The 122,884-nt window shown below is 43.6% G+C and overlaps 1 protein-coding gene across 1 annotated transcript; it reads right to left on the bottom strand.

The window, feature by feature from the left end:
* Window positions 1–10,971: 10,971 nt before the first annotated feature.
* On the bottom strand, window positions 10,972–107,288 carry LOC126354258 (uncharacterized). Its single transcript, XM_050003777.1, has 4 exons — window positions 107,137–107,288; window positions 33,094–33,336; window positions 23,668–23,834; window positions 10,972–11,362 (listed from the first exon to the last, which is right to left on the bottom strand). The coding sequence occupies exons 2-4, from the start codon at window positions 33,322–33,324 to the stop codon at window positions 11,188–11,190; spliced, it is 573 nt and encodes a 190-aa protein (XP_049859734.1). The 5' UTR covers window positions 33,325–33,336; window positions 107,137–107,288; the 3' UTR covers window positions 10,972–11,187.
* Window positions 107,289–122,884: the final 15,596 nt, after the last annotated feature.

Here is a 122,884-nt window from a genome sequence, read left to right as displayed (position 1 = left end):
ATCTGTGACTTGATGAGCCAGTATGACTTGGGGATGCTATAGCTCTCCTGTCGAAGTATATGAACTTGGTGAATTTCATTTGTCGAAAACTTCGAAACGAAGCCTGATGTTGGTTTCAGAAATTAGGAAGTTAGAATGCATAGTGCATTCCAGGAGGAATGATCAATACTCAGGAACACGTCAGGAAGGACAGTTCGAGGCAAAAAAGTCTAGTAAACGTGGGAGGTAAAATATATACCTTAAGAGCTATGAGCATTTGTTCACTATAAGAAATGTGTTTCACAGTAACGAAGATGAACAAGGTATGCATTTTGGAATCCGTGTTTACCGCACTTCTTCTTTTCTCTTCTTGCTTTTTTTTGTTTTACCTCTTCTCGGAACATAGACATCAAAGGGCATTACAAACAAAATTATTTTTAAAATGGAATTTTACGCGTCCATTCGATAGAACGGTCCCAAACTAGTCAGAGTGTTATTCGATTTATTGATATATATTAACAGGAACAGTAAAACACGAAAAATAACCGGTACTCCAGCAGCGACAAAGCAGCGCTTCTGCATGGCAGTAGCAGCCACAGGAATGACGGGATGGTGTCTGAATTCCGATAATCAGTGTGATATAACGTATCAAGAGGGTGGCCACAAGCAAGATAGGCTGCTATAACAAAGAGACATAATAACCGTCACCCAAGTATTAAAGTCAGGATAAATGCTACATAAATGTCATGGCAAGTCAAGGGCTACATCGAATTTTACAAATGACATTTATGTAGGACAGTCTGTTAGGAATTTTGCCACTAGGTAATAGAAATAATAGTTCGCCTGGATGTCTTATGAGACACAAGGGCCATGTCATGTTTCCCATGGATAAGGATTTGAGCGTCTTGCATGTTGTGGCTAGGGGACGAGATATCGATATTTTTAAACAGTTGAATGGAAATTATTTTGCAACTTTCAACCAGTCCATCAGCAGTTATTAATCACCAAACAGGCTCTAGCGGGCAACAGTTCTTCGATGATCTGTGGACAGCATAAATCTGCCCTCCCCAGATACCTTTACCTACCCGTTACACATCTTACCCATGTCCCTGTTACTTGTCGCCGCACGGGCGATCTCTAATATCCACTGATTAGCGTAGCAACAGTTTGAGACGCGTATTTCATTGCGCCGTTACCCTTCCACTCTGTTTTCTCTCATGTCCTCAGTTTTATGCCCTATTGACGGTTATTAAGTCGTTCTTTTATAGCAGCTTATCTTGCTTGTGTAAACCAATTCCTATCCACCGCTTCCTCTTGATGCCATGAAATGAAATGGCACCCCAGACCATTACCCCGGGTTACTGGGTTGTATGCTGGGTGACAGGTTGGTATCGACTGTTGACCGGGACGTCTCCAGACACAACTTCAGCCTTGAATCTCTTTGTCCATTTTCAGCGAGTCCTGCTTCCAACTGAGCGCCGATGACCAGCGAAGCCGTGTTTGAAGACGCCCTGTACAGCGGTAGAATACCGACCTGACTTTGCCCTTAGTAAGAAAAAAAAAGGAGATCCTTCGGTTTGAGTGGGTAGGGTGAGCCGTGGTGGCTTCATTTCATCTTTCGTTCCCCCTTCATTTGCTGGCGTTTCACTGGGTGGGATCAATTACATTTAGCTTCCTGTGTGTTATCGCTGGGGCGGAGTCTTTAAAGGACGTTGGAGGGTGTGGAGTTGGGAAGTATCTGGGTACATGACGCAGCACGGACAGTGGTCGGACCGTTGGTTTCTAAGGCCGTTGCCTCTATTTGTACTGAGATGATTACTTACTTTCGGATGCTGGCATTTTGCATTGAGCTGAAATTATGGAATAACGACTGCTTGATGCTGCGATGGTCGGTATTGCACGCTTTGTGATATACGCTCTCCGTGATTCCCGCTTTTTGGATCTCAAAAAATTTTTCACTCGTGTAAGTATTGTTAACCACAACTAGTCTGTTTGAGTTCAATTCATTTAATGGTTAGTGCTTGTTCTGCACGTGTAATAGTGGCTGCTTGCCATTATAGCTGCTAATTCAAGTTTTGCCTTGCCGTTACTTGTTTACGCCACAAGCTTTCTGGTACTTTAAATCTGGTGGCTCTCAAATCAGTGTCATTTTCCTGTGAGCCGTAGGACATTTTTTATCACCCTACTAATTAAAAAATTTGGACATTTAGCTTAGTTTTGTGATTTGTGGGACCACTGTTTGGGGCAGAGCTCGTCGCGCGGACAAGCTGCTGTTACACAACGGCACGGTGTTTTTTTCTTTTCGGGGTGTCTGTGGCTGCCCGACATTATTTTAGTGCAGCTGATATCGCTAGCAGCGTATTTCTTAAGTTTTTTTAGCCTAAGTTTTATTTACAAGCTCTTATGTTAAAATTTTCCGCCAAACATCTTATGTCTCTCCTTAAATGGCTAATATTATCCGAGTTGTGATTAATCTTCAGATTTTATAAATCAGATTACTTCATCCTCTTCTTATTGTGCTGATATTTAGAAACTTTGAGCTTACTTTCTCTAGTGGTCGATATTTGAGATGTTTTTCTAAGTATTTTGCCATCACTTCCGTGTTGTATTCATTCCATGAGAGCACAAGAAAATCTTGCTGGATCGTAACTGCTTGCAGTTAACTTAACTTTCATGGTTGGTCTGCTCTGAAAATTGAATATTTGGACTTGTGATTTGGTAAATAGTAATCTCAGCTGCAGATGTCCCTTTGAAAGGCTACACTCATTAATTTGGAAATTAATTTAGTTTTTTTAAAACCCTTTTAAGAGCCATAACTGCCGATTCGTTCTCAATGTTTTGGAAGAGCAATTCTTTTAATTATACCAAGGCCAAACTGCTGTAATTAAGAAATATCATACCTTATTACCTTGCAATTAGATCACTGGCTTAAACCGATTATTTGTAAAAAAGAGAAAAAGTAATAATTCTGTTGCTCATTCTTTGGCATGGTTAATATTGTACTCGGTTTGTTAGTGTAATTGGTTCTGTAAATAAATGTTAACTGTTGTTGTTGTCTTCAGTCCTGAGACTGGTTTGATGCAGCTCTCCATGCTACTCTATCCTGTGCAAGCTTCTTCATCTCCCAGTACCTACTGCAACCTACATCCTTCTGAATCTGCTTAGTGTATTCATCTCTTGGTCTCCCTCTACGATTTTTACCCTCCACGCTGCCCTCCAATACTAAATTGGTGATCCCTTGATGCCTAAGAACATGTCCTACCAACGATCCCTTCTTCTGGCCAAGTTGTGCCACAAACTTCTCTTCTCCCCAATCCTATTCAATACTTCCTCATTAGTTATGTGATCTACCCATCTAATCTTCAGCATTCTTCTATAGCACCACATTTCGAAAGCTTCTATTCTCTTCTTGTCCAAACTATTTATCGTCCATGTTTCACTTCCATACATGGCTACACTCCATACAAATACTTTCAGAAATGACTTCCTGACACTTAAATCTACACTCGATGTCAACAAATTTCTCTTCTTCAGAAACGCTTTCCTTGCCATTGCCAGTCTACATTTTATATCCTCTCTACTTCGACCATCATCAGTTATTTTGCTCCCCAAATAGCTAAACTCCTTTGCTACTTGAAGTGTCTCATTTCCTAATCTAATTCCCTCAGCATCACCCGACTTAATTCGACTACATTCCATTATCCTCGTTTTGCTTTTGTTGATGTTCATCTTGTATACTCCTTTCAAGACACTGTCGACTCCATTCAGGTGATCTTCCAGGTCATTTGCTCAAATTTTTTATTTCTTCTCCATGGATTTTAATACCTACTCCGAATTTTTCTTTTGTTTCCTTTACCTTTACTACAGATTGAATAACATCGGGGAGAGGCTGCAACCCTGTCTTACTCCCTTCCCAACCACTGCTTCCCTTTCATGTCCCTCGACTCTTATAACTGCCATCTGGTTTCTGTACAAATTGTAAATAGCCTTTCGCTCCCTGTATTTTACCCCTGCCACCTTTATAATTTGAAAGAGAGTATTCCAGTCAACATAGTCAAAAGCTTTCTCTAAGTCTACAAATGCTAGAAACGTAGGTTTGCCTTTCCTTAATCTTTCTTCTAAGATAAGTCGTAAGGTCAGTATTGCCTCGCGTGTTCCAGTATTTCTACGGAATCCAAACTGATCTTCTCTCAGGCTTCTACCAGTTTTTCCATTCGTCTGTAAAGAATTCGCGTTAGTATTTTGCAGCTGTGACTTATTAAACTGATAGTTCGGTAAATTTCACATCTGTCGACACCTGCTTTCTTTGAGGTTGGAATTATTATATAATTCTTGAAGTCTGAGGGTATTTCGCCTGTTTCATGCATCTTGCTCACCAGATGGTACAGTTTTGTCTGGACTGGCTCTCCCAAGGCCGTCAGTAGTTCCAATGGAATGTTGTCTACTCCGGGGGCCTTGTTTCAACTCAGGTCTTTCAGTGCTCTGTCAAACTCTTCACGCAGTATCGTATCTCCCATTTCATCTTCATCTACATTCTCTTCCATATCCATAATATTGTCCTGAAGTACATCGCCCTTGTATAGATCCTCTATATACCTCTATATACTCCTTCCACCTTTCTGCTTTCCCTTCTTTGCTTAGAACTGGGTTTCCATCTGAGCTCTTGATATTCATACAAGTGGCTCTCTTTTCTCCAAAGGTCTCTTTAATTTTCCTGTAGGCAGTATCTATCTTACCTCTAGTGAGATAAGCCTCAACATCCTTACATTTGTCCTTTAGCCATCCCTGCTTAGCCATTTTGCACTTCCTGTCGATCTCATTTTTGAGACGTTTGTATTCCTTTCTGCCTGCTTCATTTACTGCATTTTTATATTTTATCCTTTCATCAATTAAATTCAATATTTCTTCTGTTACCCAAGGATTTCTACTAGCCCTCGTCTTTTTACCTACTTGATCCTCTGCTGCCTTCACTACTTCATCCCTCTCAGCTACCCATTCTTCTTCTACTGTGTTTCTTTCCCCCATTTCTGTCAATTGTTCCCTTATGCTCTCCCTGAAACTCTGTACAACCTCTGGTTCTTTCAGTTTATCCATGTCCCATCTCCTTAAATTCCCACCTTTTTGCAGTTTCTTCAGTTTTAATCTACAGTTCATAACCAATAGATTGTGGTCAGAGGCCACATCTGCCCCTGGAAATGTCTTACAATTTAAAACCTGGTTCCTAAATCTCTGTCTTACCACTATACAATCTATCTGATACCTTTTAGTATCTCCAGGGTTCTTCCATGTATACAACCTCCTTTCATGATTCTGAAACCAAGTCTTAGCTATGATTAAATTGTGCTCTGTTCAAAATTCTACCAAGCGGCTTCCTCTTTCATTTCTTAGCCCCAATCCATATTCACCTACTACGTTTCCTTCTCTACCTTTTCCTACTACCGAATTCCAGTCACCCATGACTATCAAATTTTCGTCTCCCTTCACTATCTGAATAATTTCTTTTATTTCATCATACATTTCTTCAATTTCTTCGTCATCTGCAGAGCTAGCTGACATATAAACTTGTACTACTGTAGTAGGTGTGGGCTTCGTATCTACCTTGGCCACAATAATGCGTTCACTATGCTGTTTGTAGTAGCTTACCCGCATTCCAATTTTCCTATTCATTATTAAAACTACTCCTGCATTACCCCTATTTGATTTTGTGTTTATAACCCTGTAGTCACCTGACCTGTCAAAGGAAAAATGATGCTATTATCGTGGGTGCACTTTTCCATCTGTCCTTTTCCATCCCAATCTTACGCAAGGGAAGGGGACTTCATTCAGATTAATTATTTCATCATATATTTTGGTTACTGTATGAATAGTGCATTATGTATAGCATATATTGTATCATTCACTTCCAATGTGACCCAAATAACGCCATTTTTCAGCTGTCTCGCTGCCTGGCGGCGGCTCCTGTTAGCTAATTTTGTAAAGCTGTTAATTGAATTCTGTATTCTGTTCGCACTGTTGTAAATACTCTTCTTTTATCGTATTTTTAAGTTTATTCTCAGATTTTTTATCACTTATATTTTTAATGTAAGGTTGTTGAATTATTTCTGTGGGCACAATACAGCGCCACTGTCCTTTATGATCTCAGTTAAGCTTTGTAACACCGCCCTGCTACCAGTTAAATTCCGATACTGACGGATGATACACCTGACTACGCGGTCTGAATCAAAATTTTATTCATATTTTTGGTATGTCTACTCTTGTACTTATTGTAACAACTTTTGTAAAATTTTCTTTAAGTGATGTTTGTTAATTACATTTGTGCTTATGACTTTGCATTCTTCCTTGGCACGTATTTCTGACAATGAGCAGAGCCCGAAATGCATCAGTAAATCACTCCTGAACAGCAAAGTCGACAGTTATTTTAATGACGTATTTATCAGTGGATGAAGACTCAGAAGTATGGAGTCCAGCAACCAGGCGGTTTACAAACAAAAAGTACAGTGGTTACATTTCATCTTGTTTAAAATGACGATTCAGGGTATGAGAGAGGCAAATGTCTCCTGAGAGAGGAGTGCTGCAGAGGAATCATCTTTTGTACCGTGCGTACCGTTAATGTGGATACTTAGCGTCCTTTTAAAATTGTTTCATCGTTCTATAAAAAGCTGTTTTTTTTAAACAAGCTGTATAAATTGTATCATTGGCTCAATAGGTCTTGGTTTAATAAGACACCTACAAAAGTATAATTTATCTTTCGTCTTTTTTTTAAGCGGTCATAGAAAATTCTGTTTCGTTCTGAAATTTAGTCAGGTGCTAATGGTGGTGATGATGGCAGACAGGGGGCGGCGGTTATAAGCTAATATCTGATACACTCATGGGTGATGCTCTCAGGTTGGCAACCACTGCTCTAACACGTCAGCCTTCAGGAAAGTGCGAGTCAACAATTTGTATGTCCTACCACTTCCACACCATCAGAATCTCTCCACGCGCGGACGACAATGTGTGATTTTGAAGTTTAAAACTAAAACTCCGCCCGAACAGGCCATGAAAGCCCAACGGTACCGACCGACTGCCGTGTCATCTTGTTGAGCCACAGGAGTCACTAGATGCGAATATGGAGGGGCATGTGATGTGGTCAGCAAACCGCTCTCATGGCCGTATGTCAGTTTACCAGACCGCAGCCGCTGCTTCTCACTCAAGTAGCCATTCAATTTGATAACAGCGCTCGGCAGACCGGGTGGTCACCCATACAACTGCTAACCCACCCCGACAGCACTTACCTTCGGTGATCTAACGGTGTTACCACTGCGGCAAGACCGTTGACATTTCGAAGTCAAGTAGCTGATTTCTTTCATAGTCCACAACAATATTTAAGAACTGTTCGTCTTGACATTGCACTTTATCTACAGGGTGGAAGAGAAGTCCCCGTACACTCTAGTATGGAATGCTAATCGATTTGTTTTGTTTTAGCACAAGTACTTAAGTAGTAAGTGTCAAAAATATCGGTATGCCCCATAATACTGCAAATACATTCCCATACGCCTCCATGTTCTACTTGACATATTTTTGACCATATCTGGTGTTACGATGCGAAATGCATTTTCAACAACACAACGATGTGCAGATAGCCTACATGCGCCTTAATGACTTCCCTCACAACGAGTTGCCGGGTGTGGCAAGGTCAGAACATCTCGGGACCATTTCAAGAGAGTTGGTGTTGATGGCATACCACGACCTAGCCACCGTTCATTCACGAACTCGCGCACTGCAAGAGAGAAGTGAAGTGGCGCTGCGTTTTTCTTCGACCATATGCATTCAGTGAGGCCCCTTTCCTCAAGCTGAGATGTTAATTATTTTTATAACAATTTTTGCCATTCATAGTCCCTTCAAAAATGTACGGTCCAGGCAGATGTTGTAATGTCATCCCTGTCCATATCATTAGGTGAGGCGGATTCCTTTCTGACTCGAATATGTGATGAGAGTTCTCTTATTTCTATAACGTGAGCCGCAATAAATACCACAAGATCCTCTGAAAATATAACCTTGGTGCGGTTCATTGCATTTGGAAACTGAGTTAACAAAGCACGGCATGCTTAAACGCGCTCACTTCGGTCTGCAGCCGATAAGTCGTTTACGAACGTCGGTCGAAAAGGGTTGGACCTTCACGTCCTTTTTCATGTGACCTCGCATTGCTTCCCTCAGCATACCGAGCTCCGAAGTACGTTTACGTGCCAACTTCATAGGATATTGTTCAATCGAAGCAGAGACTCCGGTACATCTTTCTTCTCGTGTCTTGTTCCTTTGACTCCACGGTCTCTCCTTAAAGTTGCCAGAAGCAGAAAGCGCGTCTTCCCAAACCCAAATGTGTTGCCTTTCGCAGTGTAGCTTTATTAAATCTTTCCTGGAATGCTCCTCTAATCTATCTCATTGTCTGCCCTTTGTGTAGTCTTTCGTACACCCACACATTTGTCAATTTGCGCTGCTCAGTAGTTAACTGTGACCGCTCACATCTCTCACGGCTACAAATTGAAACACGACTGCAACTGCGAAAACATAAATATGAATTCAAACAATTGATAAGAAGTAACATAGTATCAACCTGCATAATATAAGGGATGTTAGGAATGTAAGTTATGATCGTCAGCGAAATGGAAATCACTGTGAAAATCAAAAACGTTTTATTTGCAACAGTTGGCTACACCTTCTACAAACTAATTTGCATAGTTGTCGCTCTGACTTAGACATTCGTAATAGCTTTGTACCAACTTTTCAATATTCTCGTCAAAGAAGGCAGCCGCCAGTGCTTGCCGCCAATTCTCTACACTGGTCTACAGCTCGCTGTCCGTGGCAAAATGTTGTCTTCACAGCCACTTATTCCTGTGAGGAGACATGAAACTCAGAGGGAACCAATTACGGGCTTTATTGCGGGTGATCGAACATTTACCATCGAAAACGCTGGAGGAGCATCTTCATTGCCCCTGCAGAATGCGGCTAAGGGGTTTTGAAAGGGGATACGCATGACAGTAATGTTATGTGGGCTGCATATCTTCGGGGTAAATTTGTTACGGGGGCCTCGTACTTGGCGGGAGACACTATTTTCTAGGCATATTTATGTGCTCACAGTGCGCTCACACCTTAAAAGAGCGACGTGACGCGATCGACGGGCGTTCTAGAGACACTGCCCAACACGTTAATGCAAAGTTTCATCCGATTTTCACATTTCGCGACCGATCGGAACTTTCTTTCCGAATGTTGTTGTTGTGGTCTTCAGTCCTCTCCATGCTACTCTATCCTGTGCAAGATTCTTCATCTCGCAGTACCTACTGCAACCTACATCCTTCTGAATCTGTTTAGCGTATTCATCTCTTGGTCTCCCTCTACGATTTTTACCTTCGACACTGCCATCCAATACTAAATTGGTGATCCCTCGATGTCGCAGAACATGTCCTACCAACCGATCGTTTCTTCTAGTCAAGTTGTGCCATAAACTCCTCTTCTCCCCAATTCTATTCAATACCTCCTCATTAGTTATATGATCTACCCATCTAATCTTCAGAATTCTTCTGTAGCACCACATTTCGAAAGCTTCTATACTCTTCTTGTCTAAACTATTTATCGTCCATGTTTCACTTCCATACATGGCTACACCCCATACAAATACTTTCAGCAACGACTTCCTGACACTTAAATCTATACTCGATGTTAACAAATTTCTCTTCTTCAGAAATGCTTTCCTTGCCATTGCCAGTCTACATTTTATATCCTCTCTACTTCGACCATCATCAGTTATTTTGCTCCCCAAATAACAAAACTCCTTTACTACTTTAAGTGTCTCATTTCATAATCTAATTCGACTACATTTCATTATCCTCGTTTTGCTTTGTTGATGTTAATCTTGTATCCTCCTTTCAAGACACTATGCATTCCGTTCCTTCCAAGTCCTTTGCTGTCTCTGACAGAATTACAATGTCATCGGCAAACCTCAAAATTTTTATTTCTTCTCCATGGATTTTATACCTACTCGGAACTTTTCTTTTGTTTCCTTGACTGCTTGTTCAATATACAGATTGAATAACATCGGAGAGAGGCTACAAACCCTGTCTCATTCCCTTCCCAACCTCTGCTTTCCTTTCGTGTCCCTCCACTAACTACCATCTGGTTTCTGTACAAATTATAAATAGCCTTTCGCTCCCTGTATTTTACCCCTGCTACCTTTAGAATTTGAAAGAAATTTTTGAATAGTCCTCATAATATCAAATATCTAAAATCGTATTTATGAACGGCTGGGAGACCCCGAAGGGCAGGTTCAAACGCCTGATTGGAAAGGTTTCCTCTATCCTTCCCGCCCTTAGGCAACTTTCCTTCGTGAAGTATGAGAGCTGTGTACGGAAGCGTATCTTTAAGTGTAGGTGTCTTTGATGGGTGTGTTTGTAGTCATGTGCCGTGTTTGTGTTGGAGATGATGAGAGAAGGGAGAGGGTGGAACCTGGTACCGGCACATAGCCTGCTCCCCTCTAGAAGCAGCAACGGGGCGACAGAGCTTAACGTCCCTGCGATGGTGAATCACGTCAACAGTGTCGGTATGCCCTCACTGCAGAGAGGTTTCGAATTGAATCCAGGACGCCGGCCGTGGGGGCCGTGCGGTTCTGGCGATGCAGTTCGGCACCGCGGGACTGTTACGGTCGCAGGTTCGAATCCTGCCTCGGGCATGGGTGTGTGTGATGTCCTTAGGTTAGTTAGGTTTAAGTAGTTCTACGTTCTAGGGGACTTATGACCTAAGATGTTGAGTCCCATAGTGCTCAGAGTATTTTTTTGTTTTTTGTTTTTTGAATCCTGTCAACAGAGAGCGGCGTACCCCGACGACCACCAATTCAAGTACTCGCCATGGCCGACGGTTGTTACCTTCGGCGATCTGACGGGCCGGTGTACCGACCTCGGCACGGTCGTTGATTCAAATCTTATATTAAACAGGGGGACTTCTCGTCCGTCTTTTACATCGTTAATAAAAAATATCTTTATTACAAAAGGCGTACAGAGCTATATAACATGTATAAAATATAGTTATACAGTAACGTAACGTAAGTAAAACAGAACTAGCACAAATAACAATGAGCAAACATTCTTCTCCTTCGATGCAGAGCTCAGCTGCAGCTGCGGCGTGTCAGAGCGGCGTGCAGTCGGCAAGATGCGGGCAGCGAGGCGGGAGCCGGCGCGGTCAGAGGTCTGCAGTGGATGCGGCGCGCACGGCTGCCAGGATGAGGGCGGTGGAGTGCGGGCAGCCGCGGAACGCCGCCCAGCACGCCGCACGGTCCGCCGAGGCGCGGCCCACCTCCACCGCCCGCCAGAAGGCGCGCCACGACACGTCGCCGCGGCCGCCGCCCCCGCCGTCACTGTGAGCACAGCAGCCAGCCTCTGCAGGTACAAGGGAATAGAAGTACACTACTGGCCATTAAAATTGCTACACCACCAAGATGACGTGCTGCAGAACCGAAGTTTAGCCGACAGGAAGAAGATGCTCTGATATGCAAATGATTAGCTTTTCAGAGTATTCACACAAGGTTGGCGCCGGTGGCGACACATACAACGTGCTGACATGAGTAAAGTTTACAACCGATTTCTCATACACAAACAGCAGTTGACCGGCGTTGCCTGGTGAAACGTTGTTGTGATGCCTCGTGTAAGGAGGAGAAATACGTACCATCACGTTTCCGACTTGGATAAAGGTCGGATTGTAGCCTATCGCGATAGAGGCTTATCGTATCGCGACGTTGCTGCTCGCGTTGGTCGAGATCCAATGACTGTTAGCAGACTATGGAATTGGTGGGTTCAGGAGGGTAATACGGAACGCCGCACTGGATCCCAACGGCCTCGTATCACTAGCAGTCGAGATGACAGGCATCTTATCCGCATGGCTGTAACGGATCGTGCAGCCACGTCTCGATCCCTGAGTCAGCAGATGGCGACGTTAGCAAGACAACAACCATCATCACGAACAGTTCGACGAATATCAGCTCGGAGACGATGGCTGCGGTTACCCTTGACGCTGCATCACTGACATATGGTGTACTCAACGACGAACCTAGGTGTACGAATGGCAAAACGTCATTTTTTCGGATGAATCCAGGTTCTGTTTACAGCATTATGATGGTTGCATCCGTGTTTGGCGACGTCGCGGTGAACGCACATTGGAAGCGTGTATTCCTCATCGCCATACTGGCGTATCATCCGGAGTGATGGTATGGGATGCCATTGGTTACACGTCTCGGTCACCTCTTGTTTGCATTGACGGCACTTTGAACAGTGGACGTTACTTTTTAAGATGTGTTACGACCCGTGGCTTTATCCTTCATTCGATCACTGCGAAAACCTACATTTCAGCAGGATAATGCACGACCGCAGGTTGCAGGTCGTGTAAGCGCCATTGTGGATACAGAAAATGTTCGACTGCTGCCCTGGCCAACACATTCTCCAGATCTCTCGCCAACTGAAAACGTCTTGTCAGTGGTGGCCGAGCCACTGGCTCGTCACAATACGCCAGTCACTACTCTTGATGAACAGTGGTATCGTGTTGAAGCTGCATGGGCAGCTGTACCTGTACACGCCATCCAAGCTCTGTTTTGCCTCAATGCCCAGGCGTATCACGGCCGTTATTACGGTCAGAGGTGGTTCTTCTGGGTACTGATTTCTCAGGATCTATGCAGCCAAATTGCGTGAAATTGTAATAACATGTCAGTTCTAGAATAATATATTTGTCCAATGAATACTCGTTTATCATCTGCATTTCTTCTTGCTGTAGCAATTTTAATGGCCAGTAGTGTAACTTATGGGAATGCAACCGCCGATATTCGACACGAGCACCACATCCCGTCATTTTCAAGGTAAAGCTGCAGCAAGTAAGCACTGTGAAAGGGAATTTAAAACCTCGGTTGGAAAAATTCCAAAAAGATAACACTAGCACGCGCGAGCGCACAAACACACACACACACTCACACACACACACATACAGTATACACTCAAGCACTATAACACCAGCGCCATAACAAACCAAATATGATCGACGTCGGAGGTCATCGAAATCGAAATTAATAACACTAGTCTGCATTTTAAAACTTTTTTTGTCATACAATTTGTTGAAAGTAGGAGTTCTTGAATCAATTTTTTATTCTGATTCTAGAAAAAACTTCCGATTTCTCTATCACGTCAGGTTTTTGCACGAAATAAGTAATATTTTGACGATTTTAGCTTCTGAGCCCACAAATACATTCAAATATAATTTCATACAAGGAAAATTTTTAATCAAAACGCATTTGAAAAACGAAATACATTTAAAAATATTCTACAGAATTCCAGTAATTTATTTCGTGACTACTTTTTATAAAAACAAGAAGTCAACAGTGAACCATCAATTTTTAAATTTTCTATTCTTTGAGTTCCTTGTGTATGACGACTTTCCCTCTTCAACATCCAACAGTGGTCGGCCCTCATAAATGCATTACAGTTCTCCGGGTATCCCCTCTTCTTCTCCTTAAGATCAGCATAAAAAGGCTCACCCCGATCTTCAACATAACGCGCCAAATTTTCCGGAAAGTAATCGACATGCGGGCATAGAGAGTGGACTTTCACACTCATGTTACAACATAACTTCTTGAAGGTTTGGAACACTTTTGCATTAGCCTTGTTATAAGGATCTTTGTTATTCCCTTGAAACTTATCAGTAACTGATCGTAAGGCGGTCCATGCGTCTTTTTCTCTGTTCTTCACTGTCTTATCAAAATCTTCAACTTTCATCAATTTCTTCATTTGAGGACCAACAAAAATTCTAACTTTCACTTTGTCTTGTGTGGTGAAGGCAGATTTATTCGGGGTACTTGAAGCACTGTCCATCCGGTGGTAGAGCCTTTACAAATTGCTTCATCAAGTCTTTTTTTTTTTTGTACAGGCGGTTCGTGCACGATATTTTTAGTTCTGACACAAAATTTCTCAGCTCTGGTCAAACGCTCAGACTCAAATGTCTTTGCCTTGACCAATTGCCCCATTTGCGTAGAAAGTAAGGAATTTTTATGATCCGAGCTTCTTGTCTTAATACTATTCCGATGTAACAGAAAACGTTTAGATTGTTGTCACACTTGCGTGTTGACATTTTAGTAACTACAAACAACAGGCGATCTGTTTTATTAATATTGTCTTAAATATTCAGAATAACCATAACACCATAGCACTATAATGTACGCTTTTGAGACAAACAACATTTCCAAGGTCACACAATAACAATTAGCATCAACAAGTGTAACAACATGGAAGTGTACAGGACCGTATAGGGAAATTTCCTCCAACTTTACGCGTAACCTACTGGCACAGCAGTATATCTTTGAAATCAAATTCCAGAAGAATTATACGTGATAGAAACAGACCTGAGAACTGATTTGGAATCTACATAAAAATTTGAGGTAGTATCACATAGGCCTTTTAGTTTTCAGTCATATGATACCAATGCAGACTAGTGTAACCACCGGGTGAGGTGGCATTAACTCTGATCCTCTGCACTTTGACAAGGGAGAAAGCAGCATTCCATGCAGAATTTAAACCAAAACCATTTATAAGGTTACTTGCTAATTTAATTTCAACAGCCTCATTAATAAAATTACCCCAATAGCTGGAGGCGCAGGCCAGAATATCCGTGTTGTTATAATCAGTACGATGACTGGTGCCATGACAATATTCTGCAATGGTGGATTTGCTTGATTACTGTAAGCGTGTGTGACGCTCATGCTAGTACACCCGTCTTCCACAGTCCTGGTAGTCTGACCAATATACGACATGCCATAACTGCAACTTGGTACTTTTTTTTTGGCGTCAAGGCAGTTCGAACTTGAAAGACTTTTTAGAACACTTAAATTCAATTCATCGGAATATTTGTTTCGTGATGAAGGTGCAAAAGGATAGCTATCTTCCCTCCCTTTATGTATTGCTCAGGAGGAAAGTTGATGGTATGTTGGGACATGCCTACTCACACCGACTTATATCTGCAAGCTGATAGTTGTCACCATCCGGCTCAACGTGAAGGGGTACTTGGTGCTTTGGTTCGCAGTCCCACGTGACCTCTGACCCTGAGAGTTTGTTAGCTGACTTAGCCCATCTCGAAGTCACCTTTGTCAGAATGGTTATATTGAAAGACATGTCAGATGTACGTTGTGCTATCTACCAACTGTGCATCGTGTGAGTGATGATAATAAAGAGGTTGTGCCAAAGTCTACGGCCATTTTGCCTTACGCAGTGAACATTTAGAACGGGATTGGTCGTATTTCGTGGAAATATGATGTGAAACGTGTTTTTCGACCAACATCTAAGATCGAAGTTCTTTTAGGTCCCGTAAAGGATGATACTGGTGTGCGTAAGGTGGGTGTCTACCGTATTTCTTGCGGTTGTGGACTGCGCTATCAGGACTGTGGAGGACCGGTGTACTGAGCGCATGCGTCACACACGCTTACAACATCCGAGCAAATCCCCCATTGCAGAACACTGTCTGTGCGCCGGTCATATTATGGAATATAACGACACTGTGATTCTGGCTTATGTGTGTGTGTGTGTGTGTGTGTGTGTGTGTGTGTGTGTGTGTGTGTGGGTGTGTGGGTGGGTGGGTGGGTGGGTGGGTGTGTCTTATCTTTCCGGAGTTTCTCTACAAACCGAGGTTTTAAATTCAATTACACAGCGCTTACTTGCTACAGTTTTGTCTTGGAACTGTCCGAGTGTCCTTCTGTAGAAATATTGCCGGTTGTCGACGACGTCAGCGGGCTGCATTCCAGTAAGTTCCTTGACTGTTGGACACGCCGGGAGAAACTCAAGTCTCACAGCTTAAGGAAAGTTATAATGCACAGATAGTGCAGTATGGAGTAGGAAGTTGGTTGAAAACGGAAGTGAAGGGAAAAGAAATTCTAAGTTCAGATTGGGATATTTATCGCAATGATAGGTTAATGTCGTCAGTGGTAGTGGTCTATTTATTGCAGTAAAGAACTGGATAATATCTAGCGAGATCATCACGGATTCCGAGTGTGAATTAATTTGGATGGAGTTAAGCACCAAAGGTCGGTCAAAAATGGTAATCGGATGTTTCTATAGACCGCCTGGATCAGAGCTGTAGCAGTAAAACGCTTCTTAGAGAACTTGCAGAATATGATATGTTCTCGGGTTGCGATTGCAGACTTTCTCGGCGTATTTCGGCTACGAAATCTTCTCAGGTATCGTCGTCTTGTTGCAACTTTTCAATGAATTCTGCATCCATCATCTTCAAGCGAAGGAAACAGTTCTGAAGATGATGAATATGGAATCCATTGAAACGTTGCAACAATACGACGATGCCCGAGAAGATTTCATAGCCGAAATACGCCGAGAAAGCCTGCAATCGCATGTAAAACAGGCAGAATATTGTTAAAAACTTTCCTGATCATGCCTTTGTAGTAGCGGGTGACTTCAAATTGCCATGTATAGATTGGGAGTGTCATGCTATCAAAACCGGTGCCAAAGATGGGGCATTGTTCTGGATGACTGGTCTGAAAATTACTTTGGACAAATAATTAGAGAACCAAATCGAAAAGGCAACGTCATGGACCTCCTAGCTACAAGCGGACCTGAACGTATCGAATCAGGTTAACACAAAGGAAGGTATGTTGGCCATAAGGCTGTGACAGCATCTATGACAACGGGACTTACAAAGAGTGGTAAGAGAGGTAAGAAGAAATTGTTGCTTAGGAACAGTGACAGAATACGCTCTGCAGAGTATCTGGGTAGATTAACAACAAACATACAGTGCTGAGGACGAAGATGTGTAGCACAAATGGGAAAAAATGCAAGAGCATCGTTCAATATGCCTTAGACAAGTAGATGCCGGGCAAGGACTTGAGAGGTGGAAAAGACCGTCCGTGGTTTAGTAGCCGTATTAGAAGACTGCTAAATAAACAAAGAGAGCTTCATCACATACAGATTCAAGGCAAGTCATAACATAGCTGAGAAACAACAGTGGATAGAAGCGAAAGTGAGGGAAAGGAGAAGAATGAGAGAAGCGTTCAATGACGTGAAAAGTAAAGTTATGTCAACCACTCTGACTTAAAGTCCTAAGAGGTTTTGGTCTTACGTAAAATCATATTTTCAATCACTCAGTGGCCATACAGGCACGGAAACGTAAGATTACAGAGAGAAGGCCGCGTTACTGAATTCGGTCTCCCCAGATTTTTTCACCGTGGAAAATCGTTATATTATCCTTCCTTTCAATTATGGTTCGAACATCGAAATGCAGGTATTGAGATAACCGATCGCGGAATAGAAAAGCAACTACAGTCGCTGAGTGATGGAAAGGCATCAGGACCAGATGAGACACTTGTAAGGTTCAACAAACATTACGTGGAAGAATTTGCTCCCCTTGTAGATACAGTTATCGTATTAGGCTGGAGCAACCAAGGGTACGTAGCGACTGGAAAAAAGCGCAGATCATTCCGTTTCCAACAACCGGGCATATGCCGCTGACGTCAGTCTGTTGTAGAATTATGGAACATGTTTTATGCTAAAAAAAATTATGACTTTTTTTGAGAATGAAAAATCTTCTACAAAAATGAACATGGATTCCGCAAACGGGATCTTGTGAAACTCAGCTCGCTGTGTTCTTCGATGAGAGCCACAGCGCTGTAGAAAATGGCGCTCAGGTTGTTGCCGTGTTCCTTGACTTCAGGAACGCATTTGACACCGCCCTGCACTGCCGTCTAGCGAAAAAAAAGAGCTCACTGAGTATCGGACCAGATTTGCGACTGGATTCAATACTTCCTTGGAGACAGAACTCAACAAGTCGCTCTTAACGGAAAAAAAATCGAAAGATGTTAAGGTAATTTCCGGAGTTCCCCAAGGAAGTGTTTGCGTTGTATATGAATAATCTAGTAGTAAGCGTCGGAAGTCTTAAAGATTGGATTGTTCACACATGATGCTGCTGTCTATAAGAAAGTAACAGCGCCGGAAGACAGTGTCGCTTTGCAAAATAACCTGCAGAAGATTGATGAATGGTGCAGTCTCTGGCAGTTGATCATCAACGTAAATGAACATAACTCGTGGTAACCGCACCTGAACTGCTCCGTACTGTCACTCATGTAACAAACTCATACTCTTTGTGATACTAAACGGATGGGATACGGGGAGTGGGACACGACAGACAAGATACGAGAGAAGATCTTCGAGAACTTGCAAATTCGAGCAGCTCGAAAACTTCTAAATACATTAAGTGTCTCAAGAGACCTGCAAAGCATCCTGCTGAGAATAACAGCAGGCTTAGGCACTTTGGTCTAAGAAGCAACAGGATGTTATGAACGGAGGAAGAATGTTCTGTCAAGACTGGTTTGATGATGTTCTTCACACGATTCCATCCTGTGCAAAGATCTTTATCTGACTGTGAGCATACCTACTGCAACGTAATTTCAGCTTGGTTATTGTAGTCAAGGTTTGGTCTTCCTATACAGTTTTACCCTCCTTACTTCCTTCCACGACACCAAACAGATAATTCTTTGATGTCGTCGGATGTGTCCTAGCAACCAAGTCACTTGTTTCAGTTCCGCCATAAATTTCGTTTTTCCCCAGTTTGATTCAGTACTTCATCATTAGTTACTCGATCTATCCATCTGATCTTCACCATTCTTATACAGCTCCACATTTCAAAATCTGCTGTTCTCTACTTGTCTAAACTGTACTTTGCCCACGTTTAACATCTGTACAAGGCAACACACTAAACGAATACCTTCAGAGAAGACTTGTTAACACCTAAAATTCCACTTGTGAACCTCACCAGTTCCGTATGGTTACCACTAACTGTCTATGGCCAGATACTTATCTGATGTAGCGGTAACTTTGTTGACAGGCCAGTGCGTAAAGTTACGATAAAAATCCTAGGAACAACATTGGCTAAGTGAATATCATCATCTTCTTACAACAAACGATTTAAAAAGTGCACGAAAGGCAAGTTCTCCATAGGCACGTATGTTACATGTTTCCATATTTAATTGGCGTTTGGAATCATACCTCATGGCAACAAATGGGACTGTGAACTACTGAGTCGCCCAGACTGCCTGACTTAAGTGTCAGTCCGGTGCAAGCTTTGTCCACTTGTTGGCCACACGACGCCATTGTCAGTCGGGCACAAGTTACAATTTCGGTGTGGCTTTTTCCGATATTTTCCAACATAACATGACTAAAAAGCACCATCTTCCAAGGAAAATTTGTAAGAAGCACAGACCATTTGTATGAAACAACCTCTACCAAATAACATCGGTTGCATGCAGAACTGGTAATAAGTATCCTATGCATTCTAACATTGATATAAAGACCCTCTGCCACACCCCCTGCCATATATCATTGGTACGAAACACCCTCTGCCTTGCCTAGTTGGAAAGAAGTACCCCCTACCATGCAAGGCTGGCACAAAGCACCCTCTGGCATGTAACATTCCTACGAAATATCCTCTGCCATGCTAAATTTGTTCGATGCACACTCTGCCACACAACGTGGGTAGATAGCACCCTCTGCTATGTAATAGTGGTACCAAGCATCCTGTGTCACGTAACGTTGGTAAAAGGAGTTTTGCCGTTCACTGCTGGATGGCAATGTTATCGTTTTCAAAGTCATGGGAGATTTTAATTTATCATTACTCTCAATTTCTACTAAATATTCATAGCTTATACATGGTGTTACAAAAAGGTATGGCCAAATTTTCTGGAAACATTCCTCACACACAAATAAAGAAAAGATGTTATGTGGACATGTGTCCGATAACGCTTAATTTCCATGTTAGAGCTCATTTTAGTTTCGTCAGTATGTACTGTACTTCCTCGATTCACCGCCAGTTGGCCCAATTGAAGGAAGGTAAATTTTGACTTCGGTGATGTGTTGACATGCGACTCATTGTTCTACAGTACAAGCATCAAGCACATCAGTACGTAGCATCAACAGGTTAGTGTTCATTACGAACGTGCTTTTGCAGTCAGTGCAATGTTTTCAAATGCGGAGTTGGCAGATGCCCATTTGATGTATGGACTAGCAAGGCGCAATAGCCGTGGCGCGGTACGTTTGTGTCGAGACAGATTTCCAGAACGAAGGTGTCCCGACAGGAAGAAGTTAGAAGCAATTAATCGGAGTCTTAGGGAGCACGGAACATTCCAGCCTAAGACTCGCGACTGGGGAAGACCTAGAGCGACGAGGACACCTACAATGGACAAGGCAATTCTTCGTGCAGTTGACGATAACACTAATGTCAGCGTCAGAGAAGTTGCTGCTGTACAAGGTAATGTTGACCACGTCACTGTGTGGAGAGTGCTACAGGAGAACCAGTTGTTTCCGTACCATGTACAGCGTGTGCAGGCACTATCAGCAGCTGATTGGCCTCCACGGGTACACTTCTGCGAATGGTTCATCCAACAATGTGTCAATCCTCATTTCAGTGCAAATGTTCTCTTTACGGATGAGGCTTCATTCCAATGTGATCAAATTGTAAATTTTCACAATCAACATGTGTGGGTTGCCGAGAATCCGCACGCAATTGTGCAATCATGTCATCAACACAGATTTTCTGTGAACGTTTGGGCAGGCATTGTTGGTGATGTCTTGATTGTGGCCCATGTTCTTCCACCTACGCTCAATGGAGCACGTTATCATGGTTTCGTACGTGACACACTACCTGTGCTGGTAGAACATGTGCCTTTACAAGTACGACACAACATGTGGTTCATGCACGATGGAGCTCCTGCACATTTCAGTCGAAGTGTTCGTACGCTTCTCAACAACAGATTCGGTGACCGATGGATTGGTAGAGGCGGACAAATTCCATGGCCTCCACGCTCTCCTGACCTCAACCCTCTTGACTTTCATTTATGGGGGTATTTGAAAGCTCTTGTCTACGCAACCCCGGTACCAAATGTAGAGACTCTTCGTGCTCGCATTGTGGATGGCTGTGATACAATTCGCCATTCTCCAGGGCTGTATCACCGCATCAGGGATTCCATGCGACGGAGGGTGGATGCATGTATCCTCGCTAACGGAGGACATTTTCAACATTTCCTATAACAAAGTGTTTGAAGTCACGCTGGTACGTTCTGTTGCTGTGTGTTTCCATTCCATGATAAATGTAATTTGAAGAGAAGTAATATAATGAGCTCTAACATGGAAAGTAAGCGTTTCCGGACACATGTCCACATAACATATTTTCTCTCTTGCTGTGTGGGGAATGTTTCCTGAAAGTTTGGCCGTACCTTTTTGTAACACCGTGTATACATAAATCTTACTTGTAAATCAGTCTGTCTATTAGTGAAAACTGTATGGAAGTCCCTACAGTATTTCTTCCAATTAGCCTGAACATTTAGACAGAACTGCGGGTGGGAACTTGAAATTGGTCTGTGTGTACATACGTATACTGAGGCGCCAAAGGAACTGGTATAGATACAGAGATACATAAACAGGTAGAATACGACACTGCCGTCGGCAACGCTTATATAAGAGAAGTGTCGCAGTTGTTAGATCGGCTACTGCTGCTACACAGGCAGGTTATCAAAATTCAAGTGATTTTGAACGTGGTGTGATGGTCGGCGCACGAGCGATGGGATGAAGCATTTCCGAGGTAGCGATGAACTGGGGAGTTTCAGGTACGACCGTTTCAGGAGTGTACCTTGAATCTCAGGAATCAGGTAAAATATCAAACCTCCAACATCGCTGCGGCCGTAGAAAGATCCTGCAAGAACAGGACCAACGACGACTGAAGAAAACCGTTCAACGTGACAGAAATGTTACCCTTCCGCAAATTGCTGTAGATTTCAGTGCTGGGCCTTCTGCAAGTGTGAGCGTGCGAACCAGTCAAGGAAACATAACCGATACGGGATTTCGGAGCCGAAGGCCCACTCATGTACCCTTGATGAGTGCACAACACAAAGCCTTACGCCTATCGTGGGCCCCTTCAACACCGACATTGGACTGTTGGTGACTGGAAACATGTTGCCTGCTCGGACGTGTCTCATTTCAGATTGTATCAAAATGGTTCAAATGGCTCTGAGGACTATGGGACTTACCAACTATGGTCATCAGTCCCCTAGAACTTAGAACTACTTAAACGTAACTAACCTAAGGACATCACACAACACCCAGTCATCACGAGGCAGAGAAAATCCCTGACCACGCCGGGAATCGAACCCGGGAACCCGGGCGCGGGAAGCGAGAACGCTACCGCACGACCACGAGCTGCGGACTCAGATTGTATTGAGCGGATAGACGTGTAAAGGTATGGAGACAACCTCATGAATCCGTGGACCCTGCATGTCAGCAGGGGACTGTTCAAGCTGGAGGAGGCTCTGTAATAGTGCGGGGTGTGTGCAGTTGGAGTGATATGGGACCCCTGACACGTCTAGATACGACTCTGACAGTTAACACGTACGTAGCCAAACTGTCTGATCATCTGCGTACAGGCATGTGTACTGTGCATTCCGACGGACTTGGGCAATTCCTGCAGGACAATGCGACACCACACATGTCCAGAGTTGCTGCAGAGTGACTCCAGGAACACTCTTGTGAGTTGAAACACTTCCGCTGCCCACCAAACTCCCCAGGCATGAGTATTATCAAGCACATCTGGCGTGCCTTGCAAGAAGAGATCTCTGCCCCGTCGTACACTTACGGATTCACGGACAGCGATGCAGGATTCATGGTGTCAGTCCCTCCCACACTACTTCAGACACTAGTCGAGACCACGCCACTTCGTATTGCGGCACTTATGCGTGCTTGCGAAGGCCCTGCATGATATTAGGGAGGTTGGCTAGTTTGTTTGGCTCTTCATAGTAGAAGAAGATAGATAAATAAAAGAAAGATAGATGTTAATTAAGAAATTTTTATTTACCCGTATATCGAGTAAAATGAAACCCGCCAGGTCAGCCGAGAGCGCTAAAGCGCTGCTTCCTGGACTCGGGTAGGCGCGCCAGCTCCGGATCGAATCCATCTGGCGGATTAACGACGGAGGCCGGAGTGCCGGCCAGCGTGGATGTGTTTTTTAGGCGTTTTTCCACATCCCACTGGGTTTATACCGAGTTGGACCCCACGTGCCGCCTCGGTTACACGGCTCGGAGACATCTGAACACCTTCACCCCAATCGATGGATTACACAAGACGCAGAGAGTTGGGGTACACTAATTCCGTCCCGGGCGGTACGGGGTGGCGGCAGGAAGGGTATCCACCACCCCTTAAATTAACCTTACCAAATCCGATTAACCATGCCGTCCCTACGTCACTGCGGGGAAAAGGCACAAGCAAAAGAAAGAAAGAAAGTATATTGAGTGAAATGACCATGAAGAGGAAATCAGGTGAGGTTTATCGACAGTCGTTCTTCAGGGTCACCTATTGCGAACTGAATAGGGAAAAGGGATACTAATGCTGGTAACATAAGCATCCTTCACCTCAGACTGTAAGATTGGTTGCGGTGTATACTGTAGATGAAGGTGTAGATCGAGAATTTGACTTTCGACGAGTCAGTACTCAGTATCTTGATATCGAAGAAAACAAAGTGTATAATATTGATTTTAAAAATTTCGCTATGTCTAATTTTATTTTGCTTCATCTTTCTGGGTCATATGGGCCATCGCCCGAAGCCATTTAAAACAGGGCAAGTTGTCATTGGCCTGGGAGGTGTACGCACGTGACGAGGGCGAGGAGTCGCCTGTCGGCGTCGCTGAGCCGCAGCTGTGGCTCGGCGGCCAGCTCGCAGAGCACCCTGCGCGCGCAGCCCGCGGGGTCGGCACGCAGCACGCGCCCCCAGTCCAGCGACGGCCGCCCCGCCGCCGCCCCCGCCGCCTCTCCGAACACCTGCGCGCAAACCACACACAGCCTGCAGTCCGAGCTGCCCACCAATCGTTCTTACAAGGCATGAAAATAGAAACACGAATATGAACATACCAGTACGATCCCACTTTTAGCTATTCTAAAATTTCGCTTCTGCTGTACTTGTCTCATTTGAAAAATTCACTACTACTGCGTATGCTATGCAAGTCATAATTCAGTCCTATGTCGTACTGGTATGTTCGTACTCACGAGGAAATATTGGAATGTCACTGCATAAGTCAACGTAAATATAAGACGCTGTACAGCTTTCCAGGTTCTGTACTGTCTGGTTAACCACATTTGTGCAATACATTATTCTGCTGTTAAAGTATTTACCTTCATGGCCTTTTAACGACTGTATCTACACTTCTAACGTGCTCGCTATGTGGACAAAAGATGAAACTTTCTGGCAGAGTAAAACTGCCTGCCAGACCGAGACTCGAACTCGGGACCTTGGCCTTTCACGTGCAAGTGCTCTACCAACTGAGTTATCCAAGCATGACTCACGCCCCGTCCTCACAGTTTTAATCTACCAGAAAGTTTCATATCAGCGCACACTCCGCTGTAGAGTGAAAATTTCATTCTAGAAACATCCCCCAGATTGTGGCTGAGCCATGTCTCCGCATATCCTTTCTTCCAGGAGTGATAGTTCTGCTTGGTTCGCAGGAGAGCTTCTGTGAAGTTTGGAAGGTAGGAGACGAGGTACTGGCGGAATTAAAGCTGTTATGACGGAGCGTGAGTCGTTCTTGGGTAGCTCAGTTGGTAGAGCACTTGCCCGTGAAAGGCAAAGGTCCCGAGTTCGAGTCTCCGTCCGGCACACAGTTTTAATCTGCCAGAAAGCTTCATATCAACGCACACTCCGCTGTATAGTGAAAATTTCATTCTGGACAAAAGACATTTCAGTATGCACTAGATGCATTAAAAAGTACCTGTAAGCCATGAAAGTATTCGCTAGCAACATATTCTACAAAAACGCTACTTATGTACGTAGCTTTCTACATCGTAACACTCTGAGTTGTTTCTGTCGCAAACCACTGAAGATGGGCGGAGAGAGCAGCCCAGTCAGCTTCCATAAACAAATTTTAAAACCTAAATTAAACCCTCCTATACAACAGACACCGTCGTATTAGTCACCATGCAGTTCCTGAATTTCGTGTGAAAGACAGAGTACCGTCCGTATATAAAAAATCAAAGCATTATGGCTGGTGTTTCGAAATGAACATGGAGTTTTTAAGGCTATGTAGTATTTATTACATTCAACTTACATGTATAAATAATAAACCAAATCTTTAAAGTGTTCAGTGTGAACACCATTCATCACGGGGCACACATCGAGCGTAAAGACGAGCTCTTCCCAAACCATGATCAGTGCCTCTGGAGTAACTGACGCAACGACTGCTCCGGTCCTGTTTGTTAAGCCGGATAGATCAGCTGGCAGCAAAGGCACAAACATCGTTGCTTTTCTTGCTGTGGTCTTCAGTCCAGAGACTGGTTTGATGCAGCTCTCCATGCTACTCTATCCTGTGCAAGCTTCTTCATCTCCCAGTACCTAACGCAACCTACATCCTTCTGAATCTGTTTAGTGTATTCATCTCTTGGTCTCACTCTACGATTTTTACCCTCCGCGCTGCCCTCCAATACTAAATTGGTGATCCCTTGATGCCTCAGAATATGTCCTACCAACCGATCCCTTCTCCTAGTCAAGTTGTACCACAACTTTCTCTTCTCCCTTACTCTATTCAGTACCTTCTCATTAGTTACGCTATCTACCCATCTAATCTTCAGCATTCTTCTGTAGCACCACATGTCAAAAGCTTCAATTCTCTTCTTGTCTAAACCGTTTATCTTCAGTATTTCTCTTCCGTATATGGCTACACTCCATACAAATACTTTCAGAGAACGCTTCCTGACACTGAAATCTATACTCAATGTTAACAAATTTCTCTTCTTCGGAAACGCTTTTCTTGCCATTGCCAGTCTCCCTACATCCACCATCATAAGTTAATTTGCTTCCCAAATAGCAGTACTCATCTACTACTTTAAGTGTCTCATTTTCTACTCTAATTCCCCCAGCATCGCCTGATGTAATTCGACTACATTCCATTATCCTTGTTTTGCTTTTGTTGATGTGCAACTTGTATCCTCCTTTCGAGAAACGATCTATTCTGTTCAACTAATCTTCCCAGTCCTTTGCTGTCTGTGATAGCATTACAATGTCAGCGGCAAACCTCAAAGTTTTTATTACTTCTCCCTAGACTTTAATTTCTACTCCGAATTTTTCTTTTGTTTCCTTTACTGCTTGCTCAATATAGAATAACATCGGGGAGAGGCTACAACCCTGTCTCACTCCCTTCTCAACCATTGCTTTCCTTTCGTGCCCTTCTACTCTTACAACTGCCATCTGGTTTCTGTACAAACTGTAAATAGCCTTCACTCCCTGTATTTTACCACAGCCACTTTAGGATTTGCTAGAGATTATTCCAATCAACATCGTCAAAAGCTTTCTCTAAGTCTACAAATGCTATAAGCGTAGGTTTACCTTTCCTCAACCTATCTTCTATGAGAAGTCATAGGGTCAGATTGCCTCGCATGCTCCTACATTTCTCTGGAACCCAAACTGATTTTCTACCAGTTTTTTTCCATTCTGTTAAGCTTTTTGCAATCGTGACTTATTAAACTGATTATTTTTACACCTGTTAACACCTGCTTTCTTTGGAATTAGAAATATTATATTCTTCTTAAAGTCTGAGGATATTTCGCCTGTCTCATACATCTTGGTCGCCAGATGGAAGAGTGTTGCATGGCTGGCTTTTCCAAGGATATCAGTAACTCTAAAGGAATGCAGTCTGCTCCCGCGGCCTTGTTTCGACTTATGTCTTTCAGTGCTTTTCAAATTCTTCTCGCAGTATCATATCTCCCTTCTCATCTTCATCTATGTCCTCTTCAATTTCCATAATATTGTCCTCAAGGACATCTCCCTTGTATAGGCCCTCTACATACTCCTTCCACTTTCTGGCTTTCCCTTCTTTGCTCAGGACTGGCTTTCCATCTGAGCTCTTGATATTCATACAGACAGTTTTCTTTTTTCCAAAGGTCTCTTTAATTTTTCTATAGGCAGCATATGTCTTATCCCTAGCGATATATGCTTCTACATCTTTATCCTCAAGCCATTCCTGCTTAACCATTTTGCACTTCCTGTCGATCTCATTTTTTAAACGTTTGTATTCCCTTTCGCCTGCTTCATTCTTAACCCTTTTATATTTCCTTCTTTCATCGATTACATTCAATATCTCTTGTGTTTCCCAAAGATTTCTACTACTCCTTGTCTTTTTACTTGCTTGATCCTCTGTTAACGTCACTATTTCATCTCTCAAAGCTATCCATTCTACTGTATTTCTTTCCCCTGTTCATATCAATCGTTCCCTAATGCTCCCTCTGAATCTCTCTACAGCTTCTAGTTCTTTCAGTCTATCCCGCAGTCTATCCCGGTACTATCTCCTTAAATTCCCGCTTTTTTGCAGTTTCTCCAGTTTCAATCTGCAGGCCAGACTCCACATCTGTCCCTGGAAATGTCCATCAATTTAAAACTTGGTTTCAAAACCTCTGTCTTACCATTATACAATCAATCTGAAACATTCCAGTGTCTCCAGGTCTCTTCCACGTATACAACCTTCTTTCATGATTCTTAAACCAAGTGCTAAATTCTATGAGATACCTTCCTTTTTCATTTCTTTCCCTCAGTCAGTATTCACCTACTACTTTTCCTTCTCTTCCATTTCCTACTACCGAATTCCAATCTCCCATGACTATTAAATTTTCGTCTCGTCTGAAAATTTCTTTTATCTCATTATGCACTTCCTCAATTTCCTCCTCATAGGTGGGGCTAGTTGGAATATAAACTTATACAACTGTGGTACATGTGGGCTTCTTCTCTATCTTGTCTATCTTTATTAAACCTACTCCTGCATTACCCATATTTGATTTTGTATTAATAACTCTGTATTCACCTGACCACAAGACCCATTCCTCCTGCCACCAAACTTCAAAAATTCCCACTATATCTAAATTTAACCTCTTCATTTCCCTTTTTAAAGGGTCTAACCTACCTACCCGATTAAGAGTTCTGGCATTCCACGCTCCTATCTGTAGAATGCCAGTTTTATTTCTCCTGATAACGACATCCTCCTGAGTAGTCCCCACCTGGACATCCAAATGGGCGACTGTTTTACGTCCGTAATATTTTACCAACAAGGATGCCATCATCATTTAACCACATAGTAGAGCTGCATGCCCTCAGGAAAAATTACACCTGTAGTTTCCCCTTGCTTTCAGCTGTTTGCAGTACCAGCACAGCAAGGCGATTTTGGTTGATGTTACAAGGCCAGATCAGTCAATCACCCAGATTGTTACCCCTGCAACTACTGAAAAGCCTGCTGCCCCTCTTAAGGAACCACATGTTTGTCTGGTCTCTCAACAGGTACCCCTCCATAGTGGTTGTATCTATGGTACAGCTATCTGTATCACTGAGACATGCAAGCCACCCCACGAACAGCAAGGTCAATGGTTCATTTCTTTATAGTGTTGTATTTGCGAATATCTCTATTTGTCTGAAACATGGATTGGTTATCCACCGCAAATTTCATAAGAGAATAAATTTACTGTGAAGCTGTGGTTAATATTGCCAGCTACTAAAAGAGACCTCTGGAAGTTGTATGTGTGTGAACTTCACACATAATTCTAATTACTGAACACTTTTTAACTAAGTTAGGCATCACCCCTCAATATTATCCCATAAGACATAAGTAAATAAAATGTGTAAAATACGTTAAGTAATTGTCTTCCGTATTCCGAAGTTGGTAGTTATGGTGGAAATAGCTATATTGAGTGGTGATGCCTAACTTAGGTAAAAAGTGTTCAGTAATTAGAATTATATGTGAAATTCACACACATACAACTTCCAGAGGTCTCTTTAAGCAGCTGGGAATATTAACCACAGCTTCACAGTAAATTTATTCTCTTATGAAATTTGCGTTTGAGTTGAATGTATTAGCAGATTTACTATATGGGAAAACAATATAGTAAATCTACTAAAATGTTCGACTCAGCTATTTCAGTTTTAATGTGCCAGGAAGTTTCATATCAGCGCACACTCCGCTGCAGAGTGAAAATCTCATTCTGGAAACATCCCACAGGCTGTGGCTAAGCCATGTCTCCGCAATATCCTTTCTTTCAGGAGTGCTAGTTCTGCAAGTTTCGAAGGAGAGCTTCTGTAAAGTTTGGAAGGTAGTAGACGAGATACTGGCAGAAGTAAAGCTGTGAGTAGCGGGCGTGAGTCGTGCTTCGGTAGCTTAGATGGTAGAGCACTTGTCCGCGAAAGGCAAAGGTCCCGAGTTCGAGTCTCGGTCGGGCACACAGTTTTAATCTGCCAGGAAGTTTCATATCAGCGCACACTCCGCTGCAGAGTGAAAATCTCGTTCTGGTCTTCCTAGCATGTTTATTATTTCTTGTTGATGTATTGGGTTAATATGAGGTAGAAAACTACCGAGAGTACAAAACTGAATCAGCTATGTCATTTCAAAGATTAACCGTTGCAATACCAAGGCAGGTGGAGACGGTCTTCCTTACACCCACTTTTTGAAAATATTGTAATAAAGTGAATTGCTTTCTGTTTTAAAATTCTGAAAAAAAAATGTTTTTGATGATCTCTTTTACCGGATTCTGTATCTGTTTAAAATTTTTAGTTAAACTTAATCCACAAATTTAAGTCTCAGCATCAGATGTTACAAGGTGTTTCAAAAACTATTTTGCAACTTTGAAAAGCCATATAAATTAGTTCATAGTACCTACATAGGTGATTGTAGTGTCAATTTGTAGCAAAGTACATCAAGTTTAGTCTCGCGTAGTTGGCTAGTGTCCAATCGAACCTTAAGGAGCGCTAGCGGCAGTTGCGTTAAAGATGGCTGCCTTCAATTGACCCGAGCGTCCTAGCTGTGTGTTTTGGTTTGAAGACTCCAAGTCGGCGACAACAGGGCAGTGCACTAAAGATCCTCCTAGTAGACAAACAATTTATGAGTGGTATAAATGTTTCGTAGAAACAGTGTTCTCAGTAAGACATGCGAAATCTTCAGGTCATACAAGCACGTGTGACGACGTCGTTAAGCGAGAGAGACAACGTTTTGTTAGCAGTCCTACGAAATCAATCTGACGTGCATTTTGCGAACTGCAAATCCCACATACAACTGTTTGGCGTGTGTTGAGAAGTTGTTTGCATTTGAAACAGTGCAGAGTGACGATCGTACAAGCAGTGAAAGACACTGATAAAATTGCTCGCAAGAACTTCTTGTTAAATTGATTACATGAGGATGAACGTTTCTTGAACAAAATCATTTTTTCTGACGAGTCGATATTTCACTTAGGCGGAAAAGTTAACACACATAACTGTAGGGTTTGGGCAGTGAAAATCCACATCAAACATTGCAACATGTTCGTGAATGCCCTAAAGTGAGCGTTTTTTGTGCAATGAGCAAGAACAAAGTGTATGGCCACTTTTTTATCCGTGAGATAACCATCAATAGGATAGTGTACCTGGATACAGTTTTTGATACCATAGATCGATGAGCATGAAAAAGAACGAATATTTTACTTCATGCAAGATGGTGTACCACCCCACTACCTAGCTGACGTCCAACACTTTCTCAGTGATCGGTTTCCAGATCAATGGATTGGCCATGATGCGCCAATTGTACGGCCCCCACATTCCTCAGACCTGACACCACTCGATTTTGTTTTTATGGGGGTTCATAAAGGATATCGTGTTTGTGCCTCCTGTGCCGGCTTCTCTAACTGAACTTAGTGCAAGAATTTACGCCGCCACTGAGCAATTTGCAACTGCAATGCTACAGCGAGTTTGAGAAGAAATTGACTGCTGATGGGATGTGTGCAGGATAACCAACTGAAGCGACATACGTCTTTAGTTTTAGTTAAAAGAAAGCTTGATATGTTTCCCTATATAATAATACTAAACCCAGCTCTACATCTTCTGTCAATAAATTTATATGAATTTTTAAAGTTGTGAAGTCCTGTACTTTCTGCAGTGAATGTAGTATTTAGTATTTCCAGGCTCAGGAACTTAATTACACATAAATATCTCTTTAAAAATTATGTTAAGAGCAAAAGCGAACAAGAATGACAAAATTGGCATCTTTTTGTGGTGGTAATAAACTCGGTAGTATACGTTACTGAAAGTATATTACGAGGTGTTTTTTTTTTAAGTAAGTACCGATTTGAAATTTAAAAAAAGGCATGCTAAGATATCTGAATGTTTTTATTTTTACATGAAAGCCTGTACCTTAATCAATTTTTGTACACAATTTCCTTCAATATTGAGGACTTGTCATAACTTGTACCAGTTTTGGAATACCCTCCTTATAGAAGTCTGCCGCCTGAATTGTTAGCCACTGCATCACCGCTGTTTTGACTTCATCATCGTCGTCTTGAAGACGCTGACTGCCCAGGTGTTTCTTCAGGTTCAAAAATGGTTCAAATGGCTCTGAGCGCTATGAGACTTAACATCTGAGGTCATCAGTCCCCTAGAACTTAGAACTACTTAAATCCAGCTAACCTAAGGACATCACACACATCCATGCCCGAAGCAGGATTCGAACCTGCGACTGTAGCAGTCGCGCGGTTCCGGACTGAAGCGCCTATAACCGCTCGGCCACCGCGGCCGGCTTTCTTCAGGTGCAGGAAAAGATGATAGTCACTGGGCGCAAGATCGGGGCAGCACGGAGGGTGATCTAGAGTTTCCCATCGAAAGATGTGATGAGATCTTTGGTCTGATTCGCCACATTCGGACGGGCATCGTCTTGCAGCAAAACGATGCCCTTGCTCAACTTGCCACGTCTTTTGTTCTGAATTGAACGGCGCAGATTGTGCAATGTCTTACAGTAAGCTGCTCCAATGATTGCCTCATTACGAGGCAGAAATTGCATAAGCAATACTCGTTTTCTTTCCCAAAAAACTGTGCACATGATTTTCTGCGAAGAAATTGTTTGCTTAAATTTCACTTTTCTGGGTGAATCTGAACGCCGCCATTCCATGGACTCTTGCTTTGATTCTGGTGTGACGTAAGCCACCCATGTTTCATTACCAATAACAATTTGGCTTAAGAAATCATCACCGTCGTTGTGGTACCGCTCAAGGAAAGTCAATGCACTGTTTAAACGTTTGGTTTTGTGCACATCCGTCAACATTTTCAGTACCCAACATGCCCACAATTTTCGATAATTCAAGTGCTCGGTCACAACGCCATACAAAACACTATGAGAAACATTGTGAAAGTTGTCCCACAAGGAGGAAATCGTAAAGTGTGTGTTTTCTCTCATCTTATTGTTCACTTCCTGCACCAAACTTTCATTAAAGACCGAAGGACGCCCACTCTGTTGTTCATCATGCACATTTGTGCGGCCATCTTTAAATGCTCTCACCCACTTTCTTACCATTCCATCACTCATAATGTTTTCTCCGTAAACTGCACAGATTTCACAATGAAAATCGACCTCTTTTAGGCCTTTAGCACTAAGAAATCTTATAACAGCCCGTACTTCACAGTTGGCGGGACTCACGATTATCATAGGCACCTTAAACACTCAGTACACAATGTAAACAAGGAAGAATCAGACTGTAATGGCGTCAGTGTGTAGACAACAGATGTAGGTACCCAGTGCGCATGCACAGAACGCCGACCGCAGCGCTGCGGCCGCGGTGTGGCAAAACGGTACTTACTTAAAAAACACGCCCCGTAGTATTGTAGAGAGTGTGCTGAAAGGTATTTTCAAGTTCTGGACCCTAATTATACGTCAATACCTCTTAAAAATTATGTTGTTAGTGTAATTCAACAAACGGTTAACGAATTCTGTTTTCTTCTACAATAAATAAAAATATACGTAAGGAATAAAATGCAGATTATGGAAAATGCCTTGGTATTGCAAGGGTTACAGGTAAAGTGTTTGTTGAGAACTAGTCACTTACACAAAAACACCATTATGTATTTTCTCTGTTTCTGCTTGTTTGTTCGGGTTCAAAACAGTACTTGTATCATATGTTAAATGTACCAGTTTTGCCTTGTTTCAAATAAAATAACAGAGCATTAACGTAATGTAAGAACAGTAATGGACCAATGATTGAACCCTGTGGGACTCCCATTGTAATTTCTCCTCCATGCCACTGGTGTGGTAATACCTACCGGCGAGTCTGCCGCTGACCTCTTGGCGATGACGGAGCGCAGTATGGCGGAGGCAACCTTGGCCTTGACGGGCTGTCGGATGGCGTTGTAGTCCTGGGCGAGCACGTGCAGCATGTACATGCCGGCCAGCCCCATGACGGCGACCAGCGCCAGCCGGATGAAGTGGGCGCTGGCGCGCGCCACGCCCACCGCCGCCGCCAGCAGCAGCAGCGTCGCCAGGCGCCTGTCCATGGCCTGCCTTGCCTGCGCACACACAGCAACGGGCCATGAGACGGCGGCGAGCATGTGATTAGCTTCAGAGAACTACATGCTGGAGAGCGATTTCGGGCCATGTTAAGGGCTGCAGTTTTCAAAAAAAGGGACTGCTCACTCTCAGAATACAAAATGGAGAGTAACCAGTGATACAGATAATTTTTCAGACATTGTCCTCAAAATAGATCCACAAGCAGTTGGGATACAAAAATGTACTCGTGGGACGACATTGGGGCACTTCACCTATCCCCCATCAAATAACTACACCCTCACTCAAAACACTCAAGAATAATTTGATAGACCTCTCTAACACTTGTCGTTCTGGCACACTTAAATGTTCTTATAGTAGGATCCTCCTCTGCCTTTACAGTTCGCATCACATTTCATTCAGTTGTGGTCCTTAGGTATCTTCAGCTCATGAGTGACACATTTCACCATTGCTTCAGGTTCTTTTTGTTCTATTTGCTTGTTTCTAATTACACTACTGGCCATTAAATTTGCTACACCACGAAGATGACGCGCTACAGACGCAAAATTTAACCGACAGGAAGAAGATGCTGTGACATGCAAATGATTAGCTTTTCAGAGCATTCACACAAGGTTGGCAGCGGTGCCGACACCTAAAACGTGCTGGTGAAACATTGTTGCGATGCGTTGTGTAAGGAGACGACATCACGTTTCCGACTTTGATAAAGGTCGGATTGTAGCATATCGCAATTGCGGTTTATCGTATCGCGACATTGCTGCTCGCGTTGCTCGAGATCCAATGACTGTTAGCAGAATATGGAATCGGTGGGTTCATGAGGGTAATACGGAACGCCGTGCCGGATCCCAACGGCCTCGTATCACTAGCAGTCGAGATGACAGGCATCTTATCCGCATGGCTGTAACGGATCTTGCAGCCACGTCTCGATCCCTGAGTCAACAGATGGGGACCTTTGCAAGACAACAACCATCTGCACGAACAGTTCGACGACGTTTGCAGCAGCATGGACTATCAGCTCGGAGACCATGGCTCCGGTTACCCTTCACGCTGCATCACAGACAGGAGCGCCTGCGATCGTGTACTCAACGACGAACCTGGGAGCACGAATGGCAAAACGTCATTTTTTCGGATGAATCCAGGTTCTCTTTACAGCATCATGATGGTTGCATCTGTGTTTGGCCACATCGCGGTGAACGCACATTGGAAGCGTGAATTCGTCATCGCCATACTGGCGTATCACCCAGCATGATGGTATGGGGTGGCATTGGTTACGCGTCTCGGTCACCTCTTGTTCGCATTGACGGCACTTTGATCAGCGGACATTACATTTTAGATGTGTTACGACCCGTGGCTGTACCCTTCATTCGATCCCTACGAAACCCTACATTTCAACAGAATAATGCATGATCGCATGTTTCAGACTCTTTACGGGCCTTTCTGGATACAGAAAATGTTGTACTGCTGGCCTGGCCAGCACATTCTACAGATCTCTCACCAATTGAAAACGTCTGGTCTATTGTGGACGAGCAACTGGCTCGTTACAATGCGCCAGTCACTACTGTGACTGTGGTATCGTGTTGAAGCTGCATGGGCAGCTGTACCTGTACACGCCATCCAAGCTCTGTTTCACTCAATGCCCAGGCTGAAACGTCCCCTTAGAAAAATTATACACGACTGTGCTTAAGCTGACACACAATATTTTTAGCGCAATCTGACTTCCAAAAATCCCTACGAAAGAATGGCCCTGACCAGCATTAACCTATACGTTTCACAAATCACTTACCTCACAAAAATCTTCGTTACTCAAGCTACTGCAATACAGCGAGCGCCACTACTGCCAGCTAAATAAAAGATTCAAACTACTGAAGGCACTAACTACTGATAGGCATAGTTAGCAAATGAAAGATTTTAATAGAGAACAAACAATGTATTTACCTCACAAGTCATAATATATATAGCAGTTCATGACACCAATTCTTACAAATTTCAAAACTCCGCCATCTCTCTCCCCACGTCCACCACTGCTGGCGGCTCACCTCCAACTGCGCAACGCTACGCGCTGTTAGCATCCAGCTGCCGCTGCCCAACACTACAATGGCGAGTATTACAACAATGCCAACCAGCCACAGACTGCACACGGCACAGCCAGTGATTTTCATACAGAGCGCTACGTGGCTGCGGCTTTAACAATAAAAAAACCTAAACAGCCTACTTACAAGGCGTATCAAGGCCGTTATTAGGGCCAGAGGTGGTTGTTCTGGGTACTGATTTCCCGGATCTATGCACCCAAATTGCTTGAAAATGTAATCACATCTCATTTCTAGTTTAATATATTTGTCCAATGAATGCCCGTTTATCATCTGCATTTCTTCTTGGTGTAGCAATTTTAATCGCCAGTGGTGCATGATCCTCCTTCGCAGAAGGTGCATACTGAAAAGCTATCAATGATCCTCATTCGAATGCTCGCTTACTGGCATGGATGAAGCCACCAACAAACGAGTTCTCAATTAGAGGTTGATAGAACTGATACTCGGAGGGCACTCTGTCGTGATCAGGCCGGCGTACTGAAAGGCGAAACATAGCGTACGGCTGGTAAATCTTACCAAAACAGTAGGTTGATTTTACAGGCTGCGTTACCTTTGCCAATGTGAGGATTACGTTTCAGCAATCAAAAACAGATAGGCACGATTGCAGAGATTCAGCTACAAGCCAGCTACAGAAAATGTTGCTGCGAGGGTTACAATCACAGTTATTGAATGGAAGGGTAGTTAAGGGTGAATTCTTTGACCCTATAACACTAATTATCTAAAAAGAATTAAAGTGATCAACAAGACTTGTAACACGTAATACAGTACCCCGATCGACAGTTTGTCAGTGGCTTGACAGTGGTAGCTCTAGAAAGTCGGTATAGGGAAGGCAGTGACCCATCCCCTAAACAACAGATTCGGCTTGCTGTCTACGACTGAAACTGTCTCTGCGCCAGCGAGACTAACTTTACCTGTTGATGAAGCTTCTGTGTCCTGTGTCAAGGGTTGTCCAAAACACAAAAGCAGAAACGGTCCGTTAATCATCGGAAGTTCAAACGTGCAGTAGATAAAGCTACCTCCTCCGTGACTGATAGTAATTCATGGCAGGGATCACTTTGTGTATTCGCTTTATATGAGTGGAGGCCTCGTTAAACGTGTTGAACAGGCTGTTCCGCCAACCATTGAGGAAACAAGACACAACCAACTGTAGATTACCGTGCAAGTACAGACAAACGATGCCTGTCGTCTAGTGTATGATAATACGAGGTGCATTCAAATTCTGAGGCCTCCGATTTTTTTTCTAATTAACTACTCACCCGAATTCGATGAAACTGGCGTTGCTTCTCGACATAATCGCCCTGCAGACGTACACATTTTCCGCAACGCTGACGCCATGATTCCATGGCAGCGGCGAAGGCTTCTTTAGGAGTCTGTTTTGACCACTGGAAAATCGCTGAGGCAATAGCAGCACGGCTCGTGAATGTGCGGCCACGGAGAGTGTCTTTCATTGTTGGAAACAGCCAAAAGTCACTAGGAGCCAGGTCAGGTGAGTAGGGAGCACGAGGAATCACTTCAAAGTTGTTATCACGAAGAAACTGTTGCGTAACGTTAGCTCGATGTGTGGATGTGTTGTCTTGGTGAAACAGCACACGCGCAGCTCTTCCCGGATGTTTTTGTTGCAGGGCAGGAAGAAATTTGTTCTTCAAAACATTTTCGTAGGATGCACCTGTTACTGTAGTGCCCTTTGGAACGCAATGGGTAAGGATTACGCCCTCGCTGTCCCAGAACAGGGACACCATCATTTTTTCAGCACTGGCAGTTACCCGAAATTTTTTTGGTGGCGGTGAATCTGTGTGCTTCCATTGAGCTGACTGGCGCTTTGTTTCTGGGTTGAAAAATGGCATCCACGTCTCTTCCATTGTCACAACCGACGAAAAGAAAGTCCCATTCATGCTGTCGTTGCGCGTCAACATTGCTTGGCAACATGCCACACGGGCAGCCATGTGGTCGTCTGTCAGCATTCGTGGCACCCACCTGGATAACATTTTCAGGTCGTCATGCAGGGTTGTGAGCACAGAACCCACAGAAATGCCAACTCTGGAGGCGATCTGTTCAACAGTCATTCGGCGATCCCCCAAAACAATTCTCTCCACTTTCTCGATCATGTCGTCAGACCGGCTTGTGCGAGCCCAAGGTTGTTTCGGTTTGTTGTCACACGATGCTCTGTCTTCATTAAACTGTCGCACCCACGAACGCACTTTCGACACATCCATAACTCCATCACCAGATGTCTCCTTCAACTGTCGATGAATTTCAGTTGGTTTCACACCACGCAAATTAAGAAAACGAATGATTGCACGCTGTTCAAGTAAGCAAAACGTCGCCATTTTAAGTATTTAAAACAGTTCTCATTCTCGCCGCTGGCGGTAAAATTTCATTTGCAGTACGGTGGTGCCATCTCTGGGACGTATTGACAATGAACGCAACCTCATCTTAAAACAATGCGCATGTTTCTATCTCTTTCCAGTCCGGAGAAAAAAATCGGAGGCCTTAGAACTTGAATGCACCTCGTACTTCGATCATTCCAGCAGCCGGCAGAGAGGTTAGAGAAGACCATCTCACAATCTGCAGCATTGTCGCCAGAGCTGACTGGGGCCCTCTGGTTCTGAGCCATGTAGAAGTTTGGACTAGGGACTGCGAAGATTCTGTGACAAATGAAGTTCCAATTTGTGGGACTTGGCCATAGAATAGAGAATTGGAGGGGCCCCTAAATGAATCAGGGGTGCACGATAAAAGCTGCTACGCAGATAGACGACTGTGTGTGGAGTGCACACAAAGCTGTTTTTGATTTAGCTGACTAGTCATCCATTGTAGATAATGATAACTGCAAGAGACTTCTACTTGTTAAGGTAATATTCAAAGAAATGATTAGAATACTACCGATCAGCTGTCGAAGCATTTGTAATAAAATCCCACAGATTGAACCTTTCTAAAAAGCAATGGAGCTCATATAAATCTAGAGATAGAAAGCTGGTTAAAACCTGATTTTTTACATTGTTGCTCATTGAATGATAATAATAACAAAAGTAAATGTTTCCGTGCATTTATCATTTTTTAATTTAATATAATTCATTTTGGTCTCCATCGTGTGGTGACCTTATTTGTATACCGATCCCTCAATAATTTTTATTTTATTATATATAAAAGTTCTTAATAAACAGCATCTTGTACATAATACACTCCTGGAAATGGAAAAAAGAACAGATTGACACCGGTGTGTCAGACCCACCATACTTGCTCCGGACACTGCGAGAGGGCTGTACAAGCAATGATCACACGCACGGCACAGCGGACACACCAGGAACCGCGGTGTCGGCCGTCGAATGGCGCTAGCTGCGCAGCATTTGTGCACCGCCGCCGTCAGTGTAGCCAGTTTGCCGTGGCATACGGAGCTCCATCGCAGTCTTTAACACTGGTAGCATCCCGCGACGGCGTGGACGTGAACCGTATGTGCAGTTGACGGACTTTGAGCGAGGGCGTATAGTGGGCATGCGGGAGGCCGGGTGGATGTACCGACGAATTGCTCAACACGTGGGGCATGAGGTCTCCACAGTACATCGATGTTGTCGCCAGTGGTCGGCGGAAGGTGCACGTGCCCGTCGACCTGGGACCGGACCGCAGCGACGCACGGATGCACGCCAAGACCGTAGGATCCTACGCAGTGCCGTAGGGGACCGCACCGCCACTTCCCAGCAAATTAGGGACACTGTTGCTCCTGGGGTATCGGCGAGGACCATTCGCAACCGTCTCCATGAAGCTAGGCTACGGTCCCGCACACCGTTAGGCCGTCTTCCGCTCACGCCCCAACATCGTGCAGCCCGCCTCCAGTGGTGTCGCGACAGGCGTGAATGGAGGGACGAATGGAGACGTGTCGTCTTCAGCGACGAGAGTCGCTTCTGCCTTGGTGCCAATAATGGTCGTATGCGTGTTTGGCGCCGTGCAGGTGAGCGCCACAATCAGGACTGCATACGACCGAGGCACACAGGGCCAACACCCGGCATCATGGTGTGGGGAGCGATCTCCTACACTGGCCGTACACCTCTGGTGATCGTTGAGGGGACACTGAATAGTGCACAGTACATCCAAACCGTCATCGAACCCATCGTTCTACCATTCCTAGACCGGCAAGGGAACTTGCTGTTCCAACAGGACAATGCACGTCCGCATGTATCCCGTGCCACCCAACGTGCTCTAGAAGGTGTAAGTCAACTACCCTGGCCAGCAAGATCTCCGGATCTGTCCCCCATTGAGCATGTTTGGGACTGAATGAAGCGTCGTCTCACGCGGTCTGCACGTCCAGCACGAACGCTGGTCCAACTGAGGCGCCAGGTGGAAATGGCATGGCAAGCCGTTCCACAGGACTACATCCAGCATCTCTACGATCGTCTCCATGGGAGAATAGCAGCCTGCATTGCTGCGAAAGGTGGATATACACTGTACTAGTGCCGACATTGTGCATGCTCTGTTGCCTGTGTCTATGTGCCTGTGGTTCTGTCAGTGTGATCATGTGATGTATCTGACCCCAGGAATGTGTCAATAAAGTTTCCCCTTCCTGGGGCAATGAATTCACGGTGTTCTTATATCATTTTCCAGGAGTGTAGGTGCAATAAAAAGCACAGGGCCGAGATAGAGTTCCTGAGTTAAACGTGTAACTGCTATGATTTCGTTGTTGTTTTTGTGTTGTGTTGTAAACTAAACTGGGTTCCTATTCTTGAACTTCCGTGCATGTCTGTGTTGAATTTGAACCTAAATGAGCCAAGTGTTGTGATTACGTAAACCCTATCTAATAAAGAGAGTAGCCAAATGACTGAAACTGTACAACAGTATTGCAGTATTGCAGTAACTATGACCAAAAATAATTAGAACACCTAGAACTGTATACTAGACAAGCTGACCTGTCAATTTCTGTGTTGCACAGTGCAGTAAACAGTGCTACAATGCGTGACATCACAGCATGTAACTAACAGTTCCAACCCTTCAAAACTAACAGAATAAACATTCTACATAAAATTACAAATTCAATTTTGCAAGAACAACGGTCCAAAACGCTTCTATTAAAAATGCCCTGTACATTTATGTACCCAAGCTGACTAAATAAAATTCCAAGCATTAAATGATGCACACGCGGATATAACGCTGCACTGTAAGAATAAGAATGTCTGACAAAGGAATGAAACCTGAATTAAACTTGACCTAAACTGACCCTGACTAATTTTGAAATGCAACACATAACTTAAATGATCTTATTGTGTCCTGACTGTACGTTAAACTGACCGTAAGAAGTCATGTGAGGATAAAAAGCCTGTGCAATGCCTGTGCTAAGTACACTGTGCTTTACTTTCGAGTAACAGTGTTTCGCTACGTCCAATGCGGAACAAAATTTTCGTGAGGAGATGGTAGTAGAAACTCGACTTACTAAATGACTGAAAAAAGACTAGCATTCAAAAACTATTTTGCAAAACCTTGGCAGTCGTACATGGCTTTCAAGATCGCAATATATGAAGCTTCAATGACTACCATAGCAGAATGCCATCGAAAAATCTCTCATAAATCCAAGAGAAAACTGGGCATTTGTAAAGGCTGTCAGTGACACCAAAGTTAGTGCCCAGATTGAGAGTAACAAAGAAAAAGTAGAAATACTGAACTTCGTTTTCAAAATTGTTCTTGCTGAAGAAGGTAGAGTTGACTGCATTAGATTATTTCTTGCACCAATGCAAACATGAGTGATATAGATATTAGTATCAGTGGCGCTGAGGAACAAAAGTACCAATAAAATTAAATAAGATCCTAGAGCCCGGTGGGAACACTCTCAGATACTACACATGAATTACTGGTCAAAGGTTTTAGATCACCTATCAAAACTATCGATCTGTGTTTATTCGTTTTGAATATTCTATCATATCCCTATTCTATCTGTGTTTATTCGTTTTGAATATTCTTTCATATCCCCATTCTGAAAATAAAACATGTATAAACATGTACAGTCTAAGCGCCTCTGTTGTGTATTTGACATTTGGTTTGCATAGAGGGGCGTTTATGAGTTACCTCTAACATCACTGACGTTACTTTACCTAAGATGGTTCTATTCCAACATTCCTCATTCCTTCAAATGTCCGTGTAGCAATCAGTTTGCATTAGTTTTCATAGCGTGCATCTACCAGCGTGTTTGTATACCAGATCAACTTCATACCATATTACCTCCCATTGAAACGGAAGCAGGAGATTGGAACTGAAACATGTACTGTAACTGTAGCTACGCATTAGGAAAGCTATTCTAACAGGACAATAGCAACAAAAGTTGGCGTAGCCCAGTCTATAGTGGTGTATACGTAGCAGCGGTTCAGGCATACTCGTGCAAATGCAAGTGTTTTGCTACTTGAAAGAACTCGAGTAACATCATACAGGTAAAATCAGTTCATGTGTTTACAAAGTAAACGTCAGAAACCTGAAATTCACGAGGAAGCAAATAGTATGCGAGCAGCTCCAGCCCCTGTCTCAATAGCGCAACGCTATTTTCATGAACACGGCGTGCATAGCGGTCAAGAAACCTTTACTACGCAGACAAAATAAGTTGAAACGAATACAATAGGCATAGCAACATAAAAACTGGGGCGTTCATCAATGGTCCAACGTGTTACTCGCGGACGAAACTAAGTTAGAAGTACCTGGAAACAATCGTCGAATGTTTGTTCATAGGCTTCGTGGTGATGTATGAAGAGTCAGTGCGTGACGCCAATGGTGAAGTATGGTGGAGGGTAGACCATGATGTGGGGCCATTTTGCGGATGATAAAGTCGATGATCTAGCAACAATTAATGAAACATGACAGAAGGAAGGATACCATAGGATAGTTATCAACAATGCAGTTCCATCTGGCAAGAGACTTATTAGTTGTGGGTTTGCTCTGCAGGAGGACATTGCTCCAAAATATGCTTCCCACAAAAGAGGAATGTGGGAAACTGAAGAATATGATTTGGCCCCGTCAGTCACCTGCCGTAAATTCCATTGGAATCTTATCGGATGAACTTGACAGGGAAGTCACAACAGTGAGACCATTTAATATTGAAGATCTGTGGAATAATTTACAGACTTGTCGTACAACAATATCTGCAGAAACACTACTAAATCTTATCTCCAGAATGCCAAGAGTTTCTGTAGGTTTTCTGAGTGCAAAGGATGAATACTTTGAAGAGGCTAAAATCTAAGCCACATTGTATTGTGCTTATTGATAGAGACAGAAAATAATTATTTTGTTTGTCTACTTAATTTGTACTATGTATTTGCTCACTGAAATAAAGTATATAGCTGCCATCATGATTAACGAAAGCTTTTGACAGATAGTGGAATTTTCAGCTAAGTTAGCTCCCACTGAAACTTAATATTCTGTATGAATAAAAAACTGTAGTCAGTGACTGGAAGAAAGCACAGATCACACCCATCTACAAGAAGAGTAGTGGAGATAATCTACAAGCTTATTGAATAGTCTCATTTTGATCGGTATGTTGAATCCTAGAGTATATTCTGAGCTCATACATAATGAAGTACTCGCACAGAATGATAACATTGATTTGGAAAGCAATGATCATGTGAAACCCAACTCGTGATTTTTATCACATAAAATCCTGAAAGCCATGAGCCAAGGCAGTCAGATTAATGCAGTATTTCTTCAGTTCTGAAAAGAATTTAACTCCGCACCACGCGTTAATGAAAGTGCGGTCACGTGGGATGTCAACAGAAACTTGCAACCGAATTGGAGTTTCTTGATAAGGAGGACGGGGAATTGTTTTGGATGTAGAGTAATCGAAATATGTAGAAGTAATTTCGGCTGTGCCCCGGGGGAAGTGTGTTGGAACTCTTGTCATTCTTGTTGTAGATTGATGATCTCGCAGACAATATTAACAGAAACCTCAGAACTTTTGCAGATGATGCAGTTATTTATAACGAAGTGTTGCCTGAAAAACTGTGGATTATTCAATCAGATCTTGACCAGATTTCAAAGTGGTGCCAGGATTGGCAACTAGGTTTAATGGTAGAGAAATGTAAAATTGTCCACGTTCGCATAGTTGGCCTGTCTTCGTTATTACCGATATAATGCAAGAAAACAGACCAAATTCAACAAATAAACACACTACAACATCACATTTCAATTTTCCACAAAAAAATGTAATTTATTAGGTTCAGATGAACCTCTTGAAGTCTGTCGTCGTTCACTAAATAACGTTGTCGTGCCAGCTGTTTGGCTACACAAACTAGTCTGAGGTATCTACCCACTGAGCATATTCACAGCCACTACACGGCCACACTTGCCTAGGAAATCGAAACTAACTCGCCTAATCAGCATTCCACGTACATGAGGAAACGCATTTTCGAAATCTTCCCGTATTTGATCACTTCGGACCTACAATTTTCAACACACCTCCTGCATTCCGCAAGGACTGCCAAGCTATCTGATTTCGGCTCCGCGAACTCCAAGTACCTCCAAGAAATTTATTTTTAACATTCAACGTTTTCAGCCAGTCAGCCTCCAGAACAGAATTCAAGCATTTCCACCGTCCGTTTTCTGCTCCTTCTAACACCTCTCAACACAGATTGCCTTCCTGCCACGTCTTGTCAAAGTTTATTTCCAAGAGGAACCGATCAACACCTGTCTTCATGGGAAACCCATTCGCCATCAGGGCTATAACCTATTTAGAAGGTCTGCGGGAAGATCAACCAATCATCTTCAAATTGGATGAGGCAGCCTTCTAACCCCGGATACCAGAAAGTCGATTATTGTTAAGTAGTGACGCAGCCCACCGTGATCTAGAGATGATATTTTACAACTTTATTCGGAAATTCGAAAACTCTACTTGAATCTGGCATCAGTCGGAAAACTTGTTGTGGTAGTGTTCCAATCACAGTCGTAGCCGACTACACTAACGGACAAAAAAATGCACCATTCTCAAGAACAAGGACTGTTGACAACGGAGGAAACATGTGGTTCACAATTGTAGAAGTATATGACAAATTCAGACTAAATCAAACACACCTGTTACAGTAAGCGATGCGCAAACATTGCAGCAGTATATAGTGATCAACCCCCCCACGCCCCCCCCCCCCCCCATTTCTCTGAAGGTTTGTATTATCGTTTACAAACGATCAAAAACATGCCGTATGGCATTCTGCGATAGATTGTCCCAAGCATTCTCTGCATTTTGTTGAAATTCGGCAATTGTTGTGCACGCCCCAGAGAACGACTATGTTCCTTTTTTTTAATTATAATTTTCAAACTATATCACTTTGTTTATTTCTTGAATGATACGGTTATGAATATATAACGATGACTGTTAAGTTGCACAGCTGTCACACGAAACACCAGCAACAATGAAAATATTATTTCCCGCTTATTTCTGTACCCATTTTTATGGTTTCTTGCCTCAGATTCCGATTTACCCTTCCTAGTACAACTGGGGCTAGTTTTCAAAGCTATTATTTTCGAAATATATGACTGTCTCCCCCTGATTCACCTGAATTCAATGCTATTTTACTGGGTTTTACACTCATAACGCATTAAAATTTATTCATGGTTTTTTGCACTGCGTACCATTGGGGTAACATGACCAAAATTTGTTTGTTTATTTTTTGAACGTAACATGTATGAAAATAGGACGATTACTGTTACGATGGACGCTGTAATGTATATACTGTCTACATTTCCCGTGTAAATTATTTGGGTTCTTTACGACCCTAGTGATACCCATGAAAGAAAATAGCCCTGGTAGTAGGAAGGTTAGTAGGAAGGTTACCGTGCAGAAACACCGCATGTGGCTGCGAGTTGTAACCCGTGAACGCCACACTATGAATTCTCGGTGGGACCTGTGTGTCTTGGGCGAATGCATTCTGGTGTAGGAAACTCAACAGGTGTACGCCGTACACTTGTACATCCATAAACTCGCATGCACACGGGACCTACTATCGTCACTGAGGACAACAGAGTTGCGTTCCACTCTCCAGACAACTCTTTTATGACACCAGAATAGCCATGCTTGGCAGTGTCGTGGTGTCAGTGGTAGCCTGGATAGAGGCATACGTCATCTTAATCCTGCTGCAAACAGACGGGCCCCAACGGTCCCTGACGACAACATGTGCCCTTATTTGGCCCCTGGATGATGTTCGGTTGGCCACTGATTTTCGCACATTGTATCGATCTTGACGTGCGACTGCACTATACAAACGTCCAAAATCTGGTATACAGTGTATGAATGTTTCACAGACCACTGTTAAAAGTAGCGATACATCAACGATAGACTGTGCCCAACATATGCAGCAATCCATCAATACGTCCATCCGATTTTCCACAGGCCCACAATGCAACCCCGTCCAAATAAATGAAATTGTTAAACAGGAGTACATACTCGAGGGCGGGTCACAGTTGCACCATAGAATGTATGTTGTCAATACTGTTCAGCTCTAAACGTAGTACAATTACAGGCTGTAGAGTCAAAACAGAGGACGCACAGGCAAGCCTCCCTAGAGCCATATGATCGCCGATGAGCGTGGTAAATCAATCACTAACACTGCAACTACTCAGTATACATATACATGGTGACTCACTTACTACTGCCACCTAGAATAACTCCGGAAGTATGATAGGAGCTGAAAAGTTTGTGCGACAAATGTTGACTGGGACAACGGGGGACACCCATAATTTGACGTTGGTTTTTTGTTGCTAGGTGGGGTCGCTTCAGAGATATGGAGGTCAACTTTTTTTTAATGTGATGTTACGGTTTGGTACTTATTTTTTGATAGCGGCTATCGAGACGAATCCAATTACGTGTAACAGTAAGGTCTTTGAAGGTCAACGAAGGTCACAAAGGTGGCATGAACGTCCATTTACAGAAGGTGTTCGAAGTGATGACCATTGGTATGAATGCAGTGGTATTCCTTGTCTTATCGAAGCACATGCTCTGACAATTCTACCTCGCATATCTTCAGGTGTAGTTGGAACCTCTTTATAAACAATGTCTTTTACGAATCCCCAAAAGAAAAAATCGAGAGACGTCAAGTCTGGGAAATGAGTCGGCCACGACGCATCTCCTCCGCGTCCAATCCAATGATCTGGGCATTGTTTCTGCAACTCATTTCTAGGCATCAGCGAAAAACGTGCCGGACACCCATCGTGCTGATACCACATTCTGTTTCTTGTTCCTAAAGGTATTTCTTCCAATAACAGACTACTATTTCTTGCAGGAAGATGGTGTACTTCCTACCATTAAGATTTCCTTCGAAGAAATAGGGCCTACAATTCTGTACTCTAGAATCCAACACCATACATTCACCGACCGCACTTTTTGGTGTGCAACTTGCCGCAGCCAACATGGATTTTCAGTTACCCAATAATGCATGTTATCCAAATGAACATTTCCATGGTTTGTGAATGTAGCCTCGTCAGTAAATAAAATCAAATTAATAAATGTGTCATCCCACTGAATCTTGTAAGTAGGCTGTTTAGGTTTTCTTATTGGTAACGCCACGTAGCGCTCCGTATGAAAATCACTGGCTGTGCTGTGGGCAGTCTGTGGCTAGTTTGCATTGTTGTCTGCCATTGTAGTGTTGGGCAGCTGGATGTTAACAGCGCGTAGCGTTGCGCAGTCGGAGGTGAGCCGCCAGCAGTGGTGGATGTGCGGAGAGAAATGATGGAGTTTTGAAATTTGTGAGACTGGATGTCATGAACTGCTATATATATTATGAGTTTTGATTATATTAAGGTAAATACATTGTTTGTTCTCTATTAAAATCTTTCATTTGCTAACTGTCCCTATCAGTAGTTAGTGCCTTCCGTAGTTTGAATCTTTTATTTAGCTGGCAGTAGTGGCGCTCGCTGTATTGCAATAGTTCGAGTAACCAAGATTTTTGTGAGGTAAGCGATTTGTGAAACGTATAGGTTAATGTTAGTCAGGGCCATTTTTGTAGGGATTTTTGAAAGTCAGACTGCGTTGCGCTAAAAATATCGTATGTCAGTTTAAGCACAGTCTTGTATAATTGTTCAAAGGGGACGTTTCAATCTGAAGTTGAGCCCATCGGCAGAATTCAATGCGATGCATACAATCCGTATCAGTTCATTCTTGGTGGAGATGATATTTTAAGAATGATTTTTATTTCGATGCAGAACACGAACAACACTACCCTGGCTCATGCCAGATTCCCTTCCAATTTGATGGAACTAACACAAGGATCTCAAACGACAGTGGTAAGAGTACCAATTTCCGTTTACTCGTTAGTAACTTTCCTTTCCGGATATGTTTCCGATGCGTTAAAGATCCAGTTGTTCTCAATTTATCATACACATATTTAAATGTACTACGTGTACGGTGAGTACGTCGAGGATATCTTTCAGCGAGTAAGTCTCTAGCTCTAGCTGAATTTCGTTGGCATTCTTCGTAAATGAGAAGCATATCGACTTGTTCTTCGAAGGAATACATCATTCATATTCGCTTCATTCGACGATACTAGTCTTACCGTTACTATTACTGTTGTATTGCGAAACCGTCGTTGTGTTTACATGTCAATGGCATTTGGATGGATACGCCGTATTCGGCGAATATTTACTATTTGCACTATATATGAGAGTGAATAGTCAGAGCGTGTGCTTCGATAAGTGCCGAAGTGATAAGGGATAGCACTCAGTGATAAGAAGATTGCAGCACTGCATTGATACCAATGGTCATCACTTCGAGCACCTTCTGTAAATGGACGTTCATGCCACCTTTGTGACCTTCGTTGACCTTCAAAGATCTAACTGTTAAACATCATCATTGGATTCGTCTAGATAGCCGTTATCAAAAAATAAGTACCAAACCATAGCATCCCTTTTAAAAAAAACAAAGTGACCTTCATATCTCTGAAGCGACCCCGCCTAGCAACAAAAAACAAACGTCCTATTACGGTCCCCGTTGTCCCAGGCAACGTGTGTCCCACAAACTTTTCAGCTACTATCAAACTTTCGGAGTTATTCTAGGTGGCAATAGTTAGTTCAAAATGGTTCAAATGGCTCTGAGCACTATGGGACTTGACATCTGAGGTCATCAGTCCCCTATAACTTAGAACTACTTAAACCTAACTAACCTAAGGACAACACACACATCCATGCCCGAGTCAGGATTCGAACCTGCGACCGTAGCGGTCGCGAGATTCCAGACTGAAGCGCAACAGTTAGTGACTCACCCTCCATTATAGCCTAGTGCCACTGGATACAGTCTGCCAGGGTGTTGTAATTTTTTAAGGCAGTGTACTTTCTTCCACTTTTCCCGCAATCACTGACATTAGTTTGTAACAAGTGGCCATTGTAGAAATTGCGGCTGTAAACATTAACTCCTGGACGCCAATCATATGAGACTTTCTCTCTTGTGGATAGGAGATTAAGCTACGGCAGGCACGTGTCTGTAAGATGGCGGCCTACGCCACGGATAGAAAACTGTGGCACCGGCCAGTCTGCCGTCTGGAAAACCGCGGGGTCGCGAACCGGGGGGACCGGCCGTTGCGCCACAGACGGAGCCAGCGGCGGCAGCGTTGGCCGCCAGCTTTCTAGTCGCCTCCATGACTCCGCTCGTGCCCCCTTCCTGTTCTCCCTTCCGCCCGCAGAGAATTTTCATTTTAAAGTGGCTTTCCTTGTTCCACATGCTCGTCTACATCCGCATCACTGCTAGGAAGGAGTATCTTCTCACATTTCAACAAATTTCTACGACGGTTTCACGCTTCCGATGTGACAGACCGTGATAGCAGCTACATTAACGGGAAGTGGAGGCTGGCCACCAGCCGTCTCTTTTGGCCCTGTTGCTGCTCACCTGAGGTCCTCCGTCGGGCTCGCCTCGTTCAGCCAGTTCTTCCACGTCACTGACTCTTAATAAGGAACAATAGTCTCTCCTACTGACAAAACAACTCTTCAAAAGGATGCCAGTTTACAGTTTAACGACGATGTTAATCGTCCGCCATACCCAGAACGCTGTAGATACCAACGTCCAGGCCGATGCCTTGTTCGCAGAATTCCGGAAGATTTTCGGTACATTTCCGCAGTATCACCTAGTAAACAAACTGCGAGTGCACGTCATGTCAGATCATATTTGTGACTGGAGTGATACGATTGAAGAGTTACTATAAAATAAAATACAGCATGTCACTTATAATGGAGAGTATCCTTCAGACGTAATCAATACTGGCGGCAAGGTTGATAATGAGTTCCCTGACTTCAAGAAGGCGCTCGAAACAGTTCCGCAAGGCCGCCTAAATGGAAAAAAACTCAGCCGAATGCAATATCAGAATATCTTTGGACTGGAGAGTGCTAGAAAACAGAGCGTATCTTATCATCATTCCCGAAGAAAAATCTTCAGATGTAAAAGTGCGTTGCGACTTATCGCAATGGGGTGTTACAGGACAGTTTCTTTTGACAATATACAGTGGCTGTAGAAGATAAATTAAAGTAGTTAGCTGTGTCAACCACTTTTTCTTTACTTCCACGACGCGTTTGGAGGGCTTACACCATCGTCTTCAGATGAATGAGAGGATTAAATTACACGAACATCAAGGTGTAAATCATCGAAATGGGTCGTGGGGCTAAACAAAGAGAAACTCATAGAAATTATTACTTTAATCCACGTTTCATCATCAAGAACAGTCGCAGTTTCCTGACAGCATTCCTGCATGGACAACATAAGGTTATACAATGCTTGACAAAAAAGTGAAGCACCAAGTGGACGTGATCGGATGTCGATGTAATTTCGTACATGCATATATCACACGCTGTAATGTACATTATTGGAATGCTATTCCCTGTGACAGACAGAATAGCCGCCAGCCGTGTGGTTACTCGACCTGGTAGTGTGTATAAAGGGCGTAAACAGCATCAAATGTTGAGTGATCGCTGTGAAGGGCACGGAGATGCCACGCACTCCTTTGGTCAGCGTTATAAGTGCTTGACGAAGTTTGAAAAGGGCCTCACTTCGGGTCTCCATTCGGCCAGCAGGTCGAATCGTGCAACAGCTGGATTTCTAGGACATTAGAATATACGAAACAGGCGAAATACCCTCAGACTTCAAGAAGAATATAATAATTCCAATCCAAAAGAAAGCAGGTGCTGACAGATGTGAAAATTACTGAACTATCAGTATAGTAAGTCACTAATTCTTTACAGACGAATGGAAAAACTTACAGAAGCTGACCTCGGGGAAGATCAGTTTGGATTCCGTAGAAACGTTGGAAAACGCGAGGCAATACTGACCCTTTGGCTTATCTTAGAAGCTAGGTTAAGGAAAGGCGCACCTACGTTTGTAGCATTTGTAGACTTAGAGAAAGCTTTTGACAATGTTGACTGGAATACTCTCTTTCAAATTCTTAAGGTGGCAGAGGTAAAACACAGGGAGCGAAAGGCTATTTACAATTTGTACAGAAACCAGATGGCAGTTATAAGAGTCGAGGGCCATGAAAGGGAAGCAGTGGCTGAGAAGGGAGTGAGACAGGGTTGTAGCCTATCACCGATGTTATTCAATTTGCGTATTGAGCAAGCAATAAAGGATACAAAAGCAAAATTTGGAATAGAAATTAAAATCCATGGGGAAGAAATAAAGACTTTGTGGTTTGCTGATGACATTGTAATTCTGTCAGAGACAGCAAAGTACCTGGAAGGCCAGCTGAAAGGAATGGACACTTTCTTGAAAGAAGAATATAGGATGAACATCAACAAAATCAAAACGAGGATACTAAAATGTAGTCGACTTTAATCAGGTGATGGTGAGAGAATTAGTTTAGGAAATGAGACACTTAGAGTAGTAGATGAGTTTTGCTATTTGGGGAGCAAAATGACTGATGACTGTCGAAGTAGAGAGGATATAAGGTGTAGACTGGCTATGGTAAGGTAAGCGTTTCTGAAGAAGGGAAATTTGTTAACATCGAGTATAGATTTAAGTGTCAAGAAGTGATTTCTGAAATTATTTGTATGGAGTGTAGCCATGTATAGATGTGAAACATGGCGATAAATAGTTTAGACAAGACGAGAATAAAAGCTTTCGAAATGAAGTGCTACAGAAGAATGGTGAAGATTAGAAGCATAGATCACGTAACTAATGAGGAGGTATTGAATAGAATTGGAGAGGGGAGGAATTTGTGGCACAACTTGACTAGAAGAAGGGATCGGTTGGTAGGTCACATTCTGAGGCATCAAGGGATCACCAATTTAGTTTTGGAGGGAAGCGTGGAGGGCAACAATCGTAGGAGACCAAGAGATGAATACATTAAGCAGATTCAGAAGGATGTAGGTTGCAGTAGGTACTGGGATGAAGAAGCTTGCACAGGATACAGTAGCATGGAGAACTGCCCCAAACCAGCCTCTGTACTGGAGACCATAACAACAACAGGATGAGACAGTGGCCCGATGACTGACTGCGTGGAAATGGGAGGGCGTCAAGGTGCCGGCTGACCACGTCTGTACACCAAGGATATCGTAACACCTTCACGTGTCCACCTGCCATCCGAGAACAAGTAATGGTCTCGTTGCAACATCATGTCCTGCCCCATTAGTCCGAGACCAACAGCAGCCGGACTTGGGAACTACCGTCCCATGTATTGGCTGCCATTAACACCACAACGCAAACGTCCTGTCTGGATTGGTGCTATGACTGGGAAGCATAGACTGCTGATGAATGCCGTCATATTTCGTTCAGCGATGAATCGCGGTTCCGTACGGCACTAGGTGACTAACGTCTGGGAGATGGCGGCGACCTAGGTTGAGGTGCCATTCTTCCAGTGTTTTGGAGAGGCACAGTGGTGTTAGTCTTTTCGTCATGGTGGTGGGACCATAGGGTATCACGGATGGTAGTGATTGACTGGACAACGGTACGTCACGGACACCTCGGGACCCCATGTGTTGCCCCTCATGCGACAGTATTTTGCTAGAATTTTTCAACAGGACAGTGCTTCTATTCATATGGTACGTGTCTCTGTAAGCTGTCTTCGCGATGTCGAGATTCTCTAGTGGCTAGCAAGTTCCACACATCTGACCACGATAAAACGTGTGGGACCAGTTCGGACGTCAGCTCCACTTGAGTGCCAGCATCCAGAATACTGAGGACCAGTTATTGCAGTCGTGGGTCAGCTTGCTTCAGCAGAGGATACAACAGCTCCATGACATTGTTTTCAATCGAATCAGTGCATGCATTCAGGTCACAGGGTGTACAACGTCACACTGGTAAGTGGGCACATACTGCCAAGTTCTTTATAAATTGAATCGATTTTGTAATAATTGAAATAATATAAGCTCTCTTAAATAGTGAAGTTTCATTTACTGTTCTCTACCGCTTCTGGCTGCTTCAGTTTTTATATCAGCAAGTTGTGTAAAGGACCTTGTGGGTAATGTCGAAAGCTTCGTGAAGCTGTTCGTGGGTGATCAGAAGAGGATCGACGTTTGATGCAGGTAACGTAATATAAGGTCTTGGGCGTGAACAGGCAAAAGATCTTGTTATTGTTTGATAACAGGATTGCCGGACAACCAAGCAGTCGCATTCAGTAAATGTGGGAAAATGCGTTTGAAGGGATTTAAAGTGGAACGATCTCAAAAAACTAAGTGTAGAAAGGGATGATACCAGGCGGATATCCTTTGGAAGATTCCTCAGGAAATGCAGTCAACCCTCAAAGAAAGTATCTTAAAAATATTTGTTTCACTGATACTAGAGTAGTGCTCCTCTGTCTGGGACCGTTGCGAGATATGATTGATAGAGGAAATAGAGAAGATCAAAAAGAGCAGTAAATTTCGTCACGAGTTCGATTAGTAAGTGCGAAAGTGTCGTAGAGATGACCACACAACTCCAGGGGCATACACCACAAGAGAGGCTTTTTGTATCACCCCATGGTTTACCGTTAAAAACCCGGAAACGTACGTTGCTAGGAGTGTCATACAATGTAATGCTTTCCCCCTCACATATTCCACAAAATGATTATGGAGGCAAAATGTGAGAGGATCGCGGTTCGAGACAACGTCCGTTCTTCCATTCATGACTGGAACAGAAAAAGGGCGAATTGATAACGGTACACGAAGAACCCTCCACGACATACCAACGTGGCTTGTGGAGTTTAGATGTAGATGTCCTCGTTGAAAGAAGAAACTTGGCAGTCATTTGAACGGTTAATGGAAACCACAAGGGACGGCCGAAGATAGTGGTGGTATTCCTCCGGAATAACAGCAATCTTAAACAGACCGGCCATTCTTTAAGTCATTGCACTTCAAACAAATCACATAAGACCTTACAACCACTAAGCTCGGCTTTGAAGTTGGATGACACAAAGCGTTAATCGCGGGCGTACTTTAGTCATTCTCCAGAGTTTACAAACCAAATTTAATTCTATCCGTATGTGTCAGTAATTTATCCACATTGAGAGGTAGCTGAAACAGAGTACATTATTTAAACGCCTTTATGTGTGTAAAATTTTAATATGAGTTTCATCTACTGTCCACACTGACATTGAAAATACTTTAGCATTTCTCAATGTGCGCTGATTTTCACTACTTCCTTGGAATGCTGTCAAAATGGAAGATCCTTTATCAATGGCGAAGAAAGAAGCAAGACTAAGAAACTTATTGTACTCAAATGGTCTTACAAATAATTTGTACGGTCAGTGATATAATGCTTACGATATTCCGACTTCAATCCTGTCAATAGTTCCGTTATTCATCACCATTGTGCTTCGGTTGGGTTCGTAGTGATACGTAAATCCTGCAATAACACTATCGGCTAGAGCTCCCTGACTTCCAAACTGTGTGATGGTATTATCTTTTCATAAACAACTGGTCAGTGAATTTGTTTTGAAAGTGACGTTGTTATTCTGCCTAAACAAACAATGATAATATTTACGAGCCTTACAAATGTGGCCGGTACAATGTGGGTATTATTGGGGCAAAGAAAACATTTCTCAGCCTGACACTTCGATCACACTGATACCAACATGTTTTTTTATTTTATTTATGTTGATATACGTACGTACCAACTAAAGAGGTTGCTCAATTTTGGTTCCAAAATCTTTCTTTTGAATGTTTTGTCGATAATGGAAATACATATTGCATTTGTGAACTTTTATACGGAGTTTTCTGTTTCACGTTCAACACGAAAGAAATGAAAATAAACAATTCTCTTGAAGATGATCACGAGAAGGAGTCCCAAAACTACAACTGCAGACGACGGTATTGACAAGGTGCACGAAATGATATAGAACGCTCAGCGATTAAAAGTATATAAAATAGCGAAAGCTATAGGCACTGCGGAAGAGGTGAGACACATATTGTATGAGGACTTAACTGTGAGAAAAGTATCTGCAAGCTGGTGGCAGCATTTTTTGCATACTGACCAAAAGCAAATGCAACAATGTTTGCTATGTATAAAAAAGGATATAACTGGTTGTGGGTAACGATGAGTTACTGTGGATAATGAAGGATTAAACACTTCACGCCACAATCTAAACAACGAAAGCAGTAGCCGCAACTCATTGCCCCCACACGAGAAACAGAGAAGTCGTTTCCACCAACCAGACAGTCTACAGAACATCCGCCATTATTACAAGATTTTAGCATTCTCTGACTTCCACCGTCAGTGAAAATGTTACGGCAGATGTAAGCCGGTATTTTTCAAACCTTCCGAGACTGCACTTCACGGATAAAATCAACTCACTGGAAATACGTTGGAGAAGTGTATTAATTTAAAGGAAACGCGATCACAAACAGAGTGCATTTTTATTGTGTGCAGCCAAGGCAAAGAAATTTTCTCCTTATCAATCGCAGATCTTCTTGCGTAAGAGGGACCTTGCCTCCTTGGTTCCGCATAGTCCGACCTACGCAAGATGGATCTTGCCTCCTTGGTTCCGTATAATCTGACCGGCTCACAACTTTCCTTTTTGGCTCGGTGAAAGTTGCTGAATCCTGAACGTTAAGTCAGAAAGCAGGAACGCCTTTTACAGCCTACAGTTACGCGCCGTTAGCAGAGATTGGTTCTGTTCAGAGGGCAAACTGTGTCACTGATGAAAGTTATTAACGTCTGTCATCATTTACACCTGAGATGATCTCAACGTGAACACGTATCCTACTCTTCTCACTTACGGTCGTCTATACACCGAGAGTCTGTGCTATCATCATCGTTTAAAAAGTACAGTGAAGTATCACTACCGAAAGTGAAACTGTAAGTTTTCGAATATTCCAAAGAATATCTAGTAGCTAAATTAATGACAGAGATTTTTTCTTCCCTCTCTTTTCATGTACCATCACATGCACTTTCCTACATTATACTCACCAGAATGATCCTTATTTGCTCGAATTTCATGCTTCTTCACACACACACTCACACCTAGGTTTCTTTCCTTTTGTTTTAAGAAGGGTAAGACCTATTCTGTTGAAACTGAAGACTAGGATCCCACGCCGCAGTAGCCGAGAAGTAGCATCATGTCACTACGTGTTATTTATTACTGCTGATACGTGTGCTCGTCTGCTATCATACTCAGGAACGAAATTTTCACTCCGCAGCGAAGTAATGTAAGATGGACCGTTAAGACCCGATGAAGAACAAAAAGAATTAACTTTGCAATGTGTGAAAGATCACCGCAGATAATAACCAGATTGCAAAAATAACGCACTGAAAAGAAAATTGTGCTAACATTAGTATTGATTCATGCTGCATTCACACTTTTGTGTGTTGTATTACATAGTAGTACCTAAATTTCTCCCATTTAATGTATTTTAACCGTATTTGCAAAACATGTGTATATAGGTAGAGTTGAGTTGTTTATTCCAATCGAAAATACACACACTTATTTCAATATAAAAGTTTATTTGAATATGTAAGTCAGTTGCGGTATGAATTAATATTAATTGATTGTAATAAAATTTGGCACATTATCAAAACGCACCAACAGTAAAAAAGAAATGGGTGGAGGTGTGTGTGCTCAAATCACTGGACTTTTTACGTAGCTCCCACATAAGGACCACCCTGCTGACAGCAGTCAAGCATATGCGTAAGCAGTAAGTAATAAACAGCGCGTAGCGGCACGACGCAACTTGTAGTCCACTGCGCCATGGGTTCCTCGTCTTCAGTAACAACAAAATAGCTCTTAAAATTCTTCTTCAAACAAAAGAAAAAAAACTGCAGAGTGTACGTAAAGAAACACGAAAATCGAAAATCTAAGGGACACCCTAATACATAGACGTGTAAAGACATTATCGTTAATCAGTTGAATGAATATCAAAGGGAATTTAATGTACCTCTTACGACATTTGGAGATTTCCGATTGAGTGGTCATATAACATCTGTCATACTCGCTACAAGATCATGTAAACTTTTAACAAATTAGAAATAATATTCAAAGACTAAGTGAGCGGTTAAATTCTAGCGATGAGCAAATGATTAATAATGATTGTTTCTGTCCTATGACTTTTATGTGTATCAGAAATGTATATCACAGATGAATAAGGAACGATTTTGCGAGAATGGTAGGTTTCGGATGCCGACTATACCGAATGATCTTTTCTTAACAGAGACTCAATTGATTGGTGAGGATGAAAATGTTGAATGCCCCGTAAAGCAGTCAGGGATGAAATATCTAAATCACGAAGAAGTCACGAAATGTCATAACAGGGGTAGAACTTAAAATTTTCCGAATACACAAAAGAATCAAACATTAGTTCCAAAAAATGTAACAAATAAAAGCATTAGGAAACATCGAAAATAATTCATCAGTAAAATTCAGTGTATGAAAATAGTAATACAAGACAACATCAGATACGAGGTCCACTGGACAAAGGGCAGGTCAGATACAACAACAACAAGAAAGTGCGACAATGCTGTTTATACAAAAATGAGGTGATATCATATAGTGTGTGATAGTACAAGGCAAGCTGGTATTTTCATACAACTTGTCTCCTTTCTCTAAATGTCTACCACAGCTAGAGAAGCAGTTACAGGTAATCATAGTCATACTTACGAAAATATTGATTCCTAGAAGCTAGTAGTCACGATGAAACAGCTTCTCTCTGCACAAACAGCAATAAATTGTTTTGCGTTTCAAGGTTGTAGAACATCACTTCATATACGATGTAGACTATTCGTGCGTCGAAATCGACATTTGTCATTACTTCCATTCCTTTCATGACGCTATTAGTCTCTCTTAAGCTTAAAAACGACATAGATTCAAAAAAATGGTTCAAATGGCTCTGAGCACTATGGGACTCAACTGCTGTGGTCATCAGTCCCCTAGAACTTAGAACTAATTAAAACTAACTAACCTAAGGACATCACACACATCCATGCCCGAGGCAGGATTCGAACCTGCGACCGTAGCAGCAGCGCGGCTCCGGACTGGAGCGCCTAGAACCGCACGACCACCGCGGCTGACGACATACGAGGGTCAGTCAAAAAGTAACGCCTCCTATTTTTGTTTCTACGTTTAATTGTCAGGAAATTTAAATGCAATTACATAGGTTGAAAACCACAACATTGAGGATCATTTTGTCATTTTTCAATGTAATCTCCGCCCATCTCTACAGTTTTGGTCCATCTTTGAACAAGGGCATGTATCCCAGCACGGTAAAAATCACAGCTCTGCTTCCTAAGCCATTGACGCACGGATGTTTTGACGGCCTCCTCATCTTCAAAATGAATCCCACGATGAGCTTCTTTTAGTGGCCCGAACAGATGGAAGTCTGATGGTGCCAGGTCAGGGCTGTATGGGGGATGAGGCAAAACTTCCCATCCAATTTTGACAATCTCGTCACAGGTGTGACGACTGGTGTGTGGTCTTGCATTGTCATGCAAAAGAAGAACATCTGCCATTGATTTTGTTGGGCGAACTCGCTGAAGACGTGCTTTAAGTTTTTTGAGGGTTGTGACGTATTGAACAGAATTTATTGTGCATCCCTGCTCCAAAAAATCAACCAGAATCACACCCTCTGTATCCCAGAAAACTGTTGCCATAACTTTCCCTGCCGATCGCACAGTTTTGAATTTTTTCTTCCTCGGCGAGCTTGTGTGACGCCACTCCATTGACTGCCTCTTTGATTCGGGTTCAAAAAATGCACCCATGTTTCGTCCCCGGTCACAATTTTTTTCAGAAACTCATCTCCCTCCAAACGGAAGCGCTGCAAGTGTTGGGAGGCTATTGTTTTCCTTGCCTCTTTATTCTGATCGGTTAACATTCTTGGAACCCACCGTGCACAAACTTTTGAGTACCCCAATTGTTTAATAATCGTGAGATTATTAAACAATTGGGGTAGAGAAATAATGCGACACACTTCATCTGCAGTCACCCGACGGTCACCACGAATGATGTCATCAACTTGCTGAATGTTGTGTGGAGTCACGGCACTCACCGGCCTGCCGCTCCGGTTTTCGTCAGTCAACGGTGTTTGCCCTTCAGCTTCCTTACAACGACGAACCCATCGTCTAACAGTGCTGACATCCACTGTCACAACACCATACACCTTCTTCAGTCTTTCATGAATGCGTATGGGCGTTTCACCTTCTGCATTCAAGAATTCAATCACACAACGCTGTCTCAAACGAACATCGATGTCGGCCATCTTACAAACTTCTGCTGTGCTGCCACCTGTTGACACAGAAAGTTACTACTGCAGTGGATTGCAGAAGAAGGTTTGAGGAATGGCGCCAAATTCAAATTTTCCACTTAACTTAATTTTTTTAAGTAGAAAAAAAATGGGAGGCATTACTTTTTGACCGACCCTCGTAGATTAATTCTGTAATTAAAAAAGAACGTTGCTCTAACCTATGGACAGAAAATTGCTTTATTTATGTCTTAGAAACTCTAAACTATTCCTTGGCTATTTATTAATGTTGTTAGCATAATGACTTTCTTGTATGTATTGCACTTGTAAGTGTTTCTAGGCTATAACCGTAGAAATCGTATTCCATTTTCATTTCATCTGGAATGGAGAACTGTAATTATCCATGTTTAAGAAACACTTAGAAGCTGTTGACAGGAATGGGCAACACACCACGCCAGTTCAAAAAGTTTCTAAAGTGGATTAATAAAAAAAAACATAGGGAAGCTAAGCTGATGGTTCTAATGCTTGAGTGAGTACAATGCAAAAAGCATTCATACAACCATGTGAAGCTGTCAGAAAAGTCCTTCTTTGGGATACGGTTCAACTCCCGTGTCACACTGGCTTCAATGTCGGTTATATAACCAAAGCGTTGTCTCGTCGTGTGAATTTCTGTACTTTGTGTTTGTGGTAGCTTCGCATTACTAACAGCAAGTTTCTTCGCACGTAATGATCTTTTCCAGAAACGAATTGTCCGCGTTTTGCATTTCAGTCAAGCCGCGGCAGGCGTTCAAGCGTCGTTGTTTTTGTTCGATAATCAGAGTGTGTGCGAAAACCTTTGAATTCTGCGGAATGTCTTGAAAGCTTAATTTAGAGATGCTGTTTCATGGCGATTTAACAACAACGCTGACACACTACGGTTACCTGTCCACTACTTAACACCACCTGTTCGCAACTAACTGATCGAACGCACATCTGTTGTTTACAATTGTTAATTCAAGCTATCACCACGGTTACTTCGTTGCAGTGCATATACGTCAGGAATAAAATCTGCCTCAGAACTTTTTAGACAGACGGCGTATGCAAATAATACATTTAACCATCACAACGACTGTTTTCATTTGTGTCGTGGTTCATACTTACGTACATTTTGTTGTATGAGCATGTATTTGGATTCTTGTCTTCCCAATGACATGTTTCTTTGTGTGTCTGCCGGCTACATACCAACGGCCTTGCCGCAGTGATAATACCGGTTCCCGCCAAATCACCGAAGTTAAGCGCTGTTGGGCATGGCTAGCACTTGGATGGGTGATCGTCCGTGTCTGGCAAGCGGGGTGCACTCAGCTCTTGTGAAGCCAACTGAGGAGATACAACGACCAAGACAGAGGTGTGCTGGCCACATGTTCCTCCATGTCCGCATTCAGTGACGCCCGTCGCCAGTGGATGACAGGGCAGTCAGTCGGCACCGTTGGGTCCTACGAAACTTGTTCGGATGGAGATACAGAACTGCCCAACTATCCAGTCAGCTATGCGTCTTTCATAAAGTTATTGTACTATCTCTGAATCTTAATCCGTATGGGGTTGTGAGTTGATCATCTGAGTACTCAAACCTTACAAACTTCTTACCACGCATATTGCTATCAGGAAAGAGAAAGTACTTGCTAGGAGCCTGAACGCAGTCAAGTTCAGTTCAGGTTAAAATAACTTACTATGCTTCCTTTTCCAGTGTCAGTTTTCAAAAATTATTTGTCTTCAAGAAAGTTTCTGTACGACACCGAAGTGTGTCAACAATTCATTCGCATGACTGAACCCATAATTTTAAATTTGTAGGTAGTTGTCCAGTGCACTTAAATTTTGTTAATATCACTACTGAAAAACATTGAGACAAACTATATTTACGCTGACGTTTTCGAATTACGTTTAACTGTGCTAATTCTTATTTCTGAACGTATACGTCATAATTCTCTCAGATCATTGATGAATGCCTTCACCATTCTTTTTGTTGTGTGTTGCATCAAATGACATACTGCGATTTACTAAAAATAAATTTTTATCCCAAGAAACTCTTCTCTTTATCTGAACAAACAACCGACTATGCTGGTTCAGGATTTCCCGACCACGTAAATGACCGGACGGGGTTGGTGCAACACTTACCACTAAAAAGAAGCTTGTGTTTCAATCTTGCTATGTCAATGGTTGAGCTTCTAGGGAAATGACAGAGCACACCATTCTTGGAAAGAGCGTATAAGTTCTTCAACGATGGCTGTTGGATTTACGGTAGAGGTAGCAACGCATTTTGCATAACACGCATTGCCAACGAGGAGAGAGAGGGATATTTTATGCCTACCCCTAAAAAAAATTTAAAAAAGCAGGACTTAAAAATAAATTCTTAGAAAAATTATGACACTTTCAATAATGCGTATTCGACGACCACTGCAAAACACATTAAAATGCAAATTTCATTCATGGTTGTTGACTTTTACTCACAGCATACATATTAAAGGAATATTTAGGTGTAAGTAAGGTCCTGAACCTGAAAATATTGAATATGACATTCACTGGGAAAAGCTACATCCACCGTTAAGACAAAAGTTTTTGGGGTAAGTTTAACCGAAAATATGAAACATTTATGGAATCTAGTTGAAGAATTTATCAAAAAACAATAAATATATTTTTCTAAATTTTAAAATATGACGTAACTGATTAGATTACAATATTTTCAAAAGATGGGCATAATGTATCCCCCTCCCCCCTTGGTATTGCGAGGTGTAAAGCAAATACGCGCACATGAGAAGGCAGCTTCCTTTGGCTGTTTATTTAATGAAACAGTATTGGCTATACTGGATTAAACGTGTGGGTTGAAATGAGATAATATGATGCGACTGTTTCGTTTGCTGACACACGTGAGATGGGATGATGTTCTTACATCGGCTGCGCAATTTTAGATGTAACATATTTGAGGACGTGTCGATACGGCACATCTTTCTGGCACATAGTGAATCGTGTTCGGAGATAAGATTGTTTGCCGAGCTGAATTCTGTCACACAACTTCTGGATGGTACCCGCTACCTTGCCCGCATCAGTTCCGGAGGAGATATGTCAGGAAAGGAGACCATGGAGTCGCGTGAGGCTAACAGTGATTTGCTTAAGTAACGTAGCGACGACAGTGAAACGCAGAAGTGGGTTCAGGTGAAGACGCACTTGACAGTGACATTGAGAGGAACCGGTCTCAACGTGTTAGCCTCTAGCATTGAGGCCATACGGGAGAACGTGCCGTTTGTTAATCCTGCTGCAATGAACAAGGAGACCATTCTGTATATTCCAAGCAGCAGCATTGGATCGACATTTATTTGGACTAAATTGCAAGTTCTGATTATACACTTCTGGCCATTGAATTTGCAACACCGGGGAGGATGTAAAACAACAAAATTTTACTTGTTATGTGTGTAGGACGAATACGTAGTTCGTTTGAAAGACTGCGGAATTTGTTGCGGATCATCGTGGAGTATTCCCGCTTCAGCCTCTGTAGCTTTATGAATTTCCGGTTGGTGGCGTCCTCATATGTAGCCTTCAGCGCTTGTAACAGAGGTGAGCTCCAAGCAGAGAGCTGTCATCGATTTTCTTTTGGCAGAAAATCAGAGCTTTGCAGACGGGCAGACGGGAGACCTGGCAGTAAACAAAAGCACAGTGAGCCGTAGGACGAGACGTCTGTTATCATCGCAACAAGGTCGCGCACACCTGTTCGATTTCCCGCGTGCCTGACGGCCACACACAGCTGTAACTCCTGTATTGTTGGAACGTGTGGACATTCTTTTGAGGTGATTGGTGGATTACAGTCAAACACCTAGCTGGTCAGCCGGACGTCTCTGTTGGTCTGGTCACCAGACTGTTCTCCCTCGTCCACCTTACAGCCCGGATCTCGCACATTCCGGTTACCACCTGTTTGGCCCAATGAAGGATGCACTCCGCGGGAAGCAATACATGGATGATAGACTACTGATGCAGCAAGACTATGGGACTTAACATCTGTGGTCATCAGTCCCCTAGAACTTAGAACTACTTAACCTAACTAACCTAAGGACATCTCACACATCCATGCCCGAGGCAGGATTCGAACCTGCGACCGTAGCAGTCGCGCGGTTCCGGACTGAGCGCCTAGAACCGCGAGACCACCGCGGCAGGCATGACGTTGGTTCCGACGCTGACAGTAGAGTGGTAGCATGGGGGCGTGCAGGTCCTCCTAGTAAGGTCGCGTAAGCCTGTCTCATTGAACGGAGATTCTGTTGAAAAATGGGGTTTTAACTTCCTGGCAGATTAAAACTGTGTGGCGGACCGAGACTCGAACTCGGGACCTTTGCCTTAAAGCTGTGAGGACGGGGCGTGAGTCGTGCTTGGGTAGTTCAGTTGGTGGAGCACTTGCCCGCGAAAGTCAAAGGTCCCGAGTTCGAGTCTCGGTCCGGCACACAGTTTTAATTTGCCAGGAAGTTTCATATCAGCGCACACTCCGCTGCAGAGCCAAAATCACATTCTGAAATAGGGTTTTGTTTGCAAAAGAGAGGGAATAATATCGTATATTGGAATTCTGAATAAAACCAATCTGGATTCAGAAAAAAATGTATTGCATTACTCATTTAAGGCTTCTCGTAGGTCTGTAAGTAACTTGAAGTGTGCAGAATGCGAAATGTAATGTACAGTGCTGCCAACTCTGGCAGCAACAACGACTCTTACCTGGTTGGCTACCAAGTCGAAATGAGCTTAGATGACAGATACGAGTAGGCAGTACGTCGTTCCAAGACACCTCAACTGTACGCCGGAGTTTAACAGCTGTAAGGGCTGGATAGTGGTGGCTCTTCTGCCAATGACCACATGTTTTCAGTTAACGAGGGTTTTCGAGACCGTACGAACGCATCGGTTATACAGGATGGCGCAGTGAAAAATACATTTGTAGAAGACGTTGGAAGTGACCCCTGCAACATTAGTACACAGCCGTGCACCTCTAAGCACACTCAGATACACTCGGCGTAAAGCTGGGATATTTATGGCGGCAACTTCACAACTTAAGTTGTCTTTCAGTTCCTGTATTGTGTAGGTTTGTTTCATAGACGTTGATCTTCAAATGTCCTTGCAGGAAAAACATCACATGTTGGTAGATTCGTTCGTTCCTCAGTGAAGACATCATGGACTCGTTCCGAGGATACTTTAGACGAGTGGCATCTTGCCCCATTTTGCTGGAAGAAAACAGTATTGTCTTGCGTACTCAGTGGGTTGAGCACAAAATGCACCAAAAAGTTCCAAATATGAACTTTGTTGGGCAGTAGCGAAAAATATGGGTCCACTGATGCGCGTTCCTGTTACACCGCACCGAACGCCGATGTTTTCATCATGGAGTGATTACTGATACACATTATTAGGGTTCTCCGATGCCCAGTGCCTTGTGTTCTTGGAAGTCACAAGAACGGAAAGATGAAACCATGCTTCATCGGTCGTCTGTAATGGAAGGGATCTAACAAACTATCGTTGATGTTATTCAAAAGCCACGTGCAAAATCTACACGTTTCTGACTCTCATACTCCCGTGATTGTTGCACAACCGTCACACGATACGGCTTCATATTAGGGTTGAAGGAATTATTTATAGTTTTACATTTTGCACAGACCCGTAGATGCGCCAATTTTTATAAAGACTCTGTATTGCTCTATTTCCCGGTAGTCCACTGTCCACTGTGCGTATGCTTGACTCCGAAAATTCTGCGAGTCTCCTTAATCGAACCTGCTTTCACATATGCTTCAACAATTTCAATTCTTTCTCATATTGAGAAAGTCATTTTGCAAACACAAACCCCCCGTTTACATGGTGCTCCCGAAACCGGATTTCGTAAACCGATTTCCCAATACCTCTTCTGCATGGTCATGTAAACACTTCAAAATCGATTCTGGATGCCAGTTTTCCAATTACAGGTACTCAATGGATTTTCACACCAACGTAAATGCAACCGGTTTTGACAGGTGCTTAGGCTGCCATGTTTCGTATTGTTTTTAAAATTTTCGTCTGATATGCACGGAGCAACTTTTTGTACACTGAAGGATAAGTAGAAATATTAGACTGAAACTGTTTACACCGCATCTAATTGAAGAGAAATAGCGACTGTGCTGACTGCATCATCATAAACTGTATCAGCTGTTTTCCGGGCGCCATATTTAAATGGTCTAGCAAATCCGCTTCAAACCTTAACATGTAAGCGAGAAACGGTTTCCGAAATTCGATTTTCATCTTTCGCAAGATGTGTCGCATGTAAATTTACTCAAAGAGAAATGTCTAACTTCACTGATGAATGCTAACACTCGATTATTGCATAAAACTGTCCATTGTTGTGGATGTTTACTCCATTTCAGAAGTCGAAATATTGCATTCGCATTCAGTAGGGAGGCGGGCTAATTTTCACTGCGCTCTTTTTAACTCACATGACAGTCGTAGTATCGTGGCCGAAGCGAGCAGCAATATCACGGAACGATAAGCCGCATTCTATATAGGACACGACCGAGCCACTGGCGAATTCCGACACGTACTAGTAGACGCTTCTTCTCATACGTGGCACAACACGATTTCGTCACAAACAAATAACATTCAAATGCAGTTTCTGAAACCTGCTGCATAATCTTTCAGTATTGTATTGTATTGTATGGAACTGGGGACCTAGAAAAGATGGAGAGGTTTCGTCCCGCCGTAGCCCTCATTGGTACACAACCACACAGCAGGCTACAGCACACTCAACCCATTGCCGCCCCACACCGAACCCAGGATTACTGTGCGTCTCACACCAGACGAGTGTGACCCCAATGTTTTGCATGGTAGAGTAATTCTGGTGTACGCGTATGTAGAGAAAGTGTTTGCGCAGCAATCGCCGACGTAGTCTAACTGAGGCGGAATAAGAGGAACCAGCCCGCATTCGCCGAGCCAGATGGAAAGCCACCTTCAAAAACCATCCACAGGTTGGCCGGCACACCGGACCTCGACACTAATCCGACTGGCGGATTCGTGCCGGTCGTCACTCCTTCCCGCTCCGAAAGCATGGCTCAACGGGCGAGGTATCGTTCACTATACACAGAGAATGGACGGAGTCACACCTACCTGCTTTGTAAGGTTGCGCTGAAATGTTAATCATTTGCATATCCAACCGTGCAGAACATTTCATGTAATGGTGTGGCAATTTAAAGGATCAGTACTCTACAATTAGTCTTCATAGCGTAGAAAAATGTGCAAGTAGTAAGCCGTACAAGTTAAGCAAATACGAGAAAATCGGAGGAGAACTTTTACGCGCCAGTGATATACCAGTGCTTTGCCACACTAGGCGTGACATCACCGCCGTTTAAGCTCCGTAAGCGATGGACTACGGGATGGAGTCCGGGTCATGCTTTTCAGTTAACTGATATTTTTTTCAACATTAGTTATACTATTTCATACATATTACATGTGAAAGGTAATATGATGAAAGACACATGTGTTTGCATAAACTTTTAATGAATTTCCAATGTCATTTGATTGTTTGCTAATTTTTAGTATCACAACAAATATTATAACTATCGGCAAGTGTTCCTGAAAATGTATGCCTGTCGTGATCTCCGTAATCCTTTATACCTGCAATTGGGTAAGGTACCAAGTAGTGCTTTGCACGTTGACGCTTCGATCTGCAGACACGGGCTTCAAGGACGACGGACAGGCTTGGAGAGCCCAAGTCAAATATCGATAAATAAAAGGTTACGCAACTTCATTCAGTAATACACCGAATTACAATATGCCATAACATGAGGGTAATGTACGGTCAATCGTCGGATGTGCTTTCGACATTACAAGTTCCATGGTGATATTTTTCATACAGACAGGGAAAACATAAGTTAAAACGGTATCTACTACATAAAATGAATACAATTTTCCCGCATACACAAGGATTCTTCAGAGTTTCTCAGGAAAAACGAAGCTCATTGACATTTTTAAAAACTTCTCTTTCTTCCGATAATATGGATTCCAACCATGTGTAATGCAACGTTTTCGTAAATAGCGGTGCCGAAAATTGGCAATGTACGGTGAATGTACTTTTAATAGTAGCTGCACGAAAAGCAATTTCTCGTTCGTTCCACATATGAACAAATTTTAAGGCACTTGATAAAGTTTTTAACTTACCTGTAAAAATAAAAATCGCGTAATATTTATTGTAATAATAAAAATTAGTAAACAGAGAAATAACATTGGAAATCCAATAAAAGGTGATACAAATACACGTGTATTTTCATGATATTACCATTCGAATGCAATATGCGCAAACTAATATGACTATTGTGTTGAAAAAATATACATTAAAAAAACATGGGCGACACTCGACCCAGCGAGCCACCGATGACGCAGCTCGAACGCTAACCTCATGACCGCCGCCATCTCGTGCTCAGGGTATCAACACACCGGTGCAGCACTGACGCGTGAAACTTCTGACTCAATTTTCTCGAAGTCGTCTAAGCAGTACGCCTTACTACTTGCGCATTATGTTGCCTAAAGAACGACTAAAAGTGTACAACGTTTGCAGTAAATCCGTGATCCGAAAGTCGTGGCCTCTCCTTGTAATTATGTTTCACTTATTCAAGCATCATTGGCCGGTTCCAAGGCCGCATTGAGAATGGATGGAGAGTTCAGTAAATGGTTTAGCATTAGTTAAGGGCAAGGGGACGCCATCTCTAAGCTGCTTTTTAATCTGACTCTTGAAGCAGCCATCCGAAAGCTTCAGGCATCTGTTACGTAAGCACAAAATCAACCCATAAATGTGCATATGTTGATGCTGTAGCAATTATTAGTAGAACAGGAGCTTCAATGGAGAGAACAATATGTGAGGTGAAAGAAGTCTCATTGCCTAGAGGCCTTGCTATTAATGAAATGAAGACTAAGTAGAGGAAAATAATAACATGGATAAGCTGTCAGTCGCACGTTTCAATCTTGGACATGTGCAGAACGTTGACTATCTGGGATCTAATATTAATGGGACAAATTCCATGTCAACTGGACTAAAACTGCGTATTCTCTGTGGTGGCAGATGCTTCTTCACGTTTAAGAAATTGTTGGTCACTAGATTTTTAAACAGACCGCTGAAACTATAAATTTAGAAGGTCATGAACAGGCCGTTTGTAACCTACAGATGTGAAACAGGGGCACTACCGAGTACTGATCAGCAGCAGCTCGGGATATTTCAACGCAAGGTTCTGCGCACGATCTCTGAGCCATTTCAGGATTACAATGCTGTCTGAAGATATAGAGGGAACACTGAGCTGGATTTCCTCATACAATGAGCTGACATTGTAAGAGTAATAAAAGTAGAATAGCCTGCCTTAGACATGTCCTTCTAATGGTTATTGGAAAAACAACTAAAATGGTTTTTGAATGAAAAAAATGGTGCAAATGGCTCTGAGCACTATGGGACTTGACTTCTGATGTCATCAGACCCCTACAACTTAGAACTACTTAAACCTAAGTAACCTAAGGACATCACACACATCCATGCCCGAGGCAAGATTCGAACCTGCAATCGTAGCGGTCGCGCGGTTCCAGAATGTAGCGCCTAGAACCGCTCGTCCACCCCGGCCGGCTTTTGAATGGAGGCTAACTGGAAGAAGACAGAGGAAGGCCACGAAATCTGTGGATAGACGATGTGGTAGAAGATATAAAACCTCTCGCACTCCGAGGATGGCGGGCAACCGCGCTGGAGAGTGCAGAATGAGGGAAACATGTTGAACAGGCTAAGACGACACAGGGTTGTAACGCCATGAGAAGAAGAAGAAGAAGACGACGAAGAAGAAGGGTACAGTTACAACTCAACATAGGTAAAAATAAAACTGCATGTGTTCTGGAAAGTCTTGATTAGTTTTTAAAAGCTTTCGAAAATAATAAGGTAGTGTCACTTGTATTACATGATATAAGTAAAGCATTCGACTGCATTCCTTTTAACATAAAGAAATTAGACTATTGTGGTGCACAAAAATCTACATTAGTAGTAATTTCTTCGCACCTGAACAACAGAAAGCTGCTTGTCTCAATTATAAATACACACTCCCCCATAGTAGAAATTGGTAGAGGCGTTCAACAGGGCCCCTTCTTTTTAATTGTGGCTGTCAATGATCTCCTCCACTGTTGCACAGACGGTCATCTGCGATGCTGGTGATAAAAGTCTACCTATTTCGCATACTAGAAGATATCAGATAGATTATATAATGGTAAGACAGAGATTTAGGAAATAGATTTTAAATTGTAAAACATTTCCAGGGGCAGATGTGGACTCTGACCACAATCTATTGGTTATGAACTGTAGATTAAAACTGAAGAAACTGCAAAAAGGTGGGAATTTCAGGAGATGGGACCTGGATAAACTGAAAGAAACAGAGGTTGTACAGAGTTTCAGGAAGAGCATAAAGGAACAATTGACAATAATGGGGGAAATAAATACAGTAGAAGAAGAATGGATACCTTCGAGGGATGAAGTAGTGAAGGCAGCAGAGGATCAAGAAGGTAAAAATACGAGGGCTAGTAGAAATCCTTGAGTGACAGAAGAAATACTGAATTTAATTGATGAAAGGAGAAAATATAAAAATGAGTAAATGAAGCAAGCAAAAAGGAATACAAACGTCAGGCATGGCTAGAGGGCAAATGTAAGGATGTAGAGGCTTACCTCACTAGGGGTAAGAAAGATACTGCCTAAAGGAAAATTAAAGAGACCTTTGAAGAAAAGAGAACCCCTATCAAGGGCTCAGATGGAAACCCAGTTATAAGCAAAGAAGGAAAAGAAGAAAGGTGGAAGGAGTATATAGAGGGACTATACAAGGGCGATGTTCTTGAGGACAATATTATGGAAATGGAAGAGGATGTAGATGAAGATGAAATGGGAGATATGATACTGCGTGAAGAATTTGATAGAGCACTGAAAGACTTAAGTCGAAACAAGGCCCCGGGAGTAGACAACATTCCATTAGAACTACTGACAGCCTTGGGAGAGCCAGTGTTGACAAAACTCTACCATCTGGTGAGCAAAATGTATGAGACAGGCGAAATACCCTCAGACTTCAAGAAGAATATAGTAATTCCAATCCCAAAGAAAGTAGGCGTTAACAGATGTGAAAATTACCGAACTGTCAGTTTAATAAGTCACAGCTGCAAAATACTAACGCGAATTCTGTACAGACGAATGGAAAAACTGGTAGAAGCCGACCTCGGGGAAGATCAGTTTGGATTCCGTATAAATATGGGAACACGTGAGGCAATACTGACCCTACGACTTATCTTAGAAGCTAGATTAAGAAAAGGCAAACCTACGTTTCTAGCATTTGTAGACTTGGAGAAAGCTTTTGACAATGTTGACTGGAATAATCTCTTTCCAATTCTGAAGGTGGCTGGGGCAAAATACAGGGAGCGAAAGGCTATTTACAATTTGTACAGAAACCAGATGGCAGTTATAAGGGTCGAGGGACATGAAAGGGAAGCAGTAGTTGGAAAGGGAGTGAGGCAAGGTTGTAGCCTCTCCCCGATGTTATTCGATCTGTTTATTGAGCAAGCAATAAAGGACACAAAAGAAAAATTCGGAGTAGGTATTAAAATCCACGGAGAAGAAATAAAAACTTTAAGGTTCGCCGATGACATTGTAATTCTGTCAGAGACAGCAAAGGACTTGGAAGAGCAGTTGAACGGAATAGACAGTGTCTTGAAGGGAGGATATAAGATGAACATCAACAAAATCAAAACGAGAATAATGGAATGTAGTCGAATTAAGTCGGGCGATGCTGAGGGAATTAGATTAGGAAATGAGACACTTAAAGTAGTAAATGAGTTTTGCTGTTTGGGGAGCAAAATAACTGATGATGGTCGAAGTAGAGAGGATATAAAATGTAGACTGGCAATGGCAAGGAAAGCGTTTCTGAGGAACAGAAATTTGTTAACATCGAGTATAGATTTAAGTGTCAAGAAGTCGTTTCTGAAAGTTTTTGTATGGCGTGCAGCCATGTATGGAAGTGAAACATGGACGATAAATATTTTGGACAAGAAGAGAATAGAAGCCTTTGAAATGTGGTGCTACAGAAGAATGCCGAGGATTAGATGAGTAGATCGCGTATCTAATGAGGAAGTATTGAATAGGATTGGGGAGAAGAGGAGTTTGTGGCACAACTTGACAAGAAGAAGGGATCGGTTGGTAGGACATGTTCTGAGGCATCAAGGGATCACCAATTTAGTATTGGAGGGCAGCGTGTAGGGTAAAAATCGTAGAGGGAGACTAAGAGATGAATACACTAAACAGATTCAGAAGGATGTAGGCTGCAGTACGTATTGGGAGATGAAGAAGCTTGCACAGGATAGAGTAGCATGGAGAGCTGCATGAAACCAGTCTCAGGACTGAAGACCACAACAACATTTCGCATTACAGCACCCTAGCTCTTGATAAGATTACGCAATAAACACTTAACTGCATTAAATTTGTTTACAGGCAATAAACGTGTTTGCAATCTTCATAAAACCCAAAAGGTAACGTTAGGACTGTTTAAGAATGTAGATAATAAATGTGTCAAACTCTTATGAATACATATTGATGCCAAACTCAGTTGAGAGATCAACTAAATCCGTAAAAAGATCTCACGAGTGTCCTACCTCCTGTGGAAACTGAGAGATATGGTCAGTGACAATTATCTCTGCACAGCATATTTCGCACTCTTTCAGTCACATATATCATATCGCCTACTCGTATGGGGACAGTCCCCTCATACTAATAACATTTTAAAAGTCCAAAAAGAAATTGTCAGTGTAATATGCAAGGTTGTCCGAAAGAGCACTGTCACCCTCTTTTTACCAGCCTTAGGATTCTAACAATGGTGAATCTGTTTATCTATGCGCCTACACTCTGTGTCAAGAACAGCATTAACGAAAGTGTTGTCACGGAAACAATTCACGAACATGACACATGAAACAAGGTAAACATTGATTTCCCGAGGTGAGACTATCAATATAAGAAATTCCCACAAAGTGAGTGCCTTCAAAATTCTTAACAAGTTTCCTCTCCTCTCACTGGTCGAACTTTGCCTTTTAAAAAATTAAAATTATACGACTGGCTAACAAATAATCAGTGTAACAACATAAAAAAGTCCTTTAATATGGACAGTGTTAATATCAATATTTAAGATCATAGCTGATTATAAGGTACTTAATCAGTACATGTAATATGAACATTAATTTTAATACTTTGATTGAATGTGCCACTTATTATCACTGGAAGAGCCTTTTCGAAATGGATATGATCAACGGCGAATAAAGAATCTGAATCTGAGTCCGACAGTCCGCTAAAGTGAACAGATACATATAGCACACAGCTCACAGAGGAGGAAAGGTGCCATTATGCATTAGGAAGGGAAGCCTTCCCAATTACGCAGCTGAACTACCCCAGCCGTGAATCCAGTGCGACACTATAGTTCAGCCAGTAACTGGGTTCCACTTGTGAGCATAATGGTCTGAACACTACTCGTATCGTTCCCTTTGCGTAGTGTGACGGAGGTTTCGCTCTGACTGGGACCTCAGTTACCTTGCCGGGTAACAACAGAACAAATTCTTTACAAGGATGGAGATATGTGGGTAAGAGGAGGAACAACAAGGACAGGTGGAGAAGGGGGAAGGAGTAGAAGGAAGACCGTGCCGGTCGCCTGCCAGTTGTCGAGAATGAGTGATTTCATACTAGTTTCGGCATTACATTATCCCATTATAAAGTTCCATAGAACAAGGTAAAACAAATCATTACTTCGCATTACTACACACAGAGACATACTTGTAATGGAAACCAGTCTTTAGTGCCAATAACATTACATACCTGAAAACTAACATGCCACGAGGCGCAGCCAAAAATAATAAACAAGCAGCAAACATGTCTTGTCAAACATATCAGTTGGCTCTGAGCACTACGGCACTTAACATCTGAGGTTATCAGTCCCCTAGAACTTAGAACTACTTAAACCTAACTAACCTAAGAACGTCACACACATCCATACCCGAAACATATAAGATTCTTATAAACGTAAGCTTCCGCGGCCATTGTCACATTGAATAAGATTTTTCTGGGTTTGTGATCGCATTGTCAATATACAGGGTGTTACAAAAAGGTACGGCCAAACTTTCAGGAAACATTCCTCACACACAAAGAAAGAAAATATGTTATGTGGACATGTCTCCGGAAACGCTCAATTTCCATGTTAGAGCTCATTTTAGTTTCGTCAGAATGTACTGTGCTTCCTCGATTCACCCCCAGTTGGCCCAATTGAAGGAAGGTAATGTTGACTTCGGTGCTTGTGTTGACATGCTACTCATTGCTCTACAGTACTAGCATCAAGCACATCAGTACGTAGCATCAACAGGTTAGTGTTCATCACGAAGGTGGTTTTGCAGTCAGTGCAATGTTTACAAATGCGGAGTTGGCAGATGCCCATTTGATGTATGGATTAGCACGGGGCAATAACCGTGGCGCGGTACGTTTGTATCGAGACAGATTTCCAGAACGAAGCTGTCCCGACAGGAAGACGTTGGAAGAAATTGATCGGCGTCTTAGGGAGCACGGAACATTCCAGCCTATGACTCGCGACTAGGGAAGACCTAGAACGACGAGGACACCTGCAATGGACGAGGCAATTCTTCGTGCAGTTGACGATAACCCTAATGTCAGCGTCAGGGAAGTTGCTGCTGTATAAGGTAACGTTGACCACGTCACTGAATGGAGAGTGCTACGGGAGAACCAGTTGTTTCCGTACCATGTACAGCGTGTGCAGGCACTATCAGCATCTGATTGGCCTCCACGGGTACACTTCTGCGAATGGTCCATCCAATAATGTGTCAATCCTCATTCCAGTGCAAATGTTCTCTATACGGATGAGGCTTCATTCCAACGTGATCAAATTGTAAATTTTCACAATCAACATGTGTGGGCTGAAGAGAATCCGCACTCAATTGTGCAATTACGTCATCAACACAGATTTTCTGTGAACGTTTGGGCAGGCATTGTTGGTGGTGTCTTGATTGGGCCCCATGTTCTTCCACCTACGCTCAATGGAGCACGTTATCATGATTTCATACGGGATATTCTACCTGTGTTGCTAGAACATGTGCCTTTACAAGTATGACACAACATGTGGTTCATGCACTATGGAGCTCCTGTACATTTCAGTCGAAGTGTTTGTACGCTTCTCAACAACAGATTCGGTGACCGATGAATTGGTAGAGGCGGACCAATTGCATGGCCTCCACGCTCTCCTGACCTCAACCCTCTTGGCTTTCATTTATGGAGGCATTTGAAAGCTCTTGTCTACGCAACCCCGGTACCAAATGTAGAGACTCTTCGTGCTCGTATTGTGGACGGCTGTGATACAATACGCCATTCTCCAGGACTGCATCAGCGCATCAGGGATTCCATGCGACGGAGGGTGGATGCATCTATCCTCGCTAACGGAGGACATTTTGAACATTTCCTGTAACAAAGTGTTTGAAGTCACGCTGGTACGTTCTGTTGCTGTGTGTTTCCATTCCATGATTAATGTGATTTGAAGAGAAGTAATAAAACTACCGACGTTTCGGTCCCTGTTACAAGCGACGTTCTTTAGGATGTTTTTGTTTACTGCTGAATGAGAAAAGTTTGTTTCTTATATACGAGCAGACATTGCTGTTATCTAATTCTGATAGGCTGTTTAGGATGAAGGGGAGGGATGTTCGAAGTCTTTATTGGTGTTTTTATTATTTCTTTTCATTGGTGGAAACCCGACGTTTTGATTGGTGTTTGTATTGCTGCTTTCCATTCGCCGATTTCCACCTGTTACAAGCAGCAATACAAACACCAATCAAAACGTCAGGTTTCCACCGATGAAAAGAAATAATAAAAACACCAATAAAGACTTCGAACATCCCTCGCCTTCATCCTACACTGCCTATCAGAATTAGATAACAGCGATGTCTGCTCGTATATAAGAAACAAACTTTTCTCATTCAGCAGTACACAAAAACACCCTGAAGCAGGTCGCTCGCAACAGGGACCGAAACGTCGGTAGTTTTATATATATTGACAATGCGGTCACAAACCCATAAAAATTTTATTGAATATAAGATTCTTCTTAACACACCTCGTCGTGATTCATAGCACTCTTACTAGGGCTAGGCAAACGATACTCGCGTTCAATTGAGCTCGAGATTTCCCGATACGGTGCAGCGCGCGATACATCATCGAGCCGCCCAAATAGTAACGTGATATTTAATTCGTATCTGCGAGTGTAGGGGACTTACGAGAAATTACGAACTAGCCATAACAATAAGCAATAACTCAGCGACAAACAAATTAAATCCTGCCAGCGTACAAAATCTTGCCGTGTTTGAACAAATTTATGGTAAGAGTATCACACAGTACAGGTATGTATGGATACAAACATTTTCACTGTTTTTTAAGTAAAAGTAACAGTCAAAGGCGAAAACACTGGGCCTCAAAAAGTATTACTCGGCCCCATACAACATTTAATTTTGTTACGAAAGTCTGTAATGATTTACCAAGTGAGCAGCAAATGAGCATTTCGATTCCTGTTGACGTATTGGAGTTATGGGCAAAAAACGATACCAGGTTTTAAACAGCTTGAAAAGAAATATGTAGCATTCAGCTAAAACAAAGACAAGAATGAATCTAGAATCACATGCTTAACAAAAGAAATTAATGGTAGTTACTGGCTGTAACTGGTATCGTCAGGGATTACAGCGGCGAGACCCATTGAGGAGGTGGTACCAGCAGACGTCACTAGAACGCGAGACGAGCGAAATCTCGAGATCGGACTAAATCGTGAATGCTAACTTTTATTCATTAGTTTCTGTCCACAAACATAACCTATACCTTCGAAGATATAGTCCCCCAGCTATTTTTAGTATCAAAATTCATACTGGCTCAAAAACTCTTAGACACATAGTGGAAATAGTATAGCCGCTAACCGCTAGATAGTGCGACGACTGAAAGCTCCAGTGGAACAGGAGATTTCTCGACCCCTAACGTAAACTGCGCGAGCAGTTCAACACCTGCTCAGGCACAACGTTAACTCTCACAGAGCTTTGTTTACTAACGGAAGTCAACTGCTAATGACCTACTAAAGATTGTATTCATTCGTTTTCAAAACCCTTTATTTTCCAAAGAATTATATGTACAAATATGACTGATGCCTGCATAAATTCGTAAACTCACCAAGTCTACATTTTGCACACTGCAAATATTCTATAAGTACACCTCTGGTCACACGACATACCCAATGTGATCAAAAATATCCGCACACTTGGCTAAAAATGACTTACAAGTTCGTGGCGCCCTCCATCGGTAATGCTGGAATTCAATATGGTGTTGGCCTTGATAACAGCTTCCACCCTCACAGCCATATGTTCAATTAGGTGCTGGAAGGTTTCTTGGGGAATGGCAGCTCATTCTTCACGGAGTGCTGCACTGAGGAGAGGTATCGACGTCGGTCGCTGCGGCCTGGCACGAAAACGGCGTTCCAAAACGGCGAGCTATTGAATACAGGTCAAGACTCTGTGCAGGCCAGTCCATTACAGGGATGTTACTGTCATGTAACCACTCCGCCATAGGCCGTGGTGTTGAAAGATGCAATCGCATTCCCGAATAGCTCTTCAACAATGGGAAGCAAGAAGGTGCTTAAAACATCAATGTTGGCCTGTGCTGTGATAGTGCAGCACAAAACAAGAAGGGGTGCAAGCCCCCTCCATGAAAAACACCACCGCCTCCGAATTTTACTGTTGACACTACACACGCTGGCAGATAACGTTCACCGGGCATTCGCCATACCCACACCCTGCCATCGGATCGCCACATTGTATACCGTAATTCATCACTCCACACAACGTTTTTCCGCCGTTCAATCGTCCAATGTTTAAGCTCCTTACACCAAGCGAGGCGTCGTTTGGCATTTACCGGCGTGATTTGTGGCTTATGAGCAGCCGCTCGACCATGACAGCAAAGTTTTCTTACCTCCCGTCTGTCATAGTACTTGCAGTGGATCCTGATGCAGCTTGGAATTCCTGTGTGATGGTCTGGATAGATGTCTGCCTATTACACATTACGACCCTCTTCAACTGTCGGCAGTCTCTGTCAGTCAACAGCGAGGTCGGCCTGTACGCTTTTAGGCTGTACGTGTCCCTTCACATTTCCACTTCACTATCACATCGGAAACAGTGGACCTATGGATGTTTAGGAGTGTGGAAATCTCACGTACAGACGTATGACACAAGTGACACCCAGTCACCTGACCACGTTCGATGTCCGTGAGTTCCGCGGAGCGTCCCATTCTCCTCTCTCACGATGCCTAATGACTACTGACGTCGCTGATATGGATTACCTGGCAGTAGGTGGCAGCACAGTGCACCTAACACGATAAACGTATGTTTTTGGGGGTGTCCAGATACTTTTGATCAAATAAAGTATGTCCAAGAGGTAGTGAAGTTCGTTCCATAGCTTATTTAGCAACATCTTGTCAATGGTCATCATAGCAGCTTTAATGCGTTTTCTGAGTTTTTCCAGTGTTCTTCGCAGTACGAACATGTAAACGCAGTCGTTAATGCACCTCCGAAGGAAAAAGTCACAGGCCCTTGTCTGCGACCTCGGGGGCCAAAGGAACAGAGACACATTTTCACCACTACGCGCAATCCAGCTATTCGAAAGTTGATCGTTTAGGTGACAAGGAATGTCGGTACTCCAATGAAGTGGTATCCTGTCTGGGAAGATCAAATTCTCAGAATGCGCAGTCACTTGTGAAGACAATCCAGCGGCACTATATCAGGATAAGTGATAGGCCACAGTATTCTCACAGAAGAAAAATGTGTCATTTCTTAGAAAACAACTGTCGACGATTCTCGTTCATGCGCAACTACACTCCTGGAAATTGAAATAAGAACACCGTGAATTCATTGTCCCAGGAAGGGGAAACTTTATTGACCCATTCCTGGGGTCAGATACATCACATGATCACACTGACAGAACCACAGGCACATAGACACAGGCAACAGAGCATGCACAATGTCGGCACTAGTACAGTGTATATCCACCTTTCGCAGCAATGCAGGCTGCTATTCTCCCATGGAGACGATCGTAGAGATGCTGGATGTAGTCCTGTGGAACGGCTTGCCATGCCATTTCCACCTGGCGCCTCAGTTGGACCAGCGTTCGTGCTGGACGTGCAGACCGCGTGAGACGACGCTTCATCCAGTCCCAAATATGCTCAATGGGGGACAGATCCGGAGATCTTGCTGGCCAGGGTAGTTGACTTACACCTTCTAGAGCACGTTGGGTGGCGCGGGATACATGCGGACGTGCATTGTCCTGTTGGAACAGCAAGTTCCCTTGCCGGTCTAGGAATGGTAGAACGATGGGTTCGATGACGGTTTGGATGTACCGTGTACTATTCAGTGTCCCCTCGACGATCACCAGAGGTGTACGGCCAGTGTAGGAGATCGCTCCCCACACCATGATGCCGGGTGTTGGCCCTGTGTGCCTCGGTCGTATGCAGTCCTGACTGGCGCTCACCTGCACGGCGCTAAACGCGCATACGACCATTATTGGCACCAAGGCAGAAGCGACTCTCATCGCTGAAGACGACACGTCTCCATTCGTCCCTCCATTCACGCCTGTCGCGACACCACTGGAGGCGGGCTGCACGATGTTGGGGCGTGAGCGGAAGACGGCCTAACGGTGTGCGGGACCGTAGCCCAGCTTCGTGGAGACGGTTGCGAATGGTCCTCGCCGACACCCCAGGAGCAACAGTGTCCCTATTTTGCTGGGAAGTGGCGGTGCGGTCCCCTACGGCAGTGCGTAGGATCCTACGGTCTTGGCGTGCATCCGTGCGTCGCTGCGGTCCGGTCCCAGGTCGACGGGCACGTGCACCTTACGCCGACCACTGGCGACAACATCGATGTACTGTGGAGACCTCACGCCCCACGTGTTGAGCAATTCGGCGGTACGTCCACCCGGCCTCCCGCATGCCCACTATACGCCCTCGCTCAAAGTCCGTCAACTGCACATACGGTTCACGTCCACGCTGTCGCGGCATGCTACCAGTGTTAAAGACTGCGATGGAGCTCCTTATGCCACGGCAAACTGGCTGACACTGACGGAGGCGGTGCACAAATGCTGCGCAGCTAGCGCCATTCGACGGCCAACACCGCGGTTCCTGGTGTGTCCGCTGTGCCGTGCGTGTGATCATTGCTTGTACAGCCCTCTCGCAGTGTCCGGAGCAAGTATGGTGGGTCTGACACACCGGTGTCAATGCGTTCTTTTTTCCATTTCCAGGAGTGTATTTTATCGTGATTTTCGCTGCCTCACACTCTCGCACTGTGGCGATTAACGTTTTCAAATAAATGAAACGAAAGCTTGCTTCGCCGCTAAATATCAGGTTGCAGGCAAAATTTTTGTCTCAAGTGCTTTCTCCGAGCTGTGTCGGATATAATCTTTCGGTTTAATTGTTACGCAAGCTCCAGATAGGACTGTTTAAAACGGACCTCCGTTGCAAAAACCTTTCACACAGTTTCTGCGATATTCCAAGCTCCTGGCTTGCACGGAGTGTTTATTTTTTTGGCACTGTGTACGAAACTTTCGCTCACCCTCTCCACGGCTGCATCTGATACACTTCTGGATCTCTAACATCAATGGATCAGGGGAAATACGGCTATTTGAGGATCTTATTAAATCAGACGGGGACTTCCATTTAATTTCGGCGTGGAATCCTGTCAGAAGGACTTCGTGCTTTGCGTAGCTTCGATTTTACGGTACGAAGACAATCGATCTGATATCGATGAGACGAGCTTTCACTGCGGAGAGCGCGCGGCGAGCCGCACAGACTTGCAGCAGAAGTGCGTTCGCTCAAACAGCCAACTCGCTACACCACGCATGTGCCGGCGGGGTCTTATGCACGGGAGCTCGGTGCATTTTCGTAAGTATTCGCCTGAAGATGGCCGAAATATTGTGACAGCAAGTTGCAGACATCTGGCCGTTCGTTCGAAATTTTATGGAAGAATCTGTACGCCGGAAAAGTTTTAAGTTTCAAACCATTCTCTTTATCATTACGTTATTTGAACCTTAATTTAAAATTAATTTATGTCTGCCTCTCACACTTCATCCCCAAATTTTGAGGTATTATCTCATATACTCCTGTTTATCCTATCCAGTTTTCACATCTTGTGATCTAATGTTTTAGCCTTTGCTCGAGTTTGTCATCCTCCCAGGATACAATTTTAACTACTTTGTTGTTGAACAATCCCGTCAGTTTATGTTAGACGATTTCTCAATACGGCATGACTATATTTCTGCCGATTTACCTGATTTAGTTGGTTTCTGTGTCCTACTGTTGTATTAATCCTATCTACTTATATTAACACGTATAACAATTTTCTAACGCTATTTGATTAAGTGTTTTCATTTGTTCATATTTGCTCTCGCGACTTAACGGAATAGTATTATAAATATGACTGAAAGCCATTACTGGGGCATGTGACCATTTTCCATAAAATTATTAAAACAATCTAAAATGCACTGAATTTATCTTTAAATATAAGCATGACTTCAACAATGACCACAAGCCGAACCACATTTAACTCGGCCATCACCAGTGACAACCGAGCACTGGTTGTGACAGCTGTTACACGTGCTTGTGTTCTTCCAGCAAGCTAATATTTAAATTGATTTTTTGCTATAGAGCGACACCAGAGACCACTCAGACAAATACGCTTAGCATGCTGCGAGATAGTTTGAAGGATCAGTAATGGGCTTAGCCTTCTAAGGAGAACGGGAGACACGATTTCCCCCGAAGGTAGGTCTCCAGGGACGCTTATCCAGCACGCGCAGTGCATCAACAGTGCCTCTGCCATCCCGTCGTTCCTAAGAATTACGAGAGAAAGCGGACCACACCTCGCTGTCTGCATCTGCATGCTCCTCCATATCAACAAGGCCTCTCCCCACGTCCCTCGTAGTCGCTTTCCCCGCTAACCTCTGTCTGAAAGTTCTGCCACTGCTTAACGACTCAGTAAATTTTATGGCGCCCTACCTTGGAGCCGAAGTCCGGTTCTCTCTATTTTTCGGCAGGTGCGGCTTCATCCAGCAGCGTCGTCTTCTACTCCTGTAGAAGCAGGTGTCATGTAGAACTGTGGATACGTGGCGTAACGTCGGGCAGTTTTCCTGAAGATTTGCAGCAACCTCTGATGCTTCGATATTCGTACCAGATACGTGTAATAATCAGAGCAAATCAAATTTTGCCATGTTTATGTTCAGAGCTTCGAGCCAAGAGACAAATCATAGGTCACTAGTTAATTAATAACCCATAGATCATCTCCAAGGTTGCAATTACGTGGATCGAATAAGTTGGCATTCAAAATGTATGTTAATTTGTTGCGTTGGGGACTACGAGAAACCATTTACATATTTGCTTTAAACCACCGTCCGCGTTGGTGATAAGTAATGTAGATATTTTCATAGCCACCCAGAAGAGATGGCAAGGGAGTGCATTTGTCTCCTCCTGGAATCTGGAGGTTTAGACTAATTATTCGTTAAAAAATTCTCACACTTTTCTAGCACTGACTATCTGCGAATGTAATAAACCATAGACTTAGCCTTGCCGAATGCGACGAGAAACACTACGGCCTTAGAAATCTCTATACAACTTGAGTTTATTAGGTTGTAGCTCCGTTCACGGGAAATTACTCAAGTTCCGAAGTGCGGTCGCGGTTTTCGCGCTGCCCTGCAAGCAAAATGGATGTGAAACTTTGCAGGAAAGGTAGAGTCGTATGGCATCGTTGGCTGGGAGACACCGATGGGCAGGGTCATCCGCTAATTGGAAAGACTTTCCCTATCCTTCGCGCACAAATGCGCCTTCCTTTCGCGAAGTGTGAGAGTTTTGTGTTAAGTATGGTGTCAAATTTGCGTTGTATGATGATGATGAGAGAAGGGAGGCGGTAAAATCCAGTGCCGGCACGTAGCCTACTGCTCTCGAATAGCACCAAGAGGGCCGTGGAGCTTAACGTCCTGATCCGGCGAACAGATCACTATCAACAGGGTCACATGCAGTCACTCCACGAGACGCTGCGGAGAGGTTTGCAACTGAACGCAGGACAATGGCGCAAAGGCGCATGATCAGGAACTTTGCAGCTTTACCGGAAAAGCGAATGGAAAACAAGTACCAGGGTGCGTCGTATCCGAGCGATTATCCATCCAGATATCGGCCACGCCAAACGTTGCGTAATGCGGTGATCTTACACAAACGGGGTATTCAACGAGGCAAGGTCGTTGGCACCTTTGCAGAAAAGTGCTTAAATACAGTCTCCGATCTTTAATTATTAAGCAGTCTAGGTCGCAAAGACACGTTTAAAAATGGCTCTGAACACTATGGGACTTAACATCTATGGTCATCAGTCCCCTAGAACTTAGAACTACTTAAACCTAACTAACCTAAGGACATCACACAACACCCAGCCATCATGAGGCAGAGAAAATCTCTGACCCCGCCGGGAATCGAACCCGGGAACGCGGGCGTGGGAAGCGACAACTCTACCGCACGACCAGGAGATGCAGGCAAAGACACGTTTATTACAAGCTGAGTGGTTTCGATCATCACATGATCATTTTCAGATCTTAGGAATCGTATTGATAGACAATGGCTGTATATGAAGCAGGAACCGCTGAATGGACTGCTCACAGTCGATTATTTTCATTCAGCGGCTCCTGCTTCATTTGTCCACCAATATGGTTTTGAAGGTCTCAAGAGGATCATGTGATATTCGAAACAAGTCAGCTTGTAATAAACGTGCCTTTGCGATCTAGATTATATTTTATAATTAATTTCAAATATTTCATTGTCTCTAGCGATGTTTTAGAAAATAAGCAACACAAACATGGCTGCAGTGTACCCCGCCCGTGGTCCTTCTCCAATTTCCCCAAGCACGTCGCCTCCCTTACTGCACAGTTTAATCACGACAGTAGCTTGGCATTTGAAAGTGTAAAAAGAAGGCTCGTGAATGTAGGTGCGTACATCTGTACATATATTGACACAAATGCATCAGCTGAGAACAGAGAGGGAAAAAAGGTGTGAAATTCCAAACGCGAATAGGTAATCTCTTCATGAATTAAGACCACATACTCTGTAGGTGGGAACATAGCACCACTAATCCTGCACTCTAGCTGGCACGGCTACATGGTACTATGTGAAACTGGGAGAACGAGGAGTGCCTTGAAAGTCCTCGGCTGTCATAACACACAAAAGACGCTTCAAAAATATATTTTTCTCAATTTCAACTAATCCAGTTGTGCCGTGTCCGGCGCTACAGTTATGGTGGCAATACTCTCTGTCGATGCTGACGTGATCTCTCTGGCCGAAATGAGTGTATATCTGAGCCTTCGGAGTAGTAGAAGAGCAGCAGTGACTCGGGGCAGTGACGGCTAGTAAGCAACGAGTGCGTGTCTGGATGCACGCAAGGTCAGCGCAGACACTTGTTTTACTTGGCTCTAGAGTAGGCAGAAGGCGCCGTGCTCTGTCTTACCGTATGTCTACATTGTTTATGCCTATTGGTCACGAGCGTACTGTGGACTGAAGTTTGTGAACGAATAAGACGTACATAAATTGTCTACAAAATGGTTGAAATGGCTCTAGCACTATGGGACTTAACATCTATGGTCATCAGTCCCCTAGAACTTAGAACTACTTAAACCTAACTAACCTAAGGACAACATAGAACACCCAGCCATCACGAGGCAGAAAAAATCCCTGACCCCGCCGGGAATAGAACCCGGGAACCCGGGCGCGGGAAGCGGGAACGCTACCGCACGACCACGAGATGCGGGCATAAATTGTCTACCTTAACGGTGTTGGAGGCTCGTTGTTTTCGGGTACTGTGTAATGATCATTGTGTCTCAGGTTATGGATTCTTGCTGCTGTCAAGTACTGGTTCTTGAAACAATTGCTAGATATGGTGCCCCCCCCCCCCCCCCCCACCCAATCAGGCGTCGATGTACGCTTGGATTGCAGGCGCATTCTTTTACATGTTGGGCTCTAGTCATTACCGCCTTCAGCGTGTGTCACTAATATAAGTTGACGTACTCTGTGTTAACTGCTATTTGCGCATGTGCCGTTAGGCTCACCTTCTTTACTGGGGAATTCTTTTTTTTTACTGATTCAGCAGAGCCTTTGCTAATATGCTTATCGCATTAAAAATATGTACAATGTACTTGCTTGATTCTGCTGACATTAGGAAAGTCCTATATGAGTCATGAAACAACCTCAACATACGTACGAATACATAAGAGCGAAAATTCTACAACAAGGAGCTGCAAATAAATAGCATTAAAACGGTATGACTACTAACTTTTATCACATGGCACTGCAGCACATTTTTGTAATGTCGGCGGATATCCACGAAGGGAACCACGTCTAACTCGGTACTGTTCTGGAAAATGACGTCGTAACTTGGCGCCGCTAATGGTACTTTGGATGAAAATCCTCTGACAAAAAATTAACAGAAACTCCACAGTTTCAGCGTATGGAGAATGGTGAGTGTCCCCTAACTATTCTCTGTTTTCTTCATAAACCACTGAGACAAACATAGCAATGAAACCTAACGAGGAGTCAAGCGCTGGTAACTCTCCAGCGTTTAATTAACTATCGGCTCTATACTCGAGCGCGATCTGGCATCAACACGTCTTTTTTTCTGAATCACATTAATCACAGCACTCGACTGATAAGCTGGAGCATTTAATGTCCAGAGCTTGCACGACCTCGGAGATGGTATGTCTCGCGTCTCAGTCACAATCTGTTCGCTCGTCTCATCCAACCTGCAAACGACTACACGCTGTTGCAAATGCGTGTCTCGCGATACGTCCACTTTTACAACCTTAGAACATAGATCGTATGGACCACACACGACGTCATCACACTGAAACCAACATCTAGATCGTCTGACTAGAGCAATATTCACTTTCAGGCACCTTTTGGAACACCGTTTTATTTATTTTTATTTCTATTTTAGTACCCTTTTTTTCAGTAAAGGATTCTTTTATTACAGTGGTCATCTGGCTAGGGCCTCCCGTCGGGTAGACCGTTCGCCGGGTGCAAGTCTTTCGATTTGACGCCACTTCGGCGACGAGGATGAAATGTTGATGATTAGGACAACACAAGACCTAGTCCCTGAGCGGAGAAATTCTCCGACCCAGCCGAGAATCGAACCGGGGACCTTAGGATTCACAGTCTATCACGCTGACCACCCAGCTACCGGGGGCGGAAAATTACAGTGGTGAAATCTTGTAAGGTACATGAAAGGAAGTAATATTCCTCCACACTGGTAAAGTTGCTTAAAAATGCAAAAATAAAAATAAATGCGAACAGTTTTTAGGAGATTAATTCAGGGAATTTGCAAGTAAAAGCGAAGGAGTGCTGTCGTTACCCAGCAAATGTGAATGGTCTGCTGCTTGAAAGTATATGGTGTATCTAAATATTACAAATTCAATGATAAGAGTTGTTACATATCTATCCCGTAAAAATACCTGCAGAAATTTGTGGAATAATAATTGCAAAGTCTTTCTATTTTTCTGTTTTCTGCTCATTTTCTTGACTTGGTTTCACATAATATCGAAACTGGTTGCATTTTTCCCACTGATGAAGTACAAGGGAATGTTTGCACCCTACCTTCGAAAAGGAAGAATTTTAAGCCACATGATTACACAAAGCTATGCATCAAACACATTTCAAAACCTTATGGAGATATTGCCATGATTTGAAAGGATGTATATTGGTGTGGTAAAGCGTTTCTAGGCGCTTCAGTCCGGAACCGCGCTGCTACTATGGTCGCAGGTTCGAATCCTGCCTCGGGCATGGATGTGTGTGATGTCCTTAGGTTAGTTAGGTTGAAGTAGTTCTAAGTCTACAGGACAGATGACCTCAGATGTTAAGTCTCATGGTGCTCAGAGCCATTTTTTGTACATTGGTACTCAGATCCAAAACTCGACAAATGACGAAGATTTTTAGATAAAGTAATGGTGGGTAAAGACATATGGCATGGAATGGCATATTCATCCACCTAATTGGAAAGATTTTTCCTAACCGTCGAGCACCTTTCAGTCGTGAAGTATGAGCGTTGTGTAGTGGGTCAGTGTATTAATCGATCAAAATCAGAAACCTAAATGCCTCCTGCAAAATTGAGAAATTTATTTTTTACTACTATACGTGACCTATAAAGGGCGACCAAAAACTTTCATTGCGAAGGACGTGCGGTCCAAAGTTGGTATGCCGATCATGCAAAACCGCCGTGATCATTGAGGTTGAAGATAGTCCAATTGGTAAAACATCGTGCCCTGCTGCATGAGGAAGTCCTTGGTTGATTGGTGCATATCCTCATCCGACCGGAATCGCCCAACTTTCGAGGTCTTTCTAAGGTACGGGAGGCGTGGTAATCGCTTAGGGGGAGATCAGGACTATAGTGCGGGTGCTCGAGCGTCTCCCACTTAAGTTAGCGTAACCTCTGCGTTACGACATGCACAATAAAAGCAGAACAAAAGTAGAACAGAAGTTGGATTTTCGAAAAAATGTTTTGCATTTAATTTGGAATGAACCTCGTTTATAATTAGCATGGAAGAGAACGTTCAAAGCTTGCAAGGGAACACCTGATGCCATTATTGGGCGCTGCTTTTTCTACTGCACTTGCAAATGCAGCGAGGTAGGTTTGTGTGTTTGTAACCATCCTGGTGTAATTTCCTTTTCACCCTATTACAGAGAAATAACGAACGACAGTTAACGTATAGCATTCATTCGCTTCCGTTTATCATTACAGTAAAAACATCAGTCCGTTAGAGGACGTAGTATGGAAAGATTCCACCATGATCTGTTGTAAGGAAAGTCCTACTACTCTGCTGATATGATTTAAGACACGGAGAAGCTAAATCAGGATGACTGGGCGAGGTTTTAAGGCCCTCTTCTTCTTAACACAATTGGAGTGTGGTAATCATTGCGATACCTCGTTCGAGTAATCGATTAACAGAAAGACATGACACACGGGTAGCGGAGTTGCACCTGCTCCTAGTGCCAAAAGAGTGCGTTTCTCTAAGCGGCGCCTCTCCTCGCCTGTGCTTTCTAGCTACATTGCTGACGTTTAGGGTCTTGTCCTTCAGAGTCTTTCTAGGAAATGTTACTATACATAACCTGTTAAGACAGTTTTTAAACACGTTTTGCGTCAACGATCAATGAAGAATCGATAATTTTTATACACTTTTCGATTGACTTCATTCCAATGCAAACAGCAAATAATTACATTTAGTGCGAAAACCACAGATTACGTGAAGATATGAGAGTATTATGCGCAAGATTTTTGTACATGTGGTGAACTTCATGACGTGGAAGTGTAACCAGAAACTTTAATTGAATGTTGCGGTCACATAGCATTTGCACTTTTCTATAACTATAGTTTAGCGAAGCCGTGTTACGTTCAGCTGCGTCGGTATGTTTAGGACTCATAACTAACTGAAGTGCTTGAGCTGTCCAGTCATGTTTCTTCATGACACAATCCACATCAAGTAACAGTTTTACGACGTTTTATAGTTTCGCAGTTCCTGCGTTTCTTTTGTGTAATTGTTTCTCTATCGTATAATAAGTTACAATACTACTGTATAAAATCAGTAGGAGTGTGAAATATAATTTTATATTGTGATTGCGAAATTTGCCGACAGAAAAACGGAAAGCACATAAGAACGAGCTTTTTTGTTATTTTGTTTATGTACTCCAACGCGCTACGAAAATTTGTAAGTTGTATGTGCGAAGTATATAACAATGAAAGTATCAGTTAACATGTACAGCCAGGGAAGAAAGAGCTAACTAGTCCGTCAGGCTCTTCACTTACAAGGGAACCTCCCCATCGCACCCTCCTCAGATTTAGTTATAAGTTGGCACAGTGGATAGGCCTTGAGAAACTGAACGCAGATCAATCGAGAAAACAGGAAGAAGTTGTGTGGAACTATGAAAAAATAAGCAAAATATACAAATTGAGTAGTCCATGCGCAACATCAAGGATAGTCTGAGCACGGGAGCGCCGTGGTCCCGTGGTTAGCGTGAGCAGGTGCGGAACGACAGGTCCCTGGTTCAAGTCTTTCCTCGAGTGAAAAGTTTAGTTTTTTTTATTTTCACACAGTTATTATCTGTCCGTCCGTTCGATGCGAGGTAACTGCTCTTATGTTTTCATCACTTTTTTGGGAGTGATTATCACATCCACAGATAACCTAAATCGGGCAAGGTAGAAGAATATTTTTTCCCATTCGCCAAGTGTACAAGTTAGATGGGATGACAACATATTCCTGTCATGTGACGCACATGCCGTCAACAGTGTCGTATAGAATATATCAGATGTGTCTTCCTGTGGAGGAATCGGTTGACGTATGACCTTGCGATCAAATGTTTTCGGTTCCTATTGGAGAGGCACGTCCTTTGGTCTACTAATCGCACGGTTTTGCGGTGCGGTTGCAAAACACAGGCACTAAACTTATTACAGTGAACAGAGGCGTCAACGAACGAACGGACAGATCATAACTTTGCGAAAATAAAGAATGTAAATTTTTCACTCGAGGGAAGACTTGAACCAGAGACCTCTCGTTCCGCACCTGCTCACGCTAACCACGTTCGCATTTGTTCGTGGCAACTGCTCGGGGCGGACTTCGTAAGACATCCGTTTAAGTTCGTTGTTGATCGATTAGCTCATTTTTTTTTTTTTATTACATAGGGCTGCTACCCCTCTGACCGAACACGCTGAGCCACCGTGCCGGCATCCAACCACGGGACCACGTCGCTCCTGTGCTCAGACTATCCTTGATGTTTCCTATGTTGCGCATGGACTACTCAGTTTGTATATTTTGCTTATTTTTTCATAGTTCCATATAACTTTTTCCTGTTTTCTCGATTGATCTATATTTACTTTTTCAAGGCCTATCCAATGTGCCAACTTATAACTAAATCTGAGGAGGGTGCGATGGGGAGGTTCCCTTCTTAGTAATGCCTCTCACACTTGCATGCTGCCGTCGAAAGAGGTGCTATAAGGGTATACTGAACAGGAACACAGTAAGGTCAATCCGGTTGTTCAGGTTTGCAGCCGCATCTGCTTGGTTAGTTACAATTGGCATGCAGTACTGCGGCCTCTAGTAGGTCGCCGCTTCTCGAACAGTCGTGCAGGTTGTAATCTCGGGGAACTGGACTCTGGTTTTTCCCAAGCGGTCCAGGTCAGGAACCAGCTTTCCTGCAGCCGGTCAACATTCCGTAATTCTCCGTACGGGGAGACCAGAGGCGATGGCCACCTCTCACTCTCCTCGGGACAGAATCACGTACACATCTACATACTCACTCTGCAAACAGCTTTGAAGTGCTCGGCAGAGGGTAGTTAGCTTTGTACAATATCCTGTGGTTTATCCCAGTTCCAGTCGCATTTGAAGCGCAGAAAGAATGAAGTGCCTCTGTGCGCGCACCGCTATTAATCTAACCTTTTCTTCGCGGTCTCTACGGGATAGATACGTAAGAAGCTGAAGCACGTATTCAGATTTCTCACTTACTGCTGGTTCTTGTGTGAGAGTGGGCTTTCACGGGACAACTAACATCTATCTTCAAGTGTCCGCATGTTCAGTTACATCAGCAGTTCTGTGGCGCTCTTCCGTCAGTCAAACAAACCTGTGACCATTTGTGTTGCTCTTCTTTGAATGCATTGAATATCCCCTCTTAGAGGATTTGGTATGGGTCCCACACACTTCAGCAGTATTCCAAGATACAACGCGGAAGTGATTTGTAAGCAGCCATGGGATACTATCCTTTTGCGTTTTGTGAAGTGTACAGTTTTACGTTTCTAAATATTTAAAGCGAGTTGCCAATCGTCACACAACTTTCAAATCTTTTCCAGGTCTGACTGAATATTCGAGCAGCTTTTCTCAGACAGCACTTCGTTACATATAAGTGTCTCATATGCAAAAAGGTGGAAGTTACTGTCAATATTGTCTGCTAGATCATTAATGTACAACATCTCCAGGAAGGCCCCCAGTATCTGTCCTTGGAAAATGTCTGAAATTACTACAACTGCTGTTGAGAACTCATTATCCGCCGGCTGGGGTGGCCGGGCGGTTCTAGGCGCTACAGTCTGGAACCGCGCGACCGCTACGGTCGCAGGTTCGAATCCTTCCTCGGGCATGGGTGTGTGTGATGTCCTTAGGTTAGTTAGGTTTAAGTAGTTCTAAGGGACTGCTGACCTCAGAAGTTAAGTCCCATAGTGCTCAGAGCCAATTCATTATCCAAGATGAGATACTGCGTCATCCCTACTAAGAAATCCTTGAACCAGATAAGAACTACTGTTGATATCCCATACCACAGCATTCTTTTCGGAAGTCAAGAAATACTGCATATCTCTGACTGCCGTGATCCATGGCTTTAGAATGTTATGCGAGAAACGAACTTGTTAGGTTTCGCACGATCAATGTTTTCGGAATCCATACATATTGGCGTGGAGAAGCTCATTCAGTTCGACGTACCACATTATGTTTGAGCCAAGAATAAGTCCCAGCATTCTACAACAGATGGTCTTCAATGAGTTTAGCCCGTAATTTTGTGGATCACTTCTGCCATAGTCGGCGTCTAGTACAGTCCACCATTGTTCCCCTACTCGCCAGACCGCGAAGAAGGAGAAATGGTCCTTATTCCGATCTGAAACTGATTTCACCTCGCTGGCCTGTCAAAAATGTGAAACGTGCAAATGCTAAAGCAGTTTTTACTCTATGTGTGGATATGTACCTCGAATGAAACGTCAACTTCTTGGCGAACAGTTGCTTTTCTTCAAAGATCAAAACTCGAATACTAATCTTTGCTTCTAAGGGCAACGCTGAACCAACTGAACCGTTCGAGAATGCCGCCCATCTCAGCTCAAAGTTACAGTATATCAGCGCCCTTTTGGCCTGTGTTCCGAGTCCCCCAGTACTGCGGATATAGAGCTTTCTAGAGGAAAAACTAGTGTGGATAATGGCATATGCCCCTTTAGTCTTTCTATCAACGGAACTTGGCTCACAGCACGCTGAGAGAGATTGATTGGTTGGTTGGTTGGTTCAGGGGGGAGTGGACTAAACAGCGAGGTCATCGGTCCCATTGGATTAGGGAAGGAACCATTCTGTGAGAGAGCTTCTATAGCCCCAAGATAAACGCACTGACATACTGGAGGTGTAAGGAGTCGTTTTTACATGCTCGGATTGATCGAGATGCGAGTTTCGATACAGCAGACAGTTTGGATCTATCAAGTGGTTGGGTTTGTACAAGCGTATCTGCTAAGCTGTCATGTTACAAACCCAGTGGTCAGGAAGTGACTCCTCAGTTGGTCGTAGGATTCTCTGTCACTTGTCACTTGTTTCACGTATAGCAATTATTTCCATCTGTGAAAAGTCCAAGTTGGTTCAGACTCGACGTTAAGTAGTAAACCCTTCTAAAACTGGATAAGCAAGTCAATCCAAAGGTCGGAGAAAGGTAAGGGCCTATTACATCCAACAGGACAATAACTAGTAAAGGGTGAATGAGCGGTTCAAACAAACCAGGAGGTTGAGAAAACTTCAGCTATGAAGTCTGTATCACCTGGTATCAGGCCTGGAGCATTACATGAAATCGTACATTTCTAATATATTTCTTGGGAATTGTCCACTGAAGAACGATAGTGCCTGTACTTAATGAAATTGAAAATCGTTGAGCCGTTTTGCCTGGTCACTTTCCATTCATCTTGATACAGAGACTTAATAAAATACAATTAAATTTATGCAGATCGTGCAAACACATTTTTCGTGTTGTATAAAGCTATAGCAATGATTGTAAGGGGCGATTTCCTTTTCTTAACTGTACTGCAATTAACTTAGTGCATGCGGTTAGAATTGTTTCTTTGGGTGAACTTTCAAGCTGTGGCATGCTGCAGTTCGTGGGACTGCAGCAGACTGGAACACACGTGATACCGAACCCCTGCAGATACGGGATAACGTGCACTGAGAACTGGTAGGTAGCCCAGGTAGGTAGAGATAACTGGGGTCTTACGCATTGTCCGCGTGAAAATGAAGGACCAGACGCAGGCTCAGTGGCGCCAGCGTGGAGGTGTCAATGACTCTGGAACAACAAGAGCCAAGGTGGAAGACAAGCTGAAAGGCGAGGTCCAGCTGGGGGACGGAGCCTTTTACGGGCTGTGCGCTGTTAGAGGAAGGTGCCCTGAAAGCTTTAGTTGTGCAGCAAAGTAAGGGGTGGCAGTCGGGCCCATTTCAAAGAAACATCCGTTATATTGCACGTTGGGAGGTCAGCAGGCGACACCAAGGAACGAGTTTAGTGGTTTTATCTTAATTCTTTTCCCAGGGCTACAGAAAACCGTGATCACTGCTAAAGAGACGGCAAACTAGTAACTATAGTCTAAAGTAAGAACGACATACTGCCTGAGTTGTTTTTCGAGAATAGAGGGGCGAAAAGTGACCTTATTTGATTTGATGTTTCTGGTCGTTTCTGGTGGGAGATTTTTAACAACAAAAAATACGCTGTTCGCAGAGAAAATGTAACTTTTTGAGGTCTGGTAGATGAGAATTTCTAGGTGTGAAACAAATGCAGTCTTCGTTTTAACTTTTTTAACAAACTGGAATGTGGCTTCTGAAGCGGCACGAGACGGGAGACTTTGGCTTCGGTCTCAAGCGGGGATCCAATGCTCGAGTTCACAACAGAACACTTCTAGTGAACTCGATGGCGACCAGCTACTCCATCAACAGTCGGCTCAAGTTACATCAAAGAGTATCGCGACAGTAACTTGCAGCAATGGCACATTACGATGAAGGGAACTTAAGGTTTCAACATTATTTTCGATTTAGCCGTCCCACGATCGACAATACAGTCACAGTTGCACGAATAACTTTAGTTTCTCTTTCAAGCCACACAATCACTGTTATTGATGCATAGCCAGATGGGCAGACTTGGGTCAATTCGTTAGGAAAGGGAGAACATGTTTAGCAAACTTCAATTCCCCACCAATTAACTTACAATCGTAATCAATGTTTTACTGCGCATCAAGAAATTTCATGTTATGTGCAGTATCATCAATGCCCACACCACGGCGCCTACCGCCACACGGGCGCAGATCGCACTCGCATAGCACAAGGCCAAATATTTCCGGGGCACGCTGGACGGGGCAGGGGGCAGTTGATGCACACAGCCTCAGCGGTAACGTAGCAGTGCCTACCCGGGGTGTCCCCATTATACACACAGGTGACACAAGTCATGGTATAGCGAGATGCACGTTTGCACATGACGGTAGCATCGCGTACACAAGGTATAACAGGGCAGTGCATTGACGGAGTTGCCATATGTACTCAGGTGATACATGTGAAAAGGTTTCCAGCTAGATTATGGCTCCACGACAGGGATTCGAACGCGCAATGGTAGTTGCAGCTAGATGCATGGGACAGTCCACTTCGGAAATCATTAGGAAATTCAATATTTCGATATCGACAGTGTCAAGAGTGTGCCGAGAATACCGAATTTCAGGTATTACCTCTCACCACGGACAACGCAGAGACCGACGGTCTTCACTTAACGACCGAGAGTAGCAGAGTTTGCGTAGAACTGTCAGTGCTAGCAGACAAGAAATACTTCGCGAAAGCCGGCGTGGAGTGGCCGTGCGGTTAGGGGCGCATGTCACGGTTTGTGCGGCCCCTACTGCCGGTGGTTCGAGTCCTCCTTCGGGCATGGGTGGGTGTGCTGTTCTTAGCCAAAGTTAGTTTACGTAGTATGTAAGTCTAGGGGCCGATGACCTCAGCAGTTTGGTCCCTTGGGAATTCACACACATCTGAACAACTGAACTTCGTGAAATAATAGCAGAATTCAATGTGGGACTTACGCCGAAAGTATCCGTTAGAAATTTGGCGTTAATGGTCTATGGCAACAGACGACCGACCCGATTTCCTTCGCTAAAAACTCGACATCGCCTGCATCGTCTCTACTGGGCCAGTGACCGTATCGGTTGGAACCTAGACGGCTGGAAAACCGTGGCCTGGTCAGATGAGTTCCAATTTCAGTTGGTAAGAGCTGATGGCAGAGATCGAGTGTGTCGCAGACCCCACGAAGCCATCGACCCAAGTTGTCAACAACGCATTGTGCAAGCTGGTGGTGGCTCCGTAATGGTGAGGGTTGTGTTTATATGGAATGGACTGCGTCGACTGGTCCAGCTGAACCGATCACTGATTAGAAATAGGTATGTTCAGCTACTTCTGCCGCCATTCATGACTTCTACATCTACATCTACATTTATACTCCGCAAGCCACCCACCGGTGTGTGGCAAAGGGCACTTTACGTGCCACTGTCATTACCTCCCTTTCTGTTCCAGTCGCGTATGGTTCGCGGGAAGAACAACTGTCTGAAAGCCTCCGTGCACGCTCGAATCTCTCTAATTTTAAATTCGTGATCTCCTCGGGAGGTGTAAGTAGGGGGAAGCAATATATTCGATACCTCATCCAGAAACGCACCCTCTCGAAACCTGGCGAGCAAGCTACACCGCGATGCAAAGCGCCTCTCTTGCAGAGTCTGCCACTTGAGTTTGCTAAACATCTCCGTAACGCTATCACGGTTACCAAATAACCCTGTGCCGAAACGCGCCGCTCTTCTTTGGATCTTCTCTATCTCCTTCGTCAACCCGATCTGGTACGGATCCCACACTGATGAGCAATACTCAAGTATAGGTCGAACGAGTGTGTTGTAAGCCACCTCCTTTGTTGATGGACTACATTTTCGAAGGACTCTCCCAATGAATCTCAACCTGATACCCGCCTTACCAACAATTAATTTTATATGATCATTCCACTTCAAATCGTTCCGCACGCATACTCCCAGATATTTTACAGAAGTAACCGCTACCAGTGTCTGTTCCGCTATCATATAATCATACAATAAAGGATCCTTCTATCTATGTATTCGTAATACATTACATTTGTCTATGTTAAGGGTCAGTTGCCACTCCCAAACATGTCAATGGGCCACAATTGTTCGCGATTGTTTGGAGAACATTTTGGACAGTTCGAGCGAATGATTTGGCAACCCAGATCGCCTGGCATGAATCGCATCGAACAATTATGGGACATAATCTTGAGGTCAGTTCATGCACAAAATCTTGCACCGACAACGTTTTCGCAATTATGGACAGCTATAGAGACAGCATGGGTCAATATTTCTGTAGGGGACTTCCAACAAATGGTTGAGTCCATGTCAAGCTACAGGGGCCGTGTTCCTGGACATCGAAAAAGCTTTCGACCGTCTCTGGCGGAACGGCCTTATACGCAAACTAAGCGAAGCTGGTTTTCGGGGAAGACTCGTACGTCTCATACACTCATATCTCACGTAGAGATGTTTCAACACTGACGTTCAGGGCAAACAATCGACACGACAAGGCAACCAAACTGGAGTACCCCAGTAAAGCATCCTGGAGCCCATCTTGTTCAATCTGTACTTTAATGACTTCCCAGCAATATAAAACACGACGGACGTTAGCCATCTACGCGGCTGACACAGTCATCCTTGCGCGAGATTGGAAACCGTCGAACATAAATTCACTAATACAGACGACACTCAGAACTGCCGAGCCTTGTTTGAAATGATGGCGTATTAAAGTAAACATCGACAAGTGCGAAGCGGTTGTGTTCACACTCAGATCGAAACTACTGCGCAAAACATCAACGCTGTAGACAGGTAACACTACATACACACCGAATACGTTTCCGAGAGAAAGTCAGATATCTCGGTGTCTGGTTGGATCGGAAACTTACATAGGTGGACCACATCGAATACGTTGCCAACAGAGCGGAATTGAGGCTCAACAACTGTACCAAATGCTCAACAGGGAAAGTACTTTGAATAGGGGGGTGTCGAGGTCCATATATATGACACTGATTAGACCTCTGAAGACGCACGCAGCTCCCGTCTGGGGATACGCAGCTCCTACACGCCTGCGCCATCTACAGATCATACAGAACAAAGTGCTACGCATTATTATCAACATCTCACGCTACAAACGCACCGTGGACCTTCACAATGAATACCCCCTTGAAACCCTCAAGGAAGCGTTCGGAAAACACGCCATACGACTATACAGGAACACGAGACACTCGAACAATCCTTTCATCCATACTCTGGGAAACTATAATCACAACCAACGGTGGAAGCATAAGGGGCCGAAGACACTACTAGCTAGGGCATAACCATCTATAGCAAGCTAACATACACCCACAAGCGGCAAACGTCGGCAAGCCCCTGCATATAAGCAACGTTAACTGGATATGCCAACTGCTATTAAAGCCGACCAACAGGCTACAGCAGGGAGTCAGACAAGCGCGCACACTGAAGCACAAACAAATCGCCAACATGACCCTACATCGTGAATCTGATAGAGGCATGCTGAGAATGACCGAGAAATCATAACAGGCACCCAGCGGCAGCCGCACAAAGTCAAAGGTATCGACCTGCATGATACCCACTACTAACAAAATCCTAACCTTGCATGACCTGTCGCAGGCAGCAAGAAAACAGCTACTGCTGTTACAACCCGACCCAACTATCGCAGAGGTTTTTTTTCCCCTTGGCTTTCGCCTTGGCACTTTTTTCCCCTCTGCCCTTCAAACCACTACCCTTAGTTCAACTTTCGACTCAATCTATCTCCAGATGACCGCGTATTGCCCACATCTCGTGGTCGTGCGGTAGCGTTCTCGCTTCCCACGCCCGGGTTCCCGGGTTCGATTCCCGGCGGGGTCAGGGATTTTCTCTGCCTCGTGATGGCTGGGTGTTGTGTGATGTCCGTAGGTTAGTTAGGTTTAAGTAGTTCTAAGTTCTAGGGGACTGATGACCATCGATGTTAAGTCCCATAGTGCTCAGAGCCATTTGAGCCATTTTGACCGCGTATTAATGGTCAACACTAACCAGACGTACGCAAACATCGCAGTACCCACATCCTGCGAGACCTCACTCGAGTCATAACTAACCCTTATGGAGAGATGACAGTAGACCTTTTGTGTTGGCCGTCATGCCGGTGTGGGCATGGAGGGTCTCCATCTCTTTTTGATGTCAAGTCGAGTTGTTGCACTACGCTGGGCAAAAGGAGGTCCGACACGATATTAGGAGGTATAGTAGGACTCCCGTCACCTCAGTGTTTAGCTGCACGACGGTGCCGCACCCGTCGCGCTGTTCCACGCCATAATCGATACACAGACGGCGCGCTTATTCTTACGCCGCCAGGGCTTTATAAGCGCAGTTCCGTCTTGGACTTCGCAACTGCCGATGCCTCGACGTCACACAATTCGATCTGCCCTCATCTGAACGATCACTACGTTTCGAATAGGACCATTCAGAGATTTGTACTACTCGATACTCCAGCCACCGGATTCATCCACGGATTTTGCTGATTACCATACTACGGACAGCGGTAGCCCAGTCACTGAAGTGTAGTATCATTCTGCTTTCCGTCTGTATTGTAGAGGAATAAATCTTGTTGATTACTCATGCCTTCGCCGGCCGTAGTGAACGAGCGGTTCTAGCCCAAGGTTTGCAATCTAGTATGGTACGGTCTTGTCTGATAGAATTTTCCGAGCTCTTGATTGTCCGCTGCTGGTACGCAGCATCACTTCAAAAAAAGTAAACCACCGTTTCAGGTCAGCTTATACATTAAGTAAATATTTAGCAACACTGTAGTCTCCCTCAAGTGTACAAAGGAAACTTCATAGTATCAGAACTTGCAATCGTTTCGTAATTGAGAGATATCAGGAAGCCCCTATATACACGGAAGCGCCAAACAAACTGGTATAGGCATGCGTATTCAAATACAGGGATATGTAAACTGCCACAATACGGCGCAATGCCTAAATAAGACAACAAGTGTCTGGCGCAGTTGTTAGATCGGTTACTGCTGCTACAATGGCAGGTTATAAAGATTTAAATGCGTTTGAACGTGGTGGTGTAGTCGGCGCATGAGCAATGGGACACAGCACCTCCGAGGTAACGATGGCGTGGGGATTTTCCCGTACGACCATTTCACGAGTGTACCGTGAATATCAGGAATCCGGTGAAACATGAAATCTCCGACATCGCTGCGGCCGGAAAAGGGTCCTGCAAGAACGGGACCAATGACGACTGAAGAGAATCGTTCAACATGACAGAAGTACAACCCTTCCGCAAATTGCTGCTGATTTCAATGCTGCGGCATCAACAAGTTTCAACGAAACATCATCGATATGAGCTTTCGGAGGCGAAGGCCCACTCGTGTACCCTTGATAACTGTACGACAAAAAGCGTTACACTTTGCCTGGGCCCGTCAGTACCGACATTGTTGATGACTGAAAACATGTTGCCTGGTCGGACGAGTCTCGTTTGAAACTATATCGAGCGGACAGAGGTGTCATGAGTCCATGGACCCTGCATGTTAGCAGGGAACTGTTCAAGCAGGTGAAGGCTCTGCAATGATGTGGGGCGTGTGCAGCTGGAGTGATACGGGACAACTGATACGCCTAATACGACTCTAATAGGTGACACGTAGATAAGTATCCTGCGCGATCACCTGCATCCATGCATTCCGACGGACTTGGCAATTCGAGCTGGACAATGCGACACCCCACACGTGCTGAATGTCTACATAGTGGCTCCAGGAACACTCTTATGAGTTTATACACTTCGGCTGGCCACGAAACTCCCCAGACATGAGCATAATTGAGCATATCTGGGATGCCTTGCAATGTGCTGTTCAGAAGAGATCTCCACCCCCTCGTGCTCTTACCGAATTATGGACAGCCCTGCAGGATTCAGGGTGTGAATTCCCTCCAGCATTACTTCTGACATTAGTACAGTCCATGTAACGCTGTGATGCGGCACTTCTGCGTGCCCGCTGGGGCCCTACACGATATTAGGCAGGTGCAACAGTTTCTTTGGCTCTTCAGTGTAGTTTCTAAACAACAAGGACGCTCAAAATTTTCTAGTAAGTGTGGAACCGGCTAAAGAAGTTACTAACAACCATGTAATCTCGAAATTTTTATGGGTTCATCGTAGACAATATTTTGTCACCTTTTCTAATTGTTTTGTCAGGTGCTACCAACAATCATGTTGTTTGTGAGCGTTGTCCGACTTCAATCCATAACACTGAACCTCGCCAGGAAGAGAGTGAGAAAGCACACGCCGGCCGGAGTGGCCGAGTGGTTCTAGGAGCTACAGTCTGGAACCGCGCGACCACTACGGTCGCAGGTTCGAAACCTGCCTCAGGAATGGATGTTTGTGATCTCCTTAGGTTAGTTAGGTTTAAGTAATTCTAAGTTCTAGGGGACTGAGACCTCAGCTGTTAAGTTCCATAGTGCTCGGAGTCATTTGAACCATTTGAGAAAGCACGAAATATGTCAGCTAGGGCATGGTCTCAAACCGATGGGAGTTAGAGAGGCTAACGACACTGGATCAAAAAACTCGGTGGTAATGTAAACACACTGATGCCGTAAAACAGTACTATGTCTTAAGTTAAGCTGTAAAGAGATAAAAACTGCAGGTATCGTTTCCTAAGACGTCTGTAAACAATTACCTGCTTCAGTTCATTTGAAGGAGACCAAAGACTGCAGGTCCTCTACGAGGAAGAGTTGCTTAATAACACATTTGGATGGCTCCCTTGAGCATTATGCGTGTAGCGTACTCGAGGCAGATGATAATGACAATAAACAAACAGGTACACAGAGAGGTAGCAGCCGTAGTCTATGGTTTCTTCTGCGTCTGCATCTCTCTGCTTAGTTTGCAACCTATTCTACAGTGAGGTGCAGTTTTTATCCTGTTCCACTAGTGTACTGAGCGAGGGAAAAGTTATCTTTCTCCGTACACGCCCTATCCACCCTTCTTCTCGTGATTTTTCCGCGAGGCAATCTGGCAGCAGAATAGTCACCCATCCTTCCTCGATTATAGATTCTCTTAATTTGTTCAAGAACGTCCCTTTCTTCCAAAGAGACGAATTTTATGTTCTCTGAGCATCGCCGATATACAAAGAGTGGACCAAAACTTGGTGACATCAAAACCTCATTACCGTTCTTAATACGACGTACGAAACTTGTTGGCATTCAGTACAGTGTCCAGTAGTCTGGGAATGGATAAACACAGGTACTATATGGTTTTCAAGGGAATCTTATACCAGTATTCCAGCAAAATAGTGGCAAGTTCAGGAAACGACTATGAAGGTCGACAGCGATCACGCACACTTCTCTCCCAACTATACCACAAAAGATCATCAATACTGAGATCTGGTGATTGTGGTGGCCAGGTGAGATCCGTCAGTGTCTCCTCGTGCTGACGAAACCAGTTCTGGTCGATGCGATCTGTGTGAACGTGAGTCCTATCGTCTTGGAACACAGCGTCACGACTGGGGAACAAATATTGTACTACAGGATGAGCCTGATCAGCCCAAATGGACTCATAATCCTTGGCAGTAATGCATCCTTGCGGAGTACCCACGGGAGTACTCATGGAATACCACGATATGGTTGCCCAAACCATAACCGAATCCTCCGCCGTGTTTCACTCTTGGGACGTAAAGTCAACCAGAAGGTGGATCAGTGTGCAACAAGACTCATCTGGCGAAATGACTCGCCCCATTGCTTTATAGTCCAGGCTTCGGCACCACGTTTTCCTGTTACGGGTATATCCGTCACTGATGAACGGTTTTGAATCCCAGCTTCCTTTGTATTTCCCTACTGATTTCGTGTGTTTTGGTGGTGACAGGGTTCGCGAGTGCGACATTCAGTTCTGCAGTGACTTTTGCACATGTCCTCTTCAATGGCCGTCCGCCACGGTCACTCAACACACACATTTGTCTGCACTGTGACTCTGCGGATGGTGTTTCAACACTTTCCCTGTGTGCGATATAAATATTAGAGATACGTGACAACGAAAACACTCACTGCGCAAGCACCAACACATTGCCCGGCCCGCGGCCAACTTCACTTGACTCCGACATAATGCACTCACAGCTACACACAGCATTGCCCTGACCACGACTGACGCTTGCAGCGTATTGAGAGCGTTGCACAGCAACCGGTCGTGTTCAAATACAGCAGTGCAACCTGCAGGCTTTGCGAGCATCTGCGTTTATGTTCAGGCATGCATTTCTGGCCGTGTCTCCATATTTTTGTCTTATCCCTCCCTGTAGATGTATTAGATGTACAGGGAAGGAACGCGAATATACATTAAATTTTTAGTACGTAAAGGAGTTGCGAAAGTACAGATATCAACTGAAAATGTACATTGCTGTAACGAGTGATATTTACGATGTTCGACTTTTCACTGTGTTTTTCGGAGAATTATACGCACATCATCAAGTGGACTTACGGCAGTTAATTTAGTGTGGATGTACTGTATGTGTTCATGGTAAGAATAAACCTGATGTAAGTATTACACCATGTATTCTTCTGTGTTTGCTAGAATCTGATTGGATTTCGTCTCACGTGGAGACGAAGCCAAGCTGTCTCGAATACAGTCAAGTACGAGGGATACGATCTATCAGTGCTGTTTTTCTGGGGGAACGCTGGGGGATGCATACCCCTAAACTTTTTCATCGACAAAGTAATTTTTTTACAATGTTGATAACTTGGAAGAGTGCCAAAGATTTATTTCACGAACGTAAATTTTTTATTTAATTTTTCCATGTTGGTAATTGCAATACGAACGATACCAGTGTAGTTTTTGGTGGGAAAAGCGATGTCATTGACTGTTTCAAGCATTTCGTAGCTGCAGCAACCGTTCTCGACAACTGAATCGCTGGCAGCCAGTTCGACAAGCATGTAATGCCCTCGCCAGCTAATAGTGGGCGATGGTAGCGCTAAACGGACATGCGTACGCTCAAACGCCGAGTTACCGATAATGTCCCTACGGTCCTGCTACCATGATGATGTTGATGGCGCCACGGGTAAAAGCAGACGGGTAAGTAATTTTCGCTACATTATATCCAATGTCGGAGTACCCTCAAAGAGTTTTTTAGAAAAAAAAGCACTACGATTTATGCTTGCGTTAGCGCACGTCCATAACAATTTTCCCGGAGCATGTAACTTGAACAGCACTGGCCAGCCAGCCTAACCGGCAGTTATGTGAAAGCTGCAATTAGGACGTAAAAAGAGGCGAGCAAAGTAACAATATAGCTTCGGAGATTTTAAACACAATGATTAATATTCGGCAAAGTACCAGCAACTCCGCACAGTTCTTAGGCAACCAGACGGAAAGCATAACATTCTCTCGTTCTTAGCGAACGTAGTATCGTAATCAAAAACAAGAGTAATGAAAATTCCTAACATACATACAGGGTAATTTTCCTGCATTTGTGGCTAAAAAACGTGCTGCAGGGATTTCACCGTATAGTTAAATATTGAAACCAATCAAGGCCATACTTACAGTCAGTCGGCTTTGTAACTTTGTACTCCTTCCATCTCCGAATCCGAGAAATACATTTAAATATTAGATCATCTGCCACGTTGACAGTTAGTCGATCAACAATAGAATACAGGAAGCTATCCAAGCGCCACACTTTCTTCTTTTCTCTTATGACGTCCGTTCTTTATCGCACCAGCATTATTAATCGCGCAAACAAAGTTAACACTCGGCGCGCTGGATGGTGGGAGCGGCTGTAAATGGGAAATGCGTTTGCAGTCTCTCTCATCAGCTGCCGCACATAGCGTCAACTTGTTTGCGTGTACAATAGTCACTGACGTCTGACAAAGCTTTGTACCTTTTAAGTCCAGTACATCTGGCAGATTACAACCATTATTTCTCGCGACAAATTCCATAACTTAGCTCTGGATCAATTTGTTGGGTTCATAGTGCAATGGTAAGATGACAACGATAAAAGTGCAGCATTTGTATGGTGTGCCTGATGCCGTGAGAATTACTATTTCACATGTTACTACGAGCTACGACGCTTATTACTCTGGCTCGTGTGAGATAACACGTCTGGCGTAAAACAACGGACTAGTCCAAATAAAACGTCTATGATTTTTTTGTATTTTGTGCTAAAAATTTAATTTGTTTTGTTTCATTAATTTAAATATTTGCATTGAAAACTGGAATTTCGTGTGCAATTGTCATTAGAAACAACAATACGAGCATATTTCATACAAACCGACGATTATGTTTTAATTAGCATATATTTGATGAATTTTATATTTAAAAGATGAAGGTATTCTAAACTGAACGAAAAAATTGGTCTAAAGAGAGATTTGAATTAGCGATGTGTGGCCTTTCCCGGATTACGACTCCACAACGCTACAAATAAAACTATGCCTCCCGTCTACGAGAATGCCTTAAGGTTAGTCCTCATAAAACTTCAACGCCATTTTTTCAGTAAACTTGTGAAAAACTTTGAGAACAGTCTGTTTCTCGCCACTTTTGAACGGTGTTACACGCGCGTGTTGCACAACAGAGCAGGATGTAGCTTCAGCGATTTTGACACTACGTAGCAATGGGCGCGACAATCAGAACACAACACTACAGAGACTGAGACTATAAACTGTTTTTGAAATAAAAATTAGTTAGCTAAAATATGATTCTGAGAACGTTTGGTAGATGTTAATACGTTAACATATCTTAAAGTCTCATTTAAAAAAAAATGGTTCAAATGGCTCTGAGCACTATGGGACTCAACATCTTAGGTCATAAGTCCCCTAGAACTTAGAACTACTTAAACCTAACTAACCTAAGGACATCACACACACCCATGCCCGAGGCAGGATTCGAACCTGCGACCGTAGCAGCCTCGCGGGTCCGGACTGCAGCGCCAGAACCGCACGGCCACCGCGGCCGGCAAAGTCTCATTTATGGTAATACAGTATCAAAGATTTTTTTTTTCCAAGAGGGCAGATAGGCAGGTGTACGTATGCTACGAGTGCTGACCAGTCATCGAGTTTGTGTTTGTTCGAGTTTATTCTTGTTACGAGCAAGGTACTGATCGTACACTTTTACTTGGTCTCTCCGCAGAGAATGCTGAGAGCGGAAGCCTGCAACCGGCTCGTAACACATTGGCTCCTGAGAAAAGCCCCGCCTCCTCCCACAGCAGTCAGCTTACAGGTTATAAAAGGAATGAACGTGTAATAGGTCAATTGTGTATTGAACCGGGGACCTAGAAAGTACAGAGAGGCTTCAACCTGCTATGGCCCACTGTGGTCTACAATCGCACAACAGGCCACAGCAGTCGACCCATCCCACCGCCTCCCCCACGCGGAACCCCCTCCCCCCCCCCCCCCCCCTCCGGGAACGTGTCACACCAGACGAGTGGGCCGACCGGTTTGACCGAGCGGTTCTAGGCGCTACTGTCTGGGACCGCGCGACCGCTACGGTCGCAGGTTCGAATCCTGCCTCGGGCATGGATGTGTATGATGTTCTTAGATTAGTTAGGTTTAAGTAGTTCTAAGTTCTACGGGACTAATGACCTCACAAATTAAGTCCCATAGTGTTCAGAGCCATTTGAACCATTTTGAACCAGACGAGTGCAACCCCAATGTTCGCGTGGTAGAGTAATTATGGAGTACGCGTACGTGGAGACTGTTTGCGCAGCAATCGCCGATATAACGCAACTGAGGCGGAATAAGGGGAAACAGCCCGCATTCGCTGAAGCAGATAAAAAACCGCCTTAAAAACCATGTACAGGCTGGCCGGCACACCGGACCTCGACACAAATCCCCCAGGCGAATTCCTGCCGGGAAACGGCACGCCTTCCCGCTCGGGAAACAGCGCGTTAGACCGCGCGGCTAGCCGGGCGGGATTTAATACGGTAATTGTTACTGCGTCGCAGAAGAGACACTACAGTTGACGGCGAGTCGCTACAAGGACCAGTTACAGTCTCTTCTCTCACTTCTGTATATAATATTAACGATCACTACACACAACACCGCACGAGGATCAGCACTATATTCACAACAGCTGCTTATTGTTACGGCGCACAAAACTGTTACGCAGCTAATGTTAGCATAGGGTAAATATCTCTGGTGTGAGCATTGCGTTCTGCGCATGTTGTCAAGATTAAACCAGGATCGTCACGTGTTTTCGGGACTTCGCTGTGCATGTGTGCTTTCCTCAGAGTTTTAAGTTTATAATATCAAGAGTTTTTGTTGTGTTTTCACCGTTTGTTGATAGTGTAATAGCGATGGTGAATTACTGTTTTTCCTACAGATGCAAAGAAAAATATGTGAAAGTTGGGATAGTAACTTGTCATGGGTACTATGTTTAAAAATTTCGAGACGCATTTTAATTAAGGCTTGAGTCTGTATTTTTCTACGATTTTATGACTATTTAATAGATATTACGGCTCGTACAAAAGCTTACAAACAATCGCTTCCTCTAGTAAATTTGCTACTGGAACAGGAAAGGGAATGTTTAGTTGTTTCAGCAAATACTATCCTCCATGCATTTATCTGTGATTTGTCGATTATGTATATAGATTTGAAGGACGGGAGACCGATAAATTCAATAGAGTGGGAGTCTGTAACTGTCTTCGTACAATATGTGTGTCCAAACCTTTTTGTTTGCTATGAAGTTACAGTAGGAGAACATGTTAAGTGTGTCTACATGGAGAATGATTATGTGTGATTTATATTTTAGTTTCCCGAAGGATGAACGAGGAAAGATGTGGCTCCAGAGAGTAAGGAGGAGTAATTTTGTCCCCACAAAATATTCCAAAGCATGTTCAAAACACTTTGAAGAGGAATTTTAGAAAGAGAAAAAATTGGACGTGTATGGCTGAAGGTAGATGTCATACCAACTATTTTCAATTTTCCACAGCACCTACTACGAATTTCTGCATTCAGCTTAAATAAATTTTCTACACAAATCAAATAAAAAACACAATAGTGTAGCTAATCAAAGTACATACTCATTTTCTTTGGTGTATTTTGCCTTCATTTTCTTCACCATTTGATTAACAAGGGTAAAATATTAGTAAACATGTCCCCAAACTCTTTCATTTGTGTCACTTTCCACTTCCCTTAATGGTGTTATATGGGTTGACTGTTACATGACCAACTGTATTTGTTTTACAGTGCATTTATTCTCCGATCGCCTTGCCCACTTCTTACTCAGTGTACTATTTATTTAATAAACTGGGAGCAAGCACGTAAAATGCGTTAAATAAACACTTCAAAGTGTCACCAGTAAGAAAAATTGTGCTTTAGGTCGCAAAAACGAGAAAATAAATACGCTGAAAAAGCAGAAAAAAGGACGAATTAGCAGGGATATAATCGCTAATGTTAGGCGAATGCGGTGTTTTTTCGGACACTTGCAAAAGTACTAGCGTACTGTCAAGTCGTTTTGCGAGACTATCACTGTAAAAATGTACGTCAGGCTCTGTAATACTATAAAGTGCCGTATCATACCGAAAACTACCAAAAATCGAGTGCATCTGAACTGACACCTACCGCAAAGCAGCAGAATGCAATATCACTTGCCCTCAAAATTTACGTAGCTGGTTTATTCCCGGTATCAAATGGATACTGTTAAAATGTCTGCGCAACATCTATAAATAATCCACGACACGTACGAAAAGAATCCGTCTGTACTAGGGATGTAGTATCATTCGAAATATACAGAGCGCTATACGACGTCCCGAGAACACGAGACCAGGCCGGCAATGTATGTTGACAACACAAACTCTGTCCTGCGCATGTGAATGCTCCAGAGATATTTACTCTATGAATTTTAGCAGCGACCGTAAATATACAGGAGCGGAAAAAAAGAGAGCCGACTTCCAGCAATCACCTAGGCGCCAAGCAAAAGTGCAATGTACATGATACGAATGCGACCCGGAAAGGAAACATTAACCACTGAAAGATAGTGCCATAGTTTAGCCAAAAGTCGTACATATAATGCAGCCGTGCAAAAATAAACGGCAAAAATACACTCGATGAAGGATATATAAGCCTACGTAACACGTAGCGGACAGCTCAAATTCGTAAATGTGCCTGGTTACAGCAACGCGTATCTTCAGATGTAATTCATAACGGGAACGGTCAAGTGTAACAAGATACTCGCACTTAGAGTGTGGGTAAATATTGAGAGGGGCCTGACCTGCAAACGGAGGCTGCAGGAGCCGTCGAGCAGCAGCGGCCCTCGGCGCACGCACGCACGCAGCAGTGAGTGGTTTTCCCGCGGGAAGTGCCTCGCCTCGACCCGGGCCCACGTCCCACGCCGCACTGGCCGGCTCCGCTGCAGCCGCCACCGACGTCGTGCCGATTTTCTCTGCTGGCCCCTCCCATCTCGCACACGACGACCCGTCCACACGTCCGCTTCGAGATTTCCTTTTCTACTTCCTTCCGGAGCGAAACTCTGGCCCGCCCGCTTGCAGCATACTGAGTTTTGGCTCTCCGTGCACCAAAACCACTGCCAATTCAACCAAAAATATGAAATCTAGATTCTTAAACTCCTCCTTCAGCAAAATACATAATATATTATTTATACAGGGTGAAATTTTGAACGTTACAGTTGACAGCACTGTAGCGCCGACAGATGTTCGAAACTTTGCACAATCGATGTGAACGCATTGCCATTTAGTAATCATGGAGAATTGGACTGGTGCGGAACGTGCAGTAGCTGTGAGAGCGTTTTACAAAAATGGTGGAACATTTCGACAGCATTACCAGCTTGGACGTCATGGACGTGTCCCATCTGCGCATGCGATTACAACGTGGGTGCGTAATTTTGAAGAAACAGGATCTGCCTTGAAAAAGAAACCTCCAGGTGGCATTCCAACGGTACGTACCCCAGAGAACATTGCAGCTGCTAGAGCTGCAATCGAGAGAAGTCCTCGCCGCTCCGTTCGACAGCATGCATCTTCGCTAGGGATTAAGCGACGAAGCTTACAAAGAATACTGCACTAATTAGACTTCCATCCCTATAAGTTGCAGATTGTGCAACACTTACATGAACGAGACCCAGCGTCACGTATGGATTTTAGTAGCCAGATATTGGCTAAAATCAACGAGGACGCGAATTTCCTTGGTAACTTATGGATATCAGACGAAGCCCATTTCCACCTGAATGGATTCGTGAACAAACAGAATTTTCGTTATTGGGCACAGGGCAATCCTTGTGAGTTTCACCAGCCACCACTACATAGCGCCAAGGTCACAATATGGTGTGCTGTATCATATCATGGTGTTATCGGCCCTTGTTTTTTTGAACGTGAGGATGGTAGTGCAGTGGCAGTAACATCCGCTCGATATGTTGAAATGCTTCAAACATTCTTTACACCGAGACTGTACGAGCTTAATCTTAACGTCGAAAACATGTAGTTTCAGCAGGACGGAGCCACATCACACACTGCTCGACAATCGATGGCAGCAGTTCGTCAATTGTTTGGAAGACGCATTATTTCACGTAACGGTGACATTGGATGGCCTGCGAGATCCCCTGATCTTAGTGTGTGCGACTTCTTCCTGTGGGGATATCTTAAAGGCAAGGTGTACCCTACACGTTCTGCAACAATCCATGAACTGAAGGAGAGCATTGAAAACGAAATCACTGCCATTCCCCAAGATTTGCTACACCATGCATTCCAGAGTTTTCATAACGGGCTGTTAAGATTGTGAACGCCGAATGGGAGCACATCTTTCCGATGTCATCCTTAAAAAGTAAAGAGCCATTTTTGGACATTTTGATTGTAAAGACATAATGGCATACTGAATACATTCAATTTCGTTAATAAATTACTAGTTTTATGAATTTATTCATGGAAATGTTATTTAGAAATTTCCCGTTTCCCAGCGCCACCCTGTATTTACCCAAATATGTTTCGAAACCTAAGTGTCCTCTTCTGGGGAGAAGGGAGGGGGGGGGGGGTCTCGATTTATTTCTGTAAAACGTCACACAAAGTTCACTAATTTTTCTTTCTATATTAGGCCTAAAACCTATAACATGTGGATTTTATTTCTACTTCCACATCTACATACATACTCCGCAATCCAAAGTACGGCTAGTGTTGGAGGGTAGCCCGTACCATTACTAGTCATTTCCTTTCCTGTTCCACTCGCATATAGAGCAAGGAGACAACGACTGTCTACAATGAAGACTCAAAGGAACTGATACACCTGCCCAGTATCGTGTATTTCCCCGCGAACAGGCAGAAGCGCCGCTACACGACGTGGCATGGACTCGACTAACGTCTGAAGTAGTGCTGGAGAGAACTGATACCATGAATCCTGCAAGGGTGTCCATAAATCGGTAAGAATGCGAGCGGATGGAGATCTCTTCTGAACAGCCCGTTGCAATGCATTCCAGATATGCTCAATAATGTTCATGTCTTGGGAGTTTGGTGGCCAGAAGAAGTGTTTAAACTCAGAAGAGTGCTCCTGGAGTCAATCTGCAGCAGTTCTGGGCGTGTGGGGTGACGCATTGTCCAGCTTGAATTGTCAACTCCGTCGGAATGCATGGATACAGGTGATCACACAGGATGCTTACGTACGTGTCACCTATTAGAATCGTATTAGGCGTATCAGGTGTCCCGTATCGCTGCAACTGCACACGCCCCACACAATTACAGAGCCTTCACCTGCTTGTCAGCAGGGTCCATTGATTCACGACGCTGTCTCCATACCCGTACACGTCCATCTCTCGATATAGTTTCAAACGAGACTCGTCCGACCAAGCAACATGTTTCCAGTCATCAACAGTCCAATGTCGGTGCTGACGGGCCCAGGCAAAGTGTATCGCTTTGTGTCGTGCAGCCATCAAGGGTACACGAGTGGGCCTTCGGCTCCGAAAGCCCATATCGATGATGTTTCGTTGAAACTTGTTGATAGTCCAGAATTGAAATCAGCAGAAATTTGCGGAAAGGTTGTACTTGTGTCACGGTGAGCGATTCTCTTCAGTCGTCATTGGTCCCATTCTTACAGGACCTTTTTCCGGCCGCAGCGATGTCGAAGATTTCATGTTTCACCGAACTTCGGGGATATTCACGGTACACTCGTGACATGGTCGTACGGGAAAATCCCTGCTCCATCGCTCCCTCGGAGATGCTGTATCCCATATATCTCTGTATTTGTATACGCATGCCTATACCTGTTTCTTTGGCGCTTCAGTGTATATGTCTCCGTATGAGCCCTGATTTCTCGTACTTTATCTTCGTGGTCCTTACGTGAAATGTATGTTGCGCGCAGTAGAATCGATCTGCAATCTGTTTCAAATGGAGATTTTCCAAATTTTCTCAATAGTATTCCTCAAAAAGAACGTCGCCTTCGCTCCAGTTCTTGCGGCCTGTTGAAATAAAAATGTTTACAAAATAATGGTATTGTATAGAAATCAATATTCTATGGATACAAACACTAGGTTACTGGAAGTGAAAGAGTAATTTTGACAGAGCTATGATGGAATGCGATAAGCTTTGAGACTTCGCTGCGGAGCTGATTTTCATTTAAGTGCAATTATGGATATTTTTACAATGGAAATGAGCGTTTGGCGTAATTGGCCGGTAGGCCCCTTACGGGGCAGGTCCGGCCGCCCTAGTGCAGGTCTTATTACATTCGACGCCACATTGGGCGACTTGCAAGCCGGATGGGGATGAAATGATGATGGAGACAGCACAGCGGCCAGTCCCTGAGCGGAGAAAATCCCCGACCCAGCCGGGAATCGAACCCGGGGCCGTAGGACGGCAGTCCGTCACGCTGACCACTCAGCTATCGGGGCGGACAACGTTACAAAATTTCTCTCTCACTGGAAAATGCGTTGCTTGCATTTCTCAGAAGATATATTCTATGTGGAAAACGTTTTGCGAACAGTTTCCCGTAAATGAGTATTTATGATAATAAGCCCCCTTTTACTGTTTCGAGGCGTAATAAATTAATATTCAGTCTGCGGAAGCTACTCATGAAACATGATTCTCTCAGTTAAAAGGTAGTCCAGCACTAAACGCAAGTCTATCGCCTGTTCTACGTGTTCATCGGTTTCTGATTATTATAATGTAATGTGTAGCTTAATAGAATTTTAAGTACAATGCTTAGTTCTGAATAAAGTAGATAACGTTTGTCAGATCTCTCTTTAATTGGTATCAAATGTTCAAATGTGTGTGAAATCTTATGGGACTTAACTGCTAAGGCCATCAGTCCCTAAGCTTACACACTACTTAACCTAAAGTATCCTAAGGACAAACACACACAGTCATGCCCGAGGAAGATTCGTACCTCCACCGGGACCAGCTGCACAGTCCATGACTGCAGTGCTCTAAACCGCTCGGCTAATCCCGCGCGGCTGATTGCTATCGATAACAAGAGACGCCCACGATCCCTAAATTTTCATAATCATTTTCCACTAATCAAATTCTGAATATATTTGAGTAAATTATTTATCTGAATTAATTTTCTTTGAATCTGCGATAAAGACAGAGCAAGCATTTATTTGATTATGCTCACTATAGGAAGCGTGATATTGGAATATTTAAATTTAACGCCGTTTTCTACGACTATTGTGTAAGTGTTGAAACAATAATCGTTAGCCCGTATTTTATGGTCACCCGTATTGTAACTTAATTGTATTACAGTTTTATTTACAGAAGTAATTTTATTTAATCCTGCAGTTATCGCGCTCTAAAAAACCGTACGTAAGGTATGGATGCCATTTTCTCAACTACAACATGATGTCATCACTTTTTTAAAAAGGTTTTCTTTACTGCCTTACTTGTTATCTAAGTACTGCTTATGAAAAAGCATTCACAAAAAAATAAACAAATCCTCCTATTCTTGCAAAATTATTAGTTCCTCCTAATTTTATCTAAAATAACACGTTCGGCTGTGATCGAGATAAAAAGAAAGATAGTCTGAAATATATTAATCTAGTCATGGTCTCCTTTACAAGACATACAGAGGAACTTAGAATGGTGGAGCAAATGATTTTCTGACACGAATTGCAGATCTTTCGAGCACTTCTATTGCGTGTTCTTTCACAGTCATTGCACCGTTCTACAAATCTCTTCCATCTCGTTCTTGAAGTCGATGACTGCCTTTTTGCCAGAGAAATGAGAAAAAAATTTAGATGACAGTAGATGTTTTATTTTCGAAATGTTACGTCACGTCACCATTTTATTTCACAATCTTCCGTGAGCCCATGTTTTCATTCCACCAAAGACAAATCGATAAGCGAGCCTCGACGCTGAACAGCAACGTAGTTTTTGTTCGCTGTATGGGTTTTAGGACTTCTAACTGTTCAAAGTAGTAAGCTCTGACTACATAGTGACATCTGCTATAGTGCAAGCGTCAACCCAAGTGCTACACCGGAATGGTTCATCAAATAAAGATTCAAAACTGGTTTCAGGTGCTTCTCCTGGGATTTCTTTCTCTAGTACAGACTCACAGCGGCGAAAACATCATCTTCGTTACAGTTTGACACATGAGTAAGGCTGGGCTATGGTGGCCAACTTTAACTAGAGCCAAACTCAAAAAATGTATTATTACTAATATTATTATACCTGCTACAGCAGAAAGCATAGATTTATTTAACACAATACTCACTGTTCCTAGTGCGAATCAAGTAATTTCTTCGAGCCTCTAGTTTCTTTGCTAGTTATATTTTGAAGTTACACTTCTTCTCTGACTTTCGAGCTTTAACAAGTTACACTATTGGCCATTAAAATTGCTACACCAAGAAGAAATGCAGATGATTAACGGGTATTCATTGGACAAATATATTATACTAGAACTGAGATGTGATTACATTTTCACGCAATTTGGGTGCATAGATCCTGAGAAATCAGTACTCAGAACAACCACGTCTGGCCGTAATAACGGCCTTGATACGCCCGGGCATTGAGTCAAACAGAGCTTGGATGGCGCACATGTACAGCTGCCCATGCAGCTTCAACATGATACCACAGTTAATCAAGAGTAGTGACTGGCGTATTGTGACGAGCCAGTTGCTCGGCCACCATTGACCAGACATTTTCAATTGGTGAGAGGTCTGTAGAATGTGCTTCTGTATCCAGAAGTGCCCGTACAGCACCTGCAACATGCGGTCGTGCATTTTTCTGCTGAAATGTAGGGTTTCGCAGGCATCGAATGAAGGGTAGAGCCACGAGTCGTAACACACATGAAATGTAACGTCCCCTGTTCAAAGTGCCGTCAATGCGAACAAGAGGTGACCGAGACGCGTAACCAACGGTACCCCATACCCATCATGCGGGGTGATACGCCAGTATGGCGATGACGAATACACATTTCCAATGTGCGTTCACCGCGTTGTCGCCAAACACAGATGCGACCATCATGATGCTGTAAACAGAACCTGGATTCATCCAAAAAAAAGACGTTTTGCCATTCGTGCACCAAGGTTTGTCGTTGAGTGCACCATGGCAGGCGCTCCTGTCTGTGATGCAGCGTCAAGGGTAACCGCAGCCATGGTCCCCGAGCTGACAGTCCATGCTGCTGCAAACGTCGTCGAACTGTTCGTGCAGATGGTTGTTGTTTTGCAAGGGTCCCCATCTGTTGACTCAGGGATCGAGACGTGGCTGCACGATCCGTTACAGCCATGTGGATAAGATGCCTGTCATCTCGACTGCTAGTGATACGAGGCCGTTGGGATCCAGCACGGCGTTCCGTATTACCCTCATGAACCCACCGATTCCATATTCTGCTAACAGTCATTGGATCTCGACCAACGCGAGCAGCAATGTCACGATGCGATAAACCGCAATCGCGATAGGTTACAATCCGACCTTTATCAAAGTCGGAAACGTGATGGTACGCATTTCTCCTCCGCACACGAGGCATCACGACAACGTTTCACCATGCAACGCCGGTCAACTGCTGTTTGTGTATTAGAAATCGGTTGGAAACTTTCCTCATGTCAGCACGTTGTAGGTGTCACCACCGGCGCCAACCTTGTGTGAATGCTCTGAAAAGCTAATCATTTGCATATCACAGCATCTTCTTCCTGTCGGTTAAATTTCGCGTCTGTAGGACGTCATCTTAGTGGTGTAGCAATTTTAATGGCCATTAGAGTATTTCCCGTTGGTGGACTTGAAAAATTAAGCAAATTCAGCACATTTCGTACATTGGTTAAAACTCACAAACAGTTCGGCTTTCATCATTTCTACTTTCAGTCTGTTTCTTTCTTTGATCCAAATATTTAGCATCACACTGAAAATCTGCACTACAAACGCATTGGCCGGTGTCACTGCTAGCACACGTTGAACAATTTTCAGAAAATTACTTACTTTGCATACCTTAAAAAAAGTCACCCATTTGTTTGAAATGTTTGAGTCTGATAATCCCTTAATGAATGGCAGGAAGTCATTCACTGCAAGTATTTCAGAAAATATTTCGTCTCCGTTTATATTTATGTTGAAATAATCTGTTAAGTTTCACTATGTTCTCCATTTTAAGGGGCTCTTCAAGATTTAACTGAGAGCCATACTTGGAAATTCAATCTTCTCTGAAGTCTGACCATTTTGAGAGATATTCCAGAATCCTAGTATAGACTTACTGTGCTTTTATGATAAGTTTGCTTGCTCATGGTGCGGACATTTTCTCAGCTCCTGTAATACCTTGAATCCGAAGAAATTATTTCCTCCTCTATTAGTAATTTCTGTATGCAATTTCAGAAATGCAGAATATATTTCAATTATCTATATATAGTCATTTTCCACTAACACTGTGGACAAACTAATTGTAAATCTCTGAGAGTGTACTTCATAACCCACTTCACTGTCGTGTTCATTGGCTACGAGTGTCGAAATATGTAAGTTTGGCAGTATTGTCTTCACCCTCGCTATATCTTAAATAGGACTTCAACATTGGCCAGTTCTGGAGCAGTCTATCTAGCGTAGAAAAAAAAGAGACAAAAATCGTGTAGGAACATGCCAGAGTAGCGTCGATTACTCTGACTGCAGGAACTCAAAGTTCTTCAGCTCACTGACCTTCATCGTACTTAAAGATAACTTATTAAATACTTTAACCATCAGGATTAGCAACTGTCCACTTTTAGACACAACATTTTTGAGTTCTCCGGGTTTGGCTCCAGGTAAACTTGGCAACCCCGTCAACCACAAACGATTCAACACCGTATGGCAGTAGTTTTAGTCCATTTATTGAGGCAGTTTCCTCCAGCCAAGCTAGGATTAGAGCTTCTTCCCTTATATCCTAAATTTTTTGAAATTTTGAAGAAACGACATGTTTTTTTATATTTATTTATTTTTTCTAACTTAATATATACCTCAATATCTAACACACAAAGGCACTAAGAAGAAACGCTCTGTTTCAAAAATATTTACGTGATAGGTCGCTTGTATTACAGTAGTAGATCACTGACTCCATAGAACTCATACGGCACAACCACAGTCCAAGGGCGCTTCTGCTAATCTGAGCTCGTTCGCCAAGAACCCATCAGTACACTAACGCTCGATAGATTGGCGTTGTCCAGTTTCCAGATTATTTTTTTTTAATTCACGCAAGTTGATTACATACGTAATTCACGTGACCATTGCAATGGTAAAGAATAATAACACACATTATATAACTCTGTTGCGCCTACAAGCGTTAAGATGATAGTAAATACACACTCGAAGCATTACACGGCGCAGCAGCATCGTATCCCTACAAAGCACTTATTTGATTACTAATTACCTCATGGTAAGTGCCTCATCGTGGGCTTGTGCTGCTAGATCGTAATCTGGGTCATTTTCTTGCCCGGATCGTAAATTTTTCCCACCTAGCTCGCTGTTTATTTTACACTCCTGGAAATGGAAAAAAGAACACATTGACACCGGTGTGTCAGACCCACCATACTTGCTCCGGACACTGCGAGAGGGCTGTACAAGCAATGATCACACGCACGGCACAGCGGACACACCAGGAACCGCGGTGTTGGCCGTCGAATGGCGCTAGCTGCGCAGCATTTGTGCACCGCCGCCGTCAGTGTCAGCCAGTTTGCCGTGGCATACGGAGCTCCATCGTAGTCTTTAACACTGGTAGCATGCCGCGACGGCGTGGACGTGAACCGTATGTGCAGTTGACGGACTTTGAGCGAGGGCGTATAGTGGGCATGCGGGAGGCCGGGTGGACGTACCGCCGAATTGCTCAACACGTGGGGCGTGAGGTCTCCACAGTACATCGATGTTGTCGCCAGTGGTCGGCGGAAGGTGCACGTGCCCGTCGACCTGGGACCGGACCGCAGCGAAGCACGGATGCACGCCAAGACCGTAGGATCCTACGCAGTGCCGTAGGGGACCGCACCGCCACTTCCCAGCAAATTAGGGACACTGTTGCTCCTGGGGTATCGACGAGGAACATTCGCAACCGTCTCCATGAAGCTGGGCTACGGTCCCGCACACCGTTAGGCCGTCTTCCGCTCACGCCCCAACATCGTGCAGCCCGCCTCCAGTGGTGTCGCGACAGGCGTGAATGGAGGGACGAATGGAGACGTGTCGTCTTCAGCGATGAGAGTCGCTTCTGCCTTGGTGCCAATGATGGTCGTATGCGTGTTTGGCGCCGTGCAGGTGAGCGCCACAATCAGGACTGCATACGACCGAGGCACACAGGGCCAACACCCGGCATCATGGTGTGGGGAGCGATCTCCTACACTGGCCGTACACCTCTGGTGATCGTCGAGGGGACACTGAATAGTGCACGGTACATCCAAACCGTCATCGAACCCATCGTTCTACCATTCCTAGACCGGCAAGGGAACTTGCTGTTCCAACAGGACAATGCACGTCCGCATGTATCCCGTGCCACCCAACGTGCTCTAGAAGGTGTAAGTCAGCTACCCTGGCCAGCAAGATCTCCGGATCAGTCCCCCATTGAGCATGTTTGGGGCTGGATGAAGCGTCGTCTCACGCGGTCTGCACGTCCAGCACGATCGCTGGTCCAAATGAGGCCCCAGGTGGAAATGGCATGGCAAGCCGTTCCACAGGACTACATCCAGCATCTCTACGATCGTCTCCATGGGAGAATAGCAGCCTGCATTGCTGCGAAAGGTGGATATACACTGTACTAGTGCCGACATTGTGCATGCTTTGTTGTCTGTGTCTATGTGCCTGTGGTTCTGTCAGTGTGATCATGTGATGTATCTGACCCCAGGAATGTGTCAATAAAGTTTCCCCTTCCTGGGACAATGAATTCACGGTGTTCTTATTTCAATTTCCAGGAGTGTATATTACTGCTGCTCACTTAGACGCTCAGCACATTTTATCACTGTGTTAGATGAGTCAATAACGAAGAAATAGGTACTGACTCCCAGTTGCAAAAGAACAACGTTACTTACGATTGGCGCACTTTATACATAGGCGCTCTCGCTCGACGGTTAAGAGGTTTCATTGGCATTTTCAAGCTAGCTGAATAGTTTTAGTGCAGAAAGAAAGGGAAAGAGCTGACAGTTCTTGAGGCAGGCTGGTAACACTAGCTAGGAATATCTAATAGCTGACATGCACCCCGCTTCCTGCGCGCAGCTCTCCTGCAGGCTCACAGCCACGTCTTCTGTCGCGCTGCAAACGATGACGGTCGAACCTGCCGTCAGGCTAACAAACAACAATATAATTATTTTAGTTCAAATGTTACCCATAAACTGTCATATTAATTAAATGTTAAAGACGTTTCTGTTTTGCTAATAACGTAGAAACTGCTTATTTAATTTTCGGCCTCCAAACATACACATATTGCCGATCAGCCATTTATTTATTTACACATAACTTCCACCACCTGGTTCCTCTACCACTTTCAAATTAATGCGAGCCTATTTATTTTATATCTTGTGCAGTTTTTTCATATTATTTCTGCTTAAGTACATAATTTTGGGACTCAATAGAAGAAAATATGGCTTTGTAATGGATAAATTGTAAAAAGTGTAGCAAAGTCATAGGTAATTTTTGTATAGGTTCGAACGACAAAATCTGTCTAAAGAATGTTATGTGTAGCCTGCTCCTATGGCCATGTCACTTGTGGCAGTGGCAGGGGGGGGGGGGGGGGGGATGGAAGAAGATTGTGGCTGCCCCGGTTGAGGAATAGGAGGGGCAATGTTTTAATCTTTATCTTACATTGCTGAATGCTTCCACCTCGAGCGCCACGCACTGATCGACTGCTGTGGTACAAATGGCACATGGAATTAACGTTTCGTGAAGACGTAGTGTCCGGACGTTCCTGTTCAAATGTTTTGCTTATTTGCAGTAATAAATATGAACTTCAACCCAGCCAGTTGTATTACAACTCAGTAAGTAGAAGGCAAACGACATTTAAAGCATTACTAAACACGTAACTCTGTGTCTCATGTCACACTGTGTTCTGTTTTTCCTCGGGAATACGGATTTGTATCTGTCATCGATGGGGCAGAAATATCTTCGTCGTCCTTCATTCCTAAATGCTTTTCCAAGCAACTGCAGTGCAACTGTTTGAACTTTGCGCCTGGCAGCATTCGAAAATACGAAGTCATAGTCACAAAAATGATTCAAATGGCTCTGAGCACTGTGGGACTTAACATCTGAGATCATCAGTCCCCTAGACTTAGAACTACTTAAACCTAAGTAACAAAGGACATCATACACATCCATGCCCAAGGCATGATTCGAACCTGCGACCGTAGCAGCACCGCGGTTCCGGACTGAAGCGCCTAGAACCGCTCGGTCACAGAGGCCGGCTCATAGTCGCAACTGACTTGTGCCGACATGTATCGAGTAGCGCTAGGAGGGGGGAGTGACACTGCTACGTAGACAGACGGTAGCACCTGTTGTTTATGTTAGATCAATCTTGCAGTTTTACTTTTTTAATAATATGAAATTATGTTCTGAAAACCTGGATTTTAGAACAATTTTTTGTAAAAATGATTTCCCATTTTAAGTTTTATCACAAGAACAAGTTTTCAAAAATGGAAACTGTGATTTTTATGGCTGAGGCGGGAAGGTGGCTGTATGGTTGAAGAGGGGTATTCTGGCACCTAAAATTTTCAAAATTAAGCAGTCTGTGTGTGTGTGTGTGTGTGTGTGTGAGAGAGAGAGAGAGAGAGAGAGAGAGAGAGAGATAGAAAAAAGGGAGGGGAGGAGAGGGGATTGAGATGCATGTGTTTTTGGTTAACCGAGGATGGTTCAAAATGGTTCAAATGGCTCTGAGCACTATGGCACTTAACTTCTGAGGTCATCAGTCGCCTAGAACTTAGAACTACTTAAACCTAACTAACCTAAGGACATCTCACATATCCATGCCCGAGGCAGGATTCGAACCTGCGACCGTAGTGGTCGCCCGATTCCAGACTGTAGCGCCTAGAGCCGCTCGGTCACCCCGGCCGGCTATCCGAGGATGTCTGAGTCTTACGTTTTACTGGAGAGCTCTCTAGCTACAATTCGTTAAGTGTTGCAAGAAGTGTTCTGTTGCACGGTGTCACGTGTTCGTTCAAAACTTTCTTTTCTTGTTTCACTCCGTTTTGAATGCGATAATTCTCCTCTGTTGTAAGTTTTTAACAGAGATTGTTGTTCATGTAAACAAATTAGCGTGAACCACAAGTTAATTGATAGTTTACAGCTTTGGAAAATTTGCCTGTGGAGGCGTTGCTAGTGTTTGTAGTCCTCCTTTCTTCGGCTAATAATTTACACTTGTTTAATCCTTTCTTAATTATATTATTATACGTAAACACAGTTTATACAATTGCTGACAGATCAACACAGTTTATATATTCTTCGACCAAATTTTGGAGCACTTCCAGTGCATTTCTCGTTGCCTGGTGAAGCTCAGCTTCTGTGCAGGTTGCTGGACACAGCCGACACTGAACCATACGCTGAACAGTCCGTTCTTCCTCGGAGTATCATTGGATTTTGTTTTCTTCAATGTATCCCCCTTTTGCCAGGTTAACCCTTGATCTGCCCATTCCTGTACTAATCCTATTCAAGGACTTCCAGACTGGCCAATTCTCATCACGACCAGGGGGTAAGGTTTCTGAAAATCCTTTCCAACCAGTAGGGTGGGATGTCTCAGCCTTCCATGTTGAAGCCTGGCTTCCTCATCGGTGGTTGTTGGTTTCTCCAGTGTTCTGAGGAAACTTTTGCTTGATCTTAGAAGTTGTGGGTAGGGTTGTTGCCCATGCATGGGATACGTTTTATTTTTTCTGTTCCAGTTTCGTTATTTCCATATTTGCTGCTGTTTCCCTCCGAACAGGAGGTGTTGACGTTCCTGCAAGGTGGGAGAGCTATTCGACTGGAGTTGACTTCAAGCAGCCTGTTATAATTCTGCATGTGTCTTTTAGGGCAATATCCACGTGTTTGGCCTGTATTGACTTAATAACAAACAGGATATGCATACTCTGCGAAGTAGCATTGTGCCATTACAGAAGTTCAGATGGTTTCAGCTTGATTGCCCCACTGTGACCTGGCCAGTTTTCTCAGTAAGTTGTTTGCTGATGGAGACTTTTGATCTGAAATTCCTAGTTTTTTTTTTTAACGTTAGATACCTGTCAAGTGTTGTTCCTAGGTATTTTGGAGAGTCACAGTTTCCAACTTAACCCTTGATCATTCTATATTTAACTTGCAGGTGGTTTCCCTATTTCTCAGATGGAAAGCACACACTTGCGTCTTTGACGGGTTTGGTTTAAGCTAGTTTATTCTGTAGCGTTTTGTCAGATATTCAAGAACACTGTTTAGGGTGATTTCTATTGAACTGAAGTTTCTGTTGTAGGTTGCCAGAGCGGGTCATCAACATACACGAAACTCCTGCACTTGGGAACTGTGGGTTGGTCGTTAGTATACACACTTGACAGGACTGGAGCCAAACCCACCTCTGGGGAAGGCTATATTCCTGTAGCGTCCATCGGCTGCGCTGTCCTTGGAGGACAACGAAGAATCTACGGTTCTGCAGAATACAGGCCTTGAAACTGTTGAGGCTGAAGTTCTGTAAATAAGGCTGTGAAGACCTTCTTTAACAGTAATTGGTGGTTGACGGTGTCGTACGCTGCTGTCAAGTCCACACTCCTGTCACCTTAGGGGCTTCAAAACCATCTTCTATGAACTATGACACACTGAGTAATTGCCCTGTGCAGCTTCGACCATGGGGAATCCAGCTTCTTGAGGAATAAGCAAGGGATTAATAACATGAGAGAGACGGTTTAAAATCATTTTCTCTACCAGGTTATAAAGGCGACATAATAGTGCGATTGGTCTAAAATTCTTTTGACTGTTTTCTTCTTTACCACGTTTCAGTATAGCAATTACTCGCCTCTTTCGCCATATCTTTGGTATTTGACATCTATCAGTACATTTATTGAGAAGTTGGAGAATCCATTCCTTTGTTACTAATCCAAAGTGCTTAATTTGCTCAGTTCATGCGTCATCCAAGCCGGCTGACTTATCAGTTTCACTCTGTAATTCATCCATAATGAATGGGAGTGAAAAGTCGTTGTTCTCCTCTTGCTCAGTTCTTCGTAGTTTCAGTTTTTTGGGTTTATGGCTGGGCTTCCCATTTCGTAGTAGCTAGCGTGCTACTTTGTAGTGGTCTTACTTCTATCACTATACGGGCGTCTCAGATGTCTCCAAGCCTTATGACTGTCTCTTCTCAGATCCATGTTTTCTATTGTTTTAATCCATTTTCCCCTTTTTGACTCTCTTATAGGCGAAATGAGTTTGTTTCCTGTTTTATAGTAGCTTCACTGAAAGGGTTTTCTTTAAATAAGTTGCTATATTTTGTAAACAAGGCTGTGTGATCTGATGTGAGCCCAGGGATGTAAGATGTTCGATAGCCGTGAGGGATAAACATTTTGGAACATCTTTTTACGTCAGTGGTGAAGATGCCATACTGTTCTGGTGTTGGTTCTACAGAAGACACTTCAACATCCGATAGATCTGCAAATCTCGACCAGCCAGCCTTTCTAAAGTTACACCACCTTCGAAATGGAATTTTTGAGGCATAACGGCAGCAAATATTTGGCAGATTACTGGTTTATGTTGTGAACAGATAAACTTTATGCGCTGTTGGCTAACGCTGTAGCGACGAATATGTGGCCATGATTGTACTCTCGCCTCCACCTGCCGCTGTTAAATGATGCAGGTGGTGTTTCATCGTTGATTAGGGTAACGTGATTCATTTCTGCCCATTCTAGTACTGCTGCCCCAGTTTCATCTTCATTAGCATGGACCCAAATGTTACTATGGCTGTTGAAATTGCCAATCACAATCGGCCCGTGTTTATTTTGGTAATTTGTTGATTTATTAACTATGAATTCTTCACCAGGCGGCTGTAGAGAGACGAAATGGTGAATTAGCTGTTTCTATAGTACGGATTTCGATTTTTTTCCTTCTTGAGTGCTCTGGATAGAATCTGGACGTCTGAATGAACTAAGATAGCCCTTCCGTATTTATCATGTGGTCTTTCGATGGCAAGGTGTATTCCGTTTACCTTCGGTATACGCATGTCGCATTTCCTGTGAGTCTCCTGTATGCACAGTACGTGATATTGGTACTGTCTGCAAAGTTCTTGTAGCAGTTCTTCTTCTTAATATGCTTTTTTATTTTGTTGTTTAGTTTCTTTATTGTTTTCGCATGTTGTACTCGTTTTCTCTGGATATCTGGTATATTGTATTTAGTTCGTCCATATAGTTGACTTTGTCCAGTGGACAGACAAATTCTGTTAATGTTTGTGTGTCAATGGGTGATGGGATTCATTGTGAATCAGTGTGCTTGAGACTGTAGGTGTCCTACAGGTTTCAAAATTATATCTGTTATTGGTCCTGTGTGTGGAAATTGTTTCATATCTGTTTTTATCTCGACAGTAAATTTTACTTTAGGGAAGTTGTGGTTACGTCACTGTGTAATCTTTTTATCTGGGTGTCTCTTTCATCTACCAAACAAATGATATTATCCACATGG

This window comes from Schistocerca gregaria, chromosome 3, assembly GCF_023897955.1.
Source record: "Schistocerca gregaria isolate iqSchGreg1 chromosome 3, iqSchGreg1.2, whole genome shotgun sequence".
NCBI lineage: Eukaryota > Metazoa > Arthropoda > Insecta > Orthoptera > Acrididae > Schistocerca > Schistocerca gregaria.
This window is presented reverse-complemented; position numbering and strand designations above follow the sequence as displayed.

What these genes read in the sequence shown, in the direction of transcription:
- LOC126354258 (XM_050003777.1), bottom strand. Translation starts at nt 33,324, where the DNA reads ATGGACAGGCGCCTGGCGACGCTGCTGCTGCTGGCGGCGGCGGTGGGC. An exon ending in GGTCAGCGGCAGACTCGCCG is followed by an intron (nt 23,835 to 33,093) that starts GTAGGTATTACC and finishes GTTTGCGCGCAG; the next exon opens with GTGTTCGGAGAGGCGGCGGG. An exon ending in CGACTCCTCGCCCTCGTCAC is followed by an intron (nt 11,363 to 23,667) that starts GTGCGTACACCT and finishes CTGTGCTCACAG; the next exon opens with TGACGGCGGGGGCGGCGGCC.